The sequence below is a fragment of the Lepidochelys kempii genome, chromosome 2 (assembly GCF_965140285.1).
Source record: "Lepidochelys kempii isolate rLepKem1 chromosome 2, rLepKem1.hap1, whole genome shotgun sequence".
Classification (NCBI taxonomy): domain Eukaryota; kingdom Metazoa; phylum Chordata; order Testudines; family Cheloniidae; genus Lepidochelys; species Lepidochelys kempii.
The window spans coordinates 220,428,211-220,536,305 of NC_136381.1; the positions used below are offsets into that span (position 1 = coordinate 220,428,211).

The following is a 108,095-nucleotide window of genomic DNA, read 5'->3' on the forward strand; positions in this document are numbered from 1 at the left end:
TCCAGAGCTTTGGACTTGGGAATATCCAGCAACTTGTGGCTGTTCTCCTGAACAAACTCAGCCTGAATACCCAAGGCTGAAGCCAGGCATGTCAGGAAGCACTAATACGATTTAAAATCCTCTGCTACGGGGAGAAAGAACATGGCACTACAGAGTCATCTGTTGATGAATAAGAGGAAGCGAGCCAAGCCAATGGCACTTGTAGCAACGGCTCAAGCTGAACCATCTGTGGCTGCAGTGATGGAGGCTGCGTGTGGAATAGGTGACCTTGCTCTAGGACTGTGTTGCGGAGCAAGACCTTGCAGACTCTGGAACAACCCAGGGATTCCATGAGGCTGCTCTGGTAGGGGTACAGCACTGGTGGCCAGCAGGCACTGGGCCAAGGACCCCTATCGCTACTACAGGATATCAGGAAGGCCTAAGAGAGGAGGAAGACATCTCCAAGCCCAATCCTGAAGAACCTTCCAAGTAGTGCTCAGGCAACAGAGGAGCCACTGTGGCAGGCCAACCAACATCCAGCCTCATCTAAAGTCCAGCACGGTGGATACATCAGAACTGACAAACTTAAAGCATTTGGTGCTTTAAGCATTGATAGGACGCTTGCAATTGCACTTGGTACGGGAGCAGACATGGTCACTGAAGTAGAAGCCAGCACCATTCCCATAGAAACAATATGCATCAGTCATCATCATCAGCACCAAAGTCCTTTCCTGAACTGATAACCTGCTTTGCACTGAAAAGGCGGACAACCTCAATTCTGTACCCCAGACTAGAAGAGGTGCTGACACTAACAGGTCCGTATCCATTCCAGATGGTACCCAGGGCACCGATGAAGCCACCACAGCTGAATGCTTTTGAATCAAAGGAGAGTCATAACTGACAAGTCCAAAGCTGCCCGATACACCACAAGCTTAGAAACAGTCTGTGACAATACTGATGGTGCCAATAGTGGACTCAACAGATGCTCCACAGGCAGTATTGGAGTCAATGATAGAGTCCACCTGCTCTTGCCTCGTGGTATCAGACAGCAGGTAGATTGCCCTGCTCTTTCTCGTGTACTGGATGAATCATGGTGCTGGTCTGCACTCCTCTTAGAAGGTGAAGTGGAATCTCTCCTAGCACTGGAATGGGTCAGTCCGTTTTATGAGATCTCTTTCCAGGAGGACCAAAGGAAGGAGAAAAGTCTTTTCTTCCTTGGGAAAGAATCTGAATCTGGCCGAACAACAGTCTGTGCTATTGAGATGCCCTCTGGGAGGCCTAATGATGTCTGGAGGTCCCCACTGCCAAAGTAGGCCTCAAGGACTGCTCAAAGAGGTACTGTTTCAAATGTAAGCTGAACAATTTGCAGATGGAGGCTATTTGTTTATGTGCCCTTCTCCCAGGCACATGTGGGATCATTATGGGGAACAGCCCCCCCTACCCCCCCATATGATGGAAAATGTTTAAACCCTGGTGATGTCATCACCCAGGATACCTATCTAAACTATATACAACAAAAGCCGAGTCAGACTGTGATGCTTTACCTTGTGCTATTTTACCACACAAAACATTTTTACCACCTGCTCCCACAGGTACTGCTAAAACAAAGTTCTCCTGTTTCGGTCATTGGGCGCACACACAGCCGAGTGGAATACACAACTGGAACTACTCAAAGTCATCCTCTTCCTCCTCGCAAGGCCCATTCCCTATCCACCTACACACGGGTTTTTTTGTGCAAAAAATGGCTTAGGCTCCTCTCCCCAGCATTTCCTCATGGCTATCTTAGGTGGCAACTCACTCAGTATGGTCGCTTGTATGGATGCCATTTTTAGGTAGCTAAATCTCCCTCTACTTTGTGTAAGCAGCCTAAGCAGCCAGCTGGGGGCTGGGGACTCCACTGGGTTACAATATCCAAGAGCCTGGTTGCTGGGCACAACTAGGTTTGAATCTGCACTCTTCTTGATTTGCAACAGGGACTATCAGCAAACAGAAAGGAGTTAGGAAGCTACATTACTTAGGGAAAGTCTCGTTTGGGGGTTCCAGAGTTCGGCATCAGAAGCTTTTTGGCTGTACAGATCTGCTCTTAAGCAGCTGCTGTAGAAACAGATGTGTCTGATCCAAATGCAGTATTGAAGCTCTTGCAGATATAGATGTTCCATAGTAGCATGGGATTTCTACACCTTCAGCCATTATGAATTTCAATTAACATACTTAGCACATGGTTGAGGATTTTAAAACTTTTCAAGTTGAAAAATCTAATTTACCACTTAATGAGAAAGTATTTTTAATTAAATATTCATTTAGTTCTCCAGTTAATAATTTCTCAAAATGATTTGCTATTTTCTTATTCCTATGGCAGTTTAGTAAACAGTGAACTTTTGAGGATTTGTGCTTATATACTCAAGTTGTATATGGAAAGAGTTCTTTTTCAAATAAAAAAATGATGCCAACAAAATGGCATGAAACCAAGATTATCCAGTTGCTGGTGGCTTTATATCAGTAAGTTTATAGCACATCCCTTTTTAAAGGCTCTTCTTGTCCTATGAAACATCTAAATAGCTTTCATAAATATGAATAGATAAGTCTGAACATTGTGCATATTGTAAACTTGGCAGTGGATAAGCAGGGTGTTTCTAATACTATTTAACTGATTTTTAAAAAAATATTTCACTACAATTTGCAGAAATTAACTAGTATTTTTAGTTGCTTTGTAAATGTGGAGCAAAACCAATATGTATGAGATTACTTCCGTGTCAATTAGAACCATAACAGGTTGAAACACCAGTGGTAGAGATAGGCTACTCCCTCAGTGTGGATGATTTTTATTATAGAAATACTTGGAATAATACTAAATAACTTAATTTTATAGTGTTTCACATATCGTTTCCAAGCCAAATACATGAACCACTACTATTGTGTCCTTAAATTTTTTTACTAATAACTTTATTTAAATAAGACACAGGAACTTCTATACTGAAAAAAAATACAAAACAAAAGCCACACATTTCCTTGTGCAAAGCAATATTGTGTGATAACTCGAATACTGTTCAGCACAGTGGCTAGAAATAACAGTACAGCTATGTACAAAACTTTAAACAATATTTGACAAATTTCTACAGCTGGATGTAGAATACATTTGAGATCAACAACTGCTGGGAAATTTACATGGCAAAGCATTAACTTTAACACATTTGGCTCAAAACCTTCAAATACGCTAAGAACAAATGTGCAACACAATTAATATTTAGTTTCTCATGGAAAATTAAATGAGCATGTAATGTCACTGTAAATATAGTACATCAGAGTTCATCATGGATCTAAAAATCACTTTTTAAAAAAATCTTTCTGGAATCCTAACACCAACAACTGAAACTACAGATTCATATTTGAACACAACCAGCGCATAGAAAGGTCACCATATTGCAATGTTAATCTAAGATGTAAAACATTAGAACAAATTTGCACTTACATCACAGAACAGGTTATTTTTTTCCCTTTAACTTCAATCTACAAAATATATAGTGTTTTCACCAAGGCCTGAGATTAGTAAGGTTCAAGATGGCTGTTGCTGTGTGAGGGCTTCAAAAAGGTTCTTCATGCAAAAATGGTAAAAATAAACAGACCTCCCCCCTTACACTCTCTTTGCAGCTCCATCCTACAGTCAGAACACTGACTGTTTTACAGGCTGCAGGTTTACACCTCGTAACACAACACTAAAAAAAAAACGTTCAGAAGGGAACTGGGCTTCTTTCTCTCAAAAGAATACACAAGTGCAGGATATTTTTTTCCAATTTTGTCAGTAGTTATTGGTGGTGCTATCTTAGTCTTTTCCCACAATTCCTCATCAAAAGAAAAAAAAAAAAGCAATGGCATGAATTTAAATGCTGCAGTAGCTGCAGGTGGCTACTCTCCAATTCCTGGGAAAAGGTAAACCACATTCTCTTCGGAGCAGACAACATAAACCTAATTCCACTGAGCTAAAACCAATGGAGCAAGAACATCAAGTTTATTCTGCCTCTGGGCTCCTCTTTGTATCACAGGAAATTATCTTTGAAAGCAATGCTTTTGCAGTTCCAGCACAGTAAGAATATTAGGAAACAGTTCTTGCTATGTACTGTTTTTGAGAAGATGACCCGCCTGCAAGCCCAAAACTATTTTACTAGGGTTTCTTACCCACATTTTAACTGCAAAAACTTTATACAGTAGTAATTTAAGTAAATTAGGGTACTATGAGAAGCTCTGATTAGGCAAACTATTGCTTCTCTCCTTTAAAACATCCACTTGCTCTTTTTGGATTTTAGACCAAAAGCAGAATTATTCACTATGCAAACAGAATGCTGCTCGTGTTGCTTGATAAAATCTGAGAAACCTAATTTCCAACCAGCAAATGAATGAACATTTCCAAAAGAGAAACTAAACATTAATTCGACTCTTAGATGGTAACAGTAGCTTAACTGCCTTAACATCCTTAACTGCCAACATAAACATGAGAGGAAATCCCCACCAACCCTTGTGAAACCTGAATGAATTTTCTGAAATTAAACAAAAACATTCTTGTCTTTTAAAATTGTTTCACACAAAACGTGGAATGTTTCTTATGTACAGCCTAGTACTGAACACTTTATTTGCAACAGCATAACAGTCATTAACTGAGCAACACCTGAAACCTTTAAATGCCACATTTTACATATACTGAAATGACAGTAAATGCAACAGTTGTTTTACTTGTAACCACATGACAAAGTGATGTTGTACATCACCGGTTTGCTGGTTCTCCTCATGTTCACCCATGTCCAGGGTCATCATTCTCCTGGATTTGAATGCACTTATTCCAAGAAAGTGGAATGTAATGAGGAAATATTAATGCATAAAATAAGGAAAGGCAAAAGAGTGATGTTCCCTCTTTAGCTTTTTAGCTGTAAAGTATTTATATCCCAATATGATATACATTCCAAGTTACCTGAGTTTAGACTTCGAGAGAAGTACCTGAAGCTAGGCCATAGGGCGGGCACTGTGCAACTGTTGTGGCCATTTTTTTTTTTTTGCATTGTATGTATTACAGAAGTTAGAAACATAAACACCTGGATCAATTGTAAACATAATCCTGAAGTACAGTATTTTCCATAGGACACAACACAGCAAGACATTTTCTATTCAGACAGGCAACTTTTTTGATACAGAGCTTATTTATACTGTAGAATTTGAAACAGAACACAGGACACAGTACTAATCTGGTCATACTATGAAATGCATAGTCTCCACTTAAATGCTTAATGATACACGTTTTTTGCAAGCATTACTGCTTTTTCACAAAAAAATGCTGAATATGAGTTCTGTCCCTGCCAAGAACAGTGTTGAGATATTTTTAAGATGCTGATAAGTATTTTGTTTTGTTCTGAAAAGGTTGCCACTCCATGCAGATGTATTAGTATAGACTCCCCAGTCCTTGTTTCAGGTCAGAGGCCTGCTCCACCTTGGTCTAGATTATCACATAGCTCTGAGGAGAGGAGAGTTCTTCAATCTGAAGTTCCTGCAAAAGCGGCTGTTGCTGTTGGGATGGCTGTTGTTCTGAGACCTCTGTAGAGTCCATTGTGCTGGTGTCATCTGACAGAGATGAGAAGGAGACCCGAGATGAAAGTTGCTCAACAGTCAGAGTGCTCAAAGCTGTGCTTTGACCAGAGTTTGGAGAGTTCTTGAGAGTCAGGTCAGAAGCAGGTAGTAGGGGACCCAGAAGTTTTACAGGACAGAAAGCTGATCCGGTTGGGATGAAATTAACTTTGTTTTTGTCAGGGCATGAAAAGAGCGGGGCTGAGACAGGCTGACGAGACCTACAACGAGACAAACTATTATACACCTGACAAACTGAAAAAGTTTACTATGTGAATAGATTTTGTAGTTCTACAAATTGCTAATATGTGAATGACAAGGAATGGAGTTAATTGGACATAAAGGGGCAAACATCTTCCATATTGATAGTCAGTTGACTGTTTGATCCACAGCATTAAAATAGTATTTATAACAAAAGTGACTAGATACCATTGGACAACATGCAGTTTTCAGCAATAAAATCTACAGTACGTATGCACATGGAAAACTATGATAGTTTATAATGATGAACTTAGACATTTTAGTTTGACAAAACTATTGAAACAGCAGCATATATTTAGGAGTATTAAATCCCTTTTTGGAGAAACTCAGTAAGTTAAAATTCTCCTTTCCTCATCTTCATATATTGGTTTGGAGCCTTCCTCCAGAATCCAACACCACAGCTCCTTAGCCAGCAGGGAATGCTACTAGAGCAGAACATGCCCTCCTGGCTCCTTCCATCCACAGGAGCTATGTATGCAACCAACAGCATAGCCACAGTAGTGCTGGTCTACGGAAAAAAAGATGAAGGCCAAGAGTTTAAATTCTGGTCTCTTGCACAATAGCACACAGAGGTACCTCAAAATTACTAGGCAAACCCTCTATCGTAACTTTGCTACGTCTGTATTTACTTTATACACATTCCCTTTCATTGTGTGTATATATGTGTATGTTTTACATATGTCAAAATATAGCTCAATATGGACTGACAAAAACTGCCTGCTCCCAGCGTTTTCTTTTAAGCCATGAACATTTTATAAAATGAACCCAAACTGACAGCGTTATAAAGAAAAGGGATTTATAAATGCTGGACATATTGTTTTAAAATTAAGTATTTCATGTTTTCTTTGCTTCGCTTTTCTTGTTTGCATTTTATAAACACATTAAAAAGTTCAAGCATAAAATACTCCATTCACCTTCAAGCCAACATGAACACTTGAACTTTTTGCCTGTTCAAACCCTCTAAGAACAGTTTGCTCCTGCAAAACTCATCAGCTGGAGTAGTTTATTCATCTGCAATTGAATAGGTTCAGTAAAAAGGTTTACTGCTTTGCAGATACCAGCTGATATAAAAGGCATTACTTACGACATTTCCTCAAAGACCTTCACTCGCTCACATCCCTCTGGGGGCTCTCGTTTGAACATGTAGCTGTTGTTTGGTTTGGGAGATGAGGCATACTTGGGCAACGGTGAGCTACTCCCACTGTCTGAAAATTTAAAGCAGTTATATTACTAGTGATTGAGAGTGCTTTCATTAAATTTGATTTCCAAACAAGCTGTCTTTTTCACAATTTAGCCTCTAATGCCAGTTCGCCTCTACCACAATGTTTCCTTTATTGCAGACTATTTCTAACACCTTTGTATCGCATATTTCTTCTGAATAAAAGATTCAGTGCAGCAGTAATCTACCATACAACAGCACATAATAGGAGGATATTTTTATCCAGAACACTGCAGATTGAATAAAGCAGACCTGTAATCCTGGAAACAAATAAGTTCTTTATTATGTATTTCGAAAAATGTAAATGAACAGGATAATATGTATAGCACATGCCGAAGAATTACAGTGGTTATGATAATGTGGAGTTCTGTATGCCTTCTCATTGCATAAACATGGTAATTGAAAATGAATATATAAAGCATATACGTTATTAAAAACCTATAGTCCTTAGCAGAAACGTTGCCCTCAATAGCCTCCTGAGTAGCACAGGAGTTAAAGAAAATGAAACAGGTTTGTAATACTGATTCCTCCCTCCAACCTCGCCTGCATAAAAGCTAAATTATGCAGCCAGATTAAGGACCTATAATGAAGTAAAACTTTTAACATTCTTTGTATTCTTCCTTCTAAGCACCAACTGTCTGATATGGGTGTTTTTTGAACCTCTTATTTTCTTCACAGTTTTACTGTTCCTGTTATAAAAGTGAACAGTAGAACCATATAGAGCTGATATACCTGAGATACTGAGCAGGTTTTTCTGTCTCTCTGATCTGTCAGAAAGTAAAGACTCATATTGAAATAGTCTGATAGGTGCAACAGGATGATGTTTAATATTTGGAGGGAACTCAAAGGGTTCATGTTGTCCGATTAAAAAGAAAATTACCTATTTTTCTCATCTTGGCTGTTTAACAACATTTAGTGCAGGGGTTCTCAAACTGGGGGTCGGGACCCCTCGGGGGGTGTGTGTGAAGTCACGAGCTGTTAGCCTCCACCCCAAACCCTGCTTTGCCTCGAGCATTTAGAATGGTGTTAAATATATTAAAAAGTGTTTTTAATTCATAAGGGGGGGGTCGCACTCAGAGGCTTGCTATGTGAAAGGGGTCACCAGTACAAAAGTTTGAGAACCACTGATTTAGCATAAGAAGCTTTTATTTCACTGAGAAATTAAAATGTTTTAAATATGAATATGTGAATATATTTCCCACTGGAATTTGAGGAATTTCTTGGGGTGACATCCACCCTGCTGTTAAGTAGTCTTTGTGATACTGGTAGAGTGGGAGGCAGAGCTAACATTCCCTATCCCGGTTCATCATGAAAATGGAACCTTGTGGTTAAAGAGACAATGTCAACTTGAAATTTAATCAGTTTCAAAGAAGGTTGGGATTCAGTTAAGGATGGGATTCAAAAGTGATTAGGAGACTCACCTGGGAGGTGAGAGATTCAAGATCAAGTCCCTGCTACAGATAAGGAAGAATGTAAGTCTCTGATGTCTTGGCTGAGTGGCCTAACCACTGGACTAAAGGCTATAAGGGGGCCCGGGCCCCACCACAACCAATTTTGAAGACAAAACATTAACCTGGCTTTGGCACTGAACTCCAGGAGAGGGTTCATGGCTGTGAATCCCAAGTGGAAAAAGATGCTTTCCTCTGGCCCAGAGATAGGCACCTAACCTCCTGGGAGGGGAAGAGCGTACGCCAGACCCTTCTCTTCAGCAGTTCCCACTGGCTTGTTTAGGCAGCTCCCCACTCAGCACACTGGCCTTTGTAATTCCCCTTTTATGGCATCTTGTTCTCCTCACACATTGTACAGACAGCCTGGGCACCTACCTCAAGGTTTTGAATTTCGATAGGCTGAAGGGCACCGAAATCCTCCTTGCGAATCCCATCCTAAGAGTAATTTCCATTTCTGTACCTGAGCTCCCCAGACAATTTCTGTGGGTTCACATACACATTTTCCTATTTTTGAATGTTTTATTTTCCCCTATTGTATGAAAGGCCAGCAGAAACACCAAGGAAAAATCTACTAACTGAGGCCACAATCTTGCACTGTGATCCACTAGCACAGACTCCCCATATCCCATGCAGAGACTCAGTGAATCCATTTTAAGTCCACTTTGAGAACCCACAAAAGAGTCTGCAAAAGTTCCGATATAATCATTGCTCATAAATATAAGATACTGAATTTAAATGTTAGGTGTTTTGATAAATCACTATTTCATTTTTAAGGGACACTACCAACTTAGCCACACTTCCTTTGAACAGTACTGCAACTGATTTGAGGACTTTTTTTCCCCTCCAGTTTGTTTACTTTCTTAACAGTACTTCTGCACAGCCTGTTTCACTGTTTCTCCCTCAACAGTCAGAATGGACCTCTTAGTTACAGGATATTAGGTGTTACCTGTAACAAGACAAGTAACAAGCTTCCAAACAGCAGTATGATTTGTCAAGTTGACAGCGTCAAGATCCTTTTAGAATCTATCCACTACTTTGCTAACATGGCTGACCCCATATATAAAGGTCATATGTTGAACTCAGAACAGGAAGAGTAGACTGAAATGTGGGTGATCGAATATAATCCCGTGTTCATTTCTCTAGCATTTAAAATTGAAGATCCAGGTTTCCACCTAAAATCTGTTTGGAAATGAGACTATTACTGTTCACTGCACCAATCAATGGAAAACTGTAGACATAACCCTAACAGAGATAACAGCTGAATTCAGAATTTTGTCAATTTTAAGAAGATCTACAATCCTGTTTAGCCAGCTCATCCACTGATCAAGTTTTTAGCATGTTTGGATTTGTTTGCTTGAAACTGTTATAGGACAAAGTAAGTAAGTAAGTAAGTAAGTAGATATTAATATACTTTTACCAATTTAAGGGCAGATACAAAGTAGAGGGATGATTCACAAGCTAATGGGTGTGTGTGGGGGGGAATGGGGCGGTGTATGTGTGTTACTTACAGAATAGCAAGCCTTTCATTTTGGACAGAATATGTGATTTTGACGTCTGAAGAATACATTTGCTTATGAAGTGAATCACACAGTATATGCTTTGTGCTTCATTTCATAAAACCTTAAAAGGTTTCTTTTCAGGGCTGTGGAAACAAAAATCACAAGCCTGTAATTATACCATTATTTAAAGCAGGAAGGACAGTCTTTACAGTTTCTTAAACTGGTCTTCAGTAGTTCCAGAATCTCGTATGGTAAAGTTTTTACTGAAGTAGTAGTAAGTTCAGAAACATCAACTGTAATTCTAATATTAAAAAAAATAAGTAATGTGTATTTTAATAATCCTGCAAATATTTCTTCCCAAACTCCACCCCTTTGGGAGGCAGGGATGCATGCTTTCCTTCAAAGAAGTCATTATTTTATCTCCATTCACCAGCTAATGGGGTGTACTCTACAAGCCTACATCAACAAAACAAGCATACTGTACCTCTGTATCGGATCTTAACCAGCTCAAGGTTCCAGATTCCTAATGTCACTTCTTAGCTACTCTGAATGGCTGCTCTGCCTTTGTATCATCAAGCATGTGTAACACTGATAACTTTTTGAAATTTCTAAAATGTTTAACCACCACTAAAAAGCTTGCATGGTGGTTGATAAAGTTTCAATCATATTTCCCCTCCATTTTTCACACGACTGTTAGTTGTCAACACTGATTTTGCTGCTGCAAAATATGGTTTAGATGTATTTTTGTTTCTTTCCCATGTTTTGAGTCACATACGCTTAGTTTATTGACACTAGTTTTTAATATTGTCAGTGCTGCAAAGCCAACTATGTCACAAAAGAGCAAGCTCCATTCTGCTCTCCTTGGAACAGTATCAACAACACTGTCAGTTACAATTCCAAAACTAGAAGACTTACTGCTGATGAAGTTACATGAAGAATGGTGAACACTGCTTAATTTTTTGATGTATTGGGCTGAACCTGCAGTGTTGGCAGTTAAAAGCTTACAATTTTAGTAAATGAATGAATCACATTTCATTAAGGTGGCAGTGATAGAAGATTAATAGGAAACAGTAAGATGTAACATTTAAGTCCAGTTTTTTCAGTATTACTACAATGAAGATTGCCTTGGCAAACAATTTTGTCTGGCAGGAGTTCCAAGTTATACAACTGTAAACTTAAAATTTGGATATTTTGAATGCTGTTTTATGCTTTAGAAAATGTTTGCCAAATTTAGTTAAATCGTATACTATTAAACAATATGATTATTTTCACTAATAACCACACACAGATCACATATGTAACGAAATGTTTTTTAATCTCTAGATATGTTTCAGCAACTACAATACTGTCCTGTGACAGTACTTACACAAAAGGGACAGATGTAAGAGATAACCTGCAAATTTTGAGTGGCAGATGGACAAATGAAAAACAAAAAAAAAAAAAAAAAAAAGGAAAAGAGAAACTCTGCAAATGACCCTCAGGATTACTCTTTGTTTTGATAGATTAAAAAAGCCTTTCCAATTAAAAAACAAATGGCATTCTCTATTTATACAGAAAAGTGCCTTTCTGCTTCTAGTCTCTCCATGCACTTTATAAAAACTTTACAAACCATGAGCCAGATCCTGCAGTCCTTATTTAGCCAAAACTAAATGGGAGTTTTGGCCAAGACAGGATTGAAGGATACAGCTCCATATATAAAGGAGTCCTTTGAACAGCCATCACTGAAGTGCAGCTAATATTGGGATGGAATATACAAACTAAGTAATAATGTACAGAACACTAAAAAGATTTAGCCCAGGTGGTTTATCAGAATACTACAGAAAATGGAAACCTTGGGTGCAGAATATAGAATCCAGGTGGACAGAATATAGTTACTCAAACTGGAATTTAGCCAGGACATTGTCTTTGTGAAAATGCAATGGGACTTTTAGTAAACGCACAGGAGTTCATTTTTATGTTTCACTGAAAAGATGGCACCTCTATCAGCATGTTGCTTGGGGCACCCAGTTTACAGCACCATTCTGCGGCCTACAAGTAGTACTTAAAAGTGAATACTTATCACTAAATCATTCAAGAAAAGGTAATACATTGTAAAGGTATTTTCCCCGATATAAAATATATTTTAAAGCAGGCTGTTTATACATTAGGATTGTTTTTGTCTAATTTACCTCTCCTGCCCCAGGTATAAAATTATCCTGTCCTACTTTCTGCGTACTCATCATTACCTTTTCTTCTCCTCTCTCCATGAGACTAGAATTACCTCAGTATTACTCTTCTCCGAAACTCTTCTCAAGGGGGGTGGGGAATAGCTCAGTGGTTGAGCATTGGCCTGCTAAACCCAGGGTTGTGAGTTCAATCCTTGAGGGGGCCATTTAGGGATCTGGGGCAAAAATTGGGGATTGGTCCTGCTTTGAGCAGGGGGTTGGACTAGATGACCTCTTGAGGTCCCTTCCCTTCCAACCTTGATATTCTATGATTCTAACACAAATGTTGCTAAAATAAATCCTAGAGGAACTGCAGCATATCAAGTATTTAGCAATTTAAGAGTTACTATGCTAGATTGCTAGGCAAGGGACCATTATGGAGGTAATCTACATACAAAAAAAAACTTTAACCAACTCTTCGACTGGTTGACTCCCCAATGAGAAACCACATTCTACATTACAATTTTAACAGGATAGGTTTAGAGAGCTCAAGTATTCCTCCAGAAGACAGGGTCTCAAAAGTTAATTCTAGGTGCACTAGAGTCACATCAGTGTCACAGATCTGCATCCCAATAATGCAAACGTTGTAGAGTTGGTAGCCTTAATGTAATGAAATTTTCTCCTCACATGCTCTCATCAATGTTGTTCAGAATCACCTTCCCATTGCAGAAACTGTTATGGTTCCCCTCACCAGAGTTAACTTTCATTTTCTGTTGAAAAGTTCATTAGATTAAGTAGATACTTATAGAAATGTAATCTAAACAGCTGATCTGGTTCAAAGAGCAGCAAATGAGGGCCTGTGGCCAAAGCACAGCTTTACACAAGAAAGAAAAGATGCTTTAGAAATGTAAATCCGTGCTGTGTCTGGACAGCGGGTTGGCTCCCCTTACTGCTCATGTGGCTCAATTAACTATTAACTTTCATTTTCGACTCAGAAAAACATTCATGAGCAGTTTAATGCTGTTTTGATTTATTATTGAAAAATATAATTAAGTTTTTTAACTGGAAGGGAAAATGAGGCCCAAATCAGGGAAGAAACAGAATACATCATCTGGGATTTAAAATACCTACATTTTGTTTGCATGTAGTAGCAAGCTTTTCAAATCTTAAAATGTCTGACTGCAAAGAAGGACATACGTTGTTCATCAGACAGTTGAATTTTAATATCACGTAAGAACCCTTGAATCTGAAATGGTGAAAGTCACTGCATCCATTTTTTCTAGAGTCAACAATTAATGCTGTTAATTAGCAATGCCACAGTTACTAAATGATGTCTACAGAAACTGGCTATAAATTTACTTAAAAAAACCCCCATAGCCTTGGTTGTGCTGTGATTTAACTTCTTTTGGTGGTGGGGAAGGGAAAGAAGCAGCTAATTTTAATCAATTTAGTCTGATGCTTCTATCCAGAACAGATATCCCTTTCTTCCTGAAGCAGTCCTATTCCCACACTACTATTCTGAACTGAGGGTCAAAGGCCTATTTCTGGCTACAGTATCACTTCTAAATCAGCGCTAACTGCTTAGGTTTCCCAACACATGCTACAGTTGTTTTTCTTGTTTACATGTCCTCATGTAAGAATGTCAAAAGTAGAGTGTGGCAAAGAGAGGAAGCTTAATTTTCATATTGATTAAATATAAAACCTTTGTCTTATTATTTTCAGAATGATAATTAAGCTATTTTGTCATATCCGCATGCCCGGTATAATACAAATATTACTGACTTTATAACTTTACAAACTAGCATGTTTGTCACTGATGCTACGTTCACATACAATAAGGCTGACAATAAAAACCTAGTATTACAGCCAGGCCTAAGATCCAGGTACAGAGCAAATGCCACTGCTACTTTTGAAACTCAGTAGCAAAACTAAGTAACTGTCAACTTCCTCAAAGAATAGAAGACCTGCCATGTGAAAAGCAATTCAAATTTGAAACAAAATACTTCAGTTCTAGTCTTCATTTTCTAACCAGAAGATATCCAAGAAATATAACTTTAAAACAAAAAGCTTAAAAGTCCACATTCTTAAAAATATTTTTAAAAAATCCCACCCATTGTATTATACTTCCACACAAATAAAAGATTTTCCTTTAGAATGTTTATATTCATTTCACTTGTTGTCAAGTTTAGATTTGTGCATTCCTAACTAAAAACGGAATCAATTTCTTTGCTTTTTAGTGTATGTGTTTTGAGTTGACTAATTTTCTTAAACTGTGAATGTTTTTGATGGTGGCAGTCTATTTAGTGATTTGACCTGGACAAAGCAACACAGAACTTGCAGATAAACTGAAAAGGGTTATCTATTTTTGCCCTCCTGGTCTCTGCTGATTTTGGAGTCAGGCCAACTCCCACACTGTATCAAGACTTATGTGAGTCTGATCTTTTCTAGATGATAAACATCTAGAATTCTACAATTAATTCCCCTTCTTCCTGAATTAAAGACAGACAGGTAACATTCTTCAGGACCAAGAACAGTCCGTATTCCCCATAAAAAGAATTTTATTCTATCCAGATTATACAATACTAAAAGGTGTATTAAAAAAATCAGCAGAGAATATACATAGGAAAGAGTGTAAAACCTTAACTGCACCACTCAGCATCGTGCTGTATTTAGCACACTAGTGAATCAATTCCAAAATCTTAAGTAAAAACTCATTTTCTTTTTGTAACTAAGACATTCAGAAATTCAGAAATTTGAATACAAATTATCTCAGTAGAATCCATTGCTTGACCCTTTCACAGACACATGCTGTCCTCCCACCAACAATGTAGTCTGTCTCTTTAGCCCACTTAGACTTCAATTAGTAACCCAGAAGCCATTGAGCCATTCAATTGGCAAACAGTATTGCCCAAAATCCACATATTAGATTTGTGAAAATGCTAAAACTTCATCCCAGGAGTGACACCCAAAGTTGCTCTTAAACAGGTCTCTTGTGACACAGACCTCGTGCTAAAGCTCTTAGGCTAGTTGATGATTCTTCCAAACACATACACATCAGAGCAATTTAGACATTTTTAGTAATTCTACAAACTTTTATGCACGTGCTTAACTGTAAACATGTTTCAGAGTAACAGCCGTGTTAGTCTGTATTCGCAAAAAGAAAAGGGGTACTTGTGACCTTAGAGACTAACCAATTTATTTGAGCATAAGCTTTCGTGAGCTACAGCTCACTTCATCGGATGCATACTGTGGACAGTACAGAAGATCTTTTTATACACACAAAGCATGAAAAAATAGGTTTTTACCACTACAAAAGGTTTTCTCTCCCTCCACCCCACTCTCCTGCTGGTAATAGCTTATCTAAAGTGATCACTCTCCTTACAATGTGTATGATAATCAAATTGGGCCATTTCTAGCACAAATCCAGGGTTTAACAAGAACGTCTGAGGAGGTGAGGGGGGGTAGGAAAAAACAAGGGGAAATAGGTTACCTTGCATAATGACTTAGCCACTCCCAGTCTCTATTCAAGCCTAAGTTAATTGTATCCAATTTGCAAATGAATTCCAATTCAACAGTCTCTTGCTGGAGTCTGGTTTTGAAGTTTTTTTGTGGTAATATCGCAACTTTCATGTCTGTAATCGCGTGACCAGAGAGATTGAAGTGTTCTCCGACTGGTTTATGAATGTTATAATTCTTGACATCTGATTTGTGTCCATTTATTCTTTTACGTAGAGACTGTCCAGTTTGACCAACGTACATGGCAGGGGGGCATTGCTGGCACATGATGGCGTATATCACTTTGGTGGATGTGCAGGTGAACGAGCCTCTGATAGTGTGACTGATGTTATTAGGCCCTGTGATGGTGTCCCCTGAATAGATATGTGGGCACAGTTGGCAACGGGCTTTGTTGCAAGGATAGGTTCCTGGGTTAGTGGTTCTGTTGTGTGGTATGTGGTTGTTGGTGAGTATTTGCTTCAGGTTGGGGGGCTGTCTGTAGGCAAGGACTGGCCTGTCTCCCAAGATTTGTGAGAGTGTTGGGTCATCCTTCAGGATAGGTTGTAGATCCTTAATAATGCGTTGGAGGGGTTTTAGTTGGGGGCTGAAGGTGACGGCTAGTGGCGTTCTGTTATTTTTTTTGTTAGGCCTGTCCTGCAGTAGGTGACTTCTGGGAACTCTTCTGGCTCTATCAATCTGTTTCTTCACTTCCGCAGGTGGGTATTGTAGTTGTAAGAATGCTTGATAGAGATCTTGTAGGTGTTTGTCTCTGTCTGAGGGGTTGGAGCAAATGCGGTTGTATCGCAGAGTTTGGCTGTAGACAATGGATCGTATGGTGTGGTCAGGGTGAAAGCTGGAGGCATGTAGGTAGGAACAGCGGTCAGTAGGTTTCCGGTATAGGATGGTGTTTATGTGACCATCGTTTATTAGCACTGTAGTGTCCAGGAAGTGGATCTCTTGTGTGGACTGGACCAGGCTGAGATTGATGGTGGGATGGAAACTGTTGAAATCATGGTGGAATTCCTCAAGGGCTTCTTTTCCATGGGTCCAGATGATGAAGATGTCACCAATATAGCGCAAGTAGAGTATGGGCGTTAGGGGACGAGAGCTGAGGAAGCGTTGTTCTAAGTCAGCCATAAAAATGTTGGCATACTGTGGGGCCATGCGGGTACCCATAGCAGTGCCGCTGATTTGAAGGTATACATTGTCCCCAAATGTAAAATAGTTATGGGTAAGGACAAAGTCACAAAGTTCCCAGAGGTCACCTACTACAGGACAGGCCTAACAAAGAAAATAACAGAACGCCACTAGCCGTCACCTTCAGCCCCTTCAGCACCTTCCAGTTGAACTGGAATTCATTTGCAAATTGGATACAATTAACTTAGGCTTGAATAGAGACTGGGAGTGGCTACGTCATTATGCAAGGTAACCTATTTCCCCTTGTTTTTTCCTACCCCCTCTCCCCTCCTCAGACGTTCTCGTTAATCCCTGGATTTGTGCTGGAAATGGCCCAACTTGATCATCATACACATTGTAAGGAGAGTGATCACTTTAGATAAGCTATTACCAGCAGGAGAGTGAGGTTGGGGGAGAGAAAACCTTTTGTAGTGGTAAACACCTATTTTTTCATGCTTTGTGTGTATAAAAAAGATCTTCTATACTTTCCACAGTATGCATCCGATGAAGTGAGCTGTAGCTCACGAAAGCTTATGCTCAAATAAATTGGTTAGTCTCTAAGGTGCCAACTGTAAACATGTTAGTTATCTCACTAAAAATCAATGTTTAGACAGAAGCCTAAATTTGTTAATGCTGTAAGGGAAACTGTTCTCAAACTGACATTTTCTTGAGTTAAAAAACGGTTACTTACTTTCTCATAACTGTTGTTCTTCGAGATGTGTTGTTCACGTCCATTCCACATTAGGTGTGCACACGTTGCGTGCACGAGCGTCGGAAACTTTTTCCCTTAGTGGCTCCCGCTGGGCTGGCGGGGCCCCTGAGTGGCGCCACTGCGCCGTGCAGATATACCCCTGCCGCCCAACCCCCTCCGGTTCCTTCTTGCCGGTGACTCCGACAGACGGGTAGGAGGGTGGGTGGTGGAATGGACGTGAACAACACATCTCGAAGAACAACAGTTACGAGAAGGTAAGTAACCGTTTTTTCTTCGAGGGCTTGTTCACGTCCATTCCACATTAGGTGAATCACAAGCTTACCTCTGGAGGAGGGTTAGGAGTCCTGGAACAACTGATTGGAGGACCGCTCTGCCAACCGCTGCATCCCCTCTGGCTTGCTGGTTGACCGCATAGTGGGTCATGAAGGTGTGCACCTAGGACCAGGTGGCTGCTCTGCAGATCTCCTGGATTGGGACCTGTGCCAGGGACCTGTGCCGTGGAAGTTGCTTGTGCCCTGGTCGAGTGGGCTGTGACTGCTGGGGCCGGAACACCTGCGAGCTCATAGCATGCTCGGATGCAGCTTGTTATCCAAGATGAGATCCGCTGCGCCGACACCGGGAGGCCTTTCATCCTCTCGGCTATGGCCACGAACAGCTGCGCGGATTTACAAAAGGGCTTGGTGCGCTCCAAATAGAACGCCAGCGCTCGACAGACATCCAGGGTGTGTAGGCTGCGGTGACTTGGGTTCATATGGGGACATGTTTGGAAAAAACACCAGCAGACAAATGTCCTGGCCCAAATGGAATTGCGAGACCACCTTAGGGAGGAACCTGGGGTGTGGTCAGAGCTGCACCTTATCCTTGTGAAACACTGTGTACAGTGGCTCAGAGATGAGAGCCCTCAGCTCAGACACCCTTCTGGCCGAGGTAATGGCCACCAGAAATGCCACCTTCCAGGAAAGGTGGAGGCGGCAGAAGGTAGTGAGGGACTCGAACGGGGACCCCATGAGCTTAGAGAGGACAAAGTTAAGGTTCCAAGGAGGGACTGCGGGGCGTGAGTACAGAAACATCCTCTCCAATCCTTTAAGGAACCGTCCCACCACTGGGTGGCAAAACAATGAGCCCCCCAAAAACCCCGGATGGAAGGCAGAGATGGCTGCCAGGTGCACTTTGAGTGAGGACAGGGCCAGCCCCTGCTGCTTGAGGTGCAGGGGGTACTCGAGTATGGCTTGCACCGGGGCCTGGCACGGCCGCACCCATTGGAGCTCACACCAACACGAGAACCTTTTCCACTTGGCCATATAAGTAGCCCTGGTAGAGGGCTTCCTACTGCCAAGCAGAATCTGCTGCACAGGAAGGGAGCACTGGCTCTCCAAGGCGTTTAGCCACAGAACTTCCACACCATCAAGTGTAGTGATTGCAGGTCGGGGTGGAGAAGCTGCCCGCCGTCCTGCATGATGAGGTCCTGATGTAGGGGCAGGACTACCAGGGCCTCCACCAACAGCTCTAGGAGCGTTGTGTACCAGTGATGGCAGGGCCATGCCAGGGCGATGAGGACCACTGCCACCCTGTCTCTGCGTACCTTGAGCAGGACCTTGTGTACCATGGGGAGCGGGGGAAAAGCATACATCAAGCCCCCTTCCCATGGGATCGCAAACACGTCTGCGACTGAGCCTGGACTGTGGCCCTGTAACGAGCAGAACCGCAGGCACTAGGTGTTGGCCCTGGTGGCAAACAGGTCTACCCGGGGAAACCCCCACCTGCAGAAGAGCGAAAGCACGATGTCCACTCTGAGCGTCCACAGCAGGGAGTCCAGCATGCTCCTTGGGGCTGTCACTACCAAGTCCAGGGGGGTCCCTGCCTGGGCGATACACCTGAGCGAACCACGCCTGCAGAGCCCTGAGTCTCAGTCTGGCATGCCTGACCACACGCGTGCATGCTGCTATGTGGCCCAGCAGCCGCAGGGAGGCCACCGCTTGCTGGATAGCCCAGAATTGAGATACTGGAAGGCTTGCCCTGGCCTGATCTGCGTCCAGGACTGCCCCTATGAATTCCACATTCTGCATGGGCTTGAGAGTGGACTTGGGGACGTTGATCAGGAGTCCCAGCTCGCGGAACACTCTCAGGGTCACCTCCACATGGCCCCACACTTCTGCTTTGGATCGACCCGTCAGGAACCAGTCGTCGAGATACGGGTAAACCCGGACTCTCTGCCTCTGTAAGAAGGTCGCCACCACTGCCATGCATTTCGTGAACACTCGTGGGGCCGCAGATAGACTGAACGGGAGAACCACAAACTGGTAATGTCCTTGGCCCACGGTGAAGTGCAGGAACCGCCAATGTGTTGGGTGGATGGCGATATGAAAGTACATGTCCTTCATGTCGAGGGGAGCGTACCAGCCTCCCAGATCCAGGGAAGGGATGATGGTGCCCAGAGAGATCATGCGGAACTGGGCCTTGACCAGGAACTTGTTGACCCCACGCAGGTCTAAAATGGGATGAAGGTCCTCTTTGGCCTTGGGGATGAGGAAGTACCAGGAGAAGAAACCTTTCCCCCTTAGGCCGTGCGGCACCGCCTCTACTGCCCCCAGCAACGAGCGAACCTTGTTCTCTAGGAGATGCTCATGAGAGGGGTCCCTGAAGAGGGATGGGGAAGGGGGGTGGGAGGGAGGGAAGGAAGGAAGAGAATTGCAGCGAGTACCCATTCCGTACTGTGTGTAAGACCCAACGTAAGGTCCCAATGTAATGCTGGACCATGCACGGGAGAAACGGGCCAGGCGGTTCAGGAAACAAGGGGACAGATCCGGTGACTGGTCTGGTATGCAGTCCTGAAGCGCACCTTCAAAAGCCTGGCTTAGTGCCTGGCTGGGATTTGTGCTGACCGTGGTTCTGACCCGGCGCATTATTGTTGTTGTTATTGCGCCATCGCCCGTTATCCCTGCCTCGCCTACGGTAAGGTTCATACCTATGGACGAGGCTGGTACTGGCGCTGAGGGGGAGGCTGAGGCTTAAAAGGCTTCCTCTGCGTCACCGGGGCGTGCATATCCAGTGACTTACGTGTAGCCCTCAAGTCCTTGAGGCTATGCAGCCTCGCATCTGTCTGGTTCGAAAAGAGCCTGGACCCTTCAAAGGGGAGGTCCTGAAGCATACTCTAGACCTCAGACGGCAGGCCTGACTCCTGCAGCCACATCGAGCCTCATGACCACCCCTGACACAATTGTTCTGGCCACCGCAACTGCTGAATCCAGGGAGGCCTGGAGAGAGGTCTTAGTGACTGCCTTGCCCTCGTCCACCAGGGCCATAAACTCCTGTTGGGAACCTTGCAGCAGGCTGTCCTTAAGCTTCCCCACCGCTGCCCAGGAGTTAAAATTATGCCTGTTGAGGATGGCCTGCTGGTTAGTGATCCTCAACTGAAGGCCCCCTGACAAGTACACTTTTCTGACAAAAAGGTCCAGACATTTTGCCTCCTTGGCCATAGGTGCCGGGGCCTGTTGTCCATGGCGCTCCCTTTCGTTCACCACAGAGACCACCAGGGAGCACGGACTTGGGTGGCAGAACAAGAATTCGTAGCCCTTTGACGGGGCAAAGTACTTGCACTCCACACCTTTGACCTTTGGAGCGCTGGAGGCAGGGGTCTGCCATATAGTCTTATAATTCGATTGGATGGTCTTAATGAGCGGGAGCACTAGTCTAGATGGACCTTCGGGGCTCAAAATGTCCAAGATGGGGTCCTCCTGCTCAACTGTCTCCTCGGCCTGCAACCCCAAGTACTGGGCAACCCCATGTAGTAGCTCCTGGTGGGCTCTGTGGTCTAATGGGTGGAGGGCTGGACACCGCTGTTCCTGCCACTGCCTCATCTGGGGACGATGAGGAGGTTAGCAGCTGCTCACCCCACTCTGGCTGGTCCTCCCACTCCCCTTCTTCCATGGGAAGGGCCTCCGGCTCGGGCTGAGGCAGGAGACCTCGATGCTGGTCTCTCCGGTTTATCCTGGGGAGATGCTGGAGGCCTGGATACGGTAGCTTCCAGTGCCATCGGTGCGGGGAAGGGGACTGCTGCACCAAGCAGCTCGCCCTGGATGGGGCCCCTTGGCGCCGTTGATAGGCCCAATGAGTCTAGAAAGGCCAATGACCTGGCAGCCCCCACTGGGGGTTCCACCCTGTTTGAGGGTCCTTGCTGTCCGGAGCACAGTGTGAGTAACTGTTATGACTGGAGTCGGTGCTGGACTGCAGTGATGCTGACTGCGAAGGCCACGGCAGTGCCAACGATCTGTGCTGGCGGGAGGTCAACAAGCGGCTCCTAATGGAATGGGAGCAAGACCGGTACTGATATCCCCAGGACCAGGACTGGCGCCCTCGGGACTGGGATTGGCATCTGCGGGAGTCCTCTGGAGAGGGCTGTCTTGACTCCTCCTGGTGCTGGCCTCTAATTGGTGCCAGAGAGCGTCGTGCCTCTTCTGTTACTTCCTCGTGCCGACCCACTCCCTGTACCACGACTTCCTTCTGAGCCACGGGTAACTGGGAGTCTGCAGACACGGAGCTCTATCTGGACCAACTCCGGGAGCGATGCCGGGACGGTGTCCTCGAATGGCACAGCACTGCCGGCTTACCCCTTGACGGCACCCATGACATGGGTGCCAGAGGATTCTCCCTGTATGGGAGGCAGCTTGTCACCGACAGTTCAATGAGGTCCTTTGCCGCTTCAAAGGTGCCAGGCGTGGAGGGCTGATCCATTAAGTCCTCAAGCCCATTGTCCGCACTGAGCTCACTTCGGCCTGGGCTCGGTGGGACTTGCGGTGCTGAAGCCACTGGTGCCAGCGCCGGTAGAGCGACCTTCCCACTCTTATCAGTGCTCGGGGCCTTGGAAGGTGCCGGCCTCCGACGCGGGGAACATCTGTGCCTTCCTTTTGGCTGCGCTGTGGGCTGCACCAGGGAGGACGAGCGGTGCCCGGGCCTAGTCTGGTGCTCTGGGGCCAATGGCTTTCGGTGTTTAGCCAGTGCTGGGTCTCCCGACGGCTCTGAGGCACTATGCACCGAGGAAGCCGGAGTAGGCGTCAGGCGCTCCAGGCCCAGTGGTTGCAATGCGGCTTCCATCAACAACTGCTTTAAACGAAAGTCTCTTTCTTTCTTTGTTCTTGGCTTGAACGCCTTGCAAATCCTACACCGCTCAGTTTGATGTTCTTCCCCCAGGCAATGGGGACACGAGCCGTGGGGGTCACTAATTGGCATAGGCTTGCGGCACGTGGCACAAGTCTTAAACCCGTGGGCCTGCGGCATGCCCCACAGCGGGTGCTGGAAGCCTCCAGGCACCTAATCACTTAAGTGTCCATAACCAAGTTATGCTAACTAACTGATAACAGCTATCTATGAGAAAGGCTAAGGGACTGCTCTCATCCAAGAGAGAGAGGTTGTTCCAACGCTGCCACGGATGGTAAGAAGGAACTGGAGGGGGTCAGGCGGCAGGGGTATATACGCATGGTGCAGTGGCATATATATACTCAGGGGCCCCGCTGGGAGCCTCTAAGGGAAAAAATTTCCGACGCTCATGCACGTGACACGTGCACGCCTAATGTGGAATGGACGTGAACAAGCACTCGAAGAACAATTCTTACTTACAGCTAACTGAAATAAGTTTTGGTTTTTTTATTTTAAACCTATAGCAAGAACAGACTGAAAAGGAGTAACATTACATTACTTTGGACAACTTTCCTAAACAATTCATAGCTATTGAAATAATGCATCAAGAACAGGCTACCTCTAAAAAGAAAAAGAAAATTAAAATTCCCGATCAAATGATCTGTCTTTGGTCAGTAAAATAGGGGCATTTTACAATTTTTACTCAGGTTTACAGCAATATTTTAAAATTGACAAAACAATGGTACCATATATGCAACAGATCTCCTGTTTAGTGAGCCAACTCCTACTCTGAGAAAAAATTCCAATCTTTAGAAGTAGTAGGTGATCAGGAAACAAAAGACAAACTACTAAAAGCATAACCCTGGAAACAAAAAAAACCAAAAAGAATAATAAAAGGAAAATTAATCTGGCCAGTCACAAAACAAATTAGATTTTTAACTGAAACTAAAAAACTATTCTGTCATTCTGTAGGTACTGGAAATGAAGTTTATGAATGCTGGGATTCCCCATTCACACAAGACATTTTCTCTCCAACATGTGTACTGCTACTAGTACAAAGGCTAATGATACTGCAGCGTACAGTATTGCTACTTACATCTTTGTGTATTACATCATTTATCTGTTAACTCTTTCAAATACTGGAACCCTACCAAGTTCCATTGCCATTTAAAACCTTGACAGAGAAAAGTGAAAGATATTGACAGTGGTTTGAATGTAAAATTTAACTAAGAAGTCATTCAGAAATCCTGTTCAGTTATGCAATGCAGCCAAATACAAATTCATCAGCAAGTTCCCACTATTAACTGTTGCATCCCACTGGATAGTTACAAATATAAAGTTAGAAAAATGCAAAATCATATTTTGAACAAGGTTCATAAACATTCAGATTCACCATTTTGATCAGCAAGTAACCCACTCACATGATGAATAGATTCTACATACTCCTTTATAAAACACTTTTTTGGAACATATATTTGTTGCTTTCTGCATTCTTCATGCTATACCCTTCATACGTACTTCTTACTCTGCTGTGCTCCTCTGACATATTTATGGAAGATGTTTGTGAAATTTCACAAACAAGAGGGGAAAACATATGTTCACAAACAAAACCAATTTTAAGATGAATCCTCGTCCGCAATCCCACTACAACAACTGAACAAAAAAAAAAAAAAAAATTGATGTAATGAGTAAAATGAAGGTAGTAGTAAATGCAGGACACCACAGGCTATCTCAGTATGCTCAAATGGATGGTTCAACTCTCACCTTTATCACGGTCATATAGCAAATCTTCTGTTGAGCAAGGACTCCCATCCTGAGATTCCGGAGGGCAAAAGGGAGAGACACATGGTGAGTGGCTGCTGCAGCTGCTGCTGCGCTCTTGGACAGAGGGAGTCTGTGTATCAATGCTACGCGTGCTACTGCTACGATAATGAGCAGGCAAGGGTGCTCTTCGACCATCAGGAATATCCAAAGGCTGCAACAGAAACAACGCTTAGATTATATAGGAAGGGCTGATTCTAAAAGTCTTCAGCCTGCAAAGCTCCCACTGAAGACTCAGGTCTTGACTACAAAGATCTGTTCTAAACCAAGCATGTTATTTAAAAAGGAAAGAATCATAAAATACACATTAACCCTTTTGCTGCAGGGCAACTGCTGCTGCAACTGTATTTCTCATACAAGTTTCAGGACTGGATGCATTTCAGTTTATTCTAGAGTGCTAAGATTTATTCTGCTTAAATAAATACAAAGGTATTTTTAAAAGTAACAATACAAAATGTTAAATAACTGCTTAACTTAGGGGTGGCCAACCTGTGCCTGAGAAGGAGCCAGAATTTACCCATGTACATTGCCAAAGAGCCACAGTAATACATCAGCAGCCCCCCATCAGCTCCCCCCCGCCGACCCCCCGGGCCTGCCAGCAGCCCTGCTGATCAGCGCCCCCCCCTCATTCCCCATGCCTCCTGTGGCATGCAGGAGGCTCTTGGGGGAGGGGGAGGAGCGAGGGCGTGGCAGGCTCAGAGAAGGGGGCAGGAAGGAGTAGGGGCCTTGGGAGAAGGGGTGAAGCAGGGGCAGGGCCGTGAGCACACATTTCCCCCCCACCCCCTTCCCCAGCACTTTGGAAAGTTGGCGCCTGTAGCTCCAGTCCCGGAGTTGGTGCCTATGCAAGGAGCCGCATGTGGCTCTGGAGCCACAGGTTGGCCACCCCTAGCTTAACTTCTCAGTTTTGTTTAACAGAGATAACTACACTAGTATAATTTCCAATAAGTTTCTATTGTTACAAAAAGAAAAAAAAATCGCCTTAACAAAGATCTCCAGTTGATAGGATTTTATGCTTTGGTGTAGCTAGTTTTGGTGAGAGTACAATGAAAGATGAAAATATAATAGTATGTTACATGCCTAGTTTAAAAAAAATATATGATTTTTTCAACTATGGCGTACCATTCTCTGGTCCACTGTTTAAGCCTCTCCTGCCCACTCCCCTTTTGGTGATAGTGACAAACCAGGTTGGTGTACTCCACCTATTTGCTATTCTTTTCCTGCCTGGGCATATAGTTTTGTCTTTGAGAACAGTGTTCTCGCAACATCCCCTGTCAAATCTGTAGAGCCCTGCAAAGCTAGGGTATCCACTTTATATCTGCGGGGGGTGGGGTTGGAGGGGACAGGGACACTGTGTGGGGGGGGAGGGGGCTGCTTGGGCCCCACACCCAGGGCAGGTAGAGGATCCACACACTCCACGCCCCCAGCCAGAGCTGGGTCAGGGAGAGCTGCGGAGGCAGCTGTGAAGAGTCTGGGTCTCTCCACCTTCCCTGGGCAGAGGGGCTGGGGAGCAGGGATACTAGGTGGGTGGAGGGGTTGGAGGGCAGGACATGGGCCGGGGGCTGCTCGGGCTCCCTGCCCAGGGCAGTTGGAGGGTCTGCCACCGCACAGCTGCCTGCCTAGCTCTTACCATGGCCAGGTTGCAGCTCAGAGCCGCCCCTCTGCCAGAGCCGGGTCCAGGAGAGCTGTGCTGGCAGCTGTGGGGACGCTGGGTCTCTCCACCTGCCCTGGGTGGAAAGGGATACTGGGTGGGGGGGGCTGGAAAGCTGTGACATTTGATAGGGGGATGCTCAGGCCCCCTGCCCAGGGTAGGCAGACCTGAGCAGCCCACAGGCAGCTCCAAAGGTCTCCCCGCTCCCAGAGCGGTGTGGCGCCCAGCCGAGGAGCCGTGGTGGACCCTCCACCTGCCTGCGGTGTGGGGAGAGGGACTGAGAGCAGCCCCTGGCCGTGTCACCGCTCCCCGCCCAGCCGAGGGCAGGGAGGGTCCACAACTCCGCACGGGCTCCCCACAGCTGCTTATGTATCTCTCTCTGACCAGGCTCTGGCTGGGGGGGGAGGGGGGGAAATGCCTTGGAGCCTCGGGCAGGCCCTCAGTTTAGAGCCCTTCAAATCCACAGATAATTTTTGCGGACCATGGATTGGATGCAGATACACATTTGTGTATCAGCGCAGGGCTCTACAAATCTGAATTACATTGCACTTAAAAACAGGAGCGGGAGAACAAATAAAAGCAATAAATGAACATACCAATTTTAGTCTCATTTAGGCAAGGAATAGGAAAGATTTTTTTAAAATTTTATTTTAGACAAAACGGTTCAGCCATTTCTGAGAATGAGGCTAGGGGAAATACATTGTTTTGCCCTTGTTAAAAAATTCGGCGGACTTTTACTTTGAACAAGTGACTTGCTTAGCACCGCATAGGAGCTCTGTGGCTCTGACAGCATTAATTCTAGCATGTCCTAACATCTGAATGCTTTCACTTCATAACCTTAATAATGTTCTTTCAACATATTTTTTGTATGCAATACTATATAGACTAAATATTTCACAGTAAAAACTTACTAAAGCTACTGATAACATGGGTAAAAATTATGACTACATAGCTTTAATTTCACTTTTCTTTTCATATGCCATCTTGAATGGAAAAAAGAAAGCTGTCATCAAATCATATGAAATTTAGACTGTTAACTGAAACTGTGTTATATATATATGGTACACTACTTCTCAGAAAAGAAAACTCTAAACATAAATGGTCAAACTTTCACCAACAGTAAGTGCTTGGTAAACGTCCAACACAGCATGCCATGGCATGATGTCTGAACACAAGAAACGAACACCTTCAGGGCCCAATCAGAACACATTTTCCTTGTAATGATTGTTATCAGACCAAATGTAGATGCTCATTTAGCAACAATAATCAATTGTTCTGTGAATTATAGAGAAAATATAATTTCATTTTACTCCTCTAAAGATGAACATTTATCACTAATCAGGAATTAGATTTCACTATAAAGAAGATTAAGTACATAAAAGGGAAAAAAAAATCAGACCTCAAACAGGAACAGTTTTAATAAGCCAAAAAGAAAAGGAGTACTTGTGGTACCTTAGAGACTAACAAATTTATTTGAGCATAAGCTTTCGTGAGCTACAGCTCACTTCATCGGATGCATTCAGTGAGCTGTAGCTCACGAAAGCTTATGATCAAATAAATTTGTTAGTCTCTTTGGTGCCACAAGTACTCCTTTTCTTTTTGCTAATACAGACTAACATGGCTGCTACTCTGAAACCTTTAACAAGTCAGTAGTTTTAAATATTTAAATTTTGAGGGGCAAAAATGCCACTGTACAGTCAAGAAGTGTATCACATACAAAATATTTCACCTTGCCATGAAGCTAAGATTATGGAAAACAGAAGTTTTCATTCTCTAGACAGACAGACACTATTCTATGTAAGTTTTATGTAATGGTGTTCACTACTTAGAAAATTCCCATAGATATTTCAGAGACTACTTTTCTTCTGCAGAATTCTACTTCCCCTTCATATAAAATTCAAGCCTCTTTACTGTACTGAGGAATGCAATTTAAAAAAACCTGTAAAAATACTAACTGTGAACTTTCACTTTAATGTTGTTTCTTGTGCAGTTTTTAAATTCCAGCAAGTAAAAATCAAAATATTTTAAAGACCCTGAATGGCTTTTAACAACTTAAATCAATATTTCAAAATTACTTTCCATGAGCCATATCTACAGTTTATGGAGTATGTTAAAAATTGAGGTCTTCACAATTTTAAACTGAAGAAATGAAGTAATTAATTCACAACAGCTGCTTTAACTTCTCATAATGATAAGTTCATGGAAAATTAAATGAATTTTTCTGTATTGTGAGTGCTTTTGGTAAGAGAATCAAGTCACGTGTGTTAGTCTTTTGTATATTGACAGAATGCTAACTGAGCCCAGAAAATGGCATGACATTGACAGCTATTTGTCTCCCTCTCTCTCTTGCAAAAAGTCCCTTAAGCAGAGATAAAGACATGGCCAATCTGACAGCAGCATATCCTTCTCAAGGTACTCCATTAAAATTCACCAATAAACTACACTCAGGGCTTGTCTACATTACCCGCAGGATTGACGGGTAGCGATGGATCCAGCGGGGGTCGATTTATCGCATCTAGTCTAGATGTGATAAATTGACCGCCGAGCGCTCTCCCGTCAACTCCTGTACTCCACCGGAACAAGAGGCGCAGTGCATACCAGGCCTCAATGGTAGACGGAAACCACCTACATTCTGAGCATTAGTAATGTTACTGAGATACAGTGTACCTATAATAGGCACAAGAGATCTAGTTTCCACATAACTTACAGCTGTTTAGGAAATAAATATTTCAGTCTCAAAGTTAGAACTTTTTCTATTTAAAACCACCATCCAAGCTGGAACATCATAAAGACAGAGATAAGATACAAATTGTCTTTGCCCTTTATAATAGCAGTGAAGCGGACCAACATTGTAGTAGAAGCAGACATAGTCAAGACCAGTGAAAGCAAAACTCTACAGTGCATTCCAAGAATGCCTTGGAATAAGAATAAATGAAACCAGTGGATATTCAAACAGGAGCTGAAGGGATACTGCAAGGATCTTTCACACTTATGGAGATTAGAAAACAGTCATATCTTGATACAGGATTGAATCTTTGGACAGAGGGACACACATAAACTAGTTTACTCTCTTGTTCCACAAGTATTAGAAATTAAACAAAATACATGGTTAAAGTGAACATTTAAAAAGGCTAATCTTTTCTAGGATGGCTTTTTTTTTTTTTTTTTTTAAATATAGTGTCACATCTTTACACAGCTAAAATGTTCTAATTTAAAAAACTTTATATAAAGGTTTTGGATCAGGTATGTTCATTTATACTTAATGTACAGAAAAACAATGTCCAGCTACTGGCATTTGTCTATTGGTTGAACAAGTAGAAAAATGCCCTGTAACTGGACACCTCTGATTTTCCATACATGAAACATGAGAGGTTGATCATGCTTTCCATCTAAATAAAATTCAGTACTCCACTCCGGCCACCACAAACACACTGTATTGTAGATCTACTGCAGACTAAGAGGACAAAATCCAGACTCCAAATCCATACACATGGCTGCAGGAGGAAATTGATCATAGTTCATACTATAAATGGAAAGGGAGAGCAACCAAAGAAGAAAACAACTAAAGCTTGCTGGCAAAATAGACAGCAAAAAGGAGAATGGGTTAGTGTTAGCCAAAAGGGGGCGGGGGAAGAGAACCAACAGCAGCTAAGAGGAATATAGAGGGCTTACATATGTGCATTCAGAAAGGAAGCAGTGGTAGAAAGAAATTAAGTCCATTAATAAATAAGGATGGGATAATATTAACAAGGACTCAGAAATGGCTAATATTTAACTGTTTTTAACAAGAAAAAAGGAAGAGTAAGGATATTTAAGCAAAGAGGAAGATTTTTAAAATATACACATTACTAAATAGAAGGAAAGAGAATATCTGAAAATATACAAGTTAGCCATCCAAACTATATTCAACTAGAACAGTAAGGGAATTAGCTAATAAAGTTACTGTGCCTTTAACAATTATTTTTGAGAAGTATAAATACATAGTGAGAATATTCTAGCAATTACTATCCTTTACGTCTAACTTCTATGCCTAGCAAAAAAAAGTGGAATAAATAAGAGAAAAATATTTCTAGCTTTTAGAGACTCAAGAGCAATAAGCAGCATGTGGTGAAGCAGAATATATCTTGCAAACTAACATAACTGTTGATTTTTAAAAAATATGCTTACAAAATTAAGTTAGCAAAAGGAAAGCAGGAAACACTATATTTGTTAAATATAGTAAAGCAAAGTAAATAGTAAAGCATGTCCTGCAAACACAAGTTTTAATTAATTCAGACTGATTCATGTGAAGATTTATGTGGATTGAAAAAGCTTTCTGCAAGACTGTAAATAGAATATTATGATAAATGTTAAAGTATAAAATTTGGGAAGAAGTTTAATAGATTACCAGCTGAATCTGTGGATTAAATTTCAGCTCTGATGTAAGGGTAATTCAGCTGAAGTCAATGCAGCTGCATTCATGTACCCCAGGGCTTAATTTGGTCCTACACTGTACCCAGTCTTATTTAAAGTTCATTAATGATCTAAAAAAACAGAATAAAGAGCTTGTTGACAAAATTCACAGATAAATTGGGAGCAGATGGGGAAAAATGATAAAAATAATACAAGGGGACTCAAAAAATCTGCAACTGCCAAAAATAAAATGCATTTTATAACATTTAAGGGAAAAGAATCCAAAATACAGTTATTCAACAGAAGAGAGAATTCTTGAAGGCAGTAATGCTCATATAAACTTAGGAATGATAACGGACAACCACGTGGACATGAATTTGCAATGCATTATTGCAGACAAAAGGAACAATGCAATTCTGAGCAGCAAATACAGATGCTGTGGAGCAAGAAAATAATAATCACCCTAAATATGGCTCTGGTGCAACTGCACTTACAATATTTTGTTTGGTTTTAGTACCTTCATTACAAGAAAGATATTGACAAATTGGAAGAGGTTCACAGTACAGCAACAAAATGTATTAGGAGCTGGAGGGATTGACATACAAGCAAATATTAAGAGTTAAATATGCATTACTTGACTAGATAACTATACTGGACAGTGGAGTGAAGATAATATTGTAGAAGTATTTATCCACCTACGTTCTTAAAATAGCATAAGCAGCCAGTAGACCAACTTCTCCCAAAGGCAGTCAAGGCTATTATTTTAAATGATTACTTTGAAGTCCATAAATGAAGAGGAAGAAGAGTTAAGATTATATAAAAGGGTAAAACTAGAAGAAATGGGATAAAATGAAGAGGAAAATATACACTACGTATTTATATTAGTAAAAACTTCCCAACAGAGAGACCTATTAAGCTGTGGAGTAATATCTGCATGAAAGTGATGGAGGTTCTGTCTCGTGGGACATTTTAAATTAGACTTTACAAAACAGAAGAAAGTGTCTTGTGCAATACTAATCAAATCTCCACTGGCAAAAGGCTGTACTAGACCTAATAGGTCATATTTCTAACTTATGATTCTTGGGACACAAAAAGAAACCCTAGATCTGGCAAGGCCTTTGGAAGAGAGGGTCACTGCTGAGTTCTCTGTCCCCAACTGAGCAAACATTTATCTGCTTAACTGCTTTGCTGGATCAGAGGCAGAATATTCAAGCAACTTACAGTGTAGAGCCCAACATGTACAGTAATAAGATGTTAGAGTCCAAGAAAATCAATTTGTCTGGTAAATACATTAATGACCTCTAACTTTAACAGATCATAACTCTAACCAGAGTTACATCAGCAGTGGCACAGTAATATACACTCTAGGAGATAACACTAAGACAATATGTGTATTATTTTTGCTATTTTTTTAACGCTGTCAAAATATTGACCACTTCTAAATAGAAAACGTGAGCCTTGGAAGACCAGATTTAATGCAAAATATATGCACAGCCTTGAATAACCCTCTGGAGAAGGCAGGATTGCTTGACAGTAACTCCTCACTTAAAGTCATCCCGGTTAACGTTGTTACGCTGCTGATCAATTAGGGAACATGCTTGTTTAAAGTTGCGCAATGCTCCCTTATAATGTTGTTTGGCAGCCTCCTGCTTTGTCCACTGTTTGCAAAAAGAGCAGCCCATTGGAGCTAGCTAGTGAGGGCTTGGAATCAGGATGGATCCTAAGTTCCTTGTGCGGCAGCTGCCCAGCAGGTTATCAACTGGCAGTTCAGCTGTCCTTCCCCTCACTGCCATGTGCTGCTCCTGCCCTCTGCCTTGGAGCTGCTCCCGGGAGCCTCCTGCTTGGTGTGTGGGGGAGGGGGAGGAGAGAGGAGGGCTAATGTCAGGGTGTCCCATTCCCCCCCTGCTCCTGCCCCTCGCTTACCCCATTTCCATAGACCGGGGAGGGGGGACAGTGTCTTTACCTTGCTGACAAGAATACTGTGGGAGACAGTGTCAAAAGCTTTGCTAAAGTCAAGAAACAATACATCCACTGCTTTCCCTTCATCCACAGAACCAGTAATCTCATCATAGAAGGCGATTAGATTAGTCAGGCATGACCTTCCCTTGGTGAATCCATGCTGACTGTTCCTGATCACTTTCCTCTCATGTAAGTGCTTCAGGATTGATTCTTTGAGGACCTGCTCCATGATTTTTCCGGGGACTGAGGTGAGGCTGACTGGCCTGTAGTTCCCAGGATCCTCCTCCTTCCCTTTATTATTCCCTCTTTCTTCCCTTATTCCCTTTATTAGTCATTTAGGAGGTTCTCACAACATGTTACTAAATTCTGACCATTAAAAATGTAAAATTACCCCCAAAACTTAAACCTTACCTTGGATACTTCTTCTTTTCCACTGGTTTCTTTAATGAATACTTTTTCTAATTCAGGGCTTATTCCTTCTACATTGCACGGCACACGTGAAACAGTTGATTTTGGCACTGAAATATTTGACAGTGGCATAGGGACTGATCTTGAGATAGACGCCTACAAGGTCAATCAGATAAAATATTATGTAGGCTTTAAAATTGGAGAGTTTCATAAGATGAAACATTAGCTCAGTATTAGTGAGGCCATTATATTTTAAAAATCTATAAACAGCGAATTAAAAAATCATATACTAATTTTAAAATCTAGAGGAGCTCATTTTCATCTTTAGTTTGTGAATTTAATATTAAAAAACATACTTACCACTAAGAAACTAGGAAGACAGAAATTAAAAAGATTACATAAATGTAATGCTACTCACACTACTTTTTCTTGTAAAGTGAACAACAGAATTTTATATGAAATATTTTACTGCAGTGCTTTTCAATATTTGGCCTGTGTAATTTCTAGGGAATGCAAAGGTGTGGCATGCAGAATGCAAAGGGAGAAAAACCTCTCACAAACAAAGCCTTCAGATAGATAAAAGTAAAAAGAAAAATGTAAAGAAAAACAACAAATCCAGTCAGACCACTTCTTTGTAATTTCCCCATATTTTGTACATGCTTACTCTATAGACACTGCTGGTATATTTTGCATACTGGCACAAATGCATGTTCATGTTTAACTCTGGCATTTCCTGACATTTGAGTGTCTAGCCGTGCAACGTTACCATTCTCTTTATGCAGTTTTTTTTTCTTTTTTGACTGGTTTATAGCAAAGGTAAAATGAAACTTTCATTCTAAACTTTTATTTTCAGAACTACATCCTTTTCCATGTTTGTTCCAGATATTGCTTTTGCCTCAAAATCAGAAGAGAATCTGCGTAGTCATTTCAAGATCAGGCATTCAAATAAACACAGGTATGGTTTTGAGGAAAGGCATACTAACTTCTTGATTTAAAGGCTGGAAATTAATGTTACCATAACATTAGGGTCTTTCATTACATGATCAGTGAATACTGAGCAACGTGACATTCACAGTATCCAGCAAATAATATAATAAACAGGAACAAACTTAGTCTTCTACAGTAAGACTAAATTGCACCATGTACTGTTTTATGCTTTTACTGCATCCTTTTCTATGCTCTCAGCATGTAGCTCTTTATTACTACATATCTCAAAGACGACTTGCAATTCGGGCAGACAAGACAGCAGACTTAGTTTGGCTATGGAAACATTAATTTATAATTGTAAGATTAAAGTTGCATTTGAGATTTTGTTTGGGGTTCTTTTTTTAAATAATTCAGAATTACGCTTGTATTTCTGTATTTCTTTAGTTTGTTTTCCCACCAATCTCCAGTTTATTTTGGCAACACTAAGAACGTGAGCATTGAAAATGCTGTTTAGAAGTTCATTTGTTTTTGCTTTATGTTCTTCACATTAATGACTGTTTGTGCCATCACTATTGATTGCTTTGAAAATGACATATTAAACTTACACTTATGATTTCTTGAGACACCCTAAAGAACAGATATACTAAAGAACCAAGTTCTTGTTTCCATGTACATTTCACAAGTATTAAGGAACAAGGAAAGAGAAACTTTTATTTATACAACGCCATAATTGTGTACGGCATTTTACAGACAAGAAAGAAATAGTCCCTATTCCCAAAAAGCTTCCAGCCTAAATTTGTTTGCAGCGACATTGAAGCCATGTTGGTTCAAGGATATTCGAGACAAGGAGGGTGAAGTAATATCTTTTATTGGACCAATTTCTGTTGTGAAAGAGACACGTTTTCGAGTTTACACCGAACCCAGACCTGAAGAAAAGTTGTGTAAGCTCAAAAGCTTGTCTCATTCATCAACAGCAGTTGGTCCAATAAAAGATGTTAGCTCATCCACCTTGTCAATTGAAATCTGGACATACCATAACAAGTGAGAACACAAACAGTGGGAAGGAGGAAGGGGACGACAAAAAATACATATATTTCTAGTCCAAGCAAGAACTTGACTATCAATTGACTTTTTTAAATTGTTATTTTGTACACTGATAAAACCTGATAAATAGAGAGATGGGTTGGAGAGACGTGCTCAAAATAAGGAGAGGAAAAACAGAGTATATAGTTTTCAGAGTAGCAGCCGTGTCAGTCTGTATTCGCAAAAAGAAAAGGAGGACTTGTGGCACTTTAGAGACTAACAAATTTATTTGAGCATAACACAGTTTCAAGTATGTGGGTTCCAGAATCTGGGGAAATGAAGGACAAAATTAGAGCTGGATTAATAAATACCTACCTCAAATGGAGAGAGAGAGAAGTGGTTTAGTATGTGATAGGAAGATACCAATAAGATTAAAAGGGAAAGTCTAAAACTGGACAAACTGCTGTTTTATAATGTATAATGATGAGTATTGGACAACAAAGAAGAAACATGAACAAATGATTTGTTACCCAAAAATGCAAATGTTGAGATGGATGACTGCTGTAAGCAAGAAAGACCATGTAAAGAATGAGTACATTAGAGCAATGTGGCACCTTAAAGACTAACAGATTTATTTGGGCATAAGCTTTAGTGGGTAAAAAACCCACTTCTTCAGATGCATGTCTTGTTGTTTTTGTGGATACAGACTCACACGACTACCCCGATACTTTAGAGCAATGTGACATTCATACTATTCAACAAATAATATAACCAACTGGTACATGCTCAATGTAACATTTATGAATGAAAATAAAATGAGGGAGTACAGGCTCAGATGATTTGGTTATGTAAAGCGCTGTCCTAACTACTATGTGGTAAGATCAAGACAGAAGGAAAAAGAGAGGTTGCCCAAGAAGTGGTGAGATGTTAGAAAGGAAGACATGTTAGTATGTGGTGTGATAGAGAATATGGCACTGAGCACAGCACTTGGGAGGGAGACAACTTGTATAGCAGACCCCATTTGATGGGATTAACACAAAGAAAAAAGAATTTTTACACTGAAAAACTGAAGCTGCCTGTGCTTATTTTTTATGGGGTGAGCGGAATTTAGATGCTTGTCTAAGGAATATAGAAGTGCAAAGGGAGGAAGAGATGGAGCAATGGTCAAGAGGATAGGAGGATTGGAAAGGGGCACTTAGTAGTGGTGAGAACAAATGCAGATAGTAGTGTTACTTTATAAGTAATGTTAGTCAGTTTCATTCCATCTTTTAAACTCACTAATATTACTTCTAAAGGTCATTCCATCCTTCAAATTGACTAAATTTAGTTGTAAAATTCATTTCCTACAATCTCCGTGAAATCAAATACTTTATCATTTACACTGTAGTGAATTTTCTAAAAATAAAAATTGTGATTTGCACAGGGCTCTAACTATAAAGCCAGAAGAACTACTGTGATCATCTAATCTGACCACCTGCATAACACAGGCTATAGAATGTCCCTGAATTAATTCTTGTTTTCACTAGAGTGCAACTTGTAGAAAAACATCCAATCTAAATTTAAAAATTGCCAGTGATGGAGAATCCACCACAACCCTTGGTAAGCTGTTCCAATGGTTAACTATCCATACTGTTAAAAAAACCCTCTGCCTTATTTCCTAGTCTGAATTTGTGTAGCTTCACCTTCCAGTCTCTGAATCTTGTTACACCTTCATCTGCTAGAATGAAAACTCTATTATCAAAATTTTGTTCCACATAAAGCTATTTACAAACTGTGATCAAGTCACCCTTTAACCTTCTCTGTTTCTGTGAAGATATGTCCTTGCTAATGTTGCAGCTGGCCATGGTGATGAGTAAGTTTCTGGGGATCTTTTAATATCCTCAAATTATGGAGGTATGTGGAAGTAGCCTGCCACTGGACCCAGAGATCCCGAACATCTCTGTGACAATGATCCAATGAAGCGAAAGACAAAGGTAGGTAAGACCAGCTTGCCCTCCCAGAATCCACCTGCTGCACTGGTGGCAGTGGCATTCCTTGAAGGTGAGAGACAGCCAGTGTTCCCAGGATGTCAACTGGCAGTGGTAGACATAGACATAAGGAGATAACAAGTAGTCCCAGCTCAACCACTGAAGCCTTTTGCTGATGCTATGTCTGACTGCACGGGTATTTTTGAGAAGAGTTTTTAAAGGGTATCCTTCAACATTTACAGGAGGCATAAGTTGCTTTCTTGGCACAGTTCTCTTTTGTATTATCTGATTGTGACTTTAGGATAAAATCCCAAGTAGCGCCCATGACATCAATTTGTGTTAAGCATTTCAACATGACTTTAAACACAGGAAGGGAATCAAAGGAGAAGTGGAAAGAAACAGAAGGCTATTCACTTAATTCTGTTAATTAAAAAAACAAAAAGGTTGCTGATACTAGCAGTGAACTGCTTACCTGAGTCTGACTGATTGCTATGTGGTTGCCATGGAGCGGTGACTGACGTTCTTTTTCTTTACTGTGACGACTACTCTGTTTGCTGCGTTGGAGTTGCTGCCTCAATTTGGCAATCTGCTGGAAAGACATAAAATCAAGGTAAGATGAGGAGATGTGACCCAGGTAACTGTTTATACCTTTACTTGTATCAAGCAGTATCGTGGACAAAAGAAAGAATCAAATATTTTCTAGAGCATTTTATAAAGGAACATGTCTGTGGCTTCTTGCAGCACAGGCGTTAATCTGGCCTATTCATTACATTCTTTTCCAAAAATACTCGCCTAACCAACAATCTGAATATGAAGGCAAACTCAATTTAAATGCTGAATTTTCTCAGGTGCAAAATAAGCCCTCTCTAATAATAGATGCAAACAACAATCATTCCTCCGGACTCTAGCCTCTTGTCAGATTTTGTTGCTTCTCAACTGGTTTGGCATCAGAGAAAATAATTTACAGACTTTATATATTTCCTTAGTCCTAAACAGAACCATATTTATCATTGATATTTCCCATCATTACTGACAAAAAGTCTTCAAAATCTGACAACTAACATGCATAGCTTCACTTCAGAAAAGCTATCTAACACACCTTTAGCCTACAGATATAACTGTTGTTTTAAGACTGCCCCAGGGAGACTAATTCTCTTTGTTTTTTTTAAGTCATCAGCACTTTGCCAAACAAAAAAACCTACACAGTGATGCCTATTCAAAGATTCACACATTTTAAGGTGAAAAGGGACCATGACCATTATTGGTCATTTACTCTGACCTGGTGCCTAACACACGTTACAGAATTTTACCCAAGGATCCCTACATCCAGCCCAATAACTTCTGACTGAATACAGCAGATCTTTCAAATACATCTAATCTTTAAAGACTTCATGTTTGTGTGGTAAGACTTATTTTCCATTGTAAGGGAAATATCATTTTGCATTCTTGGTTTTCAATCTCCCTGGGTCCATGAGATGAGAAAATGGTTTCAATATGCTAAATTCACACACTCTCTTGTCTGCATAGCTGAAGTAAGGCAGAGCAGTTCCTATTGCGCTATACAGATTCCTTCTTGGGTAACATCCCACAAGGTGGTGTTTTGGGGGATATTCCCTTAAATATGACTTTTTGAAGAAAATTCTATTTATAGCATTTACTAACGCTATACAAAACGGAGAGATTACTGCACAAATCACAGGAAAAAGGGAGCATACAGAGACTACATTAAGACTTTAAGGTCAGAAAGGACCATCATGATCATCTAGTCTGACCTCCTGCACATTGTAGGCCACAGAACCTCACTTACCCACTTAAAACTACAATACCCACCTGGGAAAGTGAGGAAACAGACTGACAGAGCAAGATGGGTACCCAGAAGTCTCCTACTATAGGACTGGCCCAACAAGGAAAACAACGGAACACACTGGCCATCATATACAGCCCCCAGCTAAAACCTCTCCAGCACATCATCAACAATCTATAACCTATCCTGGAAAACGATCCCTCACCCTCACTGGGAGACAGGCCAGTCTTCGCTTACAGACAGTCCCCCAACCTGAAGCAAATACTCACCAGCAACTACACACCACACCGCAGAAACACTAACCCAGGAACCAATCCCTGTAACAAACCCCGTTGCCTACTCTGTCCCCATATCTACTCTAGCGACACCATCAGAACACCCAACCACATCAGCCACACCATCAGTGGCTCATTCACTTGCACATCTACTAAAGTGATACATGCCATCATGTGCCAGCAATGCCCCTCTACCATGTACATTGGCCAAACCGGACAGTCTCTACATAAAAGAATAAATGACACAAATCAGACAACAGGAATGGTAACATACAAAAGCCAGTAGGAGAACACTTCAATTGCCCTGGACATTCTATAACAGATTTAAAAGTAGCCACACTTCAACAAGAAAATCTTCAAAAACAGACTTCAAAGAGAAACTGCAGAGCTACAATTCATTTGCAAATTTAACTCCGTTAATTTGGGCTTGAATAGGGGCTGGGAGTGGCTGGCTCACACAAAAGCAAGTTTCCCTCTCTTGGTATTGACACCTCCTCCTCAGTTATTGGGGGTGGACCACATCTACCCTGATTGAATTGGCCCTGACAACACCGGTTCTCCACTTGTAAGGTAATTCTCTTCTTTTCAAGTGTCAGTATATTTATGCCTGCATTTGTAATTTTCACTCCATGCATCTGAAGAAGTGGGTTTTTTACCCACAAACAAACACTTAGCCCAATAAATCTGTTAGTCTTCAAGATGCCACCGGACACCTCATTGTTTTTGTGGATACAGACTAACATGGCTACCCCTCTGATACCTACCCACTTGTGTAATAGAACCCTAACCTCTGGCTGAATTACTGAAGTCTTCAAATCATGGTTTAAAGAATTTAAGTTAGAGGATTCACCATTTACACTAGTTTAAACTTGTAAGTGACCCATGCTGCAGAGGAAGAAAAAATACCTCCTGGGGTCTCTGTCAATCTGACTCTGGGGAAAATTCCTTCCCATCCCCAAACATGCTGATCAGTTAGGCCATGAGCATGACCCAACAGGCAGATACCTGGGAAAGAATTCTTTGTAGTAACTCAGAGCCCTCCCCATCCAGTGTGCCTTCTCCAGTCGTTGGGGATTTTTGCTACTGGTAGTTGCCAATGGGCCACATGCATTGTAGGCAGCCCCATCATACCATCTCTTCCATAAACTTATCAAGCTCAGTCTTAAAGCCAGTTAGGTTTTTTGCCCCCACTGCTCCCTTAGAAAGGCTGTTCCAGAACTTCACTCCTCTGATGGTTAGAAACCTTTGCCTATTTTTAAACCTAAGCTTGTTGATGGCCAGTTTATAGCCATTTGTTCTTATGTACACACTGGCGCTTAATTTAAATAACTCCTCTCCCTCCCTGGTATTTATCCCTCTGATATATTTATAGAGAGCAACTGTATCTCTCCTCAGCCTACTTTTGGTTAGGCTAAACAAGCCAAGCTCTTTGAGTCTCCTCTCATAAGGTAGGTTTTCCATTCCTCAGATCACCCTAATAGCCCTTCTCTGCACCTGTTCCAGTTTGAATTCATCTTTCTTAAACAAGACACCAGAACTTCACACAGCATTTCAGATGAGGTCTCATCAGTGCCTTGTATAATGGTTCTAACACTTCCCTGTCTCTACTGGAAATACCTCACATGATGCAGCCTAGGACTACATTAGTCTTTTTCACAGCCACATCACATTGATCGCTCAGAGTCATCCTGTAATACACTATTACACCCAGGTCTTTCTCCTCCTCTGTTACTTCCAACTGTTAAATCCCCATCTTATAGCAAAAATTATTGTTGTTAGTCCCCAAAATGCATGACCTTGAACTTCGCACTGCTAAATTTTGTCCCATTTCTATGACTCCAGTTTACAAGATCATCCAGATCTTGTAGAATATTCCAGTCCTCCTCTGTACTGTCAATACCTTCCAACTTTGTGTCATCCGTGACTTTATTAACACATGCTTTGTGCCACGGTTAGTAATAAAAATGTTAAATAAATAAGATTGGTCCCAAGATCAATCCCTGAGAAACTCCTCTAGTAATCTCCCTCCAGCCTGACAGTTCACCTTTCAGTATGACCCACTGTAGTCTCCCTTTAACCAGATCCTTATCCATATGTCTTTCACTTCCTCAGAACAGTCCTTCTTGATCCCCATCAGTCATGGGGTAACCAGGCCTTGAGGTGGAGTTCTGTGAGGTTGGGGTGATGGACTCGCATTCTGTGACAGAAGGTGAGGCACTAAGGAAAGGGTTTGAGGTGGTTTCACTGCCATCTGTCACAGGTATGGGAACAACATTTTGTCTGGGCCATGTGGGTGCAATGAGAATGACCCTGGATTTGTCCTGCCTGATCTTGTGAATGTCTCGGCTCAGGAATGGCATCAGAGGAAATGCATACATCAGTGGCGCCTCCCATTTTATGAGGAGAGCGTCGCCTAGGGAGTGATTTCCCAATCTGGCCTGGGAGCAATATTGTGGACACCTGGGAGTTCTGACCTGTTGCAAAAGAGATCTATGGTGGGGAACCCCCATAGTTTGAATACGGCTTTGAGAATTCTGGGATCCATCTCCCACTCAGGGATTTTTCCACAAACCCACGCTTAGCTGATCTGCTCTTGTATTCTGACATCCCAGCAGATAGAAAGCCGATTTCTCTATGTGGTTGGTGATGCACCAATTCCAGAGGAGTATTGACTCTGTACATAGGGAGTATGATCGTGCTCCCCCTTGGCGATTTATATGGAACATGCAAGCTATATTGTCTGTAAGGATGTCGATGGCATTGTTCTTGATTAAAGTGCTCACGTGCATTTCGGACTGCCCTTAGTTCCAATAAGTTTATCTGTAGGTCGGACTCTGCTGGGGACTAGTGGCCTTGGATCATATTGTTGCATAGATGTGCCCAACCAACAAGGGAGGCATCCATCATGACTGGAACTTTTTGTTGGAAAGGGATGCCTGAGCAGACGTTCTGTGGTTGTGTGCACTAGGTTAGTGAGTTTTACCCTGCAAGGCATTGTGAGGCGTCTGTTGAGAGAGAGAGAGAGAGATAAACTGTTCGAAGCCAGGCCTGTAAGAATCTCATGTGGAGTCTCATCTTTTATAACAAACGTTGTCTCCAACATGTGTCCCAAGAGTTGTAAACATGTTCTGGCAGATGCTTGTGGGCTGTACATCACCACTAAAATTAGGTTGACTAGAGTGAGGAAGCATTGTTGGGGTAACATTGCTGTTGCTGTGAGACAGTCCTATGAATTCCAGCAGTTGAACAGGAACCAGTGGGCACTTCGGTGCATTTATTTGCAACCCAAGGTCCGTGAACAGGGTTATTGTGGACTGCATGGCATTTATTGCTCCTTGCTGCATTGATGCCCTTATCAGGCAGTCGTCTATGTATGGAAATATCATCACTCCTTGTCTGCAGAGGTGAGCTGCAACCACAGTGAGAACCTTGGAAAAAAACTCTTGGGGCAATGCACAGGCCGAAGGGTAGTACTCTGTATTGGATATGCTGATGCCTTAGGGTGAATCTCAGGAATCTTCTGTGTGACGGGTGAATAGTAATATGAAAATAAGCTTCCTGGAAGTCCGTGGGCCGAGAGCCAATCCCCCTTCTCTAATGCTGGAATTATTGTGGATAGAGTCACCATTCTGAAATGTTGTGTTGTCACTAATTTGTTGAGTTTTTGTAAATCCAGGATGGGTCTCCATCTGCAGTTCTTTTTCTGAATAAGGAAGTAATGGAAATAAAAACCTCTCCCCCTGTGTTGAGATGGGATGGGTTCCACGGCACTTAATTGCACAAGGTGGTTTATTTCTATCCCACCTACTCACTCCCCCTCTTTAGGGACTACTCCAATGAGCACCTGTTACAACAGGAAATAAAGAGGATGTAATAGCCCTTCTGGATAATCTCTAGAACCCATTTGTCTGTTGTGATGGTGTTCCAGACTGGGTAGTATAGTGACAGATGGTCTCCGAGTGGTTCTGGAATCAGTGTGTGGGGAAAGAGAAAGATATATAATTTTTTTTAAAGAAGAAAAAATAAAAGTAAGATATAAAATGTGAAGGACAAGGGAATAGGGTAGCTAACTATAACTAAGCTAACACTATCAGGAACACCTATGAACTATCAAGCTTATCTGAGATAAGAGAGAGTGCTGCTGTCGCTCTTACTCAAGCCAAAGGCAGTAGAGAAGGAACTGGGGGATGGTTGGCTGCGCGCCACAATGTAACCACTCAGAGCGGCGCAAGATGGCTACAGCACATGGGCAGCCCAACCAGGCACTGCTACTACAAGTCTCCGATTACAAGTGCAAGGCGCCAAGACACCTAAAGTGGAGCACCTACAGGGACACTCTTAGAAGAGCAGTAAGTTATTTTTATTTATGATCTGAATTGTGTATCCCAAGGCTGTATCTACTGTGGTGTCAAGATCTCTAAATACTGGGCCTCTTTCAAATCCCAGAAAGTGTCCAATCATTAAGGAAATTTTCAAACTTTTCTTTTCAAGCTAATAGTCATTCCACCTTTCCACTGACACTGTTTTACTTTATTACTTGTTTTCTGTCCAACGTTTTTCAAACATGTCAGAGAAAATTCAAATCAAAGGAAAAAAGCCACATGAACAATTAAATGAACAGTACCAGACAGACAGGTATCAGCTCTTTCAGGACACAGAAAATAATATTATGACAAACTCAGCTGAATTTTTCTGTTAAGCATTCAAATTATGATGGCCAAATGTCTTGAAACAGACCAAATATGTTACTACATTGACAATCTATTCTTCCTAGATTCCCTAATTTCCTGAAATTACAAAATCAATTTGTTGCTACCACAGAAGCTGTGGGTTTCCTTTTTTGCACAATCAATATCTTTACAATTAGAAGTGGCTAGTATTATACCTTCCATCCACACTGCCAAATATAAATATTATGGGATCATCAGACTTCAATTATTAAGAAGTTGATCCTATCTCACAATATTTTAATATTGTTACATTTACAAAATAGTTAGAATCACGCTATCTGCTACCTCACAAATAACTGCAATATTTGTCATGATGATCCTTGTTCGAATGTTCACCAATGTCATTTTTTTGCTTATTGAATCTCACCTCTGAAATCAAGCTGGACACCACAGCATAGTAACATACTACTATTCCGTTGATTTATACACCTCTACCCCGATATAACACAAATTCGGATATAACGCAGTAAAGCAGTGCTCTGGGGGGGCCGGGCTGCGCACTCCCGTGGATCAAAGCAAGTTCGATATAATACGGTTTCATCTATAACACTAAATTTTTTGGTTCCCGAGGACAGCATTATATCAGGGTAGAGGTGTACTAATAAAAGGAGAGCTCTCTCTCTCTCGTTAAGATATATCATTAGGCATTATGAAACAAATTATGCTATGGTAGAGGGATAAGCATCAGGAGACCCTAAACTGGATTATAATAAAAGAAGAATTTCTGAAGCCAATTCTTTAAATTGGCTTTGATCACTACTCACCACTTCTACTTTGGTACAAGATAGTATACAAAAAGTACATGGGGCTCTTACTGTTCTGTCAGTGTAAAAGGGGTCTTAAAGTGGGAGTAAAGGGAAGCCACATACCCTTCATAACAATAGTTCTTCGATGTGTGGTTCTTATCTGTATTCCACAGTGGGGTATATATGCATTTCATGCGCGTGAGATGGGAGAATGCTAGCAAGTAATGTCTGTTGGCCTGCATTTGCAGCCTTGCTCTCCTTGTGCTCTGTGCTGAGGGTATAATGGGAAGTGCGGACTGATGCTTCTCCAATTCCCCTGCTTACTGAAAATCAGAGAGGCTCTAAAGCAAATGGGAAGAAGGGAGAGCAGCAGAATACAGAGAGAGACCACACATCTCAAAGAAAATCCAGTTATAAAGGATAAGTATCTTCCCCCTTATTTTTCCTTTGAGTGCTGATTCCTTTGCATATTCCACTGTGGATGTCTGGCAAGCGGTACCCAGAGGAGGAGAGTGTGAGGATGGCAAGTGGTATGGCTCTTGCAGAAATGCTGTTCCAAAGGAAGCAGAGGCAGATGAGGCTTGGACCAAAGCATAGTGTTTCATGAACGTGTGGATGAAACTCCACATTACTGCACCTTGCAAATATTAAGCAGAGGTACTCCTTGAAGTGATGCTTGAAGTTGCCCGTGCTTTTTGTTTTTACAGTGAGCCCGTATCCCCTGTGGGAAAGAAAGGCGTGCCAGTTGATAAAGTAGAATACAGCCACAGATCCACTTGGAAATCCTCTAGGAGGAAATACTTCGCACTCAGGCTCATTTTGCTATGGCAACAAACAGCCTAGGTGACTTTCTGATCTGTTTACCAACAAACAGCAGAAGAGGCAAAGCTCATCTCATGCCAAAGGAATTAAGTCTCCTCTCTCTGAGGCATGCAGCTTTGAGAAGAAGACAGCTAAGTGGATAGTCTAGTTTACATGACATTTCAAAACTACTTTAGGTGTGAACTTCGGACCCAGTCATAGTGACCCTTGTCTTTATGAAATATTATTTAAGAAGAATCTACCATTAGGGCTCCCACTTCTCTGAGCCAGGCAGAAATGACTTCAACATTGGTTTGCGCCTTGAATGTCCCATCAAAAGTATCTTTTGGTTTGGGGGTGAGGCTGGGTAGCTGCAGCAGAGATGGATGGGTCAGCGTACCTTGATTTTTGTACCTTCTGCTGTTTGTGAGGTGGCTTGTAAAAGTGCTGGTAGCGAAAGGGCTGTAGTGAAGTCCTTAGCTTGTAAGATTGTTTATGGTTCTTCCTCTTCAGGACTGGTGTATACATACCCAGGGAGTGGAGGGTGGCCCTGGAATATTTTAGTGAATGCAAGGACACGTCTTCTGGTTGACGAGTCTGACCTCAAAGGGCTAGTCTTGCATGGTGTTCTGGACCTGAACCTGGACCTGAAAGAGTGTAGCCAAGATTCCTAGTGCATCACTATAGCACAGGAGTGGCCAAACTTACTGACCTTCCAAGCTGAATACTATTATCTTCAGAAGTTCAAGAGCCGTAAGACATGCACAACCTGTTCCGTAGGGTGGTGCCTGCCAGGGCATGGGGCTTCTGCCCGGATACCCCCCTACAGGGCAGAAGCCCCGCTCCCTACAGGGCAGAAGCCCCGAGCTCCCAGTCTGGTAGGTGGAGAATGGGGGTTCCATAAGCTGCACTTTGACTGTAAAGGAGCAACATGCAGCTCATGAGCCAGTTTGGCCACGATTGCTATACCAATTGCCATGGATCTTGAAGCAGTATTGGCAGCATCAACTGCAGCTTGAGATGAGATTCCTGCCACTTATCTGCCCTCATCAATAAGGGCTTGAAATTGAGCCCTATCGTCTCAGGGTAATTTGTCTTTAAAGTCCAAAATCTTAGAATAATTCCAAATATCATAATTTTTCCAGGAGGACCTGATAGTTGGAAATTTTAACTTGGAGGCTGCTGGAAGTAAACATGTTTCTTCCCATCAAATCTAAATGCTTAGCCTCCTTATCCACAGGGCGACCCTTGGATGGTATTGTCTGGACCTTTCTACTGCTGCTTAAACTACTCGGCAGTACAGGGCGGGGTGGGAGAACAAGAATTCTGTTCCCGTAGTCAGGAAAAAGTACTACTTTTCTGCCCTCTTGGGGGTAGGGATACAGGTAGCTGGCATGTGCAGTTCTTGCCAGTTCCAGCATGGGCTTATTGTCTGGGTGTGCTATTCAGTCAGATACTGATAGGCTACAGGATGTGTCTAGGAGCTTGTGTTGTGAATCCTGTACCTTCTTTAAGAGGATTTCGAGCCCTTCTGCTACTCTTCAAAACAGCTGCTGGACCTGACTGAGGCTGTAGCAACCAACACGATGGGCAAGAAGATGAAATACTCGGTACCGGAAGAACAGGTTCATCTTTCTCCTCCTTCATAGGCTCTGGAGGCTCCAGTTGGCTCATGGAATAGAAGAGTTGTAACACTCTGCGTTGGATCACATGGAATCTGGATGCCCCGCATACAGGTCTCAGGGCAGTCAGTAAGGCCAATGTGAGGGGTTGAAAATAGGTTGTGGTGGTCCCCAAGGTACAGGTTGAAGAGGCTCAGAGTTCCAGACAGAGATTCCAACTCAGGTCATGCAGTAGTAAGAAGGAACTGGAAAGGCATCAGTCTGTACCAGCCCCCATACCCTGGGCCACAGCAAGGGTGCAGGCATGGACCAACAGACACTACCAGCTACAATTCTCCAATCTCGGGCATATGCATACCCACAGTGGAATATATACAGGGACCAGCACTCAAAGCAGTGCCTAACTGAGCAGTGTGGATGAGCTTTCAAATAAATAAGAATTAGGCCCCTGAATTAAGTCTTGTTAAATCCTACATTTTCTACATGGCATAACCCTCCATAAATTGAAAATAAAATAAGGTGCTGGAAACTATGGGCGCAGATTTTTTTATTTAGGCAGCTATTTCTTGATGGATCTTTTGCATTACTTCAACAGAAGCTGCTAATGAATAATTTTCAGAGATGATAATAGCTGCAGTTAAAAAATTCAATGTCAGAGACTTGAATGAGTTTCAGTTTGTTTCACTCTCACAGATAAAAATTAAAATTAAAGAAAAAATGGAGGGAAAGTCGTATGTAAAAACCTCATATCTTGCATTTCCATAGCAACAGGATACATTAGATAGTGATGATTACCATGACTGCTAGTGGTTCAAGTTAGTATGTACATGGCTTGCAGGGGAAGTTTCCAATGAGAGATAACAGGGAGAGAAGATAACTGAGGGGGGAGAAAAACTGAATAAAGGGAAGAGGTCATTTTTTGCTACAGAGAAGCTTACAGATTGCATTATTTTTTCATAATTGTTCCAGTACAAAAATCTTGGGCCCACCACTATTTGGAGAGTTTAAATATCATCAGATTTCACTGATTGCTTTGATATAAGCCGAAAGTACTATCACTATTAACATATGGGATATTTTTCATAATTCCAATATTATTTGGCCACTTTAGAAATTTTGCCCTCGTCAAAGGAAGTGTGTATTTGCTCATTTTCACAGAAAATGAATTAAAACCAAGTATACCCTACCAAGGACCTCACCCCAATGTCACAACATTTTTGTTAGGGTCTTGAGATAAATTAAGGAAATTAAATTAGGCAAAGATTCCTCAATTCGGTACAGTGTTAAAACAAAATGAAGAAAAATTATGTTCAACAAACATACCAGAAACCCCCATGGTCTAGTCACAATTTTTTTTTTAACCAAACATCCCCAAGTAAAAAACAAAAACAAAAACCCCACACTGAAAACAATCACTAACTCCTGATTAAACAGTATTCATTATTATAATCACAAGGTATAGAGAATTGGCTGAAAAGAAAAGGATCCTTTTTGAATCCAAAAGATCAATCTTTCAGGAGGAGAAAAGAAAAAGTGCCCTCAAGCATTCAAAATGCAAGTTTAGGGTTGGGGATGTCTTGCAATAAATGACTGCCTCACTATACCCAAAACGGAACAGAAAACTTCACCTACGGCACTGCACTGAGTGGATGGTGATACTCTTCAAGTGGGAATACAGGGGAAAAAACCCAGAAATTTAGCTCAGGTGTCATGATAAGTGTGATCCTAGAGCACCCCAATGTCAGAAGGCAAGGGGCTCCCTGGTATCTAGTAGTGAGTTTCAGCTGCCCTGACCAGCACAATGTATCCCAACTCACTCTTGTCATAATCAGTGTCTAAAAAGGTATCATGTAAGGTATATGCGAACTGGTGACACACTGGTGATTAAAGTCATTGTGAAGTGTATGTATTAATGCTATATGTAAAATTATGAGCTATTTGGTGATACTGTGTTTTGGGGTCTATCAACAGACCAAGGAGGAAAACCAGCTTTTTTTTTTTTGTTGACAGAAGAATGTGGTTCTGCCTGCTTGAGTGCGTCTCCAATGTAAATAAAGCCAGGTGTGTCCAAAAGACAATGGATATCAGAGTCTGGAGGAAGACCATTTGCATTCTTAAAAAAACAAAACAAAACCCACAAACAGGAGAGAAGCCAGCATGCTGTCTACACCAAGCAAGAGAACGAAACTTTATCAGAAGAACACATTTGAAAGGTTTATTGGACTATACAAAGGAGAATGAACCCCTAAACCATCCTTCACCTGAAGAGTCAAAGAAACCATGTGTTGGGTCCTGGCTAAAGAACGGGCCAGCCATGCTGGAAGAATGGTGGAGGTCAGACAAACATCTCTGAATAAAAGATCCAGTTTGTTGAGTTTTAGAAGCATATTTTTACTTTTGCTTGTTTGCAATCATTTCTATCCTTATTCCTTATACTTGGTATCACTTAAACTTATATCCTTTTGTTAATAAGCTTGTTTTACTTTTACCATACATCACCTCAGTACTTTGATTGAAGTAGAGGGTTTGTCAACCGCTGTTAAATTAATAAACTGCTGTGTACTATCCCTTAGAAGGAGCATCAAAATCAATAAGGTTTCATGGGTGCTACAAAAGAGGGACTGAGCACTGCAGAAAGGTATCTCCGGGGAACTCAGGAACTGGAGTTTACTGATCGTTACCTGATGGGCAAGATTTGGACTGGCAGAATGCTGAAGATTTTGCCAGCATGACAGACAAGCTAGTGTCTCAGGGAGCTAACACATAGCTTTGCAGCTGCAAATTTCTCAGTTGCTGAGGCGGTAACAGTGGTTCACAGTTCTGGGAACCCAGGCAGATGACCACAACAGGCGACTCAAGAGCAGAGTGATTTTCAACCATCTGATTTAGTTATCAGTTGTCATTTTTAGGAGACAATTTATTTGGAACCTTGAGCGTACATATTGTATTATTTTAAAAGCTTTCAGTGTACCTTTCAAGTATTCAATCATGATTATTTTTTCCTGGTTAGTTCTTTTCAGCAACTGTATTTTATTTTAACTATACTAATGAAATTTAAAAATAGGACAGCATATACTGTATACGCTACAAAACTAATTATAAAATATGCTTACAAATATTTGCTTAGTTCACAATGCCTGCCAACTAAAAGTGCTATGCATTAGCGGAATCATTGTTGGAATGAAAAGCAATGGAAAAAAGAAAACCCTGACATTTTCTATGCTTTGAATGGACAACTGTTTGTTGACTGCCAAAGAGGTCAAGCATGTTGGGAACACAGTTCAAAAACCCAAAGACAAGGTAGTTTTACATATGTTACTCATAATAGAAATACAGTTGCCTAGCAGGGTTCACACTTATCTCCATTGCTGCAATCCTTGTTTTCAGGAACTTATAACTTTGTCAAACTAACCATTTCAGTTGATATTCTCCCCTCCCCCTTCCCCCCGAATGGCTTATTTTATTTTAACCGAAGTTGCAGCAAAAATGATACAGCTGTCTCAAAGAATGAAATTAGGGAAAAATTCATTTTGCCCATGTTAAAAAAAATTCTTATAACTGTTTCACTGAGAAGCTCTTACACACCTCTGTGCTTTGGAGTAAGAACTTGAAATTTAGTAAGGGGTGCAGGAAACTCTGTCAGAGATGTGTTTCTTGCCCAACCAAACATGCCTTTTGTCCAACTACCCAAATTCAGTCAAGTTATGAACTTTAGGAAAAAAACAACTCAGTTTATTCATGCTCAGTAGAGACTTGTCAGAATTTGACAGTCAAGTTCTCTGAAGATTTTGTCTGTACTGGGCGTGCTCCAGCCTAGTGCTGTAGGCGCTGAGAAGGATTTTCCCTGTAACTGCTGCTCCCAGCAGCTAAAAGCCACAGAGGGTATATCTACTGCAATTAAAAACCCGTGGTTGGCCCATGCTAACTGACTGGGGCTCAGGCTGTTTCATTGCAGTGTGTATTTCTGGGCTTGGCCTGGAACACAGGCTCGGCCTGGAACACAGGCTCGAGGACCCTGCAAGGTAGGAGTGTCCCAGAACTCAGGCTGCAGCCTAAGCCCGGAAATCTACATAGCAGTTAAACAGCCCTGCAGCCCAAGCACTGTGAGCCCCCGTCAGCTGGCCTGGGCCAGCCACAGGTGTCTAATTGCGGAGTAGACATTTCCTGCAACACTGAGCACAGGAACTTAGAGAAAGGAGACTCTCTTCTGTGCTCTGTGCCCCCGCTGCTGGCCCCCAAGAAGGATGGAAGAAGGAGGTGCATGGCTCATATTCAGAGGGGGACAAGAGCCAAATCTTGACAGAGAATGGGACTGGCTGGGCAAAGGCCCTGAAACTTCAAGCCAAGGAGAGGAAAAAATGGGGGAAGCAAACTAGGAGTCAGACAGACTGGATGAGGAACTGGAAACTGACAGACTGACTATGCCCGGAGAAACTAGGGATGGGGGGAAAGTAGCAGAACCGGTCTGAGGAGCTTAGGGAGCCCAGACAAGGAAACTAGGACTAGCTGAGCAAGGAGACTGGATAGGGAGCTGGGGCAAAAAGAAAAAAGAGGACAGACACAGGGTGTTGGGTACAGGGGAAGAAGGGAGCAAGCTTGGAGGGAAACAAGGTCAGAAGCATCTGTAACCAGGAGAACACACTCCCTTTCAGAAACTGGAATGGAACCCAAGATTAATCAATCTCACCATTCCTCTTTTGTCAGCAAATATCTGTGAAACCCATTGTCAACAGGTATGTCTCACCTCCCCCCGAGTGATTTGTCCACATAAGAGGAATATAACCTGCTATTGATAGAGGTTAGTTACCTGTAACTGGAGGTTCTACAAGATGCATGGTCCCTTTCTGTATTCTACATGTGGGTACGCATTTGCTCCATGCACCTGAGATCAGAGAATTGGCAAGTAACATCCATTGGTCCACGCCTGTACCATGTTGCTCCTCATGCTTAGTACCAAGGTTGTAAGGGGTAGTGCAGACCGACCACATCTCCAGTTCCTTCTCTACTGTGAATCCAGAAATGATCCGAAGCAGAGGAGAAGGAGGACAGGTAGTGGAATTCAGATAGGGACCACATATCTCAAAGAAGCTCCAGTTACAGGTAAGTAACCTAGAGTTCCATCTATACCTTCACAAAGCATTATGCTTTAGTCCAAGCCTCTTCTGCAGATGCAGAATTACAGACATCTACAGCACCTGCATCTTAAACACCCTCCTGCACCTGTGAATGCTGCTTACCAGTCACCTACGCATGGAATACACATAGGGATCAGCACTCACAGAAGACATGGAGGTTGCTGCCCTACAAATGTCCAGTATAGGCACTTCTTGAAAAGGAAACTACTGAGATTCCCTGTGCTCTCATGGCATGGGTCCATATCCTGTGCAGGGGATGCAGATGAGCTAACCGACAGCAAAGGACGATATAGCCAGAGACCTGCGGGTGACTTATCTTATCAGGCTGTTCGTGGCCTGGGATCTGTCCCTAGGGAAGTAAGGATCCCATGGACTGCAACAGGGGCAGTATGCTGGACCAGCTATATAAGGGGGGACCCCAAGGAATTGGGTACCATCGGTTTCCCATATAATTGTGTCTTGTTGGAGGATGGGTCCGAGACATCCTAGAGACTCTGTTCTGGCCAACCGCTAGCCTCTGTATGTGGAGGTGATGGCTTGTCTGAGATGCTGGATTCAGCCAAAGAGGAGGGAGATTATGGCTCCATCAGGGGTGTCATCAGTACCAGCAGATGAAGGTGTCAACTTATGGACAGAGTAGGGGAGTAGCTCCTTCTCTGGGGTTCTGTCCTGCTATCAAGGTGTCCCTTAGGAGGATGAGATCCGGAAAAAAGAGAGGGGATTGAAGGTAAGGTGCAAAAACCCTCCAGAAAGTTATAAGTTTCAGTGGGTCCCAGAGTGCAGGGTGCCCAAGTAGTCAGAACTGATCTGGTGCGTCCATGGACATGGTGGTCAACAGATCCTTACAAAAGTGAGTCAAGTACTGTTGAAGAGGAGTCCAACTTGGAGCTCTCTGTTGATGCCAGTGGGTGCTGATCCTCCGGCTCATGAGCTGGAGCCAGTATTGACAGATCCTCTCTATTTCACTCCTTACCCTTGTGGGTGGGAGGTTTAGGCAGACCCAAGTCTTTAGGACTTGTACACAAGGACTCACACAACCGGGACAGAGTCAGGCAGGGATCCTTTCTTTTAGGAGCAAACCTCAAAGGGAATTTGCTCTGGTTCCTATGAGATTGCCTCTTACTCTCATGAAGGCAACCATTCCTTGGACTTAACAGCTTTGACCTCTGCTCCAGAGTTTGTGGTCAGAAGAGCGCTGCTTGCAGACTGCAGCTGCTGTATTGGGGGGTCCCCTGGCCTGGATCTGACTGGGGTCTCATGGCCTTCTGCAAGAGGTACTCCCTCAATTGAAGCTATTGTTTCTCTCAGGTTGAGAGAGGAAAGGGGCAGCAAATGCTATACTTGGAAGAGATGTGAACCTCCCCATGGCAGTTAAGGCATTGCTGACGGTCACTGCTGACTGAGAAAGAGCAAAGGCAGGAGACACAGTTCTTAAACTCTGAATTCTGCACATAGTTCTTCTCCCAAGGTAGAGAAAATGGGAAGGGTCCATGAGGTGAGGAAAACTACTGTACATTAACTATAAAACTCCTAAAGTAATAAAAACAGTAAACTCTAATACTATGTATACAAGTACTTATAGACAGGAAGACAAGAAAGCTTTGGACATAGAGGATTCTCACTCCAGCAGTAAGAAGGAACTGGAGAGGCTGTCAGTCTACACCTCTCCTTATTCCCTCGATACTAAGCATGAGGAGTGCCATTATCCATGTGTGGACCAATGGATGCTGTAGTAAGATGAGGCCCTGAAACAAACTCTTAGTATCAGAGGCCCAGTATGAGACCTCCCTTGCTGCAATTTAAGCCCATTGCTTCTTCTCCTGTCCTCAGAGGAGAAAACAATATTTCTCCCTTCTCCTTGTAACAACCTTTTATATACTTTAAAAAACTGTTATGTCCCCTCTCAGTCTTCTCTTTTCCAGACTAAACAAACCCAGTTTTTTCAGTCTTCCTTCATAGGTGATGTTTTCTAGATCTTTAATTATTTTTGTTGCTCTTCTCTAGACTTTCTCCAATTTGTCCACATCTTTACTGAAATGTGGCGTCCAGAACTGCACATAATACTGCAGCTGAAGCCTAATCAGCACAGAGTAGAGCCGAAGAATTACTTCTCATGTCTTGCTTACAACACTCCTGCTAATATATCCCAGAATGATGTTCGGTTTTTTTGCAACAATGTTACACTGTTGACTCATATTTAGCTTGTGGCTCACTATGACCCCCAGATCCCTTCTTAGGCAGTCGTTTTCCATTTCGTATGGGTGCAACTGATTGTTTCTTCCAAATTGGAGTACTTTGCATTTGTCCTTACTGAATTTCATCCTATTTATTTCAGACCATTTCTGCAGTTTGTCCACATCATTTTTAATTTTAATACTATCCTCCAAAGCATTTGCAGCCTCTTCCAGCTTGCTATTGTCCGCAAACTTCATAAGTGTACTCTCTATGCCATTATCTAAATCATTGATGAAGATATTGAACAGAACCAGACCCAGAACTGATCCCTGCAGGACCCCACTCATTATGTCCTTCCAGCATGACTGTGAACCATTGATAACTACTCTCTGGGAGACTACGCTCTTGCGACTTTCACTGAATAGGAAAAATTCCCAAGTGGCAAATCTGTCTCTACACCATCCACTCCTGCTCCTCCTCCAGAGCCAAAAGGTTGAGCTGGAGAGAGTTGGTTCAGCTGGCACAAAATAAAGCAGCCCTATAACAATTCTGTCTTGAACTAGGGGCCGAACCTAGTGCTCACAGAGACTTTTCAGGTTTCAGAGTAACAGCTGTGTTAGTCTGTATTCGCAAAAAGAAAAGGAGTACTTGTGGCACCTTAGAGACTAACCAATTTATTTGAGCATGAGCTTTCGTGAGCTACAGCTCACTTCATCGGATGCATACCGTGGAAACTGCAGCAGACTTTATATATACACAGAGAATATATTCCCACAAGTACTCCTTTTCTTTTAGAGACTTTTCAGGCTCCAAAATAGTAGCGTGTTACTTTTTTAAAAAATACATTAAGATTTTGGCCTGACAAGGACCATCTTCATGTAAAACTATTTACCTCTTTTAGTTGATCAGCACTCCCCCATGATGCTGAACGCTGATGTGATCTCTTTTCTGATCCCTCTTCTGCCCAACAGCTAGGTGTCTAAAGAAAACAAACAGCAAATGTGAGGTTTTTGGTTCAACTGCTAGCTGCTATTTTACATTAATAGACTGAATTCACCATGTAAGCGACAAACTTTCTGCACAATTTACTGGTCTCATCTTCCAGCAATGTATTGAAACATTCAGTATACTATCTGCACATGCATATAAATGCATACTTCAAAAACCGACATACACGTAGCACAGAGAAAAGAGAGGGCTTAGTTCAGCCAGCCAGTTCAATTCAGTTTTATCTTTGTTGAAAAGATAAAATAAACTCTTGAGATCTAAGATCTTACTTGCAAGGATGTCCTGTTAAGTCAGTTGACACTTACACATCAGTATTAAGACATAAAAGAAACTGCTTATAAGTAAGCAACAAATATATGGGAACCTCAGTAATTAACATCTCATGCAACTATTTGTAGAAAGCATCATTACACATTCAGTGCATCCATTCAAAGTCAAATGTTTATATAGCAGTTTGTAAAGGTCAGTTCTGGGCATTCATCTAAATCCACTGGAAAAGAATTCCAAAAAAGATGAAGTACAGCATTCAAAGAATCTTAGACTAGACAGACCAAGCAAAAAGGTCTCCAGAAGTGGTATGGAAAATATTTTATTTAAAGAGACAGGTGTCTTATTAGAACTAAACAATTGTAAAAGGTGTATAAAGTAGGCATAAGGTAATGTACTAGGGTCCTCGTAAGAGACTATTACCCACTCAGTTATTATTTCTGCTGGACTAGCTATTGCATGATCATTTTAGCAAGAATAATCCCACTGGTCCTTTCCCTCAAGTAAGTTGCACAATATGTGATGCTTTTGGTTTGTGCCATACTTTCCCTCCTTTCAGCTGACATTATGAGCTACTATTGTATCAGCATAAATTGTTGTTCTCGCCCAAAGATTTGAGACAGTTTTGGTTGCCCCACTAACTTTTTAGATAGACTTTTTTCCCAAAGGTTTAATATTTAACTTGCTGGCTAAGTGGTAGCCAGACTGTGGATCTTTCTATTGTTACTTGTTTTGCTTTTTCTCTCTTCCATAATGTCAAAATATAGTTCACCCTTGTTAGATCTTACCTTCCGTTAAATTAATGCTGCTTAACGTTAAACTACATATAGCCTCCTTTTTAAATGGTAGTATGGAGTAGATTTAAATACAATAAAAAGGAAAGCCGGATTTTTAAAACACTATGGCATTTCACTCTTATGTAATTTTACAGAATAATTTATAGATGTCAGATGCTGATGTTACTCGTGTAATTTAGACTAGAATCTGGCCCACGGTATTAACCCTGTATCTGTATTGTTTAATTTTAATGTTCTGGGAGGGGGGGAAATAGTGGCAACAGATGTGACATTTAAAGTAAGGAATTTAAAATACCTTCCTAGATTTTGTGTTTCTGGAATTAGAATAACTGGCAGAAAAATCCTCCCTCACACTATAGGCATTTCTGTATTTTATTTTATGTTGCATGTACAGTGCAATAGATGCATCCATTTTTTCCCCACAGATAAAGTAAACAAAGTAACAGATTTATGGACACTAAAAGTGATTTTTAAAAGTTGCGATCACCTTTTTTCCCCCAATGTGAGAATAATAGATGTTACTGTTGGTTAGTAAAATTGCCATTTTGAGTATAGACATTAAATGCTTTATACCACTAAAAAGTAATAAAAGCTGTCATTAGACATAAGAATTTCAACAAAAATACTCTCCAAAATTTAAAAAGAAAGTTTTAAATCTTTACTACTTTTATATACACATGATTAAAATATTATGTTAGATAAGCAAAGGTGGTCAATGAGCTTTTTTTAATTAAAAGAATACCTAGTGAAACTATCTCTACCCTCGTTGAATTTACCACCACAATAACTTAATCTGACTAGAAATTTCCCTAGCTGTTAATTTGTACATACCTAAAAACAACTCTAGGAATAAAACCTTTGCTCACCCAAAATTGTCTTTTTGCTCTAAATTATTTCCATTCACACTTATGAAGCAATCAGTAGTTCTTGTACAGTTTTTTTTTTAAATTATTTCTTATATGCAACATTCAGCCTATCCATTCTTTGCATCTTCAACAGGGTAACCAGCATAAGAAGAGTAACTACTGCAAAGTGCAATCCTGCATTGTAAGGGAAAGGCACTGGGGAATCTAAATAGTACTTTTGCATTTCTACCTTTTGTGCTTCTGTGAAATTAACTGTGCCCCCTAATTCAGTGTTCTTCTCTATCATCTTCATGGGCAACAATTTTAGCCACAGGTTTTCTCCTCTATGTTGGTGGCAGACCACATGGCAGATCCTCAGATGGTAAAAACTGTCATGACTCCACTGAAATAACTGACAAGTTACACCAGATGAGGCTCTCTCCTCATACCTGCTGCCTTGGCTAGTGCATAAGATTTTGCCTTCTAAGCCTTTTCCAGATTACTCTGCCTAAGGAGTGTGAACAGCAGACTACAGACTTCCATCATGAAGCTTTTTCAGTCTACCTTGCTCTTATTTTAACTTTAACTACCTTATTTCAGTTGGGACTTCAGTTCCGTTAAAGAGAATCAGCAAACTTATTCCTTGGAGCTTTGGAAAAGATGTTTTACTAAGGCATTTTCCCGTTTCCAATCTTGCTCCTGGGCCAAATATGTCTATGAAGGAGACAAGGGGGAGAAACAAGGACAGGAAATGCAGTGTGTGCTCAGCTCACCTACACATGTCACAGAAAGCTGGCTTGTCTACTTGCCAAGATCTCCAGAAGCAGGGAGGAGAGTCCAGATGCACACAGAAGAGCTGATTCTTACAAAGCAATGCTGGGGAAGTATTCTCTCAGGGTCTACACTAGGAGTTGAGGTCAAATTTAGCAGCGTTAAATCGATTTAACCCTGCACCTGTCCACACGACAAAGCCCTTTTTTCCGACTTAAAGGGCTCTTAAAATCGATTTCCTTATTCCACCCTTGACAAGGGGATTAGTGCTGAAATCGGCCTTGCTGGGTCAAATTTGGGGTACTGTGGACACAATTAGACGGTATTGGTAACCTGTGAGCTATCCCAGAGTGCTCCATTGTGACCGCTCTGGACAGCACTCTCAACTCAGATGCACTGGTCAGGTAGACAGGAAAAGGCCCTCAAACTTTTGAGTTTCAATTTCCTGTTTGACCAGTGTGTCAAGCTGCAGGTGACCATGCAGAGCTCATCAGCAGAGGTGACCATGATGGAGTCCCAGAATCGTAAAAGAGCTCCACCATGGACCGAACGGGAGGTACGGGATCTGATCACCGTACGGGGAGAGGAATCCGTGCTATCAGAACTACGTTCCAGTTTTCGAAATCCCAAAACATTTGTCAAAATCTCCCAGGGCATGAAGGACAGAGGCCATAACAGAGACCTGAAGCAGTGCCGCGTGAAACTTAAGGAGCTGAGACAAGCCTACCAGAAAACCAGAGAGGCGAATGGCTGCTCCAGGTCAGAGCCCAAAACATGCTGCTTCTATGATAAGCTGCATGCAATTTTAGGGGGTTCATCCACCACTACCCCAGCCATGTTGTTTGACTCCTTCAATGGAGATGGAGGCAACACGGAAGCAGGTTTTGGGGATGAGGAAGATGATGTTCTAGATAGCTCACAGCAAGCAAGAGGAGAAACCAGTTTTCCCCGACAGCCAGGAACTGTTTCTCACCCTGGACCTGGAGCCAGTACCCCCCGAACCCACCCCAAGCTGTCTCCCGGACCCACCAGGTGGAGAAGGGACCTCTGGTGAGTGTACCTTTTAAAATACTATACATGGTTTAAAAGCAAGCATGTGAAAGGATTAATTTGCCCTGGCATTCGCAGCTCTCCTGGATGTACTCCCAAAGCCTTTGCAAAAGGTTTCTGGGGAGGGCAGCCTTATTCCATCCACCATGGTAGGACACTTTACCACACCATACCAGTAGCACGTACTCAGGAATCATTGTAGAACAAAGCATTGCAGTGTATGTTTGCTGGGGTTCAAACAACATCCGTTCTTTATCTCTCTGTGTTATCCTCAGGAGAGTGATATCATTCATGGTCACCTGCTTGAAACAGGGTGCTTTTCTTAAGGGGACATTCAGAGGTGCCGGTTCCTGCTGGGCTGTTTGCCTGTGGCTGAACAGAAATGTTCCCTGCTGTTAGCCACGGGGAGGGTGGAGGAGCTAGCCATGCACTGGGGGGAGGCAAAATGAGACCTTGGAACGAAAGCACATGTGCTATGTATGTAATGTTAACAGCAAGGTTTACCGTGAAAGAGTGTACCCATAGTTCTATAAAATATGTCTTTTTAAATACCACTGTCCCTTTTTTTTTCCTCCACCAGCTGCACGTGTTTCAAGGATCACAGGATCTTCTCCTTCCCAGAGGCTAGTGAAGATCGAAGGTGAAAAAAACACACTTGCGATGAAATGTTCTGAGCTCATGCTGTCCTCCCACACTGACAGAGCACAGATGAATGCGTGGAGGCAGACAATGTCAGAGTGCAGGAAAGCACAAAATGACCGGGAGGAGAGGTGGCGGGCTGAAGACAGGGCTGAAACTGAAAGGTGGCAGCAGCATGAGGAGAGGAGGCAGGACTCAATGCTGAGGCTGCTGGAGGATCAAACTAATACGCTCCAGCGTATGGCTGAGCTGCAGGAAAGGCAGCAGGAGCACAGACCGCTGCTACAGTCCCTGTGTAACCAACCGCCCTCCTCCCCAAGTTTCATAGCCTCCTCACCCAGACGCCCAAGAACACAGTGGGGTGGGCCTCCAGCCACTCCACCCGAGAGGATTGCCCAAGCAACAGAAGGCTGACATTCAATAAGTTTTAAACTTTTAGAGTGCTGTGTGGCCTTGTCCTTCCCTCCTCCACCACCCCTCCTGGTGCTTTTCTCCTCCACCACCCCTCCGGGGCTACCTTGGTAGTTATCCCGCTATTCGTATGATGAATTAATAAAGAATGCATGAATGTGAAGCAGCAGTGACTTTATTGCCTCTGCAAGCGGTGAGCAAAGGGAGGAGGGGATGGTGGTTAGCTTACAGGGAAGTAGAGTGAACCAAGGGGCGGGTGGTTTCATCAAGGAGAAACAAACAGAATTTTCATACCATAGCCTGGCCAGTCATGAAACTGGTTTTCAAAGCTTCTTTGATGCGCATCGCACCCTCCTGTGCTCTTCTAACCGCCCTGGTGTCTGGCTGTGCGTAGCCAGCAACCAGGCGATTTGCCTCAACCTCCCACCCCACCATAAACGTCTCCCCCTTACTCTCACAGATATTGCGGAGCGCACAGCAAGCAGTAATAACAGTGGGAATATTGGTTTCGCTGAGGTCTAACCAAGTCAGTAAACTGCACCAGCACGCTTTTAAGCGTCCACATGCACATTCTACCACCATTCTGCACTTGCTCAGCCTGTAGTTGAACAGCTCCTGACTATTGTCCAGGCTGCCTGTGTATAGCTTTATGAGCCATGGCATTAAGGGGTAGGCTGGGTCCCCAAGGATAACTATAGGCATTTCAACATCCCCCATGGTTATTTTCTGGTCTGGGAATAAAGTCCCTTCCTGCAGCTTTTGAAACAGACCAGAGTTCCTGAAGATGTGAGCATCATGCACCTTTCACGGCCATCCCACGTTGATATTGGTGAAACGTCCCTTGTGATCCACCAGTGGTTCTGGCACTACTGAAAAAGTACCCCTTGCAGCATATGTACTCGCCGGCTTGGTGCTCCGGTGCCAAGATAAGGGATATGGGTTCCGTCTATGGCCCCACCACAGTTAGGGAATCCCATTGCAGCAAAGCCATCCACTATGACCTGCACATTTCCCAGGGTCACTACCCTTGATATCAGCAGATCTTTGATTGCGTTGGCTACTTGCATCACAGCAGCCCCCACAGTAGATTTGCCCACTCCAAATTGATTCCCGACTGACAGGTAGCTGTCTGGCGTTGCAAGCTTCCACAGGGCTATTGCTACTTGCTTCTCAACTGCGAGGGCTGCTCTCATCTTGGTATTATTGCGCCTCAGGGCAGGGAAAAGCAAGTCACAAAGTTCCATGAAAGTGCCCTTATGCATACAAAAGTTTCGCAGCCACTGGGAATTGTCCCAGACCTGCAACACTGTGCGGTCCCACCAGTCTGTGCTTGTTTCCCGAGCCCAGAATCAGCGTTCCACTGCATGAACCTGCCCCATTAGCACCATGATGCCTACATTGCCAGGGCCTGTGCTTTGAGAGAAGTCTGTGTCCATGTCCCCATCACTCTCGTCACAGCGCTGACGTCGCCTACTCGCCCTGTTTCACTTTGCCAGGTTCTGGTGCTGCATATACTGCTGGATAATGCGTGTGGTGTTCAATGTGCTCCTAATTGCCAAAGTGATCTGAGCAGGCTCCATGCTTGCCGTGGTATGGCGTCTGCACAGAAAAAAGGCGCGGAACGATTGTCTGCCGTTGCCCTGATGGAGGGAGGGGCGACTGACGACATGGCGTACAGGGTTGGCTTACAGGGAATTAGAATCAACAAAGGGGATGGCTTTGCGAGAAACTGAATGGGCCCCTCAAAGATAGAATTCAAAACTGGGTTTAGCAGGCCATTGATTTCATGGAAGGAGGGAGGGAGGAGAAAATGAATAGAAAACAAATCTGGTCTATTTCTTGTTTTGAGCCATTTCGTCTGTCTTTACACATCTTGCTGGCAGCAGACTGTGCAGTACGACTGCTAGCCATCGTCATCTCCTCGGTGCTCGGCAGAAGACGGTGCAGTATGACTACTGGCCATCGTCTTCTGCTGGCTGCTGATTAAAAGACAGTGCACTGCCGGTAGGACTCAATTGCCATGAGACAAAACTTAAAAGGGAAATGACCTGGCTGAGTCACTCCCATGTTTTCCCAGGCGCCCCCGACCTCATTGAGGTCGGTTAAAAGAGCACCCAGGACTACGTCGACAACGGCTACCAGTCATACTGCACTGTCTGCTGCCAAAAGGCAATAAACTGCTGCTGTGTAGCAATGCAGTACCGCGTCTGCCAGCACCTAGGAGACATACGGTAACGGTTAGCTGAGCGGGCTCCATGCTTGCCGTGGTATGGCGTCTGCGCAGGTAACTCGAGAAAAAAAGGCACAAAACGATTGTCTGCCCTTGCTTTCACGGAAGGAGGGAGGGAAGGGGGGCCTGACTATATGTACCTAGAACCATCCGTGACAATGTTTTAGCCCCATCAGTCACTGGGATTTCTACCCAGAATTCAAATGGGCGGCGGAGACTGCAGGAATTGTGGGATAGCTACCCACAGTGCAATGCTCCGGAAGTCGACAGTTGCCTTGGTACTGTGGACACACTCCGCCGACTACATGCACTTAGAGCATTTGTGTGGGGACGCACACAATCGACTGTATAAAAACGCTTTCTACAAAACCGACTTCTATAAATTCAGCCTGATTTCGTAGCGTAGACATACCCTCAGACCGTATTCACAACCTCTCTCTCACTATAAAATAAGGCTCTGATTCTACAGAGAAACACTCATGCACATATCTTTGCACATAAGTGGGTCCACTGAGTTTAAGGAACTACTTATGTACATAAAATTACTCATTATGTTTGCAGGATTGGGACCTTATCTCCCCCCATCATCACACCCCAGCAATTTTAAAGCAAAAAGACTGAAAGGAATCTGGTGTATTTTCTATTTTTCATCATTGTTCAAAGAGCTAGCAGAATTTCTACAGGATTACAAGAAATAAAAAAAAAAGACAATCCACCATCACAAGTTGCTCCAATTTAAAAAAAAACCAAAACAACCTGGAATATATGGCTTTCACAACACTTTAGACATTATATTAGAAAAAGAAAAATGTAAACTCTTAACTGTGTAAAAATATTGTAAATCTAATCCTCACATTATAAAAAGATGAAAGTCAAACAGTACAAAATGAATTCTTTAAAAGAATATGAGACTGCCCCATGAGGCGGCAGAAACAGGAAGCCCTCCTGCTTAAATGTTTTTATGTGGGTCAGAGGCAGCAGCAACAGGGGTCTAAACAGAGAAACTGGGGAACAGGATCAAGTCCTCCCCACTCTGCACTCCTGATTTAATTGGTGAGGAAAGGAGAACTGACAACTAAGGTAGACAAAGCTCTGGAGTTAGTTAATTTTTTACTTGTGAGGAGTGAGTAGAAAAAAGAGTCAATAGTCTACCCCAGTCTATTTTCATTTACTATATGCATACAGTCTGTTGAACAAAGATTAATTGACAGCAAAAACAACAGCTGCAGAGTTTAAAATTTACATTTACTTTTAAAGACCTCCAGCAGCAGCAGCAATGTGAAATGTGGATACCGAAAGGCTGGAACACTTTACTTGCACTACAACTGGTTTAATAACGAGAGAGAGAGAAAGACACACACACAAAGAAAACAACAAACCACCCACTGACTTCAGAATCATAGGTCTAGCATTTTCTTCAGTCTCCTCGAGCTTATTTTCTACTAAAATCCTAGCCCTCTATGCCCCTAAGCTGCCTCAAAGTTCTTCTGTGGATATACCGCTGAATCAGATCACAGTCTTTCAAATGGTTATTAATGTGAGTATCTGTACAAAAGTAGTCTCAGTAAGCTTAACAGGACTATTGCATCAACTTATGCAGAAGACTGCAGAACAGGAGCCTTTGCTTGCAACACTACACTATAGCGATTCCTCAAATACAGCATTTAAGTCAGGCAACACCATATCTGACTCCAAGAGAATCCATATTCACAGAGGTAAAAAGAAAACTCAGGGTCTGAAGGCTTAAAGTAACAAGCAGTTCTTTGAATATCTTTCAGCCAGCCAGCATCTCTCCCTCAGAACTGTAAAGCTGCTTCTTTCAACTCTGTCTTAACCTCATGTCAAACATTAACATTTTTGTAAAAAAATGTGTGCACTCCGTCATCCCAAAATACTATGGGCATAGACTCGTATGTATATCCTGTTCAAATAAAGACTAACCTTTACAACAAACAAAAACTTTTACTACAATCAAACAGGACTTCTGTTTTTGCAAATATATGTAAACTAAAGTGGTAACATATTTATTACTGCCCAAAAAAAGAATGGTTAAACCCATCTCATGAAAACTGTGTGGGAAGGAGGACCTTAAAAACATCCTGTTTCAAAAAGTATTTTTTCTATTTGTATTACTTGTTATAGTAGCCTTTTCAAGTTTCATTTTGTTTTCACCTCTACAAAAAGCGTTTATTCATGGAAGCTTAACATTAACATCCTTGTCCTACAACTACACTTAATTTCCTCATTTATAGAATTGTCAAGCATATTAAATAGCAAGATAAAGTAACAACATCAGACCACAATGAGTCACAACAGCAAGGATGTTGCAGTTCAGACCAGAAGCGGGAGCTAACTATCTATGTTTTTACAGATGTCTTCTGCTTAAAGAGAATGTGGTAACAGCTAAGGGATCAGCAGCAATATTACAGTAGCATCTACATGTCCAAACAAGATCAGAGCCCTCTTGTGTTCTCTACACAGATAAGAGATGGTCCTTGCTCCAAAGAGTTTACAATCTTAGTTTAAAACAAGATATGACAGCTGAGTTAAACTAAATGAGGGTGAAAAGGACAGGATAACACAATTCTGCAACATCCTTCTCAAATTAAAAAGATGGAGTGAACTGCTATTTTGGAATATAAAGGTCGAGTGTTCAAGTCTCGTTGAGAGAAATTGCTCACAGGAGACCAAAATAGAGGGGGAAAAGCTATGACGATAACCCATGTGGTTGCTTTCCTCATTCCCAATTTGCATTATACCATCCCATTGTTCTAATTTACCCAATTTTGTGAATATTGGTGTTTCCTCCAAAACGTGTATGGTAATTCTGCTGTGCTTTTTTTCATGCCTGCCAGATATACGTACCTCCAAACATTCTTCCCACTGTATTTAGATCAGAAATGGTGATGGTGCAATCTGCACTGTCACCTCTGCAATTTACTCAAATTCTAAATATACTACACTTTTCTACCAGTCCTCTGCACTAGCTACTATATCTAGCTTGTGTTTCAGAACCAGATACAAATCATCATAAAGGGGAAGCCAATCTAGCTTTTATAAAAGGTAGTAATAATTTTTTGAAAGTTTTCAGCTAAGAAGAATTGTGGCCAGGAAACAATAGTAAGTTCATCTTTACAAGCAGAGTAGAAATTTTAAAGCAGTGACTTTAGAAGTACAATACTAAAGGAACAGTCACTTAAAAAGTACAATACTAAAGGAACTTACCTGACACTTAGGAGGAGCTCTTCATCAGTCGCTGATAATTAGGTCTGTTTTTCTTTATTCATTAATCTTAAAAGGGCAATGGCCCTTCAGGAGAGTTGGGGTATAACTGGACCATGTGGGCCACACCTGGGAGCAATCAGGTACTCCAGGTGGCACTGTTTAGTTAATTAATAATGGAACAGCTGAGCTAGAAAGAGACTGCTAGAACAGCATCAAGAAAAAGTTACTTAGAAGGAAAGGTGGGAGAAAGAGTTTTGTCTAGAGAAGCCCCATGACTGTTGCAGGCTGAACCCACAAGAGGTGGGGATAGAATACGGCTCTGAATGAAGATTTACAGGTGACAGTAAGAGTCACAACAGAAATACTGTGGTCCCTGGGGAAGGGAAACAGCAAGGAGCTCTTGTCAATAAGCTCTAGAAAGGGAGCCGGTGTCTCCCTCTCGACCAGAGAGGCGTACAGTTTGAGTCTGGCTCCTGGGAAGGGAGTAGGAAGATCACCAGGGAGCAGGAAGATCACCAGGGAGCAGAGTAAGTTACTTTGTTGGGGGAACCCTAATTTAGGGTCCAATAGATGGAAGAAACCCATTGGGAGCAGGTTAGGTTCCTCTGGAAGAAGTCTTGAGGGTAGGGCTTGTAAGTGAGAATATCCTGCTGTGGAAAAGAAGCTCTGCAAGGGCCAGGAAAAGGAGCCCAAAAGCAGAAGACTTGAACAGTTCAAGACATAAAGCAGAAGTAGTTAGTTTTAAGATTTATTTTTGGACTTTCATTTGGACCATTCCGTTACCCCAAAAAGGGATTTGGACTTTATGACTTGGCCAGAAGACTGAGCCACAGAAGACCCAGCCAGAGACAGACAACCTGTTGGAAGAGCCAAGGATACTGGCGATGCAACAGGGTGCTCTAGGGATGAGTGAAGCTCCATTACACATACATACTAGACTAAACAAAAATGACGGTTCTGTTCGAAATTGCCCAGTTCCAATCACTTAAATGTTCTTACTACTTTTGCTATTTTTACCACAGTACATAGTCCAGAGCATATAACCTTTTGAATCTTGCAGCACTTTATTGTTTTATGTTTTGTTTTTTAAAGCATCTAAATGCACACTATATGCTTTACAACTCAAAGACATGGTTCTTGCCACAAAAGCTAGTAATGGATCTGATGCAATGAGTGTGGACAACAAACATCAGGATGGTGGATGAGGTGACAATGAGATCATCTGCTATGCAGTGTGCATGTGCTTTTAAAATGCCTTATTGAACTGAGTATAAAGGAACAAAGCAGGACTTGTACTGGCCCAATGTTTGACTTTAAAAATCTTTAAGCATGTAAATAATTTTAATCATGTCAATAGTCCCCTGAAGGCACTGGGAATACTTGTGTGAAATATTACTATTCAAATTGGTAAATATATGCAGCCCCCAGCTTACTGGGAGCATGATGAAAAGTACATACAACTGCATGTAGCCAAGGATTCCAGTTTCAAAGTTTTATATTTCTCAGACTGTAATAAATCAGTTAATTGATGATGCACTGAAATTTGAAATCCATCAATGTGGTATTAGCAATGGAAATCAGAAAACTGCAAAAATCGCACAAACATGCAGAAATCTGAAAAGAAAACAGCATCATTTTCAAAGGGGATACACAATCTCTGAATCCTGTTCCTACAGATAATTATTTGCTGTATATTTTCCTTAGTATTTTTGTAGTTTAAAAACAGTATTAAGTAGCAATATTTTCTGTGTATTTCCAACATCCGATATGTCTCTTAATGGAGATCTATAACGACCATGAATTAAAAAAGAACTTTAAATGTTGTTTGTTGATATATTGTGGAAATGTCCATCATCATGCTGCAAAGGCTTCCAGATTTGGAATTTTTTAAAAATTATGATTAGGTTACTTATAGCAAAGAGTAATAGGGAGGGATTTTAATAAAGAAAAGCTTGGCACACCAGAAAAAGAGGGCATTCCATATACGTCATGACATGGTGAAAAGCACGGAGAAACTTGTGGGAAGAAGTGGACAAATGGGCTAGCAGCACTGGTGGTGCACAGACGGCAGAAATTATGTAGTAAGAGATTGGGTTGAACAGAAATGAAAGGCCCTGATAGGAAGTTTAAACTTTATAGGATAGGGAAAAGGGGGAAATCAGTGGAGGAATTCAAAGGGGTGACAACAAAGAGACACCAAGAGGTGAGATTACTTTAGCGGATGTTGGCTGTTAAAACTGATATTGGATTTTTGAATGTTAAGAACATAAGAACGGCCATATTGGGTCAGACCAAAGGTCCATCTAGCCCAGTCTTCTGACAGTGGCCAATGCCAGGTGCCCTAGAGGGAATGAACAGAACAAGTAATCATCGAGTGATCGATCCCCTGTCATCCATTCCCAGCTTCTGACAAGGACACCATTCCTGTCCAGCCTGGCTGATAGTTCATTGAGGATAGGTCCATCAATGGCTGATCTACTTATTTTTTGAACTCGGTTAGAGTCTTGGCCTCCACAACATCCTCTGGCAAGGAGTTCCACAGGTTGACTGTGCATTGTGTGAAAAAATACTTCCTTTTATTTGTTTTAAATCTGCTGCTTATTAATTTCATTGGGTGACCCCAAGTTCTTTTGTTATGTTGAAGAGTAAATAACACTTTTTATTTACTTGCTCCACGCCAGTCACGATTTTATAGACCTCTATCATATCACCCCTTAGTTGTCTCTTTGTTGGATCATATTAAAGAAGTTCTGTATTAAAATCACAAATGAGTTTGATTCCCCATAGTTTAAATTCCAGGGTATTACTAATTAAGAGGTCTCTTGGTTTTTGGTACTGTTTCTCTCCCTCTATGTGTGAAACTTGCACGCTGCTAATTGCGTTAGTACATTCGAAGACAGAATCTGTTCTCAAAGCAATTCACAGAGAGAGAGACTCAAAGCAATACTCTGTAACAACAGAAACAGCACCCAGAGACTCCCCGCCCTTTTGTTGTATTAACAATTGTGATTAAAATAGAGATAGAGGATGTATGTGGATGGATGCTTGGTGTGGATAATAACGGAATGATCAGGGAGGTGCCAGCCTAAGAATCCAGTGTCCATCGGCTGAAGAAGGCGTCAAGTGGAAACAACCAGAGGACCCCCGGAGGGCAGACTGGAATCCACCCAACAGCCTCAAGAATGGGAGAACCAAAGAACAAGATAACATCTAGCAGCATGGAGCCGGCAGGAATGTGCTATCTGCTGACTGATTCAGCAACAGCATGATGAAGCAATTCCCATAGACCGGCATAGGAAGAAATTCCTATAAAAACAGACTCTAGAAAGTGAGAACTTTGGGGTCTGACTCTGCAAACCAACTTCCAGGAGCATCAGATGAGTATCTGACAAGGCCCTGCTCCCTCCTCATGTCCAGGCCACCTGGCCAGTGGCTTGGCATGAGCAATTCTAAGGCTGGTAACTATGATAACAACTTTGCAGTGTGTGTGTGAATAAATATGACATTGACTGGAATGTTATAATTATAACTAATTGCTTACTATGATTTTCTGTATTCAAAATAAATGTAGTATTTTGCCTTTTCCCCTTTAATAAGATCCTGCTGGTTTTTAATTTATTGGTATAACATCTTTTCCAAGCTGAAAAGTCCCAGTCTTTTTAATCTCTCCTCATATGGAAGCTGTTCCATACCCCAATCATTTTTTTTTTTGCCCTTTTCCAATTCCAATATATCTTTTTTGAGATGGGGCGACCACATCGGCATGCAGTACTCAAGATGTAGGCATACCATGGATTTATATAGCGGCAATATGATATTATCGAGCTCTTTCGTAATGATTCCCAACATTCTGTTCACTTTTTTTGATTGCTGCTACACACTGAGTGGACCTTTTCAGAGAACTATCCACAATGACTCCAAGATCTCTTTCTTGGGTGGTAACAGCTAATTTAGACCACATAATTTTATACGTATAGTTGGGATTAAGTTTTTCAACATGCATTACTTTGTATTTATGAACATTGAATTTCATCTGCCATTTTGTTGCCCAGTAAAACAGTTCTGAGAGAGCCTTTTGTAGCTCTTCACAGTCTGCTTGGACTTAACTATCTTGAGTAGTTTTGTATCATCTGCAAATTTTGCCACTTCACTGTTTACCCCTTTTTCCAGATCATTTATGAATATGTTGAATAGGTCTGGGCCCAGTATAGACTTCTGGGGGACATCACCGTTTACCTCCCTCAATTTGGAAAACTAATAATTTATTCCTACCCTTTGTTTCCTACCTTTTAACCAGTTACCAATCCATAATAGGACCTTCCCTCTTATCCCATGACAGCTTACTTTGGTGAGGGACCTTGTCAAAGGCTTTCTGAAAATCTAAGTACACTATAACCACTGGATCCCCCTTGTTCACATGCTTGTTGACCCCCTCAAAAAATTCTAGTAGATTGGGGAGGCATGATTTCCCTTTACAAAAGCCATGCTGATTCTTCCCCAACAAATTATGTTAGTCTATGTGATGAACATCATTTGTTAGGGAAGAGTTACAAGAATTCTAAATACATTTCTCCAGAAGGTGTTATTTGTGCTTCTCAAAAGAATAATCTAAATTAATCAGTTACCTATTTGTGCATAAAAAGAATTCTGCATGACTTGGAATTACATAAATTGTACAATGCATAGTTTAGCAGAATAAGTTTCCTGAAAAGAGCACACAATCACCTTACTTCTGTTTGGCATTTTTAACAAAAACATTAAAGCTGAGTATGAGAAACCGAAAGTGAACAGAAGCTGACTAAAGTAAAGTGTAATTAACTGTACTATTTTTTATGTTGTAATGCACAAAGAAAACACATAAAGCTACACTAAATTTAAACAATTTCCAAGTTAAATCCAGGTGCCACTTGTAAAATTTTTTTTCCAAAAAGGTTTATTTTAATTTTTTCCCTTCCAATGATATTTAGAAACTGACAGTACATAACTCACGAGTGTCCTGATCCTGTAGTATGATCCAGCAGCATGGAATCCTATGTCTGAGTAGTCTCACGGACTTCAAACAACATTCCTGAACCCAAGAGTTTTATCTGAGCACACTGCAGGATCATTACGTGATCACTGTTTCAGACCAAGTCAGATCTGAAGTCCAAGGAGGTACAGTGGGTGTCCATAATTCTCCTTCTACATGGAAATAGTTTAAAATAAATATTTTGTGATATGACTGATACTATGTTTGAAATTACCATTGGCAGAGAAGCCATTTTTAAATTTACGTCTAAAAACTGGTTAAAGAATCAAATATTAAAAGCAAATACTATGCTAAGTGTGTGGTAAAACATCAGCTCTTGGAAGGCGAGGAGGGGTAAAGGAGTAGCATATTTCTCTCTTCCTCTTCTTCCCCCCTCTCCCACCAGTCACACACTGTTCAAGCCAACTTCAAAAAAAAAAAAGTGATATTTTCTTATTGGTGGCTTGGGTTCTCTGTTAAACTGCTGTACTTTTCATGTGTTCCTTGTAACTACTGAAAACTTCTGGAAAATACTTCTGTGCACCAAATGTTACCTTGCTCAGCCAAGAAGCATAAAGAAATTCATGAATATGGAGGTGACTACGATGGAGAGATCTGAACTGGTCATGAGACAAATATAGCAGTTTCTCACTTGTTGGTAGGAGTCAGTGACATCTGAAGCCCCCAAATTTAAAAAAGTCTTTGTGCAGGGAGCTCTAAGAATACTTCACCACACAGGACACAGCTTGGGTGCACAAACATACAAAAAAAAAAACACTCAACTGTTCTGATGTAATTGACATTTTTGTATATTTAGCATTTACGGAGACATATTTGAAGATCAAAATGTAAGTAAATCCATATATTTTTTGTTTAAACCTTAACAAAATCCCATGTGGCATCCAAAGCTAATAGCCAACACTGAACAATTTATTTAAATAAACTGATTGCCATCAGTTCAATCATGTCCACTACTTTGGTTACAATTCTGGGCTCCCATGTTCTATAAATAGATTAATACGCTATATAGTAGTTAGAGTAAAATACACTGTCATCTCTCAACTCCAATTAACAAAAGGTGCCAGTATTTCAGAGAATCAAGAAAATAACCAAAAAAAGAGACTGGCAGTATAACTAGGTCTTTGTCAGGAGATGTGCATGTGGTGAAGATGAGTTTTGATGTACTTCACAAGCTTCCCCCTCCCTCCCCCTGCACGAAGCTGACTTCATCCTTCTATCATGATTCTAGTGATGCTTTCCCATTCTGCAGAGGTTCCTTATTTGATCATGCCTAAAAGTTGAATTTCACTAGCAGTTTTTTAAAGTCCTGTTTTTGAAGGGGGAAAAAAGATGTGGAAGACAACTCAATAGCCTAAACACTAATTTGAGCTCAGTAAGAAAGTAGCTATTGCCAAATGACTGGAATTCATAAATATTTACAGAACAAGTCTGCTCTGTTTCAATCACAATTTAAAAGGTTTGTTTGATGATGTTTTTATTCTGAATTGTATGGAACTATTGGGACTATTTGTGAAGGGCAATATATGCATATATTGTATTCCAGATGGGATAAAAGAAATGCTGACCATAACCTGTGGTATTGAAATTCCCCTAAATGGAAAATATGGCTTTAGCTAGGTGACTTACTTCCTTCCTAATTCAAAACAAATCATTCATCCAATTGACTAGAATTTAGAAAATAAATCCAGGATCAAAAATTTTGTGCTTGGACGTTTCACGAGAGCACAAAAGCTAGTAGCTTTCTCTTCTTTTGTGCTAAGATGGATTGTTGTGTCCCAGTGTGGCTGGGTAAAACATCAACATAGTGGCAAAAAAAATTCCTGGAAAATTTTTTTTCTCGTGTCTCATTTTAAGTATCTAATTCCTAAATTCATCAAGTCTTAAAGAGAGGCTTCTGGGTCATGGAATTTAAAAGTGGAAAACATTGATATACCCCTATGTTATGGAAAGGAAGCAGCTAAGGTTGAGAATTCTTACTACTAAAAAGTCAGATTTTTGGCCCTTCCTCAAAAAATAATTTTCACTTTCAATTTTGCAACTGTGTAGGTACCCAGTATTTTAAAGCAATTTGGATACAATTCTTTCTGACTCAGAAAAAATGTCAAATGATGAATTCCTACTTTTGCCACCATCCTTTATCTCAAGCAGCTTATCCTGGAAACTTTAAATTACGTGAAAGTCTGGTGAAATCCAGTGCCTGGGCACAGTTTTGAGACTGGAAAGTTCGGAGAGGGGGCATGGCCACCTATATTTGAATTTATCTGCTTTCCAAATTATTAAAGACGAACAGCCAACTAAAAGCCTTGGCACTTTTTTTTTTTTAAAGGTGCTAAACACATGGTGAAGATTAAGCTTTCATAAGACACAAAGCAGAACCTCCCAATCAACTGCGAAGAACAGACTCCATGAATTCCATTAGAGACCTTGCTATGCCAATTTAACGTGAGATGTTTGTGCACTGTAGTGACGGGTGCTAACATAAAAGCCTAAGATAAGACTAAAGATTTATCATTTTTTGATGGACGCATCTACCAAAATACTGGATTTCTAAACAGGTTTTCAGTAAATATTAGAAACACATACTTGAAGTAGTTTGGTACACAATGTAAGTGGCTCACCAGTCAATTGTGCTGGATCCTCAGCACCACTTAAAATAGCACTTGATTACTTTAAGCAAGTGCTAAACCAGTCAATGGGGCCAAAACATTTGCACCAGACTCAGACAATATAGACTGCTATGGAAAGATTACTGACATATAGAATGGATACCCTATTGCTTCATCAAGTTGTTTATAAAGAGACCACAGAGCCAGTTCCTAGGCACTAGACTCTGTCAACCTAGATGTAGTAGAACCTTGGCATCAGGTTAGATTGAACTACGGGGTTCTGGGGATCTCAGTGCCACAATCTTGACTCCAAATTAGGTCAACCTAGAGAGCGAAGGACCTCTGTGAAATGTTGATGGCACCAGGATCTCAATACCATGTTAAGTGAGCACAGAAGACCCAGGGACCTCTGGTGCCCAATGTGGCCAGAACTCTGAACTGGATTAGGTTGACCCAAGCTGATCCAAGGGCCTCTGTGCCATAGACAACTCTGCGACAACTTTGACAGTGGGCTCAGTCAGCTAGTTAAGATGAGAGATGCGGGCAACTCTTAAGCCAGGCAAAAGCCACTTAGGCTAGCAGATCTACAAAGTTGATGCTGGATTTACATATTGCCAGACTTAGCTGACTGGATTTGAGGAGCCTCCCCTGCCAGAAGGAGTGCATAAGGCAGCTTTCCCACTTTTGCAATCCAGAAAATATCCATACCAGAGAAATACCATTTCTTCTTTGTTCTTTCAAATAAAGAAACCTGTCATAATTAAACAAAATAGCTTTGAAAAGGCAGAAAAAAAGGTAAAATTGATAAAGTATCTAGAACACGTCATGCAATCAGAGTTCACTGCAGCTTCGGTAGTTAAGAAGGAAATGAGGAACAGTTGGGGTCACTCCCCCTTCTAATCTCTGACCCCTCCATGAATGAAGACATCTTATGAAAGAACAAAGTCTTGCATTTAGGCTTGAAAATTATCAGGCTTCATTAGATCTCCTATGAAGTACTTCTCACTTGGATTCTGCCACTGAAAATGACAGGTCTCCTACAACCTAGAGATGTAAGCATCAGCCAACTCTACTAAAAGCATTTCTATGAAGCATAGCTGTTTTGGAGAGTTGAAAGGTAGGGGCTGGAAGACACTGGCTAGCACAGGAATCACAGAAACTAATTACTCAGTAAAAAACTACCTTTGCAAAAAACTCTGATCATGCTGCATCACAGGCAAGAAAGTGCCCTGTAGATCAGGACCTTAAATTCAATCAGGAAAAGACCAGTGAAGTGTCAGTCAGGCATCTTTTGAGCATTATATTTACATAAAGATATTTAGTTAGAATATTCAATTTTGAAAAGTAGGAAGATGTATTTGCTCAGTGATTGGTCAATTAATTCTGCATTTCAGAAAGGGATGTCATTAACTTTAAAACTCTAAAAATACACTCTTTTATGAAGTTGTTCCAAAAATGGACAATTCCCTTTTATGGAAAGGCTCCTCAACCAAGCAGGAAAAAGATTAAGTGTTGAGTTTAATGCTGACGCAGCTATAATGCTGATCCTAAATTCTCTGAAATCTTGAGCAACTGAATGTACAAAATAGACACACTGCTGCATAGCAGAGAAGCCTTCTTTCTTTATCTGTGTCCTCTACATTCATACTAAAAGTTGTGGGGGGGTTTTGTGGGGAGTGGGTGGGAAGAGACTAACCCATTTTTTAAATTCTCCAACAGAACAAAGAACAGAAGAATAAACCACACATAAACATACACCTAATCAGACATTCATGTATAATTAAAGAGACAAGGTGGATGAAGTAATGTCTTTTATTGGACCACCTTCTGTTGTTGAGAAAGACATGCTTTTCAGCTTCACAGAGCTCCTCCTCAGGTCTGGGAAATGTACTCAGAAAGTCACAGCTGAATAAAAGGTGGAACAGATTGTTTAGCATAACTACTTAACACATATTGCAAGGGACCATTCAAGGTGAAGTAGCCTGTAAACTCCCCTCCAGGCATGAGAAGGGGGAGATGGGCTTAGCATGTTATAGATTTGTAATAAGCCATAAACACAGTGTCTCTATGCAATGCATGAGTTTAGCATCTAGCAAAATTATGAATTTAAGCTCCCAGGCTCATCTTTTGAATGTGTTGTGCAGGATTCCTTTGAGGAGAAGCACTGAGAGATCAATGGCCTGTGATGGGATGTTAGATGGGGTGGGATCTGAGTTACTACAGAAAATTCTTTCCTGGGTATCTGGCTGGTGAATCTTGCCCATATGCTCAGGGTTTACCTGATGGCCATATTTGGGGTTGGGAAGGGATTTTCCTCCAGGGCACATTGGAAGAAGCCCTGGAGGTTTCTCGCCTTCCTCTGTAGCATGGGGCACGGGTCACTTGCTGGAGGATTCTCTGCTCCTTGAAGTCTTTAAACCACAATTTGAGGACTTCAATAGCTCAGACATAGGTGAGAGGTTTTTCGCAGGAGTGGGTGGGTGAGATTCTGTGCCCTAAGTTGTGCAGGAGGTGGGACTAGATGATCATAATGGCCCCTTCTGACCTTAATATCTATCTATAAAGTGATTGCTTTGTGAAGTGTTCTATGTTTTTGTCTTTTATCATTTTTCTGTGTGATTTCATTCGAGAGCATAGAGTGTCTCTCTTTCTCACCAACAGAAGTTGGTCCAATAAAAGATATTACCTCACTCACCAATATACTGGAACCAACATGGCTACAACTCCACTACATACACATTCATGTATAATGTTGACTATAATGCACCACAGGCGTCAGCCCTCTGGAGAGCTTTTCAAAGATTTATGGAAAATTTAACGGATCACTGAGACAGTGGCTCTCAGATACTGAGCAAAGTGGATTTCATTTTTAAAGATGGGTCATTTGAAAAGAAGTGTGAATCTATTTGGACTTCCAGAATTACAAGAAGGGAAAAAAATATTGACAGAAGTAGCGTGGGCTTTTCTACACTACAACCACACAATTTCTACGCTACCATTTTAAAAAAAATCTCCTACTGTTGCTGCAACAGTGGGAATACTAGTGTAGAGTACACAAACATTTTTACCACACACTAAGGTGCACCTTAGTGCTAAGCTTTATCTTGTACCCTAAGCTTGTAAAGTTTAGTGCACTTTAATGACGTATGATTAGGAATGATGCTATATTTGTTACACATTAACATTATTCATCTATTAAGGAAATAAATAAACTTGAAATGTGTTCATTATTCTTTTACAAAAACAAAACAAGCAGACCAGTTATAATAGTAGATACCCAAATGGCCTCAAGGACAAAGACACCTCTCTTTGCCAGCATGGACCACCATATGTAGTACATTAGGGACATGGAAAGGGCTGTGATCCCTGCCTATTTTACTTTCGAACTATAGGATTCTGCTTATTTTTCTCTTCCTTCTCAGAGAAACTCATCTAAAAAAATAATCACTTTGCTTCCTCAACAGTGAGAGAAACAACTGAATTATAGTTACTGTTATTAACGCACTGTTTACTTAAGAGGAAAGAAAGCAAATTCTTTTCTTTGGTATTCTGTGTAAATGCTGCTGCATAGACATTGCTGCTGAAATCTACACTACAAGTAGTGATGAAGCATACATTACAAAGGCTACGGTGCCTGACAATAAGCTTACAGAGGCCATGTTTTAGTAGGCTGCCCAGAAAAGGGCAGTGTCTTTTATTCTCCCAGAAATCAATCCTCTCCCTATCAAACTGCCCTACACATCCAAGTTTATCCCTTTGTCACTTCCATCATGTGGGGGTCTCAGCATAGTCTTCGTTCCGTTTTTGGGATGCATGTGTGTCATTGTTCATTCCAGCACCATTCCTGGGTGAGCCTTCCTGTATAGGAAAAAAATGTAGCGTCTCCCTGCACTGTCACCATTTATATAAATAAAAATATATTTTATTTTTGTCAATTATGGATTGGTTTATAGAATCATATCAAATTAGTTACTTCAGCTCCACAAATAATGTCTACTGAAAAAGCAAAATACAGGACTTCCTAGTCTTTTTTTTTTTTAAATCTAACTTTACTTTTGGTCTGCCTGGTGGACATCTTGCTTTTGTAGTTATGTGTTCATACATTCAATCTCCCCCCAATTTTTTTTTCCTGGAAGAAAATACTTTTGTCCTTCGGTCTGTTTACCTCCCTTTCTCGGCTGACACTTCCAGTTAGAAGTTAAGTTTAGTTTACAGTAAAAAGGATAGAACTTGTCTATCCTTTTCCGTTTTAGGGAGTGGGAGGAAGTCCAGGAATGAGAAGGGAAAAATACTGTTTGATATTCCTGTTTCCTTAGAAAAGATACCAATAAAAGAGTATTTTAAAAATGAAAGACAATGAAGTAAATTCACTCAGCACTGATCTGATATTTCAAACCCTCAGATTCAATAACCATTCAGTCAAGTTCAACGATCAACTTCATCTTAGTAGCCTTATTTTTCAGAAGTGAAGCACCAGTTGCCCATGAAACATTTCAGTAACAGTAGGACCACAATTTCTATTTAAAAACAAAATAAAAAAATACAGAAAAAATTGTGTTTTTGTGATTAGTCACTGCATCTGTGTAACAAAGAGTAAGCCTTAATGTATCCAATATATTAGCAAACACTAACCAGCCATTTTGACATTTGATGTAAGTAGGTGTAGAAATATATACATTCTATGATGTCACAGAAAATCTGAAAGTTGTTGAATTCATATTTATTCTAGAAAATATAACTTAAACATTGGAAACCTGAAGTTGTCTAAAGGAAACAGGAAATCAGGTAGAAACAAGGAATTTTCATTATTAGGTTCAATGAGAAAGACAAGGTAGGTAAGATAGTATCTTTTATTGAATAAACTTCTGTTGATGGATTGTACAAGCTATCAAGCTCTTAATTTAGAAGAGCAACATTGGCGGCTTGACAAAGGACAATTGCATACCCATGTTCAGTACAGAGTAGTCTGTATCACTGAAGTCTATTTTTTGATGATTTTAATGGCCAATTTTGCTGTCAGAGGAAAGGCAGACTCCTAAATGTGAAACCAGCCAAATTACAATGATACCCTTGTCCAAGCTTGGTGATACAAGCTGCTAGACCTTTCTTCCTCACTGGTAAGCTCAGTGTAACGTCACCAGGTACCAAAAGGCAAAATAAGTTAGGCCACTCTAAGAAGTCAGAGGTCCTAGTGAGAGAGCTCCCAGAGACACCAAGAAACACTGATGCCTGCAGAGCTCTCCCAACCCAGGGGAGAAAAGGACCATGGTAAAAAGTGGTGCCAGCGGGGGAGGAGCCAGTTGGATACCACAGCTGGCCTGAATTAACAAGCACAGCCCAAAAAGGAAGAGTGTGGGCCTCCTGTGCCAAGGATAGAAAAGCCTGACAGGAAATCTCCTTAGCCCCAAAGAGGAGGGAAGGGAAGACACCTGAACCTGAGGAAGAGCCTACAGGCCACAGAGGCCAGGACTGAAATCCCCACAGCTTCCAAGAGGGGACTGAATCAATCTCCACCCTGAGGAGAGGGGGGAAGAGTCCCAAAGTTAGGAAACCAAACCCAACAATTTAGCTCACTAATTGGACTAAAACAACTGAGACTACCTTTTTGAACTATTTACAAGGAAAAGCTGAAGAAGTCAGCAGAGCACTGAAACTCCATCCTAGACCGCAAGCTGCAAGAATTAACTAAAATGGTAGAGGTCTGGCAGCACCTTTTATGACCTCAGTGAGGTGCATGAGGAGAGTGAGGGCGCATGTGTGTACCAAACAGACACTCCAAGGGAAAAATTCTCTTGTCCTGGGCACACGAGCAACCTGAAATGCACTACACACAGAGACAAGCACTCAAAGTTACAAAATATTAAATTAAAATAAACTGACTATTACAATTCAATACAATACACAACCGTTTGTTCCATTAAATTACAAGGGCAGCCATAACAACAAATCTTTCATCCAGGCTAGTGGGATGACTCCTTTTGCAATCAGATGTTAGGTAATTTTTTAAGTCCTGACAGTGAGGGTGGGTGAGTACATTTTGTTCAGTCTGGTAAATTCACGAAAGTTTGTAAGGCTTGTTTAACTCTTGCCTCTCTTCTCATGGAATGATGGCTCATTGTATGTTGGATGTTATAAAAGCTAACATATTAATGTACCGCAGACTATTTTGGCCAACTTTAAATTCAACCAAATATCAAGATGATGTTTTAAACTGCCTATTCATCACTGATATCAGCAACATCAGTCCTTCTCACACAAAAAAGCTTAAACCCCCACTTGATTCTGTAATGGGATTCAGACATACAGCCAGTGGCCTGGATAGTAAGCTGGTACATAAGGCGTGAAGTTAGGCTAGCACTATCATGGACACTGAGTCCTTTTGCAGCCCAAACACAATATAAGTTATTTAACACTAAACATTAACACTCCACAGATGCTGAACAAGACTTCTCTCTTAAAGCAGGGCTTCTCAAACTGCATTGCACCACGACCTCCTTCTGACAACAAAAATTATTACATGACTCCAGGAAGGGGGGAACAAGCCTGAGTCTGCCCAAGCCCTGCCACCCTGGGCGGGGGGCAAAGCCAAAGCTTCAGCGCCAGATGGGGGGCCTGTAATTTGAGCCCCATCAACCAGAGCTAAACCCCTCAGGTTTTGGCCCTGCGTGGTGGGGCTCAGGCTTCATCTTCAGCCCCAGGCCTCAGCAAGTCTAACGCCAGCCCTGGTGACCCCATTAAAATGGGGTCCTGACCCACTCTGGGGTCCCGACCCACAGTTTGAGAACCACTGTCCTAAAGGTAAAAACCTGGGGACCTATAAAGTTGACTTTGAAGGCTTGCATTTAGAAGTTGGGTTAACCTGAGTAAATTTCTCCTTCCTGGTTAGCATGTTGTAACATCTGCATATTTAACAGATGTTCTTCCTTTAGGCTCTTTCCTCCAAGTCTAAATTTAACTATGTTGAACACAACTTGCCACTTGCTAGTCTGAATAGTCAAGGGTATTTCCAGGTGGAGGACAGAAAAAAAATAGGCTGGATAATCTACTATGCTAGTGCACCTCTGAATGTTAGAAAAACGTTTGCACCAATAGTATTCACTAATCCGCTTGATCCAAAATGCCTGATTAACTTGAACCAGAAATCAAGGAGCTATGGCTTGCTTTGAAATGTTCATAATACACACCGCTAAAATACCGTTTCCTACACTGGGCTTAAGCAGTGCCATTCTCATTGCTATTAATGGAAACTGCTTAACTAAAATTGTGTGCAACTCCACAAGTTTAAGGATAAGCTTGTACTCCTCAGTTCCCTTTCTCTTACCTTGCTCTCTAGCTAACAGAATGAAATGTGTCTCTCTAATTTCTAAAAAATACAAGAAAAGCCACATGGTCCAAGATAAAATGATAAAATGGGCAAGAAAATTTGGACATTAAGAAAAACAAAAGAACCAAAGCACAAAAAAGATGAAGTGACTGATTAATCTTAAATCTTAAATCGAGATTAGAGAAAAAACTACATTTCTGCTAGAATTTAATAATTTATAATACTTAACAGAACTCTTTTCAATCTGTTTCAAGAGTGGTGTTGTCCAAGAGTTAAAAATATTAGCTTTTGCACTCATCACTGAAATGGTCTGTCTTCATACTGTCATTCCCCCGCTAATTTTACCACCAATATTGTAAGTAATTAATAGATATTAGAAGTTCACCTTTCATTCACTGCTTTCAGGAGTAACAAAAATTACAACAGCAAGAGGAGTGCTTTAGTAAGGTTGTAGAAAAGAATACAGCACCTATTCATAATTTACTAGTTTGCCACTGACTGAAATTCACCTCAATTATATTTTTAAAATGTATATACTTGCGCTTATTAATTAAAAATGATGGATTATTGAAAACGTACTTTCTAAAAGCACAGAAACATTCGGAATTATGCAATATATTAGTAGGCTCAGACCACCAAATTACAAAAACATCATACCTAATTTTTTCAGAATTATGTATTTGTGCTGAGATTTTGAAAGAAAAAACTGCTGTTCTACTGCAGAGTTTAGTTGACATTTTGGACAAGATAATAAAATGCAAACAGGGACAGACCAATCTATCAGGCAATTTTTGTCCTGTGATTTTGTATATTTTACCTGAGTAGCTTTATCTTTCATGCATGAAGGGTAGTGTACATGGGGATCACGAGGCCATTGTCCTGTGAGATAAGGTCCTGTTATTGTGTCCAAAGAAGAGGTTCGTCTTATAGTACCGGAGGTTCTAACTTGCTGGGATTTTGGCCTGTCCACTGCAAAAAAGAAAAAGGTTATTTAAGATTTAATATGAAACATAAATTATAACTTTTTGTCTTACCTGGCTTGTTAAGTACTTTACCCTTAGCATTAAGCATGGGAAAAGGTGTTTAAGCAAAAGTGTTTTTGTTTAAATTGAAGACTGTCCTCACATCACGTTTTCCCCTTTAAGTTAAAGTACTGTTTAAAATGGCCAAATTCAAATTTTTGTAGCCCACTTTTAAAAGATTACTATAGAAGACAGCCTGTCAAACCCTAACTAAGAAGAAATTTTTGGAAAAATATCAAGGAATTTTTTCCACCATCCCCCAATACTCAGATATTTTCTTGCACTATAGGTACTCAAGATTTCCATAAGAATCTTATGGAAACCTTAAATGAGTAATATACAAAATATAAACTTATCTTCTTTATAAACATAAGATGGCAGTGACAAGTTTTATTTCTTAATTTCAGTTTGATCCCATTTTTATTTCACTGCAGAACTTTCACTATTTCCAGCCTTCCACTACCTTGGGTGTTTTGAGACTATTAATATTCTTCTGTGGCTCCATCCACCCTTTCCTGGAATAATGCTCCTCCTCCAGGTCTCTAACTGAAAGTAAGCTGTGACTAATCCTCTCTGAAATCTGAGCAGTACATTTTGTTTTTTAAACAAAAAGGTCACTGATCAAGTTCTGACTTCACAACAACTTCAGCAACTTTGACACTCCAAAATTATAGATCTTTTTTTATTAGGTTTCAGACAATGCCCTGTCTGACAGCACTCACACCTCACACTGCTGAGGTGATCTCTCATCAGTGGAAAGAGGTCTGAGATCTGTAGTAGCTCTGCCTTTGGACACAGTGGATCACAAGGTGCCACTCAGGCCATATCTACACTACCGCAGTAAGTCGACCTTCGCTACGAAACTCCAGCTATGTGAATGACATAGCTGGAGTCAACGTACCTTAGGTCGAGTTACAGTGGTGGGTCAACGGGAGAAAGTCTCCTGTCGACTTACCTTATTCTTCTTATGGGGGGGAGGAGGAGGAAGAGTACAGGGGTTGACTGGAGACTGATCTGCAGTTGATTTGGTGGGTCTTTACTAGACCTGCTAAATTGACCACTGGTGGATCGATCTCAGAGCGTCGATCCCCACTGTAGTATTAGACCTGCCCTCACACCCTATTTTTGGGGTCTGGCAGAAGAAGTTACTTTAAGTTAATACCACTCATTCCATTCAAAGAGACCCCAGAGATTATCAATGAGGACCTTTAAACAAGGCCCTGACAGGCAGAGCACCAAAGGGAATCATTAGATCACATCTAATTCAATTAGAAGAGTAAGTAGGGAGAGAACAAGATGCCACAGGCTCAGACGCAATTCTTTTAGCTAAAATATACCAATTCCCTCAAGGACTGTGTTCCCTAGTGCAATTATAGGTCTAGATGAGGAGCAGCTAGCTATAGCTCACTCCAGGCAAGACTGATGTGATTCTGGTAGGAAGGGCAAAACATTTTCATATAGTCTTAGAATTTAAGGCCAAAAGGGATCACCAGTTCCTCTAGTCTGACCTTCTGTATATCATAGGCCACCAACACCACCTAGCACCCACATGCTAAACCCAACATATAAAATTAGACCAAGGTATTATAGTCCTCAGGAGGCTAAACTTGCATGCCTCAGGCAGGGAGTAAGATAGATCCAGATGGATCACTGTCTAAGCTTATTGAATGGCAGGGAATTAAGATAGATATAATATCAAAATGATCCACCCCCATGTTGCAGAAGAAGGTAAAAAAAACAAAAACCCAGTCACTGCCAACCTGGCTTAGGGGAATACTCCTTCCTGATCCCACATATGGTAATCAGTTAGACCCTGAGCAAGAACCAGCCAGCCAAGCACCTGAGAGAGAAAATTATCAGTACCACCACAGATCACTGAACATTGCACTGGCTACCAACAGAATTCTGGTTTAATATCAAGGTCCTAGCCATCTTCAAAGACCTGAATGAACTATGGCCCAGTTATCTCTCCACTCTGTCCATATTAAAATGCTCAAATAAATAGTGCTTTGGCTGACTGAGCCAAGGTTTCAATTCTTCCTTCAAAACAATGTATTTGTACTTTATGTAACTTAAAAAAAAATCTGTTATATGGTTATTCCCCTTCTGATACAGGCTTCTACTCCAGTCCAAGGCAGTTGAGCTATGTCTGTCTCACTACAGATACTGGAGGAAGTTCACACTTGGTCACATCCCTTCTACTCTCAAAACAGATGAGTATTTCTAAAGCTGTACAAAAAGTCTAAACTCATCGGGGTGCATAAAAATCAGATTTTTTTTATTTAAAAATTGGATTTTTTTGATAAAATGCTTTTTGAGAGAAAAAACCTATCTAAAGATAGTTTTAATTAAGACACATTATAGCTCAAAGATATCTCATCATGGAATAGGGATTATAAATTCTAATTCTATAGTATGAGACAATATATTCATGTAATGTTTAAGAAAAGTTTTGTAAATGAGTTCCAATAGTTCATGGATTAGGGACCCAATCTTATGGGGTCCCAGGGGCTTCTGTATAGATTATTTAGGTTAATCTTTCTATTTACCCAATGGGACTTTATGCTCAGTCTAGAAGATACCATCAGAGATGCTAAGTTTTGCAGTTCTCAAACTGTGGATTTGTGTCTCCAGAGATAACATACTTGTTAATAGCAAAATGTTTTAAAACAAATATAGAGAGAGGTGAGAAATAACAGACCTCAATCATATCGTCCCTCTGCAAATTTGTGTACACAGAGTGAATCCCTTACCTCTCTCTAAAAGTGCAAAGTTTCAAAAAAAGTTCAATGAATAAAAGATTGTTGGGGGCAGACTAAATAGGGACAAGGAGAAGTCTGGAGATAAATGTGAGAAGGGAGGGACAGGCAGTAGAAACAAAAGTGAAACTGTTCGAGCAGCATATTCCAGAAGTCTTGAGGTCTTTCTGAGCGTAGCCTTCATTGATTTGAGATCTACTATACCATTCTCTCACTAGAAGGGAAAAAACTAGAATGCCAGAAGGCCATAAAAGAGACCCAGTTTGGGAATATTTTAATGAAGTTCCTCTACCTGTGGGTAAGACAGGCATGCGTGCAAAATGCAAACAGTGCAACAAAGAAATGCAAGACCTGGTTTCCCTAATGAAACAACATCATGAGAAGTGTTCCTTCTCAGGAAGAAGCTGCATTGAAGACGAAGAAAGAAACAATGTCTGAACATACAGGATCTTCAGGGTGGTAAACTTCTTTATTTCATACTTCTTTCTTAAGGACTGCCTGTCTTCCTTCTGGACTATTCTTGAACTCTCATGTTTGAGCAAAAAATATAGTTGTTACTCTATGGTACTATCATTTTAGATGCAGTTGTGATAAAAAATAAATAGCTGAAATAGGCAGATCTTCCTTTTACAATTTCACCTTTAAAGTAGTACTGAGTGTCAGTGAATGCAATGAGTAAACACTAAACACAATGAGCAGTATGGTAATAATAATTAAATAACTGCACTGACTTATTTTGTTTAGGAGAATCCATCCTCAACAAACAGGATTCTGAAGACTATCCACCTTCAAGATCACCATCATTTTCTATAGTTTCAGAGTTATCTGCCAATGATAGTGTTTCAGTCACATCATGTATGTCACATAGCCACAGTATAGCACCTGTAGCAAAAAGAAAAAAAATCTTAATCATCCAGAAACAACCATAGATAAGTTTGTGATAAGAACCAGCGGATTACAAAAAAGAGGTAATTGATAAAAAAAATTGCCCGGTTTGTTCATGCAACAAACTCTCCTTTCCGTATGACTGAGAACCCTCACTTCATTAACAAGGTTCAGTCATTAAGACCAGGACACAGTCCACCCAACAGAGCATGATGCAAATTGCTAGATAAAGTGTATGAAAAAGAGATATTGAGTAGTGTGCAAAAGGTCTAGAGGGTGAAATTGTTAACTTGAGTCTTGATGGGTGGAGCAATGCACGTACAACAGGATCATTGTGGACTTGTGTGACAACAGAAGAGGGGAATGTCTTCCTAACGGAAACAATTAATACATCAGGAAATGAACACACAGCAGAATACTTACAAGAAGGAGCAGTAAAAGCTACAACTAACTGTGGAAAAAAATTCAAATGCATAGTACGCAGCTTGGTCACAGACAATGCTGCAAATGTATCCAAGATGAGAAGAAATTTAGAAGAGTCCAAAGCTAACAACATAGGGTTGCAGTGCTCATTTGATGCACCTCCTTGCCAAAGACTTCAGTATTCCAGAAATAAAGCCTAATGTTGTTGAAATTGCAAAATACTTCCGTAACAACCACTTTGCAGCTCTGAAAAAAGTGGGAGGAACCAAGCTAACTATCCCACAAGACGTGTAATGGAACTTAGTAGTGAACTGTTTTGAGCACTATATCAAGAATGGATTCTGTGACTAATCTGAGGACAGTCTGTGAAAAAATCATGAAAAAGTAGATGGCACTGTCACAGCCAAAGTTCTCAACATTGGGCTTAAGAAAAATGTTGAACACATGCTGAGTACCCTGAAGCCTATTTCTGTAGCCTTGAACAAAATGCAGGGAAATAGCTGTTTTATTGCTGATGCTGTTGAAATTTAGAAAGAACTGAGTGAGATCTTAAATAGAGAAATATGCAACGACAGAGTTAAATTACAAGCATTAAAAAAGGAATGGGACAAGCACTATCTGCAGCTCATTTTCTTGAAAATATTCTCAATACTCAGTAGCAGGGTCAAACCTTAACTGCTGAAGAGGAGGAGTTGGCTATGACATGCACATCCAGCAATCATCCCTCCATAATGCCAACTATATTAAAACTTCAGAGCTAAGGGTGAACCATTCAAGAATGTTTTAAAGTGAACTGGTGGAAGTCACTAAAGCACTTGGATTCAGAGACTGTTGAAGTGATAATCTCACTTTTAACAGCAGTAGCTTCTTCTGCCAGTGTAGAAAGAATATTTTCTTCCTTTGGACTAATTCATTCCAAATTGAGAAATCGTCTGGGACCTGAAAAAGTAGGAAAGCTTGTTTTTCTTTTCCAGATTACAAACAAACAGGAAAATGAAGGTGAAGATGACTGAAGTAGCTGCAGAAGCCAATATTTTAAGTTTCTCATATTGACCTGGCTGACATAGTTGATTTAATTTTTGTTTTGTTTTTTTCAAATATTTCATTTAACTATTTTAGTTAAACAATTTTAACAAAAATAAACCTGGTTTTAAAAAACTTGTATGTTTAACTAAATTCAAAAATTCATATGCTTATTTTGTTAAAATATTTGTTTGCTGTTGAAGAAAAAAATCCAGACTACATAATGTTGTTTTAGTAAAAAAAGACAATTTAAATGTCTGTCTGGTGATGTTCTCCTCCTAATATAGCATGGCAAAGAAATCCTCCAAATATTAATGATTAACCTGTTGAATTGGATAGAGATATTTATGAAGTCATTGGGAGGTGAACTGCTTCAATTACCTTTGGTAAATGAAATAACCAGTCATTCATTTTCTGATATAGCTGTAAAACTAATCTGAAAAGTTTTCAAAATAAATCACTTAAAAATATATAGCACATACCTTCTAAAAATGAAACCTACATTTATCTCTGAGTTGTGAAGAATATGTATTAAGGTTATAAAAACCAACAAGAATGCACTTTTATATAGAAATCCATTATTAAATGGAGTCTTCCTGACTAGTGATTTAAATCATGATTTAAAATCAATTTGATTTAAATCAAATCCACCCTGAAACTCATACATAGATTAAGTAGAACTTAATAATGGTTTATTGAATTATGTTAACTCTCTGAAGAGGCCATCATACTGAGCCTGAAGAACTTCTCAAATGAAGCAGACCTCTCCATAGTTTGAGACAAATGAGATGTAAAGACCAGTAAGGTGAGCCAAAACCAGAAAGATATAAATTCCGCCATTGCTAAAATTAGTAGTATTAGTCTATTTTGGGACCACCATATACAGCACTTTCCTGCCAAAAAGTTTTGCAGAAACTTTCAACTAAATGTTGATGGATGACTGGGAGTAGTTTTGCAGACTCCCTATATGGTAGCTGATGGGCATTAGGTCCAGGAGGCTATCACAAAACACATTGAATAGGCCATGGAAACAGTTTATCTGCAGCTGACTATGTTTCAATGATACAGCACTCAATCCACTAGACTATGGAGAATCTGAATACTTTCAGACACAGGCATCTGAGATGTAAATGAATAAGGATGATGTTTTCCTGAATTGATCAGTTCTATTAAGATATATTTTTCCATGTTTCTCAAATCTAGACTGTGCCACACTGTGTTTTGGGGCTTAAGTTTAGAGCAAAACGAAGAAAGAACAATTTTCTGTGAGATGTAGAAGGAAGAGTTAGCGTTGGTTTTAAATGATTCTACAGCATGAAGAGAACACCTTTTCCTGGTGGAAGACACAGTGATGGCTCAAGTCTTCTAAATACAAAGATTCTGAAGACGTATTGTTAATGTGTGACTGAAACCAAGCAGCAGATCTTTGTGGAAAGGAAACAGATTATCAGATAATTAGATGACATTGGTCTGAATTGACAGGTCACAAGAGTCTGTAGTAATGGGAGAACACCCCAGATTGGGAAAGTAGGCATAACTGCTGGTTTTGATAGATTTGCTTCCTTAAGGAAGCTCAGTACTACTGCTTTGTCCATCAGAGCCTTGCATAAAGAATGCATTTATGACTTACTGTTGAGATTCAATACAATGGTCTTAGGGTATGTCTGCACTATGGAAACTATATCAGCTATATCAGTAGCTACATTACTTGTGTCACCATAACCCCATAGTGTAGAGACAGTCTGCACCAGCAGAAGGGATATTCCATCAGTGCAGGAACAGCACCTCCACAAACAAAGGTAGTTACGCTGACAGAAGCATTCTTCCATTGACATAGCTGTGTCAACACTAACAGTTAGGTCAACATAGCTATGCCGGTCGGAGGTGTGGATTTTTCACACCTCTAACCAATGTAGCTATGTCAACTTAACTTTTGAGTGCAGACCAAGCCTTTTGCTCAGGTCTAGATCATCCTATAAGAAATTTCAGACTCTCATAAAGAAGTCAAATTTGACATCAGAATCTGAGATGTCAAACATATCTGTTCTCAGCGTAGTCTCAGCAATGTGTTCTTGGTATATGCTTGGAGTGTGCACCGTCTAAACTCCCCACCCAGAGGGGCAAGTCCCTCTAGAATGTGTCTTGTAGAAGGGGGGGTGGTCAGACCCCCATAGAGGAGCAGGGCCTCCCCAGATTGTAATGTACGCAAAGGACCACCCCAGATCATGGGGAGCAGGGATCAGACATCCGCAAGAGGGCAATGATCCTCAGCTCACATTAAGAAGTTAGGGAGTGGGGTGTGGACACTCGCAGAAAGGCAACCCCCGCCCCTGGCCTGAACCCGGTGCACGTGAAGTATGGCAGCTTCCCCCCACAAGATCCCGGTGTGCACACAAGGGGGGGCAGGGTGTGGGACTCAGATACCCCGGAGAGGGGTGGAGGGGGGAAATCGGGTCAATGACTCCCAGATCACATGAAGAGGTGAGGGAATGGGGCTCAGACAATCCCAGAAAGGCAAGCCCCCTCCAGAACCTGCTTCACACGAGAAGGGGGAGTAGGGATGGCAGTCAAACCCCTGCTCAAAATTCACTCAGATCCTGGTGTGCACAAACAAACAGGGTGGGGGTGGAGGGTAGAGCAGAGCTGACACCAGTGGGGGAGGGGAACCCCCAGATCCCAGTTCAAATGGGAGGTAGGGAATGGGGCTCAGACACCTTACCCTGAAAAGGAAGCTCCCTCCAGAACCTGACTACATGAAGGGAGTGCCACATCTCGGTAGGTGGGCTGGGGCCCCCAGATTATGATATACATGGGAGAGGGGAATGTAGGGCTGATAGGTGCCCCTACCTGTAGTCTCTCCTAGTCCTGCTGTCACTTACCCCCATGTCTCCCTTCCCAGTGCTCAACCCATCCCATCTCACCACCCTTAATCCCCATCACTTGATCCCTCAACCCTTCCCCCTATTCTTTAATCTTTCACTTCTAACCATACTCCCATCTTAACAAGAACTGGGCTGTGTAGTTAAAAAAAATTTAAAAAATCAACACCTTTTGAATATAATGCTGCCTTGTGATTACATTTGCCTCAAATAAAAATCCCCTTTGATATGAAGCAGTATACCTACTTTTTTCCCTTCAAATTTCTGCCCTGGTTTAGATTTGAACTCACGGTGCTTGGGTTCATTGACTCTGATATTTCATCAGAGCTGCCCAGCTTCTGTGATAAACAAGTGTTTTCCCAGATTGTTATACTCTCACTGCCCATGCACAGTGTAATTCCTTTAGTTTACAGAGTCAGAAGCTTTTTACATTAAGTGATGAGCTAAAGAAGCAGTTTTTTCCCCCAATACTGCTTTAATTTGATTTTCACCCAAGAGTAGGTGAGTTGGGTGCCATGCACTCTGTTGGCATGCACCCTGGTGCAACGAGTCGTTGTTTGATCTCTATCTGTGAGCAAAAAATCCATTTCGAAAATGTCAACCTCAAGAAAAGCCATTTATAGCCTAGAAATCCCTTGGTCAAATGAACCCAAAATAGGCTAGCCAAGAGAACCCCGCCCTCTATGAGGCATACCAAATTTCAAGGCAATCCAAGTAACAATGTAGGTTTTAGAGTACTAAGAAGAATTGAGCTTGAAACAGAAAGCTGGTCTTAACCTTAACTATTAGCAGGGTGAATAAAGCACTTAAAATCTATCCATGGTTTGTCATCGGGCTATCTGGAAAATTTTATTCCCTTCCAATGTAATTCACATGCAATTTCAAGATGTTATTTTTTAAAAATCTGTTTACAATGGGAATAAAAATAAAATTTGTGTTGCAAAAAATAACCCTTTTCCTTGAATGAACATTCATATCTGTTTGAATCATGGAGTAGATTATTAGCTAGTAGAAAAATAGCCAAGTTGATATATGGCTACTGCCCCACTTCTGCCTCCCACCCAAGTATTTGCCTAAGTAGTTATAGCAACCTGAGAGAGTTACGAGTCCAAATTATTCTGTACTTGGCTGGCTGACTGAAGGCAAGGTCCATTTATACTACCGTTATGTGACTGCAGACTTAGCCTCAGAATAGTGTTCCAATTTAAATATTAAGATTTTATTAGGAAAAATGTTCTAGTTTTTGTGGTTGTGAAGAAATCTTCCAAAAGTGGAAATTATAAATTGATGCAATTATTTCTGCCTTAGACTGTGAACAGCCTGAAAATGGCACATAAAAAGCTACCAAGAGATTAAAGTGATAAAATGTGACCTGATGTCCTTTCATCAAGTAGTATTAGGTCATCCAGTTTTGTTCTGGTTGGACAGAAAACCACATGGTTTGATGTGGTTGCAGAACTTGGTGTCTTTCCAGGTGATGAGTGGGTCTAATATGAAAGTTCTTATTTTAGGTATAGGTTTTTGAATATGGCTTAAAATCTCCCTTGTCTAGATTATAGTTGGGTGCTGCTTATCCAGTATTAGTTGTTGGATGGTGTAACAACTAAGGACATTTTTTTCCTGTTAAGAAACTGTCAGCTAACTATGCTGATGAAAGTAGAATAGAATTTAGGTTTATAATTAGAGAGTTGCCATTTTAAGGTAAAAATCTATCTTCATAGAACTAAATTTCAGTTCTGGGGCTTATAACCTTGCTCTGCTTATAGCTGGCCCCTGCTTAATTGAGACCGTTGATAATACATACTCCTGCTCATTCTTTCTTATAAAACCTTACTCTCATTGGTCCATTCTGGCTTATGTTCATTCAGCACTTCCTCTGTGCATCCGATAGTCTTCCTTGAGAAATCATCTTCTTTGTGTTGCCATCCTCTTTGCCCAAGAGAAAAAGTACAAACACATTTCAAACACTTGGTTTTCTGCCCAGAAAAAAATTTAAGCTGCTGATGTAGAAAGCAGAAATTTCTCATGGGCAAGAATATAATCAACCAGCCTCAAAAGTAATGTATATTTTTGAAACATCTGTAGAAAGTAGGGTCAGTAGTCTGCATACATGAATTGTTAATGGTGGCATATATCTAGCCAACTCAAGAGGGTATGTGAATGTTCATGGTTGCCAATCTTGGGTGTTATCCCCATATGCTGTAGGACTAACATTGTAAACTCAAGTTGTAGGTCAGTGTGCAAGGCAATACATTATTTAAAACATTTACTTTTAAAAAAAATTACTTTAGGACTTTAAATGCATTGATAAACTGAAAAACTCTGTTTCCTTAAAGAAGAAAATTAATTCTATTAAGACAATTGGTCTGCTTCTTAGCTGCTGAACTGCTGGCAGTACAAACTATGTTATGGTGAGAAAAACTGTAAAAGAAACCTGACCTAATATTATAGGTCAAGGATAAAGTATTGTTAATATCACATTGCATCCCCAGAAGCAAATCATTTCAAACTCTTTGCACATTTCACTTCTTACTTGCCACATTGGATATTGCAGGCATGTGAGTGCACTGAGATCAGTTAAAGGCTTGGTCAGTTCAAAGTACCAAATGTCAAAGTTGGGAGGTGGGTTATATTGATTTATTCTGAATTGTTGATCCTTATCAGAGCTCTCAATTTAAACAATAGAACTGAATTAAGAATGTAACTTCTGAATTGTATATTGTACATAATGAAGTCAAGTCATTTTATGGAGTACGGTACAGTATACAGCGTATACAGTCACAGATGGGAGGCTGACTTTAAATAGTTGGTCTCCAGCTGCCCTAGATGAATTATAGCTGTATATCCCTACTCATGCTCTCAGGGAAGATGAACTGAGGAATGAGGATTTCCTGTTTCATCTAAAAATATTATCAGCTGTTATCAATAGCTGCCACTGTGGGTCATCATGCCGTAAGTATTGGGTTGTCATTCTCAAGTGCTGCCGTGGGTCACCATGCCCTAATAACTAGTTTATTGTTCCCAGTTTTTGCTGTGGGATGCCGTGCCTCGCCACCATCTCTATTTTCTTCAATACTAGAAGAGTGATTCAGAAGGGCAGAGTTTGTGGGGAGGAATGTTCTCTGCAAATTGGTCAAGAATGACATAGTAAGGCTGTCCCAGAAGTCTCTGGGGACAATTCTCAGGATCTCCTGCCACAGGACCTGCTCTTGCATGTCAAACCATCTTACATGAACTGGACAACATAGGATATTCCTCCAAAGTAGTCGTCTTTCCTAGTGTCCTACAGGCCTTCTGCCTTCCTGGCCTACGCATGAGTTTAGACAGATGTGAGGTCCACAGTGAAGAGTTAGGCTGACGCAGCTACATTACTCAGGAGGGTGAAACAGCCACAGGCACCGAGCGCCATAGTTAAGCCGACCTAAGTCCCTGAGTAGACAGCACTAGGTCGACAAAAGAATTCTTTCCTCTGCCTAGTTCTCGGGGAGCTGGATTAACTACAGTAACGGGAGACTTTCTCCCATTAGCAGAGGTAGGTTCTCCCATTACTGCAGTTAATCTACCTCCTTGAGAGGTGGGAGCTAGGTACAGGAAAGAATTTTTCTGTTGACCTAGCGCTGTCTACACAGGGATTTAGGTCGTCTTACCTATGGCACTCAGTGCGTGTGGCTTTTTCACTCCTGAGTGATGTAGCTGGGTTGATCTAATTTTCTAGTACAAGGGTGGGGAAACTTTTTTCTATCAGGGGCCACTGACTCTCAAAAAACAAAACAGACAGACATACATACACAGTCACAGACCACACACAGCACCGGGGGGGGGGGGGGGGGGGGAGAAAGAAAGAGGCTTGGGGCTTCCCCCGTAGCAGGGCAAGCCAGTACTTGCGGCTCCAAAAATGAGGAGTTCAGGGTGCAGGATGGGATGAGGGCTCCAGCTAAGGGTGTGGGCTCTGGGGTGGGGCTGGGGATGAGGGGCTTGGGGTGCAGGGTCCGGGAGGGAGTTCCGACCTGGGGCGGGGGTTCGCAGTGTGGGCTCTGGCCAGGCGGTGCTTACCTCAGGTGGCTCCCAGTCGGTGGCGCAGTGGGACTAAGGCAGGCTCCCTGCCCGACCTGGCTCTGTGCTGCTTCCAGAAGCGGCCAACACGTCTGGTCCCTAGGCAGAGGGACCAGGGGGCTCTGCGCTGTGTGTGCCATCTGCAGCTCCCACTGGCCGCAGTTCCTGGCCAATGGGAGCTCCAGAGCCAGTGCTGGGGGCAGGGGCAGTGACTTGGTCATGCTGGTCACTTACAAGAGCAGCACGGACTCAACAGGACTTTTAACGGCCTGGCAACCCCAGCTTCTCCTCTCAGCAGGGTGACCCAGCGCTGGCGGCTCCAGCCCCATGGGGGGGCGCTGAGGCTTGGGGCTTCCAGCCTGCAGTGCGGAGACTTGCCACGGGCCAGATGAAATGAAGCAGCGGGCTGGATCCAGCCTACAGGTCCTAGGTTCCCCACCCCGTTCTAGTGTATAGCAACCCATACCCTCAAACACTCCAGAATTTGGGAGGGGGGAGAGGAAGGAAACAGCAACTGACATGAATGGTGCAGTTCACCACTATTGTTTCAGAATGATCTTTCAAAGAGATTACCTGATCAACGTAAATACAATCTATGAATTGAACTGGATGTTGGAAAACAATCCCAACTGTACATACAAAATGACTGGCTCTAAATTAGTTGTTACCACTCAAGAAAGATCCTGGGGTCATGGTGGATAGTTCCCTGAAAACAACTGCTCAAAGTACAGTGGCAATCACAAAAGCTAACAAAATGTTAGGAACCATTATGAAAGGGATAGATAATAAGACAGCAAATATCATAATGCCACTATATATATCCATTGTACACTCATACCTTGAATACTGTGTACAGCTCTGGTCACCCATCTCAAAAATATATTAGAACTGGAAAAGGTACAGAAGAAGGGCAACAAAAATTATTAGGGGTATGGAACAGCTTCCACATGAGGAGAGATTAAAGACTGGTACTGTTCATCTTGGAAGAGAGACAACTAAGGGGGATATGATAGACATCTATAAAATCATGAATGATGTGGAGAAAGTGAATATGGAAATGTTATTTATCCTTTCACATAACACAAAAGCCAAGGGTCACCTGCTGAAATGAATAGGCAGGAGGTTTAAACCAAACATAAGGAAGTACTTCTTCACACAATGCACTGTCAACCTGTAGAACTTGTTGCCAGGGATGTTGTGAAGGCCAAAAGCATAACTGGGTTCAAAAAAGAATTATGTAAGTCCATGGAGAAAAGGTCTATCAATGGCTATTAGCCAAGACGGTCACGGACACAACCCCATGCTCTGGGTGTCCCTAAGCCTCTGACTGCCAGATGCTGGAACGGGATGGATCACTCAATATTTGCCCTGTTCTGTTCATTCCCTCTAAAGTACCTGGCACTGGATGCTGTTGGAAGACAGGATACTGGACTAGATGGACCACTGGTCTCACTCCATATGATCATTCATATGATCATATCTTGTTCTTATGAAACAAATGGATCATTTAACAACTTCCTGAGCCTGCAACTTCGAAGTCTGAAACCCAGCATGGGCAGAAATCTGAGAATGAACTGTTAACATTTGGGAAAAAAAATCTGCTTTTGTCAAGGTGCTGGGTTTCTATTTATTTTGGAGAAAGGTAATCTGAGCATAGCAGAAACACTATTTGTGAAAAGAAAAGGTATAAATGTGAATGCTAATTGGGAGAGGTGTCTGGAGTGCAAGAGTAGGTAGGAACAGAGGAGAGCATCTGGGATCTTTCACTAGGCATAAGGGTGTTAAGGGGAGGGAGGTAAATTGGAATAAGAGGTAGGGGACAGATGAGAGATTGGGGGAGTAGGAGGGTTTGGAGGATGTGAGGGGTAGCAGAAGATATTGCCCCCTCCACTCCTAATCAGCCCTGAGTTTCCCCTTTCACTGTGTGTGCTGGGATCTCAGGAAGGCCTATCCTCAGCACTGGTCTGAGCCGCCTCCTTCCCTGCCTGCTCTGGCATCAGGGGTATCCTGCTCTCCTTGGGTGTATGAGAGTCTCCCTGCCCCTCCATATTAGCTGGTATCTGGTTGAGGAGAATCACGGCAACACTAGTTTAAACATCAGAAACCCAGAAAATGGATAGTTAAGATACAAACCACTCTGGGGCAGTGGAGGGAGGGCAGACTGGGTGGACCTAGGATATGGCTGGGGAAGTCTCAAACACAGGCATTCCAACTTGAGATGGGTAGTAGGTAGTGAGAGGTCCAGCTCAGTTGCAGCTCTAGCTACATAATCAAGGTAGCATATGGCCTTCTAGTAAGCTACTTCCTGTGATAGGCATAAGCAGCAACATAGGCCAGGAGACAGGAAGGGACAACTTATCACATGTTAACGGTTCCTATAGTGCTAACTAATGGCTTAATGGGATGGGAAGGGGAGGGGGAGCTCCAAACAGGGGAAGGCCATGCCCACTACATATTGCAAGGAATGGTGGTGCAGACTATGGAGAAAAAGAGAAGCACACACCAGTCTTTTCTCACATTCTTGAAGTTACTGTAACATCTATCTAACAAAACAGTCAAATTTTTGGGACACAGGGCCAGATAGAGAAATCTCATCTGAGGTCTGTTAGCAACTACACACTGAAAACATTTCAAAGTATGACTATTACCCCAATTCTACTATAATAAAATGTACAGGAAGGGGGGAGAAGCACTGAGACATCACATAACAACTGTGTGGCCAAATAGAAAAACCACTAGACTCAGACTATTTGTAGCTCTGCCACTGGCCTGCTGGGTGACCTTGGACAAGCCATATTGCCTCTATACCTCAGTTTCCTATCTGTAAAATGGGGATAACAATGCAAAATTCTTTGAGATCTACAGATGAAAAGCACTATACAAAAGCTAGGTCTTTTGTTTATTACCTAGCCATGATAGCATATCAACTGCAAACCAAGGTGAGGTCTGCAGCTGTCTAAATGAACATTAATGCCTATCAGCAAACATAGCTTTCTGTTTACAAAAGCCTAGGAAATTAAATGGCAAAAAAATTCATTAATGCAGTGTTAAGGTTGCTCAGTGATAGCTCATGCCCTTTTAGAATGCTGAGTACAGCAAAACTCAAACTTCTGAAAAGCAGGAAATACATATTTAAGGGGAACACCCATGAAACCTAACTCTGCTCTCTTTGAATGATGCCCCAATATTCCCATAACACACACATTCCCACTCTGCCTTTTCATTGTAATGGACAGGTACTACCTGCACTTGGCCTATCCTCAAACACTGAGCCTACTTGCCGACAGAATACTGTACTTGTAAAATTTAACCACCACCTCATTCCTTTTACAACCCCTTCATACGGATTCAAAGAATACCATCCAAAACTATACTTCCTCTTACCCATCATTAAATCCTCATACTGCTCTCATATCCCACCTCGCTACTGACAATACCTTTGGCAAGACAACCCCAATGCCCTGCTACTAACAGAATCTACACAATTCTGTATTGAAATGATCCAGACTGGAATGTCAAGGTGCACTATATCATGTACCTCTTTCCTTTGACAGCACACATGGGAAGACAGACTCAGATCACCTCATATCATAGTCACAGCTCTTCTCACCTGTTGCACCTTATTCTTCCATTAAATTCAGCTACACCTAATACAGTGAATGCAGCTGTAGTGAACTGAGATAACTGCCAGTGGCTACTACCAGCTTTAGGTGGGGACCAGAATTAAGGGTGAGTGGGTGTTTACCTTAAATTTGTATTTCCTGGTTTCCAGAAGTTTGAGTTTTGCAGAACTCAATGTTCTAGCAGGACACATGCTATCACTGGGCCTCTTTCACTCTACATTAGCCAAGGTTTTTATCATTTCATGATATTAGAACCCCATGGTGGAACTGACACCACGCAGTTCACTTGGTCATTTAACATTCATATTAATACCAACACAATACAATGTTCATCTTCTCACTGGCTATATTGTCACTTGAGTAGTATGGATAAGACTACAGTGACTGCATTGCAAAGACTAGCATCAAATGGAGAATGTAACAAACCAAAAAAGTATAATTACTCTAACTGAAAGTGGGTCTTAACCTATGACCAAAACTGTAATATTTGGAGAAAATTCCATTCCCTCTAAGCAGTAACCATGTTACAGTTCATCATATGGTCACATGCAACAATTCACTTGGAAACAAATAAGGTATTAGAATATTTAGCATATCATTTAGTATGGCTAATGTAATGTATAGATCCAATATTACTGAAAGCTTTAAAATTATGTTCTCATGTAATTTGTGATTTTCAAGGTTTTTTTTTTTAAACTTCATATGACTTTATGGCTTAGATAGCCAAACACTATATTTTAGGAAGAGCATACATGGATACTTGAAGTATGTGCTCTCCCAAACATCAATATTTATTATGGAACAGCTGGTCATGACTCTAGTTTAAGATGCACTGAAAAAATAAATCTTAAAATGGGGCATAAATCCCTGTTTTTCTCTACATGGAGGAGGCTTTTCAGTGTGGCATTTAACATATAAAATTCAAAGGGCAAAATTTAAAAATATTTAATTTAAATTTTAAAATTACCTAAGTGTTGAATCTTGAGTAACTTAGAATGGACAGTTTTTAAAAAGCAATTATTAGTCAATTTTTGTTATTCTTCATTGCAGAAAGTTTATCTGTCAGACCTGAGAATAATCTTCAGAGAAATGCATGAAGAAATTACCTCTTTCAAAATGGCCACCATCTCCTGATGTTCTCAATGAGACTGAGGCCACTTGGTGAAGATGGCCATTATTTCAGAAGGAAGTTTAGTTTGTCCTTAACAATGCTCGCCAGCACCTCCCATTGTTCCAATAGGAGAGAAATCACACTGTCCTTGGGAAGATGGTGACCCCATAAGCTATACGGAGAGTGGAACTGTGAGAAGCAGAGGAACATGGGGAAAGGGCAGAGGAAAAAGTGTATATACAGGGGAATGAGAAAGGTACATGGAGGCAAGGTAACAGGAGAGGCAAAAGACTGACAGCCAGAGAAAGGCAAGTGCGGGAAAGAGGGCAGGGGATAGCATGGTATTTACCATGCTAAATCAGTTTCTACCTTGCCGCAAAAGACTAGTTAGTCCCTGTTCAAGGCTTTTCTATTTTTAAAATTGTTTAGTTAATGCACTCCAAATTACACACTTTGTTTTTGTTAAATATTCAAATTGTGGTTACATAAGGCAGTACATTCGTAGATTAATTTAGGGACATACAAATAAAAAGCAAACCTGCAGTGGGTGTAATATTAACGTATGTAATTGAAATCCTGAAGATCAGAATGTCTGTATACATTTCGGTTTGGTATTTTCTCAAGGAAAATATACGTCATGTCATATTCCAGTTTTCAATACTGGAAGAACAAAAGTCAAAAACATTCAGTTATATGAAAACAATAATACAGAATTTTAGACTTGAAGCATTAAGCAATCAGAAGCATGCAGACTACCAGTCCAGACCCATTTGGCCATGCAGCATTCTGTAACAGAAGACTAACTGTGATGTAGTGGCTAGACCAAATATATTTCTCAGTTTTGAACAGATGTATCCAAAGTTTGAAAAGCTTTGTTCTATGCTTGCTGAACTTGCTGGACACTGATGCAATTATGTTTCCCAGTTTAAACCGGTATTTACCAGCACCCTGTTCTAAACTAGTTTTTCCTGGGAAACTGCCAACCCTGGAAGAGGGATAGGGAAGGACAACACTATCAGCAGTAGAACTAGGAGAATTTCTGGCAGAGATCTAAGGATGTAGTGATAACCCTCCCTTATTCTTCATTCTCATTGACTCTACTCAATAATTGGTTTGGGGGATAGGTGGGAGGGAGTACATAAAACAGTACAGTAACTCTGAGAAATGAGAACTACCCCAATTCATTTCAATAATGTGCTAACACTAAAACCTAATAGCTATTTAAATGTCAACATTTTAATTTAAATCAATCATTATTTTAGCAGAAACATCTAGCTAGTATGCCTTTACCATAATGACCTTGTATTCAGTAGGAAGATGTATTTTAAAGACATTAGCTACTATGTTAAAAATCATAGTATAGTCAAGGCTAGTTGCTGTTTTACCATGTGTTAGGTGGTCAAGATAAACACTTGGGGGGAAGGGGGCAGAAACAGAAAGTCCGAGCTAACATACCTTTTTCTGACTATAGACATGACCAATCACTTCACACTGAAGCTTAAGTGCAACCTCCACTATGAAGAGACTACAAGTACTGAGCTGCGGGTAATAATGAAATAGGTCTGACATATTCGGAGATTCTAAGGCCAGAAGGAACCATTGTGATCATCTTAATCTGACCTCCAGTATAACACAGGTTATAGAATTTCCCAAAAATAATTCCTACAGCACATATTTTAGAAAAAAAAATACAATCCAATCTGAGGTATACCCTTGACTGTTTGCTTGCACTTTAATATTTGAGACATTAAGCAAACATTAAAATGCATATACTTTGCAACATGACAGATGCAGTTAAGGTCAGCTTTTCCAACTCTGAGTAAAATGAAACTGTTGCTTAGAAAACTGATAGCCATCAACTACTGATGGCAACAACCCCTATCAAACTTCAGTAGCAGAAGGCAGTATAATTTTTATTTCCTAGATTCCTACTGCATTACTAAGTTCAGTAACCCACTAAACTTTGCTATACTGTTAATGTACCAACCCACATTTTGAACATGTTGACTTCTTCATATAATTCTACTTTATACATTCTTTCCATCTTTTCTTTTGTAGTTTAATGTGTCTGTGTAGAATACAGCAAAGGGCAAGAATGGAAACCAGAAACTTCAGAATCCTAATTCCAGTTTTGCTACTGACTTGCTCTGTGGATGTTGACAAGTCAACTTATATTTCAGTTTCCCCACATGTATAATACTACTTGGTTACTTCATGGGGGTGAAGATTAAAGTTAATATAGTGACTTGAAAATATAAATCACTGTGTAAGTACTATCAAAGTGGTGTTCTTTGATAGAGGTATCCTCACTGAACAAAAATACTATTTCCTTTACATCTATGTGACCTGCTGCAATACCCTGCAACTTCAGATAGAAGAAAAACCTAAATCTTTCAATTTTTCTATGATGTAGTATCTGAAGAAAGCCTTTTAGGAACATTTATAATAGCACAAACAAGCTGATTAACACAGTACACCTAATAAACATCCTTATCAAAGGAGACTATTACCAGATCCTTGATCTGCCTAAACAGCCTGTCACCTCATGGGATTGGTTTCAAATTTAGTCCAAAGTGACTTAGTTACCCATGTTATGGATTATACTCCAACAAAAGCAATTTTTAGGGGCAAGCATAGGGTAAAAGAGAAGGCCACAGATAATAGAGAAAGCTGCAATTGTTCATGCACATTGGGCAACACAGAGTAGGAAGTTTCATTACAAAAATATTTCCCTATATTAAATTTGTTAGAGATAAAGGAGAGGTCTTGATTTTTGGTACAACAGGACCCTTGGTATAAACTTCCATTGTGTCAAACTGTTGGATGCCTTTAATCAAGGAGATATACAAATAGTTTAATCTTTTGAAGGTTTTTTTTTTTTTAAATACCGAAGCTTCATATGTGCATAGAGATGAACAGTACTCTTCTGGTATAGTAACTGATAAACACATTTATTCCTCTGGAGCACCTGGCTATTACTTTCTCTTATTAGAGTTGGCAAACCTCCAGGAGTTGTTTATAAAAATATTTGAAGTGCTTAATTCCCTAAACAGCTAAATCAATTAAAATATTTTTTGAAAGTTGTCCCTACAGCTAACGCTGACTTTGGAAATTTCAGGGGGAAAAACAAAACAAAAACCTAACCAAACAAAACACAAAAACAAACCAAAAAACCCAACCAGATTTACATTACAAACCACATAAGTGAAAGGTATTTCTGTTTCTGATAATTATAACACTAGAAGGTACCGCTATAATTAACATAACTCAAATCAGGGCATTTCTTCTGAATGCAAAATGTTCAATATGCAAACAGACAAAAATTCTACAAAACTAGTTTATATCTGAACTGCAGCTATAACATTATGACCTCAGGGGAAGTCAGTTCATATTAAATGTAAAAACTTACTGAATTTATAGAATCTATCTATTTTACGCCATATGAAAAAAAACTATTTAAAGAAGCTATGGTCTTTGCTTCCCTACAAAAAGGATCTAATCTTATCCAACCAGGGGGAATTCTGGTAGCTTCCCCCCATCCCCCAAGCACACACGCACCCTCCAGAACACACAGAATGCAACATTTATTTTGTTCGCTCAACTGACATCTTACCGCAATAGTATTCAAGCCATAATTTCTACTGAACTGTCTTTTGTTGTTAGTCATGTTGCCTTATATATCAATTTCTGCATTAAATAGGCTGAGGCATGCATTCCTCACCTCACAAAACTGGGTTATTCTTACATTCAACAAGCCATAGGGCTTTATACCTATTTTCTAAAACACTGGTTTGAGTTATAAAAAACATACATCTTAATGACATAGTATTTTCCTTTTCTCATCTTAAGTTTAACTAGCACATTTCCAAGATTATTCTAGTGTACCATTAAAAAAAAGTACATTTATTAGGGACTTTTGGGGGGAGGGTTGGGCAGGGCGCTAATCTGACGGAGATATACAAAACTCAAAAGTTCTCAGCCATGCAATTTCAATACTAATCATGTAGAAATGCTGGTAGCATTTTTTAAAAACACAGTTTTCCTAATAAAGTTGTTTTTATGGCATGTTAAATCTTAAATCTAAACATAAAAAAGCTATCTTGTTTTAGAAATATAAATAGCATTGTGAACATCCTAGAAAGGAGGGTGCGTGGAGAAGAGGATGATGGGAGGAAGAAATGGAGCATGCCATTTTCATTCATGCAGTAGTGATGTCAGTGCCTGCAGCAGCAGCAGTTGCCTTGACCCCTAAAAGGCTCAAACCCAAAGCAATTTTACAGAATATGGTTTAAAAAAAGAAGTAAATCTCAAGAAACCCACTCATAATAGTGGAGTATTTCACACAAGATCGTTTAGAGGGGGATCAAATTCAAAGCATCTATACTGAAAGAAACTGAGAAAAACACCAGGTGTTTGAGGTAGAGAAAAACCATCTTTTCTGTCAAAAGCATAGCCAGTCTCCCACACCAGCACGCTCCTGAAACAATGCAAGTCAGTCTGCACAGCCAAAATCAAAATGATCTCTGCACTGCAAAAAATAGGATTACATCGAGAGTGGGAACTTTTCAGTTTACATCAAAAGGGGAAATGCTTTAAGAGTATGACACAAAATGTAATAGTTTCATTAAGACTTATGTCATACTCAGGCATGATTAAGAGGCTAACAATAGCCAAAGGAGTAAACTGTGCAACCATCTGTAGTAAGATGGTCCATGTTTGATGGCAAGAAGTGTTTCAAGCCCTCTGCTATGACTGCAGTAGTATTCCAACACCATTCTATAGTCTCTGTAGAGATACCACCACACAAGCTACAACTGAGTTTTACTTCATGTACATTATGTACTAAAGATCCATAACAGAGTCCACTGAAGAAATGAGGAGGCAAACTCATGCCGTGTGGTACCTCAGCCACACTCCAGATTTTGTAAAAATGTTTTTTTGTTTTGTTTTTACCTTTTAATTCACAAAACTATAAAAACAGTCTTATCACCCTAGTCTTCTAGAAAATAGTGCCTGTATTTCTGTAAAATAAAGCTGTTGATGTGTGCAATAGTGGTCATTATTAGGGCGATCACGTTGTTTTCATTCATTCATTCAGGATTTGCTGTAGGATGTCAGTTTCTGCAGCAGCAGCTGGCTCAACCTGGAGGAGGGGGGACAAATTCCTTGGGGTGCATACAGATTATGGACAGATATATTGATGGACCACTTATAATTTTATATAGTACACACACACAAAACAGTATCAAATTTTATCTGCTGCTAACGGTTTACCATAAGGCAGGCTCAAGCAAGTTTAATGATGGAGAAGTCATTCAGTACTAATTTATAGGTCTGAACTATTAAGACAAAGACAACAATTTACAGTTCCAAACACGTCACTTTGTAAAATTAAAATTTTACTCAACCAAAAATTTATTAAAAATCCCACATGAATACACTAATGAAATACTTAACAGCTCTGCAGTATTTCTCTCCAACTACAGGTAATTACCCACATCCCACTCTCCATTTGAAGTGCAGACCCTCATGCACTGCAACATTACAATGTTTATCATGAAGTTAGACCTGGGAACTGATTTATAATAATATTTGTCATCAGCTTTAATGTTCAGACTTGATGCATATAATTAAGTGTGTTTTGTTTTGGCTGACCTCCCATTTGATTTCCCAGAATTCAGAGTAACACTGTACACTTGTATGTCTCTAAAGGGGAAAAAAAGGAAGCTCAAGAAAAAAAAATATACAAATTCCTAGAGTTAATGGAACAAATGAACCTCAGTCTTTTAAACACAACCTGACTAAAGCAAAATTGCTAAGAACTGTTTCCATTTTAAAGCATGCAAAACCCTGTAACCCTACAAATCTCTTTCCAAATAAGGATCATAGATCTATTGCATAATGTTGGCATAAATACTAAGATGTGATGGAAAGCATTTAGTATTCGCTTTCACGGTAAATACTGTATACCAACTCCATACATTAATACTATGAGTCATATGTTTATATACTTACATAGTGAGTTGCCTTTATTCTAGGACTATTTGAATAGCCAGATCGGCTCAAGTCACAAACACTACAATAGACTTCAAGAATTTACCACATACCCAATAAAGATATGTGGGGGAAAAAAAATAATAAGGGAACTGATTCCACTGCTGCAAAACATGTTGACAACCAAAACACATTTATTTTCATTTCTGTGGCAAATTATAAACATTGAGAGACTTAGGGAGAGGTGCAGGGGGTGTTGAGCCACATAAAATGTTCCCATGAAGAGATGACATGTGATACCTGATAACTGCAGCAGGGTAACATACAAAGTGCATTCAGTCTGATTCATTCAACTGCTGAAGTGATGTGTGGGGGGGGGGGGGGGAGGGAAGGACGGAGGGACAGACTAAGATGGCCACAGTCACTTTAACACCTTTAATAATTCAACAGACAACATGAAGCAGGTTATGTCAGAGCTGTTGATAATGAGTCTGTACTTATTTTAAAGCTTTTTAGGCTGTATTTTAGATTGCAATTTTTAAGGTTTCTATCATTTTCTAATTTCTTTCTTTGAGGCATTTTATGATCTTTTAGGTCTGGCCGTTTGTTTTTAGCATTTATTGAGACTATATAATCAGAATTTTGTGTTTTGTTTTGATGTGTATGGGAGTATTTTAAAATTCATATTTTAACCTTAAAGTTAAAAATGTATTTGGGGGAAAGAAGGGTTTAAGGGGTTGGGTTTGTTTTAAATACCAGGGAGATGGAAGGGGTTACTTTAGAGCTTACATCTGTGCCATCTCAATTCACGTGGGCGTACATATACAGAGGTAGTAGTGGGGTATTCTAGGGCTTTTCTTTATCTCCAGGCATATTTGGCGAGATGCATTTATAGGGTGTGTTTTATACCCATGTGCACTGAGATAGGATATTTTAGAGCACCTACCTGTATCTCATCAAGTTTGCGTTATCAAAGCTTGTGCTCAAATCTCTTTGCATGGAGGGCAGCGCAGGGGGTCATACTTTAGGTGTTGCATTTGTACCTCCTCTTGTATGTGAGAGTGATCCTTTCAGGCCTTGTTTGCACCTCCTTTTGTACGCATGTATGCGGGTGTATCTTATAGGCCTGTCCTCAACACTCTATTTGGGAACACAGGGTGGTATTTCAGCCCTAAACCCCAATCTCTCTCTGCAAAGAATACTTTAAGGCTTGGTTTCTCACTCTCCCTTGAAAGGGAGATGACATTCAGCGCTGATCCCCCACCAATCACTCCCTTTTAAGGGAGACAAAATAGAATTTCTTTTGAGGTCAGATCTCAGACCCTCTCTTTCTTTAGGAAGTGGGGAGAAGGGGTATTTCGGGGCTCACTCCCCATCTCCATGGGAAACTCATCAAGGGGGTATTTTCAGGTTCGAGACGAGTTTCCTGGGCGTTATTTCATGGCTCGTCTCTTTGCGGTGCATCAGATTCACCCACCCTGTCCCTCTCTCGGGCGGGGAGTATTTCGGGTCTCAAACGCCCCCCTTTGGAGGGGAAGGCGCAGGAGGTGGTGGTGTTTCGGCCTCGGCCCCCCGGTCTCTCTCCGCCCCGGGCGCTTTACCTCTGTACACCGGGGAACTGGGGCTCCGTCTCTCAGGTGAGCTGCTCCTCCTGCTGCCACCGCTCTCTGGCGAGCGCCGCTGCCTGCCCTTCACCCTCCCTGGGTCCGCCACGCCGCCTCCCGGGGGGGGAGCCGCTGCCAGCGGCGGCGTCGTGCTGGGCGGGCTGCTGCCGCGGCCCCCTCCGCCGCCCGCCGGCCCGGTGTTGCTCCCCACCGAGGCGGAAGGGGAGCGGGTCGGGCTGTGCTGGCTGCCGCGCAGGAGCTGGTAGGGCACAGTCGCTCGGATGGGCTGGAGCAGCCGGCTGGTCCCTGCGCTGCTGGCGGCACCTCCCGCCGCACCGTTGCCGGCGGCGCCGCTCGCCGCGGTGGGTGACCCAGCGGCGCCGCGCCTCATCCTCTGCGGCGGGTGGTGCCCGGGCGGAGTCTGAGAGGAGCTGGACGAGGAGGACATGGCGGGCAGGCGGGGGTCGCAAGTCCCGGCAGAGGCTCCGTGCGCTGGCCCCGGCTGGCTCCTCACAGGCAGGACGGGACAAGCGCTTCACGGCCCGACCGACTCTCCGCGCCGCCCGGCTACCCCAGCGCTTCCTATCGGCGACGGCGGCTGCTCCCGCGCCAGGCTCTGGCCATCGCCGCCCGTCGGGCGCGCTGCGGAGTCCCGCAGCCGTTCACATCGTATAGCGCTGCCCCTCGCGGCGATGGGGGGGGGAGGGGTCCGCCGCAAGCCCCGTGCGCCTGCCCGCGCGAGCCGCAACAACCGCCACCCGCTCTGTTCGCCGCCCTGCCTGCCCCCGAATGGCAACTCGTAGCCTCAGCCGCCCGGCAGCGACGGGCAAGGGGCGGCAAGCAGCGCCCCCATTGGGTACTCTGCCTCCGTTAGCCCTGGCTGATTGGCTACGGCACATGAAGGGCAGCACTGTCCGCCAATCAGCGGTCTGCTTTTTATGGTGGGGGTAGGGAGAGCCGCTCTGCGCTGTGGGGAGGTGGCAGCCGTGGTCCGGGCGGCTTAAGTTGCCCGGTGGCGGCGTGGGCGAGCGAGGAAGTGGGAGGTGGCGGCCGTGTTACGAGGGGAGCCGGCTGCCTCAGGCCCGGGGCGCGTGCAGAGCTGGGGGTTGGCTGTTACCCGTTCTGTGTGACTAGGCCACCCCCCATCGCGCCTCCGGGCAGGCCCGTCCGATGGCTCGGTGTCTTTGTTACCGCTGCGGCCCCAGCGCGCAGGGAGAGCTGGCGAGGGCGCGGAAGGGGCACGCGCGAGCGCAGGGCTGCGTGGGGGCCGGGGCCGCCGCTACTCAGGGAGAGTAGCCGGGGCCGCCTGTGGTGCTGTATAGTACTCGATGTACATGGCGTAGTATTTTGTCAAATGAGCGGGCTCCCCTCAGCAGTACACGTGAAGCCTTTATGCTCCACTCTAGTGAGAAATGTGTGGCTCCTTCCTTTCCACTAAGATTGGTTTTATAGGCCCTCCTTTTTTGTACCCGCTCAGGCCTCTAAACTAGCTGCCCCCCGTTTTCTCCTTTTACATTTGCACTTGAACAGAAACTTATTTGAAAGGCCAGTCTGGATTTTTTTTCTCCTCTTTTTGCCTGGGGCTACTTCTGACTCCCCCTTTATCCTAGTTTACATCCCCCTCCCCCCCAACTACAGCCCTGTGTTACAGCCACCCTCTGGCACAGAACTCCATTGAGAGGCTGTGGTGGATTCTCCAGCACTGGCAATTTTTAAATGCAGACTGGATGTTTTACTAAAACGTATGCTGCAGTGAAAACAGGAATTAATTCAGGGAAGTTCTCTGGCCTGTATTTTGCAAGAGGCCAGAGCTGTGCTCCCTTCTGGCTTTATAATATAGGAATCTATGATCCTAAAGTGTGTCCATACCACTCCTTAGCTACCTAAAAGGGATGCTACTGAGTCACATTAGACTTAGCCAAGTAGTGGTCATAGAGTGCCTCCACTGTAATCTAGGGGTGTAGCTGCCCTGCTCCTATACAGTTAGTCACGCTTGCTCTCATCCATCCAGCAGAAGTATCCATAGCTGCAGTAGCACCAGTTTGAGGTAGCTTATCCTCAGCCCAGCTCAGCTGTGCCTCTACTGTTGCTATCAGTGCTACACAGCTACACCGCTGTGTATACTCGCACTGGCTAGATGAGAGCTAGCAGGAGTATGTGTACATGAGCAGGGGAATCACAACCTTCGCTTGTAGGGTAGACATAGGCTTAGTGCTTATCTGTACATACAGTGCTTCAACAGCACAGCTGCACCAATTCAGCTGCATCACTGTAGCATTAGTGAAGATGCTTCTATTGGTGTAGGTTCCCAAGGGGAGATAGCTATGTCAACAGGAATGCTTCTCAACATAGCACTGTTTACACCAGGGGTTAGGTTGGTAATAGTGCATCACTTGGGTGTGGATAGTCCA

The 108,095-nt window shown here is 41.6% G+C and overlaps 1 protein-coding gene across 5 annotated transcripts; it reads right to left on the reverse strand.

Moving 5' to 3' along the window:
• Positions 1-3,474: 3,474 nt before the first annotated feature.
• On the reverse strand, positions 3,475-106,510 carry GLCCI1 (glucocorticoid induced 1). Of its 5 annotated transcripts, none has more exons than XM_073333856.2 (8): positions 105,682-106,508; positions 81,126-81,277; positions 54,999-55,085; positions 37,291-37,404; positions 32,905-33,057; positions 24,438-24,648; positions 6,932-7,052; positions 3,475-5,807 (listed from the first exon to the last, which is right to left on the reverse strand). In XM_073333856.2, the coding sequence occupies exons 1-8, from the start codon at positions 106,130-106,132 to the stop codon at positions 5,459-5,461; spliced, it is 1,638 nt and encodes a 545-aa protein (XP_073189957.1). In that variant the 5' UTR covers positions 106,133-106,508; the 3' UTR covers positions 3,475-5,458. The 5 variants fall into 5 exon arrangements, with proteins under 5 accessions (XP_073189957.1, XP_073189956.1, XP_073189958.1 ...); XM_073333855.2 differs by having other exon boundaries at positions 37,291-37,407; positions 105,682-106,505; XM_073333857.2 differs by lacking the exon at positions 32,905-33,057 and having other exon boundaries at positions 37,291-37,407; positions 105,682-106,510.
• Between the last annotated feature and the right edge of the window lie 1,585 nt (positions 106,511-108,095).

Coding starts and splice junctions, on each gene's coding strand:
- GLCCI1 (XM_073333855.2), bottom strand. CDS start 106,132: ATGTCCTCCTCGTCCAGCTCCTCTCAGACTCCGCCCGGGCACCACCCG. Junction 81,278..105,681: donor CAGTTCCCCGGTGTACAGAG/GTAAAGCGCCCG, acceptor TCTTTTTTGCAG/TGGACAGGCCAAAATCCCAG. Junction 24,649..32,904: donor GAAAAGAAGAAGTATCCAAG/GTAAGGTTTAAG, acceptor TTTCTGTTGCAG/CCTTTGGATATTCCTGATGG.